This window comes from Oxyura jamaicensis, chromosome 1 (assembly GCF_011077185.1).
Source record: "Oxyura jamaicensis isolate SHBP4307 breed ruddy duck chromosome 1, BPBGC_Ojam_1.0, whole genome shotgun sequence".
In the NCBI taxonomy this organism is placed as follows: Eukaryota; Metazoa; Chordata; class Aves; order Anseriformes; family Anatidae; genus Oxyura; species Oxyura jamaicensis.
Genome location: NC_048893.1, coordinates 22,443,789 through 22,582,629, shown reverse-complemented (window position 1 = coordinate 22,582,629; position 138,841 = coordinate 22,443,789). Strand labels below are relative to the sequence as shown.

General features: G+C 37.1%; 1 protein-coding gene across 1 annotated transcript; it reads right to left on the bottom strand.

The window, feature by feature from the left end:
* Positions 1-30,951: 30,951 nt before the first annotated feature.
* Positions 30,952-105,540, bottom strand: POT1 (protection of telomeres 1). Its single transcript, XM_035338247.1, has 20 exons — positions 105,408-105,540; positions 96,746-96,879; positions 89,737-89,809; positions 88,205-88,290; positions 82,921-83,031; positions 82,081-82,128; positions 80,837-80,951; positions 70,747-70,877; positions 60,152-60,442; positions 56,094-56,249; positions 48,793-48,953; positions 48,006-48,094; positions 46,944-46,982; positions 46,400-46,556; positions 41,998-42,203; positions 39,044-39,179; positions 37,274-37,368; positions 35,627-35,718; positions 32,116-32,221; positions 30,952-31,128 (listed from the first exon to the last, which is right to left on the bottom strand). The coding sequence occupies exons 1-20, from the start codon at positions 105,523-105,525 to the stop codon at positions 31,016-31,018; spliced, it is 2,457 nt and encodes an 818-aa protein (XP_035194138.1). The 5' UTR covers positions 105,526-105,540; the 3' UTR covers positions 30,952-31,015.
* Between the last annotated feature and the right edge of the window lie 33,301 nt (positions 105,541-138,841).

Here is a 138,841-nt window from a genome sequence, read left to right as displayed (position 1 = left end):
TTCAGTTTCAGGCTGATATTTAGGCTGTTTTCTTAGAAAATTTCTAGGTAGAGTAAGTAAACAATCTATTGTTTTGATCATTATGAAGTACTGACACTTGTTTCCTTTGGAAGCTTTCTAGCAGAAGCTTGAAACACATTGAAGAAAGGCAGAGAAGGAGGAAGTCCCTTTCTATTGTTTCCCCAAAATGCTATTCCAGTCAAGCTGTGTTTTATCTCTGTAAGATGCCTGGTGCACATCTTATTTTCACTGAAGATGCTCCAGCACTCTGACCAAGCCATACATGTGCCAGCACCAGTGTTTGTGCATTGAACCTGAGAGAACAGCATCAGAAAAGTTTGGAGTACAGGACTTTTGCAGGAAAAGCACCTACAAGTGGGGGAACTGAGTGGAAGGGGACAGGAGTGAGGATAAGGCTGAGAAAATGACAACTCATAAGTCTGGAGAAGGGGGACATGGGGCGGAAGACTGGGATCTGACAGAGAAAAGAGATGTAGAAAACATGGATGGGATGGAGAAAGACTGGGAAGAGGCTGGGCAGAGGGTCCTAGGATCTGGAGCAGAGATCAGAAATCTTGAATCTCAGTAGCCCTTTGCTGTCCAAAATGTTGCCCTAAACCCCCTTTTAACTGGAAAACATTATGGAGGATAATGGCTTTCTACTACTGCTTCAAAGCCAGAGAACTGTTCCAGGAGCACTATAATCTCCAGTCAAGAGTCTGTCAGGGGAATTCACCCTCCCCACTCTGAGCATTTTAGTCTCAGAAATATTGTGGATAGTATTCAGAGAATGTATATCACATGCTCAGAAAGTATCTGAATGAGGGCTACTTGCTCACTCTTAACCACCTACAGCCTGTGAATTATTGAGCTGTTTAATGTATTTACAGAGCAGGGAGTAAAACTAACCTGGTTTATTTTGCCAGCAGCCTTCTGCATTTCTTAAACACTCAAACTTATAGATTTGAAAAGATTCTTTCCGAATTGGGTCCACACCTAAATGCACACTTCCAAAAATAACTAACTTCCTAAATGATGACTACCCATCCATGGGTTTACCCAGCCATATGTTCCAACAGTCCATTTCTTATGGTATGCCATTTCTGGAAGTCTGAAGAGGAATCCTGACTTTTAGAAAAGAGGTCCCACTTTGGATATCGGGCCAGTTTTTAGCACTCACATAGTATTGCTATTTGTGAAATTTCTGATCAGGAATTGCTGGGATCATAAGTTTTCAGACTTGCTTAAATCAAAACCTGTTCAACCTTTTTTTTCAGCTTTCCAGACTCCCTGTGAGACAGAGCATGCAGAACAGAAGCCCCAAGGGAGCTTGAGAGAGAGTTCTGAGCAGTGTAGGTGACAGGCTTGAACAAAAGCCACCTGTCGCAGTTAACAAGAAAAATCATTACAACATACACAGTATGGTGCAGCTCAAATGCAAAGTGAAATGGAGAGGTGCACACACCTATGCTGGATGGCAATATGTTCAGGACAAAGGTATTGTGGTGTAATTCATCACTTGCCACTCACAGACAAGGAAATCATCAGATGATGGCAAAGAAGTGGGGCCTGGTTGTCACTTCCCAGTCCCCAGCCACATGTTAAAAGGCAGACGGGACACCAGGCAAAATAAAAATAAATAAATAATTAAAAAAAAAAAAAAAAAAAAAAAAAGATCTGCTGCAGGCCTATGCAAAACTTATATGAAGCTACAAGGGACAAAGAGAAGCTCCTAAGCCTTAACCCATCCTTGTACCTATGTGGTGACACTGTATCCTCTTTCTCTAGTCAGCTCTATGAATTACACAAGAAAGGCTCAAGCATTTATGTTAGAAAGTTTCACACAATATATGTGGCATTTAGAAATATTTCAGCCAGAAATATCATTTGCAGCCCTGCACAAATATGGAAGTATTCCAGAAGTGAACGTCCTCTTATTTTTCATTACTTATCATAACATCATTGGACAGTTTAGGTTGGAAGGGACCTTAAAGGGACCTAGTTGCAACCCCCCGAGTTGGAACCGTCAGTGTATCATTGGCAAAAGCCTGGCCCAGGTTCCTACTGCACAGTAGGGATGAGAGGAGCAGGAAGAGCTCTTGCCCTGAGACCTTTTGGGCCACGAACACCTGCTGCAAGCATCAACCCCCTTGGACCCAGGAAGAGCTGTCTCAGAGTACCAGTTAAACCTGAAGGGCTACAGCAGTGCTGAGGGTCCACTGTCATTAGAGCCATATGTGTACGGCAAAGGCAGCCTGGGCTGTTCTCTCTTGCTGGTGTTAGGGCAGGACCGTGAGGCACTGTGGGCTCCTCCTGGCAGGGCTGCATTTGGAGTCCTCCCCTTGTGCACACAGACATGCACCCAGACATAGACACATGCTGTCTTGGGCAACCTCTCCCTGATGTACCCTATCGGGAAATTACACTGTATGTCTCCTGGTAGCAAGAGCAAAAAATATCCATCATCAAATTTAGGGCAGGGCTGTGAAGGCTCAATTAGTGGCTTCCCCCAAAGGACCGGCATCTCTCTGACCCCGTGCCTGCTGAATACAGCAAATACACACCAAAATGGCTTGTGAGCCATTGAAATGTGAGATCTTGCCCCTTCTAAGCAAAATGCCCTTCCATCTTGTCAATATACATTGCTAAAGATCTTTTTCTTCCATCTCTCTGATTGGTATTCACAGGGAGAAAGAGGGGGGAGTGCCAGCACGAAGGAGAATCAGCAGGACCTTGGCAGCAGTGAGAGCTGGTTAAAAATCTGAGTGTTAACATGTCCTGCAGCCCCTCCATGGAGTGATTTGCTGGATAAAACACCAGGGGACCTGCTGTTATTTTAGACAGTAGCCTGTTAAATGAATGACCACCTTATCAATCTAATTCATTATTGTGTCTGAGCACCTCTTTTTGATATATTTCCATCCACATGTTCTAGAACACCTTTTATATCAGACTGACATAGACTAATAGCTTGGTGGATTATCCGAGCAAGCAGACAACAACTGAGAAAATTATTGGTGCCTATTAATGTGAGAATGCTCACTATTATGCTAATTGTATATTCACAAAAGATCCAGGGGACAAATACACTGTACCTTCAGTTCACAAAGGGTTTCAGCTGACGATATTACTGATTAAATTTGAATTCACACTATTCAAAATACTTGTGCTTGACAGCAAATTTCTAAAAATATATTTGGTGATACATATTGGTACCAGCTCTTTGTGGTCTGCAGTAATTTGTTATCCTATAGAGTCATTGTCAAGTTGGATGACCCAGCTCAGTGTGGCAGGACTTTGAGGAATGGTAATGTAATTTCATTAACATGTGCTCTAGTGTTTTATTTTAAAGGACAATGATGACCACACACAAATAGACACACACACACACACAAATATGAATGCTGCATTGCCCCTGTAGAAATATGTCAATCATATTTCTGCAACTGGAACATTTTGTGCCACTCATGGGTGCTGGTACATAGATCTGTATAACTGAGACACCAACTTCCTAGTTTTTCTTGCTGTTTTCCCCTGCTGTATATAATCACAAGAAGTGTAGGAGTGCCCTTTTTTATCCTGTTATTGGAGTATTGCTATTTCTGATATCTTAACATATAGATGATGTAAGGGAAGACAAAGAAGTCTTGTCCTAAGCTGCCATGGTGGGATACCAGTGTATCATCTTCTCTAGAGCAGGGGGCTGGAGAAAGACCTTCAGAACACCTCTAATTCATTCTCCAGAAATGAGATGAGATAAATATTTGTTGTGTCCACTAGACATTTGTGTAGCTCGTTTCTAAAATTCTTCAGCAAAAATTCCCAGCCTGTGTGTGAGCAACCTCAGAAAACACAGGATTTTTGTTTTATATTAATATGTCAAAGGAACCTGTGCTGGATGGTTTGAAGATAAAGACCAAGTAAGGAGAGCAGTCCTGAGGCAAGATAATGTACCAGTAGAAAACTCTTTCCAACTTACATGCCTTTTTTTCTGAGGCTACAATAAGTCAGAAAGAGATGTGATCAGTCTCTTAACAAGCAACCAAGTATGTTCAAAGGCTGTTGGAAGATGCTCCCACTTGCTGATCATTCTGCTAAATTTTCTACCTGATATGGTTAGACATGGCTGAAAAAAATAAGTAAAATAAAAGCCTAATGCAAAATTATTATTAAAATGGGAAAGGGGGGCAACACATTCTTGGGACTGCTGCAATTAATTCACAATGGTTTTATAAATCCCTCAACAGCTGAGTCAGAATAAGAAGGAAAGTTTTTAGCCATTTCTGCTGAGATGTACTTTAAAAAGAGAAATGATGTTTCATGAAATACTTTGGCAGTTCTAAAAAAATATATACTCACCTCATTGTGAGATTGATGAAGTTGGAGTACCATTAGGAATAACCATCTCTGAATATCCTCAAAGGATGTTACTGTTATTACATTGAACACTCAGCAATCCTGCCGTAGCAGCATAAAAATTAAACTGATGAGCTGCAACTTAAGTATTTAACAATAAGATATTTAGTGAACTATTACATATGCTGCAGTTAAGCAATTCACAGCTGTAACTAACAGAGAATGCAACAACAAGTATGAAAGAGATTAGTGAGAAGCATGCAGTGTGAATTAATGCTGGGGAGGGCATAATAGATGGCAGAAGAACTGAAGCAGCAAAGATAGATAATTACTAAAGGGACAAGAGATTGTAGTAGCTCTGAAGCTGAAAGGTAGTAAAGCATTAAATGTCTGATCCAAAACCATTGAACTTGATGATACTGTATCCATAGCAGCCAATTTTCCTGTTATATTCTAACAGCTAAGGTGCTTGCCCAGAAAGATGACTGCCCTCAGCCCAGTGCACCTTTTTTCTTCGTTCTTGTAGTCAGGAATGTAGGAGCTACAGGCACAAAACAAAGGGAGGAAAGAGTAGCTCCAGAACTGAGAGCTTAGATGCTCAGCTGTTCCATAACAGGTTAGGGCCAAGTACCTTCCACCAGGAAATAACAACCCTCATTCTGTTCCCTCCAGAGTCTCTCGGACACCCAGCTCCTACCTATGCCTTATCCTAGGGCAAGGACTCACCTGGGAAGCAAACAGGCACAGACACCTTCTGTGCTCCCCAGGGAATTTTTTCACATTGCATTGCCCAATCACTAAGAAATAATCCTGAGCAGCCTGTGCTGTAGAAGCCTGCTGGGAACCGAGCAGCAGTTGAGCAGCTTGCTGCCATCCATCCTTTAGCAGAATGAAGTGCCTTTTGAGCATAATTTGCAATAGGAATCTTTATGTGGGGGGAAAAGGAAAATTATTTGTGACAGAGCATGTGAGATGCTTTAGAAGCTGCACCCCAGAATGTGGAGCTGCAATTCTGGCTTGAGGGCTCCATTCAAAGATTAAAGTATTTGGTTTTTGCTTGAACTCAGTCCAGTACCTTTTCATTCTAAATGGACTTTTCAAAGAACCAGAAAACAAAACAAAACAAAACAAAACAAAAAACAACAACAACAACAAGACACCAGAAATAAGAAAAGCATCTGACATCTGACTGATCAGACACTTGATCTGACACTTGTTGTTGATACTATTTTTCATTGCCTCCAGGCTATTTTGCCTATTTTCACTCAGGGAAATAACTGTGAGCGAAATCAGAATCAAGCTGTTCAAATTTAGCCAACAGGATGGTTTTTTGCTATCATATTTAATTACTTGTCCATCTTCTGGAACCCCCAGACTGATGTATGCATATGATTATGTATCATATTGCTTTGACTGACATGAGAATAAACAGAACTTCACACCAAGATCAAACAAAAAGGGCCCAGACATATGTATTGGATAGCTTTGAAGTTCCTGAAGCTCCTTTTTTCTCAGTCAGTAAAAATCACAACAAAAAAGTAAAATGCAAAAAAAGTTTGTTATAGTGTATTTGTCATAAAAATGAGTAAATTATTGCAATATCGAAGAAAGCATACTGTGCCAAGAATAGCACACAAATACCACTTTCAAAATGGAAATATTGATAATGAATCTGTTTTATAAGAATATAACACCTTCTTTTTTTTTTTTCTATTTTTTTATTTTTTTTTAACTCAGGAAAGCCCTTAAAATGTAAGGCTATATCAAAAATGTTTGTATTTAAGTAATAAATAGTTTTAGATAGTCAATAACATTAGGTTCCTAGACAAGAGCAAAGGACAGCTATTTTTCTAGCCTGAAGATCCTCTCTGTGTAATAATGAGCACAATTCTCATGTTTTTCTCCAACATCAATGTGTTTGCTATAGACACAAATTGAGTTTTAAAGAGGATTTTGCAGACAATTTATACTGTAGCTGATTTTTGCAGAAGAATTTGAACAGAAATAAAGCCTATTAACATTCATAAGTACAATTGCCCAAGAGAGAAAAAAACATAAAGAAGAGGAAGATGCCATTCAAAATGATGACAATCACTGTAAAAATTGTTCCCTCTTTTTTTTTCTATGACAACCATCAGTTGGTATGAAAGTGAATTTATTCTTCTTTATTACAATTACTTTGATCTATTTTGTGTCCATGTTGGTTTGTTGAGATAAATTGGTGGGCTTCTGGCCCTTATATTTCCCCTTCAGAAAGTAAGGAAAAAAAGAAAAAAAAAAGAGAGAGAGAGAGAGAACAGGGGAAGTTACTTTTCAACCCTGCCAAGTTCAGCAATGTTTTCCTGATTTGAAATTGCAGAGGTTCAATAAACTTCAGTCATGCTTGAGTTTTTGCTTGACCTTTTGTATGAAGAGGCAGGTGAGAAGGAATAATCAGTCCCTATGAAAGTGTTAGACTAATGAACACAATCTTCGGAACGGAAAGCAAGGGTGTGAAGGATGCTCTAAATTTAAGAATTTATTTTTCCATTCCCTTGACTCCCACCCAGAGGGTGTTCAGTGCTTTTTACAATGTTCAACCAACACAATCTATCCTATTGTGGTTTTCAATTTACAGTGTTAATGATTGACTCATGTTGCTAGTTAATGTAGTGAATATGTTTCCACATGTTTCATCTGTGTGATTCAGGCTGCATTGAAATCCCATCAGCTTGCTGTTAAGCAGCATAAATAGAAGCTGCATAGAAATTTGAATTGGAAACTAAATGAAAGGGGGAAGAGATGATTTCAGCTGTCAATATCAATATTTGCATATTTATTTATTTATTTATTTATTTATATGCATACTTCTCACATTTTAAGTGCTAGTTTGGGGCTGTGAGGAAGCCATTTTTTGACTTAGATGTTGCTTCTCTGGGTACAGTACAAGCAGACAGACTGATGGAGACAGTCAGTGCTCAACCAGCATTGCCCACTTTCTGACCTGCACAGAAGGCCTGTGCTGTCTGCCCTGACCAAAGAGTCATGTGCTACTGGTCCTACAGATGAAGACACTACCAATGATACAGACAACTTCTTCACCATTTTGTGACTACAACTCATAGTTTAAGGGTCCCTAGTACAGTCTCCTGTTGGGATTCACACCCTAACAGGACAAAAATCAGGGATGGAACCCTTTTACCAGATGCCAACAAATAGTGACGATTTGGTAGAATTACATTTATTTCATTAATTATATTGCATTTCATTTGTATTGGCCGAAATTTGTGGCACTACCACTATCATATGTATGCAGACAAATTTATGTATAAACAGTCTGGAAGGCTCAGCTAAATACTCCTGTCTCAGTAGATGAAGTAAGGATGTAGAGACAAAGAGTGGTTGAAATATGCTGTTAGGCTGAAAATCTGCAGGAAAGAGCAGTTCTTATAAGCACAGTTCTTATGTTAGGCTGAAAATCTGCAGGAAAGAGCAGTTCTTATAAGCACAGTTCTTATAAGAACAGTTCCTCTGTTCTTATCATCTCTAGTTTTCCATTTTAATCTTGAAGGCAGAAAAAGACACAATATATGTTTCATAAGTATCCTTAGTCTATCCTGCATAGCTGTACTTGCTGTGTGGTTGTCTTTATCACACTAAATGCTTTCACACATCCACATCCTAAAACATGTAGGGAATAGCTCCCTCCCCTGCAAAATAGAAGGCATTACTGCAAGCCAAAGAGAACTAATCTACTACCTATTCCTTAAGTGTTAAATGAAAATAAATAAATAAATAAATAAATCAGGGACCTCTGGACCTCTTTAATTGGTGTACAGCGACAAACTGCACTTGCTAATCCATTTGTACTGTATTTCCTATGTTAATAGCATGTAATTATAGTCAGACATCTAGGTTAAATTAAAATTAATTTAATCTAATTAAATTTAGAAATATAATAAGAGTATTTAAGATGTACAATAAAAAGAGCTCATTAAGGAAATTCTTCTTTAAGAATAAACAAACATTGAGTCTCTTAGACTTCTCTGTTTGGAGGGCTGATATGTTTTTCCAGTAAAAAGGAGACAAAATAAATATCTGTTTCATAGTCAGCATGTAGTGAGAGCAATGGTGTAAGAATACAAAATCTACAAGAACTGCAGATGCTGGATCAGTCCACCTATCACACAATATCTTGTCTCAAAAAATATTTGATGTTCAATGCTTCATAAACAGTATAAGACCAGCATATTGAGAGAGAGATCTTTTCCTAAAAGGCCCACTTCCCTGTAAGATCAGGGATTGATATTTTAGAATTAATTTTGATGAATTCTAACACTTCTTGTGTTTGCAAGAATACATATGAAGTAGTTTAACAGATTATGCACCCTCTGTAAGAGGTATGTCCTATGGTCTTTCCTAAGAAGTAAAATAATTAATTCATTCACCAAAGATGAGAACAGTATTTTAGAGATTAGTTTCCATTTACATTTACTCAACTGATGTTTGGAAATATCCAAAGACATTGAGACCCCTGCAATACAAATAAAAAATATAAAGTGAGCATTGACCAAAGTATCCCTTCCCCCCTAGTGTTAAGATTATAAATATGAAACTATGAGAAACACTGGAATGTATTTCAAATAAAATAATATCTACAATAATAATAAACTCTATCATTATCTGGCAGACTTATACAGGTATTTTAATGTTCAGCTAATGGTGCCAAGGCAGGCTAAGACCAACGGCTGATAGGAGGTACTTATCAAAGTTATGATCTACGGGACCTAGCAGTTTTTTCTTTCTGTCCCATAGGTCACAACATTTTTCAACATCTGTTCTTTTAAGGTGTATCTGATCTTGGACTGCTGCAGATGTTAACAGGCATAGCATTCAGAGCCCATTTCTCCTCCCACAAGTGCTGATTACAGCATAAGTAGTCCACAGCTAAATTCAGGTCCTCAGCATGCTGTCTGGGGGGGGCAAGAACAAGCTTGTGAGGTACTAGATAACCATTTATCTAAAACCATTCTGTTCCAGATGTTTTCTGCATCCAAGCTTAGTCCCTCATATCAGAGAATTTCCCAGAATTAGGAATTAAACCAGAAGTCTGTAACCTTGAGCATACTCCACTGATATCTAGGGACGTTTTGCCATTAACTTCAAATAACACCAGAATTAGATCCCAGACAACCAGAGCTCTGCTGTAAAAGGGCAGGTCCATCTGTGTGGCATGAAAATCTGTTCACCTGAGAATCAAAATGCTTCCCTTCTGCTGCAGGGTGGGTAGAAGGAGTGAGAGACTCCGATTTTAAAACTGAGCAAAAAAGTTTATATGTTAACCTTAGTTAAAATTAATATTATATTATTTTGCCTGATCCTATGCATTTTGCCAGCCCACATTTGTAGAATAGACTGTTAACCTTGTTGTATAGTACCTACTGAAGGGTCCATTATTTTTATTCCCATTATGTTTCTTTTGATATTGACAGTGTGATTGCAAAGGAACATTTTCTTACCCTTAGAAATGTAACATTGGTTCTCAAAACATCCTCCCTGGAGCTACACAAATTGGAATTGAGTCTGCTTTATTGGAAACAGTTAATAAATGCCAATTTCGGACCCTTTTGCTTGATTTTCCAAAGTGAATCCTCATACTGTTTATACACATCATTCTCAACATATGCTTAATATAAATGAGCAATCCACTAGTACCAAAAAAGTAAATCCAGACATATGCTCTTTTAATAAGAAGCTATTAAATCTGTCTGACAAAAGTGAATGTCAATCATTTTCCAGCATCTGATTTGCAAGATACCAAGGTATGTTTATAGAAAAAGCACACTACTAAGCTTCTTGGTTTCAACCATGATTTATGGCCCAAGACTAGTAAATAGGAAATCTTCACTCTTGCAATTAGTAAATCATATGAATTTGTGAAGAAGATGGCAGGAAAAAAATAAATTAAAAAATATTTATATATATAAAAAAAGTTGATGATGAACAGGTTTCATCTCTGTTATCATTTTCCTGAGAACTGGGCACTAGGCAGGGCACAAGATATAAAGCAGTTTAGGTCTCCATCTGTCACTGCTGGTACATAATATTTGCTGATACTTCTCTTTGCTTCCCAAAGCTTCCGAGATGACAAAGATACACCAGAAGTTAAGAACTGGCTATAATCATTACCAAATTGTCACTGCCATAAGAGACGTACCCCTTCCTCTGCCAAATCTAATGGCAGAATTAGTAACATGGAATTGTTGATGCACTTTTATTTCTTCCCTTTTCTGTTTTCATCCAGAAAATATTTTAAAATCCACAATTACTTTTTGGTGTCCTTGTACAACTGGTGGGTTGCACATTGTATCTATGGAATCTAAATTGTCAGCCACAATAAGGGGTGTAACCTTACTGAGACTGATTATACTGTCTCAGTTTCTTACAAATGATGAACTGGCTGAGGACACAATGTATATGTATAGCTTCCAGTGTTGCATATCTGATTTTTCAGATATACCCCTTTTGCAAAAACAAAATAATGAGAATAGTTATTGATACAAGAAACCAAACCCATTTTACAATACAAAGACAGGATTTATTAGGAAGATTGAAAAGATGAATGACCATTTGGGTTATTAATAGTTGAATAAATATACTACAGTCTTGTAAAACAATTAGGCAATAATGTCTCATTAAGAATATTATCTTCTTTTGCATTATAAGACCCCACAGTAAACTATAATTGTATATGCGGAGACATTGTAAGCAAAGTGAGCTAAAAGAATAGTTTGTTCAGTCATCACAAATTTACAAAGGGAATTTTAAACCCTATTTTTTTTAAGTTTTCCTCCAGATATAATTGCTAGAGAATTTCACTTCAATTAACTGTAAAATCTAATAAGATATAGCCTTGTCTCTTCCATCTGATGAAAGTTGAGGAGTGTAAGAAACAGCAGTGATGAAAAATCTCATTTGATGTGCCTTAGTGGTCCTGTACCAGAGAGTTCATATTTACAATTTGTCAAGAATAGCCTGAAAGTAGAAACTGCTAAGCAATTAACTGTGGGCATAAATCCCCCCAGGAGTCAAGCACAGGCAAACTTTTAGTGAAATCCAACACTTCTTGAAATAAATAGGAAAACATACCTCTTGATTTCAGCAGGTCCAGGAATGTGTTGACTGTATCATTCACCGGTTCATCAACCGTTTTTTCCCTGATCTGTTGTTTTTTTTCATCCTGAATATATCCACTATGAAGCCTGCTTCCCATTTCATGCTAGAAAGAGATGTGAAAAGAGGCTGTTTCAATTCAGAAGAGCAAAATGTTAAGAGTTTCATCTGATGGCCTACAACCATGGTTTGATCCATCTAGTGTCTCATGCAGCGAGGTGGAGTGATTGCAGTGGGAAAACACCAGTCTTGGCTGCAAAGCAATCTTCATTCCTTGTGGTCTTTGGAAATAAATAAATAAGTACGTAAGTAAATAAATAAATAAATAAATAAATAAAAAGTCAAAACGAAGAGCAACAGGGTGAACAATACACCTTTGGTGCACTGTTTGATAAATCCTTCTCAGTGACACTGAAAATTGAGGAGTCTGTGCTGGGAATAGAAGGACTGGTGGGTTTGTATCATGACCACATTCAACTACATTCGTATAAAAATACATTCATATTTTAATATATAAATACAACATTTGTATTTTAGTTGTTTTGTTGATGACAACATCCAGAAAATCTCTAAGTGTTTAAAGGGAAATATGTTATATATTTTCAGTCTTTACACTAGAAAGAGTTATGTACAACATTAAATTTAAATTCATTTTTGGTGTTTGAGCACTAGCCTGGATAGTGGGCCTAATTACTATCTGCAGTTACTTAAATAACAGTATTGAATGTTATTCATGGTTTGTAACAGTTCCCATCTTTGTTTAGAATTATGTTTTGTGATGGAAACTCTTCTTGCACTTCTGAGAGATGAAGTCACTGGGGAACTGCAAACATGCAAGAAAATTCCTTTTTGTTGTTTAAGCTGTGGTAGTTTTGCTGGCATACCCAGCTTAGAAACAAGTGAGGAAAACAGAATCTGAGCCATAGAGATACTCGTTGCTGATAAGCACTTCTAATGGGAACCTAAATCCTTGTTCATAAAGAGCTTAAACTTGCCATCATCTTCTGTTAATAAACCTGGTCTTTGTTTGCCTCTTCCGCTAGCTTTGCACAAAACAGCCTGGAAACTGGCCTGAACTGAGGCCCGTCAGGAAATGCAAATCTACTACAGTCTAAATCACAATGTCATTCCTTTGTACAGAAGGTGTTTGGGGACAGAAAATTTGCTCAGATGGAGCCTGGGAGGGCTATGGATCTATGCTTTATGTTCATGCAAGAAAACAGACCCACGTATTAAAGCACTGGTCAAATCAGAGAAGAAAGGTGTCTGTGTCACCCTGTCTAGCACTCCCTTGCTATCCTGAGAGTTGCTTGGCTACTACTTACATTTAGGAAAAAATGTGCTTGGTTATTGTATGTTTACTTCCTTTCATTCAGAGAGGAAAAATAGACATAACTGTGTGGCAGACTTCTCACCTAATCCTTCAGCTTCTGAGTACCTCAAGTTCCCACTGAAGGCACACAAAACAGGAGTAAAATCTCCTCACAAATGCGCCTAAGAAAATATTCAGGAGTTGTGTGTTCAACAGAAGCAGTGACAGAATTTGAGTAAGGGTGCATCACATTTTCCTTACATTGTAGCATTTACTTTCTGAATGAGTCTCATTTAGATTTTTTTTTCTTTCCAAAAAGCATTATGGATTTATAATAGCAGGAAAGGGTATAATTTCAGCCTCTGTGCTCTGAGTGATGTTCCTCTAATTTGCAATCACTTAATTAAGGTCTGACATCGCTCAGCTATTCTTTACACTTACAGTGGTTGGCCATCTGGGCTTCACTAATAAATAAGCACTTTAATGGCTGAACCACTTAATAAACTTTCAGTGAGAGAAGGGGGAAATTAAGTCAATTCTTTCATTATAAAAATATGCTATGCCATCTAATTGTTCAAAAGCAGATGTCACTCATATTCAATTAAGCTGTTTAATGACCTGCATGCTTATTACTAACTTGACTAAAGGTTCGACACAATTAAAGTAAATACAAATGCTTGGTAAGAGTTTAGCTGTTCGTTTTCACTATTTCCCCAAACTATCCACTTCAATCTGTGGGTTTTTACATGACAAATTTGTACTTTCTCACCTGAAATCAGGGTTTTTGAAAATAGTTAGCAAACATTTTTCTTACTTTAACTTCCAAATGTATAGTCTCACAAAGAATGTGTCAAATAACTAAAATGTGAGGCAATCAGCAATGATGTTGGTTAGACAGAGAGAAAAGTTCCCCAGGCAAGATATTTGTTTAGTGATTTAGCTTTTTTCATTAGTGACAGGTTGGAAGAGATATTAAGGCTTTTTTTGTTTGTTTGTTTTGTTTTTGTTTTTGTTTTTTTCTAAACAACTTCTTTTAGCGCTCCAAGTTTTATAACATGTGAATGATATCTACTTATATATATAAATTCCTCTTGATTAATTAAGAAATAAAAAAAAAAAAGAAAGAAAGGGTAGGAAAAAAAAAAAAAAGACATGCAAGGCATGGAATATACACTGATTATTAAAATACTATTAATCACATGATTTTTTTAATAATGTGCTTCCCTCTGTCTTGTTCCCCTCATCCTCCTGACTTCTTTAATTAGCTAATTAGTACTTATTGTTTACACAAAATTCAGCATGGATTATCTCAATTATGAACTTAAATCAGAGTTGCAGATTTCAGGGACATAAATGCATTGTGAAGTGGCTCTCACAGTGTTTCCTGACAGAAATAAAGAAATTGTATTGATTAGCTGTAGGTGATCCTGGCTATGAAGTCACAGAGACTTTATGAATGAAAGAAACATTATGAATGTTGTGCCTCCCACAACGTGTGCATGATAATTACTGCCATTCTGCATAACTTAACCTCACAGTATTCAGTGTCCAAATTCTTTTCTTAACCTTGCCATGGGCACTAAGGTCATTTATAGGCGGTCAAAGCAAACATTTGTAGGAATGGTCTAGACATAGTCTAGGCATGGTCTAGGCTGGTCCTGCCTGGGGTAGGAGAAGGACTAGAAGGTGTTTTAAAATCTGATTTGCCATTGGATTCACAGTAGCCATCTACTTATTACAAGCAAATTGAATTTTTCAAAGGTGATGAAAATTTCAAAATGGTTACTTATAAAACAAACAAACAAAAAACCACATTTAATCACTAATGCAGACGTCATGGGTGGAGGGCTTCTTCATAAGGGGTGGGAAGCCAAGCCCTGAGACATTCATCATCAGTGACCTCTTTATTTCCAGACTCCATGACGGGAAGCAGATAACCTGGGAGCCCTGGAGGCCCAGAGCCACCCACATGTTGATGCAGTCCTAGAGTTTTAAACCCTGAAAGCTCAGGCACTTCAGCATCTGGTACTTCAGCCAGCTGGCAAGCCTCCAGCTGAACACTGCACTCCAGCAGGCAGCCTTCAATTGGATGAGTTTCTGCAAAATATTTGTGTTTGGATGTAATTGGCATTTTCCATTTTACTAAGGAATTTTTAGCCTACTCTTGCCACATCAGAGACCACTTTTGTTCTGGGTCAACAGCCCACAGCAGCGCTTCTTCTGCCCATTTCTCTGTCTCTGTGGTGTGTGGGGCTACCAGTAATGTGGTGCTCTAGCCTCTAATTGTTAGATGTATTTGTGTGTTTCAGAAATAGCCAAAGGTACCCTTTGGGTAAAGGCTTTGCCATATGGGTTTTTGAGGCCATTGCACTTGTTTTTGGAACCATCTGTAAACAGTTTAGACAGGAATTCACCTCACCTGTGCTCTTCCACGTTCAGAAGTCATCCATCTCTCTTAGGAAGTAGGCACATTTATTTTTCTATCCATCAACTAAAAATAAACTTGCAATTGTGAGGACTTAACAGTTCAGACAGAGCTAAAATTTGTGATGTAGAAAACGTTTTAAGTTGCTCTGGAGGAAAATACAGATATATGAATTCAGATACATATGAAAGAACATAGCCAATCTCAACTCACTGACAACTAAACTTCTTTGGAAGCTGAAGCACAAACAAGTTTTATCCACTTGTAATGTTGTTCTCTTTTCTTCCGTCTCCTCTCCTTTCTCTATTGCATACAACTTTCAGTGAGGTTCACTGAGGATTAGTCAATAAAATCCTATTGGATTATTCTAGTGCACTTCTTAATGGTTCTTAAGAAAGTTGTTTTTCTTTCCTCCCTCATCTGGGACTCATCTGGGTGAAATCTCACTCTGCCTTCTTCAGAGTACAGTAAGTACAACAAGGGTTTTTTCACAGGGCAAATGGCTACCCACACCGTTAAAAGGATGAAGCTCTCTGCACTAAGTGCTGCAACTACTCATCAGAGGAATCACTCTTTCACTTGTGTTGTTTCATAGGAACAGGTAAGTTTGTCCTGCTAGCACTTAGTGCTGAACATTCATGTCAGTGTGGTCAGTACAGTTCAGGGCTTGGTATGGTGATTCACTGTGCTAACATAGTCCTGTAGCTTTTGGATCACTCAGAGAATAGGTGGTATATAGCCTGTGAAGCACTGTAAAACACTGTGTTTTTTCAATCTGAAGAGAAGGGCTGATATTATCTAAGAATCTTATTTCTGAAAACCACTCTGAAATTAAAAAAGACAATTTTGAAACTTGAGCAGATCTCCAAACTTCCACTAATACAACAGATCTGAAGAACTAATCACGAGTCGAAACAGAAAGTAAGTACAAATATTTGTGTTACCTTACCTGAGGCTTGCCCTGCCCATTTGGCTTTTCTAGCCATGGCTACCTGTCACCATATGTTCAACAGTGAATCCAGTTTAAGAGGTGACCTCCCCTATGACCTCCACCAGTTATTACTATTACTCATTCTTAGTTCTGGTAAAACAACATTTTGTGTGACTGTTCCCACAGCTGCACTTGTGGGAACATAGACTAAATTGATCACATTTTTTACATTTCTTTTTAAGAAAATTTTGTTTTAAGCCAATCCATTTAAAAATTCTTTGGAGAATGGCCTTGATCAAATCCAGAAGAGAAACTTTTGGAGAGGGAATTGGGGAACACAGCTGGATACAAATGTAAATATGGAAGTGAATTTTCTGCCAAAGAAATATATGTTTGTGTGGAGAGAGGGCTGTTTCCCCCACACACATAACAATCCACTGAAATTTAAAAATTGAAATATTGCAATTAAGCTCTCTTTTTATCAGTTTTTCTTTTAATGGGCAAATTCTAAAAAATTGGAAAGAATTTGCAGAACAGGACAGCAAGGAAGAACTGAAGGCACTTGGCTTCTGGAAGCAAGAAATAATATACAAAGCTTATTTCTGAGCTACATCAGGGAGCTGATCAAACAGATCATGCAACCCTACTGCTACCAACATGACGGAGGACTTGGGAACTTATGACCAGGACTGATTTTGGTGGAAGCATGGACTTCCTTGGGCTTAAATGATTTATGAAATTGCATCTTTAAAAATAATTTTATCTGTGCAAAGCCTAATGCCTAGGCCTTCCAGGGAGAGGTTAGAGTTGTTTTCGTCAGTTGTTTTTAAGGTCCTGTGGTGACAACTTGGGGTATCAGGAGTGATGTGTGACAGCACAGAAGGAAACGGGATTCACAGGACCCTGAGGAAATTTGGAGGAGCTACCATATAACACCAAGCATCAACTAAGCACTGTATGTGTGGAATCCTTGAACCAACTTCCCAGACCACAAAGTCTGCTACATTTCCACAAAATCAGTTCTCAGGGTAGGGCAGCATTTCAGAATGCAGAGAGATAAGCAAGGGCAGCTCCACTGGGTTTTGTATCAAACCAGAGTTGTCAGCTCCTCTTGCATTCAGGTGCACCAATTCCATCTAGGTTCTTTGTTACAGATGAAACAATTTCAGATGAATTTCTGGAGGAGAACCAAACCTATTAAATATATAAACAAAAAAACCTTTTCCCCAGAAAGGTAGAATGTAACAGATAGCTTATTAGCTAAGAGTAAAGTCTGGAAGAGGATTTAGAGGAATTCTTTTCCATGTACCAAATCAATCCACAATAAATTAGAGAGTTTGATATATAATAATTGCTTTTCCATACTGGAAAGGACTGAGCGTTAGCCTCTTGCCAATAAAATAAGTTTGAAAGGTATTTTGTCTGTACTCATATAATATCCTTACTTGCTTTCCCATGATGGTTTTGGTGACAGTGACACTAAAAATATTATCATGGTCATTCAAGTTTTTCTGTGTTCACATTAAATTTTGTTGCTACAGCCAAATGTCTAATCAGCAATCAGCTGGAACATTCTGAAGCCAACACTAAACCTTCACTATTAAGTGCAATGGCTTTAAGTGTTCATTCTATTATCTAGAAAGAGTCATACATGGTGAACTGATTCACGAGTTATCTGACCCATCTGTAGTATAATTGCTTTGTAATCATCATAATTATACAGGGGATGAATAAGGCCCATTGAGTTTTAAGAAGCAACAAGAAGATTGATTTCTGTATTTCCAGAGATAAAATGTTCAAGGCAGTGATCATTCATCAGGATTCAAAGAAGGGCTATGTCAATCTCAACTCAAACGCTATGAGTGCTGGCATAAAAACATCTTTAACTTGCTTGAAAATGAAGAACAGCACTGGAAACCTTGGGCAAACTTCCAAAAATTGATTCCTGCCTGACTTGGATGTACACAAAGCACGATCAAAAAGTTGTAAAAATTCAATTCTTAGTTACTTCTCAGACCCACAGAGCATTATGCACAATATCAAGACTTTGGTATATAACCCCAGAATGTAAGAGCTCAAGGATCACCTTCAACTTCTAAGGGAGTCAGAAGACTTTGCAGGTAGTGAGTTTATGTTACATTTTCTATTAGATAATAGGCTAAGGTCTCAACCTAATGTATTCGTATAATCATGTCAATGTAAAAGGTGATCACAAATAGCAGCTACCACCAATACACTATTCATGACAGTTCGAGTCAGTGTGCTGAAATTGTTGAGCAGTAATCTTTTGCCTGAATTTGAACAAATTCTGAGACTGGCACAATGTATTATATTCAGAAATCTGGATTCTGATCTTTCCTTATAAGCATTAAGTACAAATGTACAGTTAATTAAATCCATGAATTGCAGTAACACTGAAGACTCAAGTACATATTCATACACATTTAAACAAACAAACAAACAGGAAAAAAAAAAAAAAAAAGGCAAGCCAGCAGAAAGACCTGTAGTGATTTATCTTCAGAAGCTGAAATGCTGAGGTTAAACAGATTGTTAACATTCATATACCACCTGCCATCTTAATAGACTTAGGCCATAATAGGATGCAAGACTTAGTATAAATTGCTGTTGTATCTGATCTCATAAAACTCAAATTTGTGTGGCACTTAGACATAAGCAATAAAAGCTTGATTCTTCAAGGAAAGCAAAATCAGGTTGACTCAGAAAAGACAGAATATGCTTAACATCTTTCTTGAACTAGGCCCAGTGTCTGACTGTTAAATCTGAAGGAAACCACCTTTTGATGTACTTATTTATGGAGTTTTAAATCAACACCTCTTTTTTATTATGTATTTTAACAGTGCGTTTTTTACATTGCATTTTTGCATAAGTATTACAGGGTAATTCTCATGCAAAAAGCTACCTACTGGAAACTTAAAGCACTATCTAGTAACTTAACACAATTTGGAAATGTTTTTGAAATTAAAAAGGATGTACATATAGTGTTTTTAAAATGATATTTAACATATGTCATAGCCATGAGTTTTTTCTATTTCTCTCAGAAGTGTTAAGTGATGAACATAAATTAGACTTGATTTTCTCCACACACATAAGCTTTCCTGGTATAGTTTTAACACAAAGGAAAGATCTATTTCATACTGTGTGTATGATGTCCCATTGCTTTGAGCCTGTTTCCTTAGGAAAAGGAATAACTCAGTAATCCTTTGGAGCACTGAATGAAAGCTTCTAACAAATTAATGACACAACACTCTAGCCAGCTTTCCAGAAGACAAGCTGAACAGCTCTCCAAAAAGTGCTTCAAGAATGTAGTTACTTGTGGCAGATGAGCAATATTTGAAATCTTGACTATCTACCTTTAGCAAAACTAAGAACAGAAAACAGATCTCTTGCAGTCAGTGGACTTGAAATGCTGCCCCTTCAGGGAAAACGTGCACAGTGAGCTGACCTGTAGCAATGCAAGTTTGTTAATTATACTGTTACCTTGACATCCTTTCTTTCACATCCCTCCTTTTCATCTGTTTCATTTATGTGTTGCATCTGATCATAAACACGCACAATCTATGAGAAGGATTGTCTCCATATGGCTGTCTGTGAGGGGCATAACACAAAGGATTCACAACTCTGGCTGTGGTCCCTGGCTTGACTGCCTTAAAAAATAATGTGTATTAGATGTTGTCTGTCCACGGAGATATATAATATATAATAGCAAATATTTCAGATGCACTTATAACAAGATAACATGATTGTTTAGGCCAAGGTCTTACTCTTTTAAGTAAATTACAATGAAATATGTACTGATTGTCTAAAGGGGATTTTTATGACTAAGCCTTGTTCCCTTACAGCTCGTTGTGTCAGAATTTACTTTTTCATTCTTATTCTGTGTGTTATCTTCTCAGCTAAGTCTGAAGTATGAACCTAGCAAATTAAAGTGCTCTTCTATCACTGTGATGATGCTAGTAAAAACAAAACAAAACAAAAACAAACAAACAGAGCTGTGAATGTCTATATCAGATATTAGGAATTTCTTCAGATACTGAAAAACAGTATCTGAAACCTGACCACTCATTTCATTCATCTGTTCTAAACAAATATCTGAATTTACTGATATATCTTGAAGCTAAGAAGCTCATTGGTTCACAAAGCTCTATCTCAAGTGGCTGCAAAAGATAATAATTGAATAAAAAGGTCTGGACTGTCCAGATGTTAGACACTACCTCAAGAAATATAGGCTTTGACTTTGGATTTTACCTAGGTGGACAGATGGCTAGCCAAATGAATGAGCCTATGGCAAAACTTAAAATATATGTTGTAATCTTGTTGGATGATTATGCAGAAGAATTCCATGAAGTCTTACTGGGACTGTATCTATGTCTCTTCTTTTCACTTGAACTAATTTTCAGTCATCACCCTTCACTGGTGTATCTATTTTTAAAGTACATTTCCCTTTGAAAACATCTTTATACAACCTGAACAATAAGGGTAAACAAGAAAAGTTTAAATATCCTGCAGATATTTGCCAGAGAGATTCCCACTGCAGAATAAAGGGAAGAGTCAAAGGCTCATGCTAGAGGGTTTGTCATGAAGATCTTACAAAAAAAGCACTTATTACATAATATCTACAAATAATGATAAAATCCAAGTTAAGAGAAAGCTGTGGAGAATTTTCTAATGAATTCTTTAGCACATTTATAAATGAAATACTTTATTTCATTGAGTATGTGTACCTTTGGGGCTGTGAGAGTTTCAGTACCACTACAAGAAGAAATGTGATAATCATTTGCTCAATTATTTGAAGCCCTTTCCTTCCACTAGCACGTTGCCTAATAGTAGATGAGTTAGCAGATAATAGTGCCACTGCGCAAAGTACAGCTGGGTAGAAGTGGCAACAGATTGTCTAATTTCTAAGGGCTTGATTTAGCCTTAAAAATATCACTCTGGTTCTGCACTGTACAAGACAGATGGGTTATTTGCACAATTAGGCCTTAAGTGTTAAGTTCTTCTCTTGATTAAAATGTCCAAGTCATTCACTGCCAACTACAATTTAAGTTGTGTGCATCTATTACAGGGAAGAATAAACTTTTAAATATTTAATGATGTGTTTTTCAGCTGATAAAAAAGAGCAGGGTAGAAAATTTCACATTTCTGTCCCACATTGTATCTGCTCTTAATTTGAGAAATCAAGCCCTTTATGGATCATGACCAAATATATTTCTGTTTACTGAAACCTCACTTCTCGTTAAGAGTCTGGCTCTGCTCCATCAGTGAACAGACTAGAATTTTTGAATTAACAGCTTTCTAACATTATTTATTACACTGTCAATTTTAATGTAGTGCTCTTTAACTAAAATCAGAACATCTGAGCCAGCAATAGCAAGATGTCAGTATCTTATCAGCTTGGGAGCCTGGGCTCTGCCTGTATCAAACCCCTTCTACACTGCCAGAGGGACAGAAGGGAACATATGGATGAAAAAGAAAATTACATCCATCAGCCTTTAATACCCTTGGTCACCTGCATCCCTAAGGATGAGTAAATAGGCTTCACAGACTGCCTGTGAGCTTGCTTGCTCCTACAGTTACAGAGTTTAGACAACATGCTGTGCTGTGTGCGTGTGCCCAGGTGCTGGCAGCAGGGCTGCCAGGCTCCTCGGTGAGGATATACCCCCTCTGCTGCATATACTCTGATCCCCCCACTCTAGTCTGCAATGAAATAAAATGGGATGCTGGGTATGCTTCTTGAAAATAATTCTACTACCTTTGATCCCATCCATTACAGCACCTTGTTCTATACTGTCATCTAAAAAAAAATTAGCTCATCTACACTCAAACAGTGCCAGGTGGCAATTGTTTTCCTTTACTCCCTATGCAAAGATCAGAAATATGATTTTTAAATCAATATATATATATTTGTTTTTATTTAACTCAGAATAAATTTATTTTACAACCAAATAAAAGCTGGAACTAAGCACAAATTGTAAAGGAAGAACTTAAGGGGCTATATTGCCACATTACCACCTGGCATTATGCATATTTGTCAATGCATATTTTGGAACTGTGCAGAGACTGCCATTGTAAACCAAGATTCAATATGCTGCCTTTACATTGAACTTTTCAAGTGCTCTTCATTAGATCATGACCAACAGCTGCATTTTTTTTTAATATTCTACCTTGCTGGATGGATTTAAGGGAAAACAGGGATGTACTGGTATGTTCTAAGTGCAATGGTGTTTTGCACCAAGGAAGTGCCACTTCTTTCAGGATCTCAGCAAGAAAGGCACCAACACTCAAAGCTGGTTATATGGTTTATTGAGATAAGAATGGAAATTACAGAAAAGATTACAGGAATCTGAAGTCCCTCCTGAAACTGGCAAGCCCAGAACTACAGAATCAGACAAGCCACTCCTGGTGTACCATGGCATGCTGCAGAGATCGTGTCCTTCATGAGGTTCATCAACTGTTCTTCAGTTTTGCTCACAAGATGCAGCTTGCTTCTGTTCTTTTCCATAAAGAATAGGATGAAATTACCTAAAAAACAATGTTGAAAATAAAGCCAGGGCACAGGTGCAGGGCAGTCCCTGTGGCTGAGGTGCAGCCTATCTCTCTGGCAAGCCAAATGGCCCACGGGAGCCAGCCCCAGAAAAGGGGCACTCAGCCCCCCCAGTCCTCCTCCTTGTCCATGTGAGGGCATCTTCCAGGCTGCTCCCAACACAGCCGCCTTTGGCCACGCATGGGCCACCCCATCACAGAGGCTTGCTGAGGTCACAGTGGCCACCACTGCCCTGCCTTTGCTGTGGGCCCTATAAAATAGGACCCCTGCAGCTGGCCCACCATTTGCTGAGCATCTAGGCCCCATGACTGCCAGCTTGTGCAGCAGCAACAAGACTAGACACAGCAAGGCAAGCAGCAGGCCACTTGGTGTGCGAGGACAGCAATACAGTCTGGTGAAGCACCAAGAAGGAATGCACTGGACCAGAAGGAGATGTGTCATGGGCAGAGGGATAGCACTGGTGGCACAAGAGACACCAGTGCCCAAAGGACCTCTGGCACCCAGCCCACAGACAGATACAGGTGGTACCATTGGCACCGCAACAATGCGGGGAACAGGCTGGCACCTCAAACACCCAGTGGCAGGGGGCCTGGGCCTTACCATAGGAGCAACGGTGATGTGGGGCAAAGGCAGGAACATCAGGCAGACAGCCGCAGGGAGCAGAGGTGTGCCCATAGTCTGGGACACAGTGCAGGACCCAGTAATGGCCGTAAACCAGACGGCAGCGTCAGACCCATGCATGAAAATCAAGCCGACAGTGTCATGGGACAAAGGTGTGGAACTGGAAGCCCCCCTGATTTGGCACCCTGGCCTGAAAACATTCCATTTGGGCAGTCCTGAGCAAAGACTGGCTTAGCCTTCTGCCCAACACCGTGGAGCCCATGGAGCTGGATCCATCAGATGTGGAGGAACAGATGGAAGTGGATCCACCTTGGCCAGAAGAGAGCTGGGACTACTGTGGCATGTCTTTGTGCTCTGCCATCTGAGAGCACCAACAGCATCGCAGGAGTGCCTGGTGAGCCCCCTACTTGTTGCTCAGGCTCCATCGCAAGCATTAGCTTGGAACCACCAAACACCATGGACATCCTGAAGGCTTGCGGCAAGATGTCCCGCCAATAAACAGCTCTTGCCAGTTCTCAGGGGTTGTGAGTGCTTGTCGCGCGCTCTCCGTCCGCGTTTTTTGGGGGGGGGGGTGGGGGGGAGAGAGGGCAGGGGAGGAATGGGGTAAGATTGTGCCAGGGGAGGTTTAGGTTGGATATTAGGAAAAACATATTTTCCAAAAGGCTTGTTAGGAATGGGCTGCCCAGGGAAGTGGTTGAGTCACCATCCCTGGAGGTCTTGAAAAGACGTTTAGATGTAGAGCTTAGGGATATGGTTTAGTGGAGGACTTGTTAGTGTTAGGTCAGAGGTTGGACTCGGTGATCTTGGAGCTCTCTTCCAGCCTAGGTGATTCTGTGATTCTGTAATACAGATGCAAAAAGCACTAAGTACTGCCACATATGGAATCCAGACCTCATTTTGAAGAGTCCCTTGGACAGTACATTCCAGTGCTCTCACCTCAGTAAAAGTATAGTTCCCAAACAGGTGCATGTAGTATTTGAGGGACACAAGACAATGCACTATACATACATTTATTGAATCCATATTGAATACATGCAACTTGGTTACTTATGCATTGATTAAGCATACCCTGATTAATAATACTGTTGTATAGAGCAAGTTGCATGTCATCCATTGTACAGAGACATACACCAGAGTAATCATGGATTACTCTGCTGCTAAGCACTCACAGGCTACTTGGGGTGCACCTACGTATATGGGAAGGCAGAAAGCATGCATATCATTAACTCATTGTACACGTCTTCCAGCTGCATCATTACAGATAGTAAAAACTGCATGGAGTTGTTAATGAACATTGGTGGCTTTTCTTATCACCTGATGTGGTCAGGATCCCAAAGCGATCACAGTGTCCAGTTCTTTGCTGACACAGATAGCTAGACTTCAGTTCCTATAAAATAGTCAGCTGTCATCCTTGTTGGATAGACTAAGATGGAAAATCCAAAGGTTGGTTGGACTGGATTGGAACCTAAATAAACTGACTGCCAGAAGAAATGCCTAAAGAATGAAACACTTAGGGAAGACAAGTCCATTTTCAATAAGAAAACAGCAATTTCCAGTGCAGTGTCTCTTGTGGGCTCTCTAATCAACGTAGTTTCATTATGCTTTTTGTCATAGTGAATTTTTATTTATTATTTGGTTTAAGTTTCAGACCAGAATTCTCTACTAAAGCCGAATTACCAAAAGCAGAATATATCACTGTCACATTTCCTTCTGCTTTAGTTCTCCTTGTGTCAGTTTCAATTGGAATTGATTTCCAATTCTGATTTGCTCTGCTGTGTTTGCTCTTGACAGGAGTATTTGGTACATCTTATGCTTTCCTGACACATATTAGCCAATGACCTCTATTTAAAATGAGGTTCTGAGTAGTTCTGCTGTAGCCACTAAGAAATGAGTTAAGAATTCCCTGCCCTAGCACATCAGATCAGCTACCTCTTTACCCAGATTGAAAAGTAGGCCAAAGGCATTCCCGTTTTTCCAGGCCTTAAAGAACAGATAAATGACCTTAGAAAACTATTGCTAATTTTTACAATGCTTTGGTAAGCTTGCTGTGACAAGGTACACTTTGTGAGGTAACACTGTGTAATTGCCAGAAAAAATGATCTGATGTGAGCAGGCCCCTGTGCTTGGAGAAGTGCAAGAATGTATGTAGTTAATAAAGGAATGGTATTTTTGCAAGTTTTTTTTTTTTTTTTTTTTTTTAAATCTATTTTTATTTTTTGTTTGTTTGTTTTCCTCCCATTTGGTTTTTAAAAGAAAAACAAATTGATCTCTACCAGGTCAAATAAAAACAATTTCCAGGAACTGAATCCAGAGGAATTAAACTAGTTTGCAAATAACACAGTGAAATAGTAGTCTAGTTAATCACTTGCATACAGATTGGAATTACATTCCAAAAGTTAATTATTACCAAAATCATACAGCTCATGGCAGGCAATGGCTCTGCATCAAGATTTTCAAATTGCAGTATCTGATTATTATTATTATTTTTTTAAGTGCATTGTTAGATAATTAACAGTCACTCCTTGATCTTAACTGTCTTTTAAGGTTTCACACACAACTTCTGACTTTTCCCATGCCTTCAAACAAAACATTTTGAGCTTCCTTTTGAGCTGCTTGTTCCTGCAGGGACCCAATCAGCAGCACATTGCTGATAAATGAATGACCCCATGGGAAAATCATGCTACATCTTACTCCTTTACTTGTGTAACTCTAGTTGCTTTGCTCTCTGTTGCCCACCTTGAGAAAACACAGCACGCAGTGGAAGAGTAATTGAAGCCAAACACCTTACCTTTAAGAGAACTATAGCTTTATGAGCAGCATGACCTAACGCACATCACTACACATATGTGCTAGGGCGCCCGAGCACACCGAGACCACAGGGGGCATGTCAAGATGATCTTTGACATCTCTTTAAGTTGTGTGCTTATGTCAAACTCAATCACTGCAATTCCTCCAACTTTTTATGGGGTTTTGCACCTTTAGCACAGTAAATAGTGATAGAAAATTTCCTTCAAGATGGGGTATCATTAAAGTAGTTATGCCTGGGTAATAGCATTAGATGCTGCTCTCTGGTGCACACCCTTTATCGCTCCCCATTAAAAGCAATAACCCCCCCCCAACTAATACACACCCTGCCTGTGACTAATCATATTTGTCATTTGAAACTTTGATTCAGAGGGGCTCTGAGTTGCTTAAGGGGCCATTTGCAGAGAGAAGGAAGAAATAAAGACTGTACTTCAGTCTGTTTAATCAGCAGATTTTATTGTTCATTTCTGCTGCTCTTCTAGTCACAAAATTCAAGCAACATTTCTAACCTGCCATCATTCAGAGAATTCATTTCAGTGGAGTAACACCATAATTCAGATTCTTAACTCCATAATTCAAGTCTACCTGATAGTCTTTGAGCCAGTCTTCAGAAATATGGACTGCATTGTGAAGATGTGGCTGGCACCTCACAGAACTGTATTTTGGTTAGTGGTAGTTCATGTGCTGTATGCACACAGGAGAAGATATGGAACAAATTTCTGCTCAAAACTTTGCATATCTAATATAATAGTTATGAGATAAAATATTCCTCCCCTCCCTCCCCCCCCAGTGTCTATTTCCATTTCCATATTAACCATATTTTCCCCTAGTTTACTAACAAAAATTCAAATTAAAGAAAATATCTACTAAATGGAGATTTATTCCTAAACTTACACTTTGCTGGGTTAATGCAAATTGCAGAGAGGACAGCAGTGTTATGAAATTACCATATATCAAAGTTTTATCAGAAAAAAAAAAAAACAAAACACTGTCTTTCTGGGGTGCAGGAAGTTCTGTATTCCAATCATGTCTTTGCTGTAGACAGGCTTGTTAATTATAACATAATTCTGCCCTACTTTTATAAAGCACTTAAGACCTGGTAATCCTTCATCAGGTGGATGTTTCCACAAACTGCATTTCTTTCTAGAGATTTCATATGTAAGAAATGATGTGAACAGGGTCTGTAGCAATCGGTCTCATAAAGCCTCCTTACCATCGCTTCTTGCCTTTGCTGCTGTCCTCTGAAACTGTTTCCTGATCTTTGCCATTGCTGCTGAATGTTTCCAATCCTCGTACTTCCAATTCATTGTTCAGTACACTTGCAACAATGCTCACTTAAAGAAAACTTCAAGTAAGCATTAACTTCAATGCTCCCACTCTACCCTGACCTGAACTCAAACGTATCTAATATTTTTTTTTTTTTTTAACTACTCCATGCTCTTTGTTGTAGTGTCCCAGTTTATGCTGGCTTCACATATTTTAACACAAATATATGTACTGTTATGTAAAACACTGTGGTTCACTGAAGAGCTAAGCACTCACCTCTACTAAAACAAACTCTCTTCTGTTGAAAACCTAAGGCTCTTAGATTGGGCTCCACTGCCTTTTTTTTTTTTTTTTTCTTCCATCCCACTTCCTGCTGCTCTGTAGCCAAAGGATTAGCAAGGCATTTCAAAGTCTTGTCTGTGAATCTCTGTATCCCATAACAGCAGAAGCTGACAAGAAAGTTCAATCACCACTGAGCAGCAGGATCACCTACGAGACATGCCTTCTTTCTGCAACCCATGTTATTGTACATTCTGACTTTTTAGTTGGAGTTTCACACTTAACTAAATTAACTTAAGCAAATTGAACTGACTTTGGAAAGACTTTCAACCACTTCCAACCTTAAGTGTTTAAGCCACCTTAAAACAAGGACTTCAGGAGCTAATCATACATCCCTGAAAATACTGTTCCACATTTATGTTTTCTTGCCTTTTTTTCCCCTTGAAGACTGTCCTTAATTCCAATTTTATCATTTCTATGCACTCACCTGTGCAATTGGTGGTGGTGAGGGGTGATGAGTTCACGTGTCTTTAGTGTATTTTTGTATTTTTTTCTTCATACCTTCAAAGACATTCTTTGCCCTTGTCAGTGGTGATGTTGCTATGTGTTATATACTTCACTTTCCATGCATATTTGTCTTTTACTCCACACTTCTAACAAAAAAATGGTGTACCCTGTATGCTGTGATGTATATGGATGGAGGAAGATGATACATGAGGCTCAGGGGTGGCCTTACTGCACTCTACAGGTACCTTAAAGGAGGCTGTAGCGAGGTGGGGGTTGGTCTATTCTCCCACATGCCTGGTGACAGGATGAGGGGGAATGGGCTAAAGTTGCGCCAGGGGAGGTTTAGGTTGGATATTAGGAAGAACTTCTTTACTGAAAGGGTTGTTAGGCATTGGAATAAGCTGCCCAGGGAAGTGGTTGAGTCACCATCCCTGGAGGTCTTGAAAAGACGTTTAGATGTAGAGCTTAGGGATATGGTTTAATGGAGGATTTGTGTTAGGTCAGAGGTTGGACTCTATGATCTTGGAGGTCTCTTCCAACCTAGATGATTCTGTGATTATTTGAAGACATGCCTGGACTTTTTCAGTGGTCCTGAGTGCACAGATGTTAACCTGATCTGTTATTTCAACTCTGCAGTGTTTTTTATCATACAAAATAAAACAACCGAAACAGGTCAGAAACCATTAAAAACAGACATAATACATTTTAGTAATGTTTTAGAAACTTCAATCACATGCATGGTTAAGAAATTGACCATGGAAAATGTGACTTTTACTACTATTCATGGAGGTTGCTAGTAATGGCTAAGGGTAACTGCTGTCTGAAACACCCACCTTCCAGAAACCTACATCTGTTGATGCTCAAAGTCCAGGATACAGCAATCTTAAGATTTTCAACCATCATTCGGCCATCCACAGGTGATGAGAACAAGTAAATCAAAGGTCAGTGTCCCATCTCAATGGCTTTCATTGCTCCATATAAAAGGTACCAATGAAGCAAAATATTTTCAACTCTGTGCACGAAACCTTTTTTCTATACAGCAATCTCTAGTATTGTAAAACCCAGTGTTTCACTACTAATTAAAATTATTTATATGAATTATATTTGGAAAGAGAATTAAATGTGCACGTTTCCATCAACGAACTATACAAGCACTCGACGCATTTTGTTGGAGGAAGGCTATTCATGACTAAGTTTTCACTGTCTTATGAACTAGGAACTAGAATTCAAATACAAAAAACACAGTATTTGGAAAAATCTTTAATAAAACGTTTTAATACAATATTCAACAGCAGAAAAGTGTCAGTTTTCTAACAGGCAACTCAGACACGGGATGTGATGAAAAGACTTATTTACAATAAAATGTACATTATCAGTATCTGTTATCAGTTGTTAACAAAAATCTAAAAAAATCAAAATATCTTCAAAAGTTTTCATGCACTATATACAAGAAAAGTGAAAAAGATTGCCTTCAATTTAAACCCTAACTTCTGAAGTCACTGGGATCCTGCCAGCGTCTAAAGTTTTATAAACTCCTTTACAATTATTTTTTCTTCTTATGTGTCTGTTCACAGACTTGGGCAATGTTTGATTAGTCAGTACTGCTCTTTGGTAAACTGCTAGCCCCATTCCAAAGTTGAGTTTTTCCCTAGCATTTAAAATATGCAATAACCACCCTTTAATATTCATTCTCCCCATACACTGATCAATAAAGAACACATTCTCCAGGTTTATGGCACGTAAACTCACTATAAATTTTTAGAGTATCAAAAAATATGTAGATGAAATTTTAAATTGACTAATTGTATAATCTAGTAAGCATCCCATAAAAATTAAGAAAAAGTGTCACCTGGTATCAGAATAATAATCTACTTAGAAGTATTGCATCTTGCTTCTGAAGTCCCTTAAAAAAACAGCTGTTGTAAATATTAAGTGATTTTTCTGTGATGGGAAACATCTGATTTCTACATTATCACTGGAGAAACGTCCTGAATTTGTCCTATGTACTTCTGAATAAGAAGTAAAACCATCAAGTAATTTTCCTACTCCATCAGTATTTTCAAGCCATGACATCACTATATTAGTTTGGTTTCTCTAAATTTAGTCATACAATCTGATAATGAAAGATAGAAAAGTCGGATACGGGCACTGTAATCTGACAGAAAATCTACCCCGGTACGTGAGAGCCTTTGCAAACACAACCAGGTAAAAAACATGCTAACAACTTTGGTCCCCAATAGGGTCACCTTAAAAAGTCATTACAATCTAGTGAATACCGATATTCAGTTTACAATTTTACTTCAGCTTACTTTCATGACTTGACTTTAACTTTAGTGATAATCATTACATGGTCATATTTGTTATGCCATCAAAACGCTTGCAGAAAATAGTTTTAAAGTTTACTGAACAGCTCCTTTTCCTTATCCCTACTGACAACACTTATTTTAATATAGAAATGAACTAAGCAGCATCATTCTGACTGCATTTTCTAAGTAAAATTCACCAGTTTAAAGTAACCTCATCACTGCCTTTTTGAAAGATAGCAGGATACTAGATTGCTTCCATCAGACACCCAATTGCTTACTACGTCCAACTGCACTCAGATCACAAGGCTGTGTGCCAGGAATGTAGTAAATATATCAAAACACAATTCCCATTCACCTTAACTCAATACAGAAACCAAAACTTAATGCACACAGGCTGAATTCCTAAGAAAGGAACATAGGTTTTATTATAGTCTCCAATCCACCAAAAAAAAAAAAATATCTTACTGAATTATTTTCTACTAGTAACACATTACTATACAACATCTCCAGCAACTGTAGTGTCAAAAATTTGGTAATAAACTTGCTGTTTCTTCCCATCTGTGATGTTATAGGACTTGATGAAGCATTCCAGCCATGGCAAGTCATCTACAAATCAAAAGCAAATTATGATTTAATATTCATTTCTAACTTTTATAGAAGTAGAACTTCAACAGGATCTTAATTAGGATCTAAACATGTAAAATATTAAAAGTGAATAAAAATGAATTACTAATTTGAAATTAAAATTCATAACTTGTATTCCAGTTTGTATGTTAAAATTTACTGCACCATCTGAAATGGTATTCAATGCCAATCAGCTTCCCAGACTACTCCCACCCCCACACCACTTGGTTGTGGTTGTACAACAGTGTAGCATGAAGACCTCCTAGTAATAAAAACTCGTCTCAAGACTAATGAAATTGGTCTCAAAGGGAATCCTTTACACCCTTTACAGTAGGACAGTCTTTTAAAAGTAAAGACTTTGGTATGGTTGTCATCAATATCCATGTACTTTGTGGAGTACACTCCTGAGGTTGGAGCTGTGGCTACCTTGGATGTGTGTGGTTTGGGCATAGATAATTTCTGCCACAGCAGAAATACTGTATGAAAATCTCTTTGACTGAATCTGGGCTGAAGCTTTTTTGCTTAATTTCCATGGATGTTTCCTGTAGCAAGGGATGCTCTAAATCAGTACGTGCATTCAGAAGAAGAATCTTACCCACAGCATGAGCAATACACTCAATTCCCTTTCAGTTTACCCTAATGTGCTGTGACATTCAGTACAGTTCTGGAAAACTTCTGTATGAATACAATCAACATGTTAGTGCCTACCTAAACGTGACTGTATTCACACACCACTGCATGGCACATGAAAATTTACTGAACCATTACGTTTCTTGCTCAAAAGGGTCTTCTACTATTGAAGAAATACATAAAAGCAAATTAACTGGAACTCCCCTTACAGACTCCCTGAATTTCTTGGTTCTGAGTTTTACCCATGCGTAAGTTCAATTCTAAGACTTTGCATATGTAATAGCAGAGAAAAAGACACTTTCCCTTCTCACCCCCCCTTTAAAGTAACGTCAACCTAACCTAATTTTCTTCCTGGAGGGCAAAGCGTATTCATGGTCATCTGCATCTTTTGCTGAAGAAAATTATTACTTAAGATTTCAGAGGCAGGAATTTGGAAGAACTTCTCCTGAAAGAGAACAAAAAGCATAAAGCGTTGGAAGAAGGTAAGAAACCATTAGCCAGAATCCTGACTGCTTATCCTTTTAAAGAACTTAAATTATCCAGAGAGTTAACAGAAGAAAAATATGATTTTTAACAGGAAGACGACAAACTGTCAGAAAAAAAAATAGTAGCCTGTTTTTCAGTATTCCTTAGCATTCAGGGACTAAAGCCACCCAGAAAACACTACATATATATTACTAACATACCTGCATACATGTGTACATGCAATTGGCAAGTATTTCTCATAAATCTCCATTATCAGACAATGTTAAAGCTTGAGAGGACGGTCAGCTCTCCTCAACAGTCCCTCACTCGGAGAACAGAACCCTTTGTTCCCAGAGGAACAAAGTCAGTTGAAAACAAGGGGGCACTGCAATTTGGCTTCATACTTGCACACTTGAAAGGGAGTTCAAGTGAAACTCTCTTTGAGTTCTTTTTGAAAGTTTAAAAACAATGGAGAAGGGCTTATGATGCAGGATGCATTTATGCATGGAAGAATAAAATACGAAAGGAGCAAGGAAATGTTAAATATACCTCTTCATTTATTTTTTTTGTTGTTGTTTGTGGGTTTTTTTGAACTATATACAGCAACATCACTGACAAAGCTCCCATTTATTTTTTCCAAGCTTGTTACCTAATCTTGTATCTCTCAGGGCTATTCACCTTATAGCTTCTGAAGTGAGTTCAAATTTTTGATGGCAATTTCTCCTTTTAAAAATAATATGAACACAATAATCTACCTTTTGTGTAATTTTTGAATAAGACATTTAACAGAAATGATTGGTAGTTAGCAGATAATCCTATAGCAAAACTGACACATATAACTACTTTTTTCTCTCACTCCAAGTTCTTCTGACTATTCACCTTTTCAATGTATTCGATGATTACATAAAGAAGAAAGAAAAGAACTGAGAGCATTCCTGTAAAACTGCAACTGGAAGCTGGTGTTAAGTTTTACTTCAAAGTAGCTCAGTTCCATCTCAGGTGATGCTAAAGGACCAGAGTTCAGGCTTGGAAAGCATTGGTTGCCTTTGAAGTTACCACCAGAAGGAATGGCAACTGGCAATTCAGAAAGAACTGTTTCTTTTTCTTTCAGCCGAGCTGTAGTACTGAGCAATACCTGATAAGAATCCGGACTACTCTGAAGTAAGGATTTCTGGAATTCTGAATCAAGAGATGGTTTAAAACCTTTTTTCCCCACCTCCCTTTTGCAGTTTTGTTTCTCTATATGAAAAGACAATGCACAGTAGAAAGAGGAGATGACTAGTTCAAACAAGGATTACAGTCTTTTATATCCTTTGCTGCTAATACACGGTGGTATTTAAGAAAATACATTTTTTTTCATTATTATTTTTAGAGTCTTAAACAAGGAAAATAATTCTCTTTAAAGTCACATTCAACATTGTTTAGTAAAACAATATATAGTTCAATAGATATTTAAAGCATTTAATAGTACTATGTATTAAACTGCAGTGAAAAAAAAACACTAAATTGTTTCTCTGTCGCATCTTGAAGAAAATTAGAAGCCCCAAGTGCCACTATGCTGACACAATTCTACTTGTGCAGATGTATTACTCCAGTAGTGTATTCTGAGATCCTAATATTCCCAGCTATGAATTACTGGAATAAGAAAAAACACAGATGCACTTATATAAAGACAAAGTTAGAATGTAACACCAAGTTCTTCTCACTTCTTTACCAAATTCTTCTCACTTTTTTGATTGCTTTCCCTTTTCAAAATGGTCAATCTACCATATCAAAATCTGCACCAATCCCTAAAATGTGTGTGCATGTATATGTTTTAAAAAAGTATAGGTTGACATATATTTTTGTTGCACAGAACAATACATTTAGAGGAGCAAACTCACTAAGGCAGATAGCTAGACTAATATCATCTGCCCTAGACTGGAGATGTAAGAAGCAAATACTATCTCTTTTCAGTCAGAAATCCTTCACCTTCAGTACCACAGAAAATTCTTACTCAAACCATCTTTGTGCATCAAAATGGTAATCTAATAATAAAGCTTAAGAATTAGGGTAGAAAGGAGAGCAACAACAAAAAATCCTGAAGAGTAGTTGTGGATTATGTAGTGGACCTAAGTCTGGTACTTTTGAGGACTTTACATGTGACTTGCTTTATAGAATAACAAATATGTCCACTATGTTTACAGGAAAAACAAAGCTGAAGGAACTGCAAATATACAGGAGGGAAGAATATTTTTTTTTTCTTCACAAACTGGAAGGGCATTAAGACAGAAACAAAACAACAACAAAAACACTTTCCACTAGATACTTGTATAAAATACTGGATTTAAGCAAGTCGAACCAACTGCACAAAGAATGCAAAATAATTTCTTAGAGCTGAGGTTCTGCTTGGAAATGTAGGGATTATACCAAGCATGAATCAGGAAGCAAGAAATTCAATGATCACCATTATAGTTACAGACAGAAGCATTATCTGGCAATGACTCATGCTAGGGAGCTGGGTTAGCATGTCAGGGAAAATGTGGGCCAGCTGAAAAGAACCCAGAACAACACTGAGGATGATCAGAGTTTATAAAGAACTCTGATATGGGGGGATGGGTGGGGAACACTCTTATATCTCTTATACGTTTGCATTTATATGTGCATAACACTATTGGTGTGTGCTTTTTTCAGTCTTCGGAAGGAAAACTCATTCAGTGTGTAGTGACAGGAAAAGCATGTGTTCTTCATTGTCTCAGTGGCCTTTAGTTGTTTCAGAGAAGACTGAAAGATTAATTAGGTTAGCAAAGGTTACCTAAGGTTAGCAAAGCAGTGGAATAAACTGCTTCAGGAATCAAAGACTTATCTGTATGGTTATCTGTATGGTTATAGCTACAGCCTAGGATCAGGGGAAGGAAGGCCTCTTCTACTTCATATGGAAAAAAACAACAAACCAGGAATTACTAAATGGATAAGTAATACTACATTCTACTAGGAGTTAAAAAAAAGAAGTCATGAGATTTTGAACTGAGAAGCTACCTGAGTAAATCCTTAAACTCATTCACACAGCATTCAGGCTCCATAATTTACCACTGCTAAAAAAAAGTGAAATTACACCATGTATAAAAGTCTATGGAAAGATAAAATTATCTACTAGCTCCAGCTTTGTCATTATGCTTTGATATTCTATACTTTGATATTTTATTGAAAAACTACTAAAAATCATATTCTGTGCATCTTCATTGATGCACAGTACCGATAACATTACAAGACTTGTAATGGTCACCATAAAACAATGCAAATAACTTAGAACAAATACCTCTATATAAGTATTTGCTATTCTAGTAACAAGTAAACTCTAAATGCACATAATCCTTATAGTCTGTCTTTACCAAGGTTTACTTACGTAATCAAAAAGGTATGCATTTAGTGCTCCTGTTCCATCAACCAGTGTAAACTTCATAATAAAAACATACTGGAGTGGTTCAATACCTAAAACTGAAGAAAAAAATGGCCGTTTTATGTAGTGAATATGCAAGACAAACCTAACAACTGAAACTGACACTATTCCTTCTTTAATGGTAACTTACTTTGAATACTGTAATTAAAAGCAGAAGTCAATAGGCCAAAAAATAAAGTCTCTCTGTTCATACCTTGAGAGCACATTGCAATTTGCTCAGAAACGCTTTAACAAGTGAGGCTCTACAAATACATAGATGTTTTGGAATACTCTTACTCCAGTAAAAGAAAAGATAATATTTGCTTAGATCAGGGATCCTATCTTTCTGTAGGGTCCTCCTACTCTTACTGTCTTATTCAAAGAAGATTAAGAGACTTGCTCTTAATGCAGTGGTAAAACAGTATTTCACCTGAAAACATATCTTCTGAAGAAAATGCTTTTTTTTTTACATTACATAGTAAAAGCTATCAGGTAAACCCTTACTCAGAAGAATTTTACTGGCAGTTCTGAAAATAATGCATTATAAGTAAGTGACTATATTCATTATCTCACTGGTAACAGCAACCATCATCGTGCAAACATCTTAAACTTACAAAGTTACTGCAATTCAGCATCAATCTTTTCTGGGAACATTTACTTAAATTGGCTAGCCATTTTATGTTTTATCTGATATACTTGTTGGTTATCATTTAGTCTGAAAATACAGATGATGAAAGAATAATATACATAAAATAATGTAAATGCTGAAAAGCATTTAATTAACAACACTTTCATTTTGAGGTTTACGTCAGTCATAGCTGCTGCAACACAGTTAGTTAACCATGTATTTACATTTATTTAACGAAATGACAGTTTAAGATAACCACTGTATTGCTTGAATACTTTTTTCTTTTTTCTTTTATGAAGTCTTTATCAAGCTTAGATATTGCTAGACATTCCAACTTATATATAAGAACATGAATTAGTAAGCATGAAAACATGCTTTTATTTTTCCTTAATGTGTTATGAAGTTTTAAGCTCCATTTTCCCTCCAGAATTTTTATGTGTTGACTCTATGAAGTAACAGAGGGAAAACACATAGCAAGAACACACAGATTGTTGTATATTTCCTCTCATCTATTACTTCTTTCAGACTCTACAATATGCTTAGCATGACATGGCTTGCAGATGAAAAGTTTAACTCTATTAATCATTAAATAAGATTTGCTTTAGTCAGGTCACAAAAACTGCATGTTCAAAAGGAAAAGCATTGCTAATTTCTAATACTGCAAGCATATACACAGCTTAAAAATGACATCTGTACCGATGCAACCAAAGATTAATTACATCTGTACTATGACAAGCTTTACTAGTGACATCTATGGTAGAATAAACTATTCCACATATAGGATATTTAATTCATACTAGGAAAAAAAAAAAGTAAATATTTAATTTCAGTTTGTAAAAGGTGAATAAATTTTACAGCTTTTTTACAGTATACTCAAAGGTACACTCCTTCTATACAAACCTGCAACCCGCACACCACGCTATTTTGTATACACACTTAAGAATCAGGACACAAAACACTTTTAGGACAGTATCACATCAGCTGACCTTGTGCTATTTCGGTTGGTTCCCATGATGGTCGTGGTTCTGCTGCCAGGGAACTTAGATTCTTAATAGGCTTTGGAGTTGAACAGTGCTTGCACCTAGCATTTAAAACGAGATGGTAAGACCAACCAAGCACAGAAAGGTTAATACTAGAGGCTTTCTGCACAGAAAATAAATCATTCAAATTTCCTTATTCAATGGGAGCACAAAAGTATTTCTACTGCTGCTTTAAACAACTATTTCACTGGACACGTAGGCTTTAGACTATATCAAAATCCTTAATGCTGCTTTTGAGTCATCCCTGAGAAGAAATATCACCACTCATTTATTCAGCAATATAAACATCTCATTTTGAAATAGCAAGAATTAATCTGAATTTACAGCATCCTCTAAAAACGCTACAGGATTAGAAGAGAAATTTGACTTTACCTATGTTCAAACATTAAGTGAGCTATTAAAGCTATCACTTTCTTTTACTGCTGACATATTTACATATCATTATGAATTTTACACAATGTGGCATCGTAACTGAATGCTGCAAGTGGATGAAAATAATGAAAAATTTCCAAAGTTCTTCTAATTTTCCTCAACAAGCAAAATAACAGAATAGCTATTTTTTCCAAATTAAGCTTCTGTGCGAGCATGTTACAGTTAGACATCAAATTAAACATGTGCTATCTATTTGAGCTACATGTCAAAAGTCAACAGGCCTAATTCCATCCATGGGATATGAAACCAAGCTCAATGAAGTTAATTTTATTTATCTCAAAAAGTTGTGAACAGCCGCATTTGGAAAAGTCAAAACTATAGTAAATGGTATCTGTATTCATTTTATCAGGCCCTTATGGGAGGGCATTAGGGTTCACATAAAATATGCAATATTTCTGCATTGATTTTTTTGTTTATTTTTAGTGCAACACAGAGCTCTGCTTGAAGTTATTAGGACTGCCAAGAAGGAGGACTTCGTAGCTTGCATGAGGTAAACTGGTATTTCTGAGCATTCTGACCTGTATGCTGCTGTGCAGTACTGGGAAAACATACTGCTGCTAGCACTCATTGAACAGGAATAAAGTATTCCAAGTTACAGCACAGTCAGCAGACTTAGATGAGTATACCACATTCCACAGCTCTGGGAACTGTGGAATTCAGACACCTGCTGAAGTTGTTACTACAGCTACTGGCATCCACAAATAGGCAAGGTATTTTGCAGCATTGTGGATCTCAATATACAGCAAAAGGTGAGAAAAGGTCGTCCAAAAATCAAGCTTTCCCAACATTAGGAATTAGAGAGAGAACAAGACTTGGATCGACAGCCTGAATTCGTTTTCTGGGGTCTGTGTTATCTATGTAAAAAAAAAAAAAACTTACAATTTTAAAGCAACATATGTTTTGATCTTAGTCTACTGAGTAAGACCAGAAAATGGTATTTGACTGTCCAGAAAATAGGAGACTTGGACTCATAAGGAATATTTATGCATTCTGCAGCCTGAAGAGGCTCATATGCACATTTCTGTCTATGTAGTTAACGCTGTAAACACAGACCAAAGGCAAGACTGAAGCTGGGTTGCTGTGTAATTAAAGGTGTATGTTTTACACTGCAAGTGAGAGAGATACCCAACTACAGTTCAGTCAAAAGGATGCTTTTATACATCCTTTGTATCAAAGATTCTTTGGACACATTATTCCTTGAGCACTGTTGTTTGAATTACTGAAGGAAATGATCTCCATTTAATACTGTAACTCTTAAAATATTAATAAATATTTTTAACCTACCCATAATATTTTACTTTTCCTTGTAAAAGAAAAGGAGCTGAAAGATCTAATAGTTCAAGATCATTTTTTGTGGATCTCACAGGAATAACACATTTAAATCTTCTCGTAAGCTTCCAGATTTCTTTTGATGTTCCACCTATTAAAAACAGAAAAATGTTTTCTTAAACTGTAATCAAGAATAAATTGAACAAGTTGTGTTTCTTGGCTGATTGGATGTTCATTTCAGGACTTCCACTAAAAACTGAAACCCATTATGGGAAAAAAAAGGAAAAAAGGTCCATTATCTTCTCACTACCTCAACATCAAACTCAAAAAAAAAAAAGAAAAAACAAAGATGGACATTTATTAGAGCAGATGTCTTAATATCTTCCTTAGAGTTATCATGGCCACCATGAAGCTCTATTTAGTTCAAATCACTTCCATATCATTTCTACTATGATTTTACTAGCAATTGTCTTAAAAAGAATGAATAAAGAAACCGTGCAACTTCATCTTAGTAACTGTTTTTCCAGCTTCTAAGTGGCAAAAATCTATTAATTTCCAATTATCAGTTTATGAAAAAGTACCAATTTAAACACATCACATTTGACAGGAGGCTGACCAGCACAGAACAGTGAATAAACCCTTCCCTCAACCAGCTAGCAATGCTGTGCCTCATGCACACCAAGGTACGGTTGGCCCTTTTGGCTGCCAGGGCATGCTGCTAGCTTATATTCAACTTGTTGTCAACCAAAAACCCTAGATCCCTACCTGTGGGATCTAGAAAACGGATCTCTTCAGCCTCTTGTGCCCCAGTCTGAGTGTATACCCAAGACTCCTCCACCCCAGGTGCAGAATCTAACACTCACTCTTTTTAAACTTCACGCGGTTGGTGACTGCCCAGCCCTCTAGTCTGTCAAGATCTCTCTGCAAGGCCTCTCTACACTTGAGGGAGTCAGCAGTTCCTCCCTACTTATTTGGAAATAACAGTTCAATAAAAACATACTATTTAACCAACTACTGAACAACACACAATAAAAAAGTGAGCAAACAAAATAAATATTTTCTACAACTCTTGTTTATCGCTAACTATAAGACCTTTCAAAGATTTTATGTCAAGCAATTATGGCTCTGGGATGTAAAACATTTAATGTATGTATTTGTAACTTGTATTGCAGATCTAACTAGAGAAGAAATCAATACAGGTGCATTATTACTGGTGAAACAAAAACGCACAGTAACATGAAGCATCTTCAATGAACATCTGATAAAAAAAAGTTTAAGGAAAACAGACAGATATATTTGAAATAGCTTCTCCAAAGGTCCTCCAAGTCCAGTGATGTGGTTAAAGCCTCTCACATGCAGGTAAATCTCATCAAAGTAATAAATATACTGAATTCAGGGTAGTTTTAACTATTGCATTGCTAAAAGGCCTCCAGACTTCCAACTTTGCTCTAATATGAAGTTGCATCAAGTGAATATTTTCTGGCTCCTAAGAGACTAGCATAAAACATACAGAATTACCAGGGGTTATGTGAAATCACTGTGATTCATATCATTAGAAATAATGAGAATATGCAAGGATCAATAATCTACGTGTTACCTAACATTTCACTGGTCAGTTCAACTGATTTGCAGCAATGGTTATAGATTTTCCTCACTCCTTATGAAGGCTCACCTAAAAGTTCTGTCCATATCCAACTATTTCCTCAATTCCAGTGCAATAGGTACCAAACACAAGACAGGAAGTTCTTGCTTCAGTATAATGATCATAGGGAAGAATAGAGTCTCATGTTAGACAAGAGAAATTTGCTTGTGTTTAACAAACAAACAACCTTGACCATGGCTGTCTATTAGCTGTCATAATGCATTTGGCCTTGGAGTTTGGTCTATATCTGGAAAAGTATTAGGAAGATTTCTAGGGAGACTTCAAAATCTTAACTTCCAAAAACTTGTAAGATGAAAGTGAAAGTAGCATATGGCTTGGAACGGGTTCATGATCAACGTCCTGGGAAAAAAAGAAAAAGGAGCTAAAACACTGACTATGCTCCAACATGAAGCACTTATTTCCACATGCACAGATACTGAGTTGCTGGCATTTTAATATCTGAAAAAGAACAAGTTTTGTTTTAGTTATTTTAAAAGAACACAGTAGAAATATTTTTTCTTTTTTTCCCCGCAAAGATACGGTTGGATTACACAAACACATACACACAAATCCAGTTTGGAACATGTCAGAGGCATAAGCCTGCTATCAGAACTAGTAAAACATAAAACCTAGCAGGAAACAGAAATGGTTTGCTATTGACCCTGATGCAAAGGACCACCTGACTCACATTTACTTATTCACACCAATACTTCGGCACTTTAAGGACTTTGTTTTGTACTGAGAATTTATTATTCTTATTCTATCAAAAATATTCCTTATTTGGATTCTTGCTAAATTGCTTTATTTAAACTTTAGTGGATATTTCTCTTCCCTGAAGCAAATCTGATTTTAAAAAAATAGGCTGCAAGAAGCTCTATTTATCTGAAACAACACTGACATCCAGAGGCTGACAAAATTAAATGTAAGCTTGTATCATATGACTTCCACACCTTTACAATATCAAGACTAAAAATTATTTTTAGAAGACTCAACCAGACTTCAAATGTGAACCAAAAATCAGTAAGCACAGCTGGAAAACAACATAGTCACATATTAATTTCAGGAGAACCACCAATAAACTTACTACTATAGCTTAGAATAGGTAGAAGAAGCACCTGACCAATCTTACGAGTCTTCAAAGACGACTTTTTCATCTGTGTCTACAACATTAACAAAGTTCCAGCTGAGTTTTCCTTTTTTAAGAAAATGCCTTTATGTTTATTACTACTTACAGTGAATGTAAATTGAACATATCTTAACTTTAATTATATGTACACCCAGAGTGGACACTGTGCCATAAGTGATATTTGTATTTTATTTATCTTACCTTCTATCATAAGCAAGGTATCTTCAGGATATAGAAGCATCTCATCGTGCTTTACAAAATGAATAGTTATTTTCCTTTGTTTCTGGCCTTGCGTAGTCCACATTACAGATTCGTACCAGGACGTACTGTGTAATTCTGGGTTTGGGGGAGTAACTGCACAGCCTTGCAAAATTAAGTCAAAGGCATCTCCATCTGGAACTTCTTGCCTAAAACCATTTTCAAAATTAATATGTTATACTAACAGCAATCTAGTAACAAGGAAGACCGAACTCTGAATAAATACTAAAAGTCATGAGACAAAGTCTATACAGGAAAAAAAATACATACATTTTTACATCAATTTAGGCATTAAGAGCTATATAGCAAGTTATATTAAGAAAATTCAATTCCATTTTAACAAATACATGGAGTAATGTAAGCTTACCTATGAGCAAAGGCAGCCTAGTGGCTTTGTTCACACATGTAAATCCATGGAAAAACAAGTAAGATTTAAGGGATTTCAGTTCGGCCTTAAAAAAGCCACACAATTGCATACCCTTTAGAGGAACTAAAAGACCTTACAAGCTCATACAAATTCCAGTTTTATGTTCCAGCCTATTTTACTTTGTGTATTTTGGAGAAAGAAAAAAAAAGTGCAGAAGTAGAATTGCTTCACATATGCATTGTAAAAGGAAAATCTGCAACTCTGCGTCACAGAGTTTTTTGTTTTTCCCTGTTGTATTAGAGAGCACCATTTCCAGTTGTCACCCACAAGGAAATAATAAAGGAAATAATAATGTGAGGAATTCAAATTTTAACAGCATTGCCAACAGGAAGAGAGCCAACAGGTGGTACAGAAAGAAAAAAAAAACACATTGGGATGTTTTCTCCTAAGCAAGGCAGACCTGCCTGGGCAGGGCTTGGGCTATTTCATAAAATACTGGAGAAAGTAGATAGCAACCTTCAGAGTGAAGTTAAAGAGAAAATACCAACAACTCCTGCAGCTTACTTCAATGATTTATCTTGCAAACCCAAGAGCAGCTTGCTCTAGTCAATAGAACAACTCCTGCATATAAAGCCCAAACTTTGATATTCTTCTGCTATAACTGTAAAATTGATACACAAAAGTCTTGTTGAACCTGAACTTTCATTTCATGAGCACACTGCTGCTGTTCGTGTGAACTCTTTCCACTTGTGTTCCTGGATAACTATTTTAAATGGAAAAGTTAAACTTCTGGCCTCTACAGCCTGTAGATTTCCCACACAGGCAGGAATAGAACAAATTGGTTTTCAGCAAAATGAAACCCGAGGGTTGTAATCTCTTTAATGTGAATATACAAATAAAACTATTTCCATTTATATCAATAACAGAAAAGCAAACATCACTCCCATGTACAAAAAAGGGCAAGGAGGACAAGGGGAACTAAAGGCTGGACAGCTTTGTCTCTATCCCTGGGAAGAAGATGGAGCAGATAATCCTGGAAACCATTTCCAGGTACATGAAGGGCAAGAAAATCATCAGTGGTAGTCAGCAGGGATTAACCAACGGGAATCCATGCTTGACCAACTTTATAAGTTTCTATGATGAAATGACCAGTCTGGTAATGAGGGAAGAGCCACAGATGTTGTCCACCTGAACTTTAGTAAGGCTTTTGACAGTAAGTCCCATAATATATTCATAGATGAACAAGCTGTTGGTGACTAGGCTGAATGGACAGACAGTGAGGTGATTTGGAAATACGTGAGCCTAGAGGATGGTAATCAGTGGTGTGAAGAGTGCCAAGTCTAATTGGAGGCCAGTAACTAGCCGAGTACTCCAGGTGTCAATATGGGATCCAGTCCTGTTTAACACCTTCATTAATTATCTGAACATTAATTATCTGAACCCCCAACAAGTTTGCTGACAACTGGAGGGGATGGCAGATACACCAGAGGGTCATGCTTCCATCCAAGACAATCTCAACAGGCTGAAGAAATGATCTGGCAGGGAAGTTCACAGGGACCTTGGGGAAGCACAAAGTTTTGCACAGGGGGAGGAACAAGCCCATGTGAACAGGGGGAGGAACAAGCCCATGTGAACAGGGGGAGGAACAAGCCCATGTGAACAGGGGGAGGAACAAGCCCATGCACCAGTACATGATGGAGGCTACCCAGCTTAAAAGCAGCTCTGTACAAAAGGATCTGGGGGTCCCAGTGGTCACTAGGCTGAAAATGAGTCAGTAGCATACCCTCACCACAAAGAGGGCTAATAGCAGCCTGGGCTGCATTAGGCAAAGTATTGCCAGCAGGTTGAGAGAAGTGATCCTTACTTTCTACTCTGCAGTGGTGAGACCACAGCTGGAGTAATGTGTCCAGTTCTGGGCTTCCCAGTACGAGAGAGACTTGGACATAACATAGTCCAACGGACCACAAAAATGATTGGGGGGGGGGGGGGGGGGTATCTCATCAATTCATATAAATACCTGAGGGGCAGAGAGGACAAAGCCAGACACTTTTCAGTGGTGTCCTGCAACAGGACAAGAGGTAAAGGGCACAAACTGAAACGCAATAGGTTCTGTCTGAACATCAGGAAACTCTACTGTGCAGGTGGCTAAGCAATGGAACAGGTTGCCTAGAAAGGTTGCGGAGTCTCCCTCCTTGGTAATATTCACAAACCACATAGACATAGTCCAGGTGGTCATGCTTGAGCAGGGAGGTTGGACAAGATGACCTCCAGAAGATCTGTCCAATCTCAGTCATTCTGAGAATATTTTGCTATTTACAGGGAATCTTTCAAAGTCTGAAAAAAAAAAAATACACCTCTCACTAGGGTTTTATGTATGAAGAATTATAAGCATCTTACTGCAGAAGGTTAAAAGTTCAAACTCACATTGAACTTTCCTCAGTCAAGCTCTTCGGTATATGCTAAAACAGGAAACAACTTATTTGCCACAGCAGAATATGTAAGAATTACATTTCCTTCTCTGGCCTTTTAATTCACTCAACTCAAGCTACAGTATTGTATTTCACTGATTCCTTTCACCTGACACACGATGTTGAGAACAGAGAAGTTAAATTTTTGGAAAATCACTGCAAGTAGTCCCATCACTGCTGCAGGATGGTAGCAGTAGTAGTAGTAAGAAATACTCTGAAGGCTTGCAAATCTTTCTGGTTGAAAGTCTGTCCTAATTATGAGGCAAAAAGATGGCAGCACTTTGTGAAACAGCAGGAGACAAACAGGAATGGAGAATCTAACAAGTCAAGAATACATAAAAAGTCAAGTAAAATTGTGGGATAAGGATAAAGCTCAAAAGGAACAAAAAATCCTACCAATTCTACAGGCTTATATAGAGTTGGTAATTATGTCTAAAAAGTGGCAGAGACACTTGGTAATTATTTCCTTTTTATACTTGGCAATAAAGATCAAGTACGTCTATGTTTTGAAGATGATGAAGCACTACTTACATCAGCAACCAAGATAATATTATAACAACATCTGATGGGAAATACTGTTAAAGGAGCAAGCATATTACTTTGCACCCAAAAGTACCAGGAAAAGCTAGTATGGGCATTTTCTTGTCTCAGTGACTTTCATTTCTAATAAATTTTTATTACACAAAAAAATCCAAAAGGATATGAGAATGCTAACATGCCATCACTTAAAGAAGGAAATATTTTACACCAGTTTAACATAAAGCTGTTTGCTCAGGACTGATGTGAGGCTAACCCACACACTCAAAAAAAAGGTGATACAGGATTCAGATGATCATGAATAGCACTAAAATGCATGTCACTTTATATTTTAGTTGAAAATAGACTATGTCAAGCAAACTTTCCCTCATTTTAGAGAGATTACAGTAGAAATGGCTGTTTTGAGGTGAGATTATTTAACCAAACAACATTTGATACAATGAGAAACCACATTACAGGGGAAATAACAATCATAAAATTGGTGAGTGAACTAACTCGAGTCAGAAAAAAAAAAAAGACAAAAATAGTGAGATGAATGTTATTTCCCTGGTATTTTTGGATCAAGAAAAGAGGCCTCCTCTGGAAGATTCTTTTTATCCAAAGACATAATAATGCTGACCATAACTTAGAGACTATGGTTCTATGACTATCACACCCTTTTGCACATCCTATTTTAAATCTGAAAGACAGAACCAAGTATTTAAATACAATGTCAGCATAAGAAATGCTCACTGTCAAATTTGAAAATAAAGAAAAATTGTTTTGAAAGTGCAAAGAGGATTCTGTAACTGCAACCCATCTGATGATTTCAAATTTTCTTATTACCAGTGAGCTTCAAATCTTTGCTCAAAATGAAATAAATTTAAATTCAGCTCATTTTACACAAAAAGAAGATAAAAATACACTGAAAATCTAGACATCCTAAAACACATAGAACAATTTCTAAATTAATTTTACTGTGTAAATCACTTACAAAGAATTGCATTTGGAACAATGAAGTTTAATAGATTGATAGAGCTTCTGGGGTTTAAAAGTTCTCAGCTTTGCTCTAATGCGATATTGTTGAGGAGCTCTGCTGTTCCGAATAGTTTTCAGTACTGTGTTACTCAACTCCTGATGATCTGTCAATACTGCAAAACAACAACAACAAAAAGCCACACATACCTATTAAACAACATATTTGGAATATGCAGAACAGTCACTGCAGGTATGCATTTTCTCTTAATTCTCTCCTTCTCTTTGCCCTCGAAGTTGCAGCTTCAGTTTTATTAATACAGCGTGCTACTGCAACCTTTAAGATAAGGCTGTGGGATCATGATGTAGAAACTCAACATATGGAAATAAGATACCTACATGTTTTTTTCCTTCATAAAAACAATTCATAAACTTAGAATCTTATAATAGTTCTTACTGTAATAAGTAATGGATATTCAACATTTGAGCTGATGTCTCAAAAACAGTTTTTTTTTTTTCTTTAGTAGAAATAAACTTCATTTTGTCCTCAAAATGTTCCTTACCTGTAACAGATAATTGCTGACATCTCTGTGATTCAAGATCTGAAATCAAGAAAAATTTCCTAATTATTTTCCTTTTCTTCTTTACCATGTGGACATACAAAACCAGATAGACAGACAAATACACAACAAAAAGTCGAACACAAAATGGAAATCCTAATAACCTATGAAAACAATATAACAAAAAAAGAAGAAAAGCAAACAGGAGACAAATATTAGATGTCAAAACCTAGTATACTTGAGCAGAAATTCGTGTATATATTAAATAGCAATGCTCATTAAAATGAACTCTTTCTGATTTTTCATAGTGTATACAATGAATGATAACTGCTGATATAAACTGTATTTATCCCTCTGCAATCTTTCTGGACAAGAATCCAGACATTCTAACACAAATATGGACTGCCTGGTCCCTCCTCTGAACAGCTGCTACTACACATACACAGTGCAGTAAATGTGTTCAAAATTCTTTCTAAGTATTCTACTGTAGGATTTTAAAAGCCAGAAGCAAGGATGCAGACTGTGTGCAACCAGCTTTAGAGTTTAACTAACTTTTAATTACTTTTATTCTAAGATAAAAATACCATTAAAATTATTAATATAGGATCTGGAGAACTGTCCATAAGCTACTGTTTTTCCATGGCACCATACTTTGCCACTCTCCCACTAACACAACTTTTCCACACGATGGATTTGGAAATTCTCCTCAGCAAGCAGCTGTGCAGTGGCATTTCCAGTGTCTGTCTTTAACAAACCTTCTGTTAGAGAGAGCGATTTGTTATGACACTCAACTTTATGACCTAATATAGTACGATTAAGAACCCAGCCGTTGTTTAATAATTTATTCACTACCTTCTATGAAAATATTTTTCAATGTATGTGAAAGGCTTCTGTGAGATAGGACAATGTAAGGTCAATTTCCAGTCTAATAAATCAAAAGAATTCTCTAACACTTTGTATGTGAAAGTAATATCACACATTTAGAGAAGCAATAACTGTAACCTTATCTTGATCATATATATATATATAAGAAGGAAGAGGAAATCAGTTTTCAATTATTCTTACCTGCAATATTGCTAGAAGTGCTATCTAATTCCAGCGAAGACATGCTATCCATATTCTGACTGTCTGCCAGTTCCACAGATTCTAAGAATCTAAAAATAAATGGCTACATATATTATAATCTAATAGTCTCTCATGTGTATATATAGATATATGAATGAGAGACTATGTATATGAAACTTACTGTTTATCAATACACAGGTATAATGTTCAGACAAATTCTCGAGCATAGATATAAAACTCAACTGAATCATAAGTTGCAGGACTGCATATTAATGAATGTAGGTGACATTCCTTCCCAAAGCACTTCTGGAACTTTAAACACAACATAGTGCCAAAAGAAATTCTATATTCTCGATAAAGGAACAGGGACTTTGGTTGTTTAGCTTTTCCTTGTGTATAAACTTGGTTCAGAAAAGTTTTATATTACATGCTTCATTTTAAACATCTTTTAAGACTATTTGTAACTAACATATATGCATATGCTTAAAGTGCCCTAAAGCTTAACCATGGCTTTTCTCTCTAAAAAATGTCACTATAGAACATAGTAAGTACGTTAGAGTTGGAGATTCATTACAGCACTATAAAATAGAAATCTTAATTTCCCAATTAAAAAAAATTACCTTTCATTTACTTATCCTCCCAGATACCAATTGTTCACATTAGCAGTGCTAAAGGCATATTCTGTTCCAGAGTTTCTGGTTCTTACATCCATTTACAACTCTAAATTGGTACAGTTGTAATGCTGTTTTCCAGAATCATCTAGGAAAAAAAAAAACATAGAACTTACGTTTTTAGTTCTTTAATATCTGGGTGACTTTCTGGTAACACTCCTATTCCTCGACCGTAACAGGTGCCACCATGAAGATGGAATTCTACATGTGAAACATCTTCATTTTCAGCACTTGCTTGTTTTGTATGAATACTGTAAATTCTCAGAAAACTTCCAATCTTAAAAAAATAAAAAGAAAATATTTGGTAACACAAAGTTAGCTGTTTACTTGGAAAAATGTAGGCCTCATAAAGCTCTCTCCCTGTTTTTACAGAATCACAGAATAGCTAAGCTTGGCAGGGACCTCTGGACATCGTCTCACCAACCACCCTGCTCAGAGCAGATTTCTCAGGGCCTTGTCCAGCTGGGTTTTGAATATTTTCAAAGATGGATACTCCAAAACCTCTTGGGTTGACCTGTGCATTTTGCTTTATAAGACATTACTGGCAGCAAAGGCTGCTTTCAGAACCAGCATGTCTTCTTACAAAATCTGATTCTCAAGCAGTCTTAGGCATACAGATTAAGGGAGCCAATGTATTATTTTCCCGAGGGCAGTTTGTCTTCTATATTCTCAATGCAACCCTCAAGAGACCAACGTGCTGCAACTTTGCCATGTATGATTATCCTCAGCAATTCACACCGTGTCCATCAGCATGTTATCTCTTTATGTATACATCTGCTTACACAGGTTTCTCTACTGTATCTCACTTTTACATTACAGGTAATATTTTTTTTTATGCCAGAACAAAAGGAAATGTATTAGAAATTCAAAGATTTTGAGACATGGATTCCAAAGTCTCCCAGATTTCCAGGGAGTACATAGAGTGTGTACTTCATGTTTCGCTTATTTTGTGTTCTCTAAAAGTTTGGTTCAGTTACACAAATGGACTTACACAAGTCCCTATTCAGAAAGAAGTTACAGAGTGGTGACCGCTAAACATATCTTTACAACCTTGTTTTTATTTCAGAATTTCACTCCTTTTATCCCTCTCTATCACCAACTCCATCCAAAAAAAACCAAACCAATGTTCTAGAGGTAGATAATCTGGAGACTTCATTATATTGTTAACTTTCCTATGATGTGACTTAAAGGCCTTTGAATCAAATTTACTAGCACCTAAATAATTTTCTTAAAGTCTAACCTAAGATTCAGTTGATAGATGGTAAGCTACATATATTAAATAACCTGGATTTATATTCACCCTAAGTATCTTTTAAATAGCACTATATAAATGATAAATTATTTTAAATGGAATTCCATTAACATTAATATTACAGCAGCCAGTCTGTTAAGCCTTATTTCAGCTTTAGCTCTAATTTTAGATACACCAATAGCCAGTGACAGAGTAACTTTGAACTGTAGAAACCCCCCAAAAATCACAGAATGGCTTCTGTTGGAAGGGACCTTAGACCATCTAGTTCCAATCTCCCTGCCATAAGCAGGGACACCTCCCACTGTACCAGGTTGCTCAGAGCATCATCCACCCTGGCCTTGAACGTTTCCAGGGATGGGGCATCCACAGCTTCTCCAGGCAACTTGTGCCAGTGCCTCACCACCCTCTGAGTGAAGAATTTCCTCCTAATATCTGATCTACATCTCCCCTCTTTGAGTTTAAAACCTCTCCATATAATATTATTTCCATATAATGTCCTATCACTATCTGCCTGTGTAAAGAAAGTATACCTATTAGACTGGTTTGGCCAGGTCTTAAGATTACATGTAGATAAACATCTGGATGCACAAAAGGACGTAGAGCAGCACAGAATCCTTCTGGAATCTGTATCAAGGAACAGCCTACAACTATATAATACTGGTATCAAACTGCTTCTTTAAACAATAAAGAAAAAGGCAGCAGATATTTAAATTCAGGCACTTGGGACATAAAGTTGCACTTCAGCCAGCACCTACTTTGCTTCTGCCATAGAGCTCCTACCAGAGTTTTAATTATCTATATATTAGGGGCTGCTCATTTTGTCCATTGAAAGCATCTCACTCGTTTTACACAACTTACCATATGTGGTTATGGGCAATAACTAGTATCATCACTCTTATATTTGCATAACCTGAAATTACTGGTGATGGACTGTTAGATGCTAGCAGGCTAGAAATGAGGTGCTTCTGAAGGTTTCATGTTATCTCCTACTCGACAGACAAAACCAGATAACATTCAGATTATAAAGCACACAGCGTAACATCAGTTTACTGCCCTTTTTTCATATGTTTCCTCTAAATAAATGCTTCAAAAACATTGCACCTAGGTTATGTCGGTCTTCCCATCTTTACCTTCTATAAGAGCTAAGTCACTTTTTAGATCTGGAAGGATCTAAAGGAGGATCCTTCCTAAAGGAGGATCTCCCTTAAGGAGATCCATCCATCTGCTCTAAATCCAGTTAAGAACCTTAAGTCCATAAGCATTCTGGAAGAAAGAAAGTACCGGACATAACATATATATGATACTGGATAATTTATTTTTCATAGTATCACCACTTGCATTAACTGAATCCATATCTAACCATAAATTCATAGTAACAAAATGTTTTCTGGAATATGACTCAGTTACGGTAACAAACATCCTTTGCAACTCTTTTTTCCCCACCCCCAGAAGAGGAGCATCTCATACATCTGTATCAATACAGTAACGTACAGCATCTCCGTCCATATGCCAAAATGGAACTTTAGGAAAAATTCCCTGATTTTCTGGGGTCCTCTTTTCCTTTCTATTGCCCATCTGCAACAGAAGCATGCAAGAAGGCTCACTGATATCAACAGGACAACTTGCACATTTAGATGGTGGTTAAGAGGCTTATCTGGAGCATTTTTATTTATGTATTTATTTATTCTCTTTTCAGATGCTCAATTTCATTTAACTACGTTGAATAAAACAAAATGCAAGGGACAGACATTATAAAACTAAACAGATAACTATGACAAATGTTTTTGGATAAACAGCCTTTTAGGTTCTTATCTATGTTCTGCCTATCAAATAACCTTATATCAATACATTATTGTCAATCTACTTTTTTTTTTCCAAGAGCAATTTGTATATGAGCAGAAATAAGGTTTTTTTTCTTTCAAAAACACTGTACGAAAAAAGTAAGTATTTAATGTTACTAACATGTGGTAGAGGAGAGCCAAGAAGGCAAGAATGTAAAATGTTGACTTTGCCTTCTAAAATTGTGTGCTGAAATTCATGCAAAAAGTCCAATGAATTACATGTTTTAGTGCAACACTCAACTTCCCCAAATTTATGATCACTACAAAAACATTGCTTTCTCCATATGCGTTTTATTAGATCACTTCTGAAAACGTTATTATTTTTATATATTTTAATATCACTCGTAACTGTACTTCAGAGATGCATTACAATCACCATTGCCAAATACTGAAATCATCAGGAAGGTATAAATGTCAACATAAAGCAACAGATCCGACTGTGCAAGACAGACTTGCAATTTCCATGAATTCCTTTGGGAGGCAGCATTGCTTACTCTTTACAGCGGTGAACAACTGCGCTGGGTGTTAAGGCTAAGTATGTTCCCGTGTTTCTGCTGTTTACTGAATGCCTGTAGATCAAGTATACATTATATACTTGACTGAGACAAAATTATAATCTACATTAAAGCAAAAAAAACAACAACATGATTTAGAGAGCCATTATTCAAATTTAGTACAAAAGCAACTCTTTAGTTGATAGAATTTTATTTATGAAGTACCTACCTACCTTATTGAAAGCAAATTGATTTAAAATTAAATTAAAACAATAACAACGCATTTCTGGCAGCACTCTAAAATACACTAACATCCTAATTGCAGTACAATTCAAATATGCCTATTTTAAACAGATAACAAAGCCAAAGAAAATTTTAAGACGTCACAGTTCCCTGTAATTAGACAACTTCAAAATAAAACACTTTTTAGCATAGCAAATTCTTATAATTCCTTCAAAACATAAAGGGTTGCATTCATATTTAATACACTGATTAATTCTAAAAGGTCTTTTCTCAAGGTAGTTAAATATTTACGTTTGGACACAAAAACACTTGTGACAAGAGTTTATCTACAGAAATCACTTAACCAAATCAATCTATGCTGACTTTTATGCCTATTTTATGGCTGATAATATTCAAAGTGATTTCTTTGTGATCATTTTCATATCAGCACTCAAATTTTACTAAGTAAATTATACACAACTTTTTGCAAATGACAAGAAGCACTTCCACAGTTTTTAGGTGTGGTCCCAAGGACCTCAGGTTGCACCAAGGAATTAAAAAAAGGCAACTTAAATCCAATAAATGGGTTGGGGGATTTTTGGAGGGTTTGTTTTTTGTTCTTTTTAATTAATACAAGTAAAGAAAATATACACAGGTCTAAGGAATCCTGCACCTCAGCCTGAAAAATATGAAACTAGATATTATAGCCAAGCAACTCGAAGTTACAGGTTAGAAGTGTGACTCAGACAATAATACCATCAAAAAAGACTTCAGATTGTGTACAGCTGGAAGAACAACAGAAAATATTCAAATTTTGCACCTGAAGACATAACAATACGAAACGTTAAGACACTAAAGACTAGGACCTTGGGCATGCTCAGGGTTAACTATTTTGATTATACTAACTAGAAAATACACAGTAAAAAAAAGATTATATTAACCCATGAGGGGAATGCACGGTACCACATATCCACTGAATAACTGTACATGAAGGAAATCTCTAACCAGATGCGGACAGCTGGACTCCTACAGTGCACTGATGGACCTCTGATGCTTATCGTGGCATTCAGTATCTACCAGAATACCCCAGATGGAGAAATCCATGTCACAGACTTTTTTTTTTTTTTTTTTTGAATCGTATCTTAAGGACTCCTGGGAAATCTGGAAGAAAATCTGAACAACAACAAACTGCAACCTACAGGGAGCAACTGTACTCTGGAGAGCTGGCTGCAGGCTGGGATTCCTACAAAAACGGGAAAACCTCACGTACCAAGGGTAGTCACAGGAAGAGGACAATTCTGGAAAAATGAAGTGAACACTATTCCCTCTGCTTAGCTGTAGTTCTGTTAATGCTTTTATGTCCCAGGAAACAATCTATTTCAGAGATGAGATTTCTGAAAATTCTGTGTTCTGCTAAGGCAACAAATGCTGAAAAGCCACAATTTTTACCAGGGGAAGAAGGCCAGCAAATATAGGTTGCAAAAAGTCTACTTGCAGTATCAGCTGCAGCATACCTTTGAAATTACTAGGTTCTCTTCATAGAGATTTGTAAATATTATTTGACTGGTGAAAAGGGATAAAATGCTCAAATCTTCAACGTTCTCTGGACAGACAACACAAAGAAGGAGCTTTTAACAAATGCCTGCAGCACAGGCTAGGATTTGCTATCAATTGACTGTAATAAGTCACACAGCTTCTCTAGACTGTGTAGTGGTTACTCAGAGCTTCCCTGTGTGAGCATTTACCTACAGATACAATTATAAGATATTTTTTTTTTAGTTGGCCCTTCTTGGCTGCATAAAGCAGATTGTTCCTACATAAAACATCTCATTTCAGAGCTGCAACTATCACTGCAAATAATACATGACAACACGGGCGTGTAACCTAACAGCTCCTCAACAATTTACAATAAAAAGGCCATTCCAACCTCCTTTCAAATGCAGGAGAGATGGCTCAAAAACAGTGTGCTTTTACTGTTTCTGAAACCATAAACTGGCAGATCATTTAGTACACAGTTTCTGGCCACACTGTTCTTGTGTTTACACTCAGGAAGGCGCACATGCATACACACTCAATTCCCTCCAGTTTAATACTTCCACATAAATGATTTTTTTAATATTTGCATAACAAGACCCTGTATGAAGTAATAAAAATATGCAGATTAATAAGCAGTATTTTAATTAATTTTCTTAGTGTGTCATGATCTCCACTAGTATTTAAAAATAAACCTTTTATTAAAGCTTCAATTTTATAAGGAGTCCCAAAAATCTCATTATCTTTAGATTTTTCTGTGAAATGAAATTAATTGCACAAATTGCAATGTAAACTCAATAAATCTTTCTGAAGTCTAACTGGTAGGGTATCAGCATCTTTTTTTCAATAACTCTACTAAGACAATTCACTAAAAATGAGGGGAAAAAAAATAAAACTTCTGCAGTTTTCATTACTGAAAACTCCGTGACATTGGACGTAGCCAGAAGGAGAAAAACAATGCCTGTGCTGCTCAGTAGGTCAAGACAGGTTTCTAAACAGTTTATTTTGACATTAGAACCTCTGCTACACAATGCAATATCCAACAAAAGCACAGATGCTTTACAGGTAAGTAAGAAAGGGCATACAGGAAGCAAAGAAATGGAAAGAACTGATGAAGACATGTAGCACTTATTCAATAGGAATTCCTGAATATAGATGGGATTAATTCTTGTTTAATTAATTTTATCAATTTTAATTAATATTCATCATTCCCCCCCTTAATTTTCAAAACATAATGCTTCATTGGAACATCAGCATTTATGAGTGTTGATAGATGAGAACAGTAAGCAAAAGAAAAATTCTGGAAGATAACCCGTAAGCAATGAAATAATTCCATAAGTTTTGTTATGAATTCTTACTTGAAGGAAAGTTACTTTGCTTTCTGTCATTTACTTATGACTGGGCACTATGCATTAAAATCGATGTCATATCTGCTGATAGCTTGAGACAACAATTGTTTACAATTTGCATTTATTTTCTGGTAAGCACTATCTTAAAAACAATGCTTGGATACAGAAGTAAAGACAAAATGAAAGATGTAATTTTTGCTAATTTACTGTATTTAGAAGCAAGATGGCAGTATTGCTGAAGATCAAATGTTTAATTATGTTGTTTTCTCTACGCATAATCAACATTACTGACCCACTAAATGAAGATAGCATTGCAAATTGCAGAAGTTTATAGAACAGATAAAATCCTTTATTGACTTCAGAATTACAGGCCTTTAATGGGACTACACGTTTAACCCCACTTTATATCATTTTAAAAAAATACTTCTGAAGCACAGAATACATTTTCTGAATGCATTATGTCCACAGGATTAAATACGATACTACAATGACTGTAAAGAACTGCTTAATTGGAAGATTTTTTTTCATGGAAATTCTAGGGTAATGAGGCTATTTTACACACGAAGGAATTTTGCATTCAAATCAAAGGTATGGGGAATACACTGAAAGATAAAAAATAATATTTGAAACTAATTTAGAACAGAACTGAATTGATACATTCTCTGAAGTGAGTTTAAGCAGAAAATAGGCCACAAAATGACAGCTAGAAACACCGAACTACATTACCTTGAGTGATTTTGCCAGTGGTACGTGGTTGTCATAAACTAGAATATCCGCTGTTAGATTTCGCAGCCGATGAAGAAGAACTTTTTCTCCTTCCAGGTCTCTCGTTTCTATAGGTACCCTCCATGTTGGGTAGGGACATTTTGTGCCATCCCATACCTGCAATGAAAGTCAACCATTTCAATATGCTCTAAAGACTTTAGATTGAACATTTTAAATAATGTTTTGCGTTTCTTTAATCTGTTGTTTGAATAAAAAGAGTCTAACAATAAGAAATTTTAACTCGAGTATATGTTCTAAAGTTCTTAAATGACTGCAATTAAATTTTACGGGACTTTTTTCCTTCTTTACAGAGTATAAAATAACCTCCACACAGAACATAATTAAATGTTAAAAACCTGGTTTTCTTAAAATTAAAAAAAAAAAAAAAGTGCTAGCAAAACCTCAACTGTTTATCCAGCAGATACATCCGTTAGAATTTACTGCATGCATAACTGCCTATATTTAACATTTTAATTATCGCTGGTTTTTTTTTGAACATTCCAGCTCCAGAATGTGAAACCTCAGTACGCAACACATGCTCCATTAATTACTAATGATTTCCTACATCAGTCTACACTGCTAGTTATGCAGAACAGATCAGAAAAGCATCAGTATTTAACATATACTTAATAATTAGGATTCTAAAAATTGGTTCCCTAAAGCTAAGTTCATGACATACACTTAAGTAGCGAAATTTCAATAGAATTATGTTTGAGCTACCAAAATTATGAAAAAGAAAAAAAGAAAAACAGGTAATAACAGACTTAGCACTTCGCAACCATAACCTTTCTACTTAACGTTAAACTTTCAGTGCTGGCCCCTTACAATATATTCTTTAAGCTATAGTTTCTTTCCCAAGCTGGAAATTCCTAAAGATACACTCTTCTCAAAGGCAACAACAGAAATAATGCTCTTAAGTATTAGTACAGAAAAATAAATCTAGAAGCATTTGAGGTTGTGAGACCAAAATGCATTTCATAGGAACTCATGCATATTGGTCCAACAGAAGCTAATTTTGAGATAGTTCCTATCATCTTTGGTATCATGAAAACAGCACTGTGGGTGAGAAGGGGAGAAGGAGGGGTAAGATGAAGACTCTGAAGGTTAATTTTTAAAGGGTTTCTACCCCTTTCTGAATGCTTAACTACTGTGGATCAAAGGACCCACAGGAAAAGATCTAAGCAGCAGCAAAGCCATGTGTAAACGCACCGAGAATAACTCATGGCTGAAAAACTCATCCCAAATCAAAAGATAAAAGGGAAAACTGTTTACAGCGAAAATGACCCATAACACCCATAACATCAAATTAACATTCTTTAAATAAGAGTGTATTCTGAAGGACCCTGATAATGAGGTGGTACATGCTGCCAGAGATTTAAAAGGGGAAAAAAAAGCCTATTATTTTCTGATCCTTTACCATGAAATATTTAAAACCAGCTTTGAATGAGATGCTACCCATTGCTTGAATTAGCCAAGCTTTCCTGAAGCTGAACTAGAGAACTACAGATTTAGTGTTTATGAAATTTAGTATTTATATTTTGTATTTATGAAAATAGTCGCTTTGACAGAGTGAAGAACTTCAGGTTTGTCAAGTTTCTTATTATTTTTCAACTGGCTTTATTTGACATAATTGTAGTTCTACACTTAACAGATGGGATCTTACAAAATGATTGAATTAACTTCAATGCGCCTTGTCAGGTCCAAGGTCGACTTATTCAGCTTTAGTCCTTTGCAAGAGGAACTAATGTGTCTGGTGTCAGGGCATTTTTGGAAGAATTTCTAAGCCTGTAGACTCTCTGGACAAAAAATAAAAATAACAAAAAAAATTAAAAAAATCCTTAGAGAGGTATGTTGTTTTGTCTTTTTAATTACACAAATAAGAGCACAGATACATCAGGAACTTACCAGCTTCACTCAAATTGTGGATGAAAATACAGTAGCTATGACTTTCTATTAATCTCTCTGTAACTGCTAATGCCACAGTTATGAACAGCTATCCCTGTGCCTTCACATTTTCCAACAATAATCAAATGTACTCTGGATAAGAAACAGCAAATGGTTCCATTACTAGCCATTAACAGACTGGTATTGCAGAATAGTTAGTGATGGCCTCTGATCACCATGCAAGATGCTGAAATCAGAGAGACATGATGAAGCCTGCTGTCCTGACTCATTACGTCTCTTAGGCAGAATATGCTAATTGTGTGACTTAGACTTAGCTTAACACGGACAACTGATAGACAGAAGAAAATAATAATAGTAAAACTCTTATGAAAGGTATAAGTAACAGCAGCATTTCCAGCATGAGGTCTCCATTGGTTTGAAAACAAAATTCTCAGAAAGAAGTAAGCACCTCCTTCCTACCTTTGTAAGATAAGTTATTCAGTCTTCATGCCACGTCAGACTGAGGAGACCAAGTCATTTACCAAGTCGAATATTAAAGGTTATGCTATGGGTGATGCACAAAATCCCTGGAAGTCATTTCAGTTACATTTGAATCAATACCACACTACTTATTTGAGTTCAATGATTTAAATCCTCATTACATTTTGCTGTATTACTAACCACTAAAACAAGCAATATACTTGGAGTGACATTGCAAATTTAAATCAGTTATAAAAACTAAGAACAGAAATTTAATAATATATAATATTTAATGATCAATCCACTTGAGCCGGTGGTGTTTTGTTTCTTTGTTTAGTGAATCAACAAAATAACCAGACTTCTGTCTACAAGTTTTATAAAAGGCTTCTCTTACAGCATGACCAACATTTGATATATAAGGAAAGGACTCTGGCCTGTTTGAAGGGAGCAATAGCATATCGATGTTAATCTACCATAGTTTTTGTGATGCATTTTAATGCAGATTTAAGTATTTAACATTTTCATATGCTAAAAAAAGGACACTGACAAGGAATCAGTATCAGAGAAACTGAAGTAGTGCTACTGTATTTCATTAATTTACTGTCGTGTCTAGACAATCCCCAGCCCTCAAGTTATTCTCATCACTATACAAAATTGACAAAATAGACTTTAGAGCTTACAACACACAAAAGAGGGTAAATAAATATTAATAACTTAAGAAAGCACTTGGCTCTGTCCTTGCAAAGGGTCCTTCAGTGCTGAATATATACTTAGTAATGAACGACAATTAGTCCACAGAGTTCCGAAATTTTACTGAGTGTCATGACAACCATTTCACAAGAGACAGTTAAATGGAAATACTTTTAACAGCTGCAAAACATGTTATAGGATGACACAAGGTTTCTTTCTGTGTAGTGCATTCATTGCTCTGCATGAAAAAAAAACTTTGCTGCTTCAGTAAAGGAAAAATACAATGTGCTGTTTCTAAAAATATTGTAGCAACATTTAATGCAGCAGTACCAAGGAATAATGTTATTTTCCATTTTATGACTATATAACAGGCTGTTCACCACTCACATTTTAACAATCAACTTAAAATACTGAGAAGAAATACAGAGGTGTTTCAGAATAACATCAGGCGGATCCATAGGGAGATAAAACAGGAAAGATATGGAGATCTAGTTTATATTTATTTAGCTGATGTTAAGGATCACTCCATGGAAGGTACTTTCCAGTTGTGTGGCATTTCAACATTTTGTACTTTCATTAGGCACTGATCCCCAAAGTGTTTATACATAACTAAAAGAAGTTACCTAGAGCTCAAGAGAATGCTACATACCGCATTAATTATATCCTGTAGATCTAGAAAAACGAGTAATAATTGCTACTGACTAAAAAACAAGGTTCAATTTCAAAACTAACAGTATTATTCAAGAAATCCTACACTATTTACTTACATGTTTGTGGAAACTACCATACATATCAATGCATCTTAAAACACTCTCTAAAGAAATAAATTATATGAGCAACTTTAAAAAGAACTGAGATTTCTGCTTTGTTTTCATAGAAATAGAAGAGTAAAGGATCATACATTTACTTAGCCTCTACATATTTATCCACATAACATTATAACAAATTCAAGAAAATAAATCTACCTTTAGAAGAAAAGAAGATCCATCCACTTTTGCCTTCCCCACCAGCTGGCAAGTGAGATCAAAGAACAGCATTGGTCGAACACCAGACAGTTTTGCTGCTGGTTCAGAGATGGAAAGATTACTGGCTGCCCAAATACGTAATTCTTCTACTGTTTTTTGTTCTTCATCCACAAAAGTGTACGCTTTACTAGAGGTTCGAGGAACTACTGGTGCTCCTACAGTTCCATCAAATGTCAAGGATGCAAATCCTGCACTGGTAATTCCCTGCATCTGTCCATTGTATTCTCTGATCTAGAACAAAACATAAAGAAAAAAAAATGGTCATAATTCACTGTTTCTATTTTATCATGTGTATAAAGATCATTGATCATTTTTGTTCCTGGTGTCAGTAGGAAAAAGGAGTCAAAATAAAAACAAAAAAGCAAATAAACACTAACAAGAAAGCAGTGTATAAGCCAAAAATAAAATCTAACACTAACAGTTTAAGAGATAGACTAATACCTCTACCTGTAAATATAAAGTATCAGTGCAAAGTGTTTTGTTCATAAATCTCAAAGTCTTTGTAAGGAACACATTAGTATTGCTTTTACAGGCAGGGGAACTGAGGCATGAGAAAAAATATTTTTTAAAGAGCAATGGCAGAGCAAAGGTATTACTGATTCTTGTTTTCTGCCTCTCACAATAGATCCTGTTTCCTGATACTAAAAAAATAGGTATTTTCTTTCCCAGTTCCAGAAGGTTGTTTTTGTTTGTTTGTTTACGAAGTAAGCAGAGACCAGTTTTCATCCTTTTAATTATGGGTATAGCTTTCACAATTACTCTGATGTCTACTGCTTTGCACTTGTATCCTGCTTATTTAGCTGTGTGTCTGCTGTGATATAAAACACAGCATTCGAAGTCTGAAGCATTTCTGGATCTAGTCCAGTATTATTGTTCCCTGCACTTAAAAAAATAAAAATATATACTTACAAAATCTATGTATCACAGCACTGCATGATTTAGTATTGAGAAATCTCAAAACTTGATTTTCAACCTGCTGTTTTGAACCACTAATTAAAATTAGCTGACAAAAAAAAGAACAACAAAAAACAGAAAGGCTTTTTTTTTTTTTTAATGTAGCATTTGAGACAAACTATTTTGTCTCTACCACTCAATTTTCAAATGTCTGAAAATCCTACTGATTTAAAAACGCAGAATGTGAAAGGTAACAGAAGTTCTAAACACTGCCAATGCTTAGGCCTAGATTTTGTAACACACTGAGATATAAAAGGATGCAAATAAAACAAACATTGCGAATCCATAAGGAAAGAAGTTCAAGCTTGGTAACAGGAACTCTGATCTCTGCCGCTTTGACCTCAACTCTGTCTAGAGGCATAAATGCGTTAAGAATCTCAGGCCTGACCAATGGAGCACATCAATTCATACCTTCTCCTTAACTGTAACTTTGTGAAGATTAGGCTTTTAACCTTTAGGTTTAAATACTGAAAGTACAAGAAAGATTGGAATTAGGACAGAAGTCAGGACAAATTAGGAAAGCACACAGTTTCATAACCAGTTCCTTCCAAGGATGAATTACCCAAGATCTGGAAAAAAAAAAGTTCCACTATAACACAAAGACATTATCTGAGACAAATTCATAGATCTATTTTAGTTGCAGCCACTGTTAATGTTAAGGAAGTTATAAAACAAGAAAGGAAATAAAATATTTAAGAAGGCAAACGTGAAGTGCCACGATGAGAAAATTACCAATGATTTAAAGCAAAACCAAATGTACTTAGGTATGTGTACATGGAGAAGCCACTGAGTGGCCTCAAAGATAGAGCATTCAACAACCTTACTTAGTGAACAATAGAAGAAACTAAAAAGTAAAAGTCAAATGTGTTAGGAAGCACTTCTTCAAAGCTAGCAAGTTGTCAGACCCATAGAACAGCTGATTGTCAACAGAAATTCTCTGAACTTGTCCTTTAAAAATTAATCATTGTGAAAGCGTTGAGAAATCACTGGAGTGTAGATGAACAAAATTCATAGACAAGTATTGATTCTTTATGGCACTCCAAATAAGTTTCAGATCAAGTTAAGTACCGATACTGTTAATGAGTTGTATTTTCCACACACAATTTTCAAATGAATTTAACTTTGGGAACAGAAATAATCTGAGACTTTTGTATAAAACAACAATTCTCCCCCCCCCCCCCCCCATGTGGTACTGTGTAATTTCTAGAGGCCTTTAGGATTTATTTTATGATTTCAAAGATGGCATTGGGCAGAAAGATATCATTTAAAAAATTCCATGAGATTGATGGCAGCAATAAAGTTTGCTAAACAAAAGTGTCTTTTGAGACAGTAACACTGCTGATAGGATGTATTTGACAGGAATGTTTATAACCTGTCTCCTCTCAACTGTACAATCAGTTTATGTGAGATACTAGCGAAAGTGAGCAAGATCATCTATGCACAATATACCTGCAAGAATTACAGTTGCTGTGGTGAACAACTTAGTTAAACGCATGTATAGCCCTCAGTTAAACAGATGTATATATGCACATGCCATTGTGCGATGAAAACAGGAGTCTCCTGACATACAAGGAAGGTAACTTACAGAAATAAGCACTAACAAAAGAAAACATGACACCTTCTCAGAGTCAAATCACAGACCTTCAGCAGCAAAAGCTTTATGAAAGTCTAGACAGGACTACAGATGGCTGTACCAAAAAGACCATGGACACTGTCCAAGTACACTCCAGTCACAGAAACAGCAATTTTGGTTAGAAAGGACCTCAGGGAACAACAAGTTCCATCTTTTTCCCAGGTCAGAGCCATTGTCAGCACTGTGTTGAGTCAGGCTTTGGCTAGTTAAGCCTTGAAAAACTTCAGGCATGGAGATTCCACAGCCTCCCTTGGACACCTGTCCTCCCTAGCCTCCCTAGATCACTCTTAGTCAGCAATCATCCTTCAAAACACTCCCTTTGCCATCCTAGGTCTTGACAACTCAAGATCTGTAGTTTTCCAGCATGGATTATGATATATTTTGACTGTATTGAATGTTTAAAAAGATCTGTAGGAATTTAGGAAAAACACCTGCTCGTGGATTACATTTCAAGTGGAACTCCAAGCAACAAAAAAAGATACAGCACCTTGGGGTATGTGCACAAAGAGAACCACAAAATCCCGATTTGTTCTTAATAAACTCGAAAAATGGTTTAGAACAGCTGGAGCAGAGACCTGATGGAAAAGCAAAGTCACAACAAAAAAGTTTGTTCGCTTATTTATGTAGCCTATTTATAGAATTATAGAATAACTCAGGTTGGAAAAGACCTCTAAGATAATCTAATGCAACCTTTAACCTAGTGCTGAAGTCCACCACTAAACCATGCTACTAAGTTTTAAATTTACATGTTTCTTCAAGATCGCCAGGGATGGTGACTCAACCACTTCCCTGGGCAGCCTACTCCAACACTGCATAACTGCATAAGCCTTTCAGTAAAAAAGCTTCTTCAAATTCCCAACCTAAATCTCCTGACACAACTTGATGCCATTTCCTCTCATCTTACCACTTGGTGCTTGGGAGAAAAGCCCAATACCCACCTTGCTACAGCCTCCTTTAAGGCAATTGTAGAGTGTAATAAAGTTTCCCTTGAGCATCCTTTTCTCTAGTCTAACCAACCCCAGCTACTCATAAAACTAGTTCTCTAGACCCTTTACCAGCTTCATTGCCCTTCTCTGGGCATTTCCCTCCACGTTAATAAAGGATGGAGATTCTCTTTAGGGCTCCTTTTCTTGTTTATTTATTTATAAAAAAAATCTATTTTTAGCTGCACAGGTAGCCAACACAGAATGGAATGGCATCTTAAGAGCCATTGACCCAAGACTAACACAGGTTCCAGACCTGTTTGAATTAAACTACAGAGTTCACCCAATGAGTACTGCTTCCCAGGTGACCAGTGATGGGTTATAAACAAAGGTTGCTTTCTCCTGTTAAATGTTATTATCTTATCTGTCGTTCTAAATCCCAAAAGAATTTTGGTGAAGTCTTTTAGGGTTTGAATAGCCTCAACAATTTAATTCCGAAATTGGCTTTCTATTAAATGGGAGTTACTCCCTTGTACTAAGGGCTTCTTAGACAAAAACCAAAGTCTTGGATCTATGATGATCTGTCAGTCTCAGAGACTGTAACCACAGAGTACAAGACATAAGTAAGTCCAGCATCACCTACAAGGATATTGATAACTAATCCCATCAATTTGTTCCTGTTCTAAAACTGTTGAAATTCTTGAGCTTTATTAGGAATTGCAAAGGGCAAGAAGAGTCTAAAAATTTAGCATATGACTTTTAGACATGTTTCTCACTAGCCCTCTTCTGGCTTGGGAACATCAGAATGACTTCAGTCCTACAGTTTTTAAAACTAATCTGTAAATTTAAGCTTGAAACTAACCTGGAAGCATGAAATATTTGCTTTCCATTCTGAGACTCATGCAGTGCATAACAATGGGAGGGGATGGAGTAGGAAAAACATGAGCACACCCATGGAATACATACTTCCGAGCTCCAACAAAGTTGCAGATCGAGCATTTGAATGATATAAATCCCACACTGGAACATGCAAATGGACATGTACTATAAAACCAAAAAAAATTCCTTAAAATTGTTACTAATTTAATAACTTATTACTCAACAATATACTAGACAACTGAACCTGCATCTTAACATCAAATCAGATCCAGAGATTAATTTCTTCATAAAAATTTTCAAGTTGTCACTGATTCCGTTTATATAAAAAACGTGCCCTGTCAGACAGGCACCCAAATGAATTTTGAGTATTTCCTTGTATTTTTTAGTGGTTTTCTCACATTAAGTGTAGTCATCACAGTGTAATAAACAAGTTCGGATAATATGGTGTCTTGATTACATTTTCTCAAATTTTAATAACGTAATTCTAGTACACATGTACCTCCAGTTGTATTGAGAGAGAGGTAGCAACAGAACAGAATCAATTTGAAGTAACTCAATAAATAACCTGTATGTTCATTTAAATTAAACCAACTTGACCATGTTTAAATGTCATAACAAGAAAATGAGTTACAAAAACTGAAGGCACCATCTGATGAGAAGTAAGGAAAGTCATATGGAAACAAAATAAATTTTAATGAATATCTGAAAAATACAGATATTTGGATCATAGAATTATAATCCTAATATCCTAGTTATATAATTATCCTCTACTACTCCTGAGAGCTGATGTGCTCAAAATATGATTAACAGAAATTTCTGCAGTAATTAAACACAAATTAAACAATTAACAATAATTTGTGTTTCATTTACCAGTTCACATGTACACGTTATAATAATTTTTGTGAACAAAAAATGTATATACAAAGAATATATATTTAAACTAGCTGAAATATTTTGTTTTGATAATTTAAAAAAAAAACAGCGGGCATTGTGATACTGCTTCAAAAATACTCCTCAGAGAAAGTGGCACAGCATATTTGAGAAAACTCTGGTAAAGTAATAAATTAACGTATTTTGGGAAATTTCCTACGTACTTAAGATAAGATTAGGTAACTTGAAAACAATTTAGAAAACATGCAAAATTCTAAGACATCTAATTGTTGAAGAACTCTAGCACCGTCTACAGTCAATACTTCTTGATGTTATTTACTACAGGACAAATACTTGGTTTTTAATTTAACCTTCAACAAAACTTCAAAGTGAATTGAATGCTTTACATAATTTTTAAAGGAAGCCAAAAGCAAGAATAATACCAGTATTTCCAAAAAGATGTTCATTTTCCAGTGTTAAAAAGAAATTCACAATCGCTTACTAAAAATGTAAATTATTGCCACTCTTCAGAGCCAGAATTTGATAACTGGATTTCACTGTCTCAAGCAATATGTTCTTTAACACATACTTTTTAGCAGAAAGTCTCATAACTAACTGTGTCGAAATTTCTGTATTTGAACAGTATTTCCTCAGAAGGCATTAAGAATTTGGCAGCAAAATTCTCCCTAAGTTTAACATTCACTATGTTCTACACCTAAGCTTCAGATTTTCCCTCTGTCATTACACTTATCAATCTGGCAGCTATGGCCAGAGCCATCGAGGAACAAGGAGTGAACATGTATCTGTGCCCCTCTGTCAGTGCTTTCCATATTGTACCAGATAGCAAGAGATAGCAGATAACTAACTTTAAATGGGGCAAACTGAATTAAACTAAAGGAAGGAATGCTTTGAGACATGGAAACCTCTAGCTACGCACAGAGGTGAGACTGCTCCTGGAAATAATGGCAGACTGGTTTAAAAATCAGGGCAAGTAACCTAATGGAGAAAGTACTATGATAAGTATGACTGGGTCTAAGAGAGTGAGGCTCAAGAACGGAGACAGGACAGAACCAGTAGGGATAATAATAATATATATATATATATATATATATATATATATATATATATATTAAAAAAAAAAGGTGTGATCGATCCTTCTGTATTTATAAAGCCAAACCTTGTATGCTTGATATTCAGATTCCCAAGTATAACTCTACTGCCAACACAGAGGGAATAAACACCTATAGATGATGGCTATAAAGTACTCTTTCTCAAAGGAGCAATATGTTTATATTGTAAATCTAAATAGTCTAAAACAGCTGAATATGCATTTGATCACAAGGATTTTTCTTGCAGTTTTTCTTCATCTAACTGCAAAGTTAGACCATTAAAATTATAAACCATAAGCATTTCAAAGTCCTGGAATGACACAGTAACCATTGTCTGTGCAAACACAATTCAGCTCATGGTGCACTTATTATGATACCACATTCAATTACCCTATTTTTCTACAGGACATTTTCCTACTCAGTGCATGACTTGATAAGTGCAGTGGTGATGAATTAGTGCTGTGTAATGAAGAAGCTGCCATCCTTAAGATTCCTGCTTCATTTGTTGCAGCAACTGGAGCCTAGGTACAAAACAAGCCAAGGAATTAAAGTAAAGGAAGGTAATAGTAGCAATACTATGACAAAACGTAAAGACTTGGATCCTTGTAATTGCATTGTTATAGTGATTGCATTATGCTAAGGAAGTCACATAAGCAAAGTTTATAATGAAAGGTCACTTGTTTGGTGTTCATATTCCAAGCATTCAACTTGAATCACACAGGCTCTGAGTAGTAGAAGCACTGTGCACCGATTGCCAAATTAGATGTTAATGAATATGGTGTTTTGAAAACATGAAGTGCTCAACAATGGTCTGTATTCTGAAAACAGAGTCAGCAGAACACATCCCAGACAGCAACTCCGTGGTACAACTGAAGCAGAGTAAACCAAACAAGATGAACACCTAACCTAAAAAAGAATGTTCTTCATTTCAATCTCACTTTTGTCCAATCCACAAACATTAAATCAGAAGTAAAGTATTAATTCACTTCACTAGGAGTGTGGAAATAAATTCTTATTTGAGAATCACTCAGAGGTAATAAGCAATACTAGAGAAAAGTCAAAGAGGAAATGAACAATTCTATCATCATGGCAGGGTTTGTCTAATACAGAGAAGGCAGAACACAAGCCAAAACTCCAAGTCAAGTGAGGATAAATAAAATATTGCAGATTTAGTCAGTTAACAGCTTAACAACTTCCTCTTCCCTCTAACAACTTAAGTATTAGGCATTAAGTGTAAGATATTATAAGCATCTAAGATATTATAACCAAAAAAAAAAAAAGAAAAGAAATCCACTTTAGATAATTCCTTCCTTGCCAAAAGATAAAGAGGAACTAGAGGATTAGTTCACAGGCCACAGTTTTATGGCAGAGGGCAAAACAAATCCCCAGACTGTCATCTCTGCAGAGCATTGACTGTGGTTGAGGGCCCAAATACAGTACTGTAATGCAGTAAGTATTACAATTCATGAGACATCGTAAGAGGTCATGAAAATGCATTTCAAGAAATATTAACAGAAATGTAATTAAAAGTGGAAAATCAATCCTGTTACCAAGACACTTTAAAATTTTCATTGTATGGAACAAATACTGAGCAAATAAAATGAGTCTCTACCCACAGTAACCACAACAGAATATTCTCCTTTAAGTTATTATTAGCTCTCAACCATACGACCTTGCCAACACCTGTGTTACTATGAACAGAAGTTATTCATTAGCAGCTGAGAGTGTAGCAGGGAGCAGTCATTTTTAAAATGTGTTTGCTATCCATGTCAACTGCTTGGGAGTCTCTCAAAGCATATCTGGGACACAGAAATGTGAATACACACTGTAAGGTCTATATATATATTTAGTCCTTATATGTATATATCTATCTGTCCTCACTGGCAAGCACAGCTCTGACAGACTATGGCCTCTGGTACCTTCAATTGCTTCTCATTCAGCAAACTAAGAGAGGGTGATAAGGCTTGGAGACAAATGGAGAAGAGAGTGAATGAGGAATTGCAGACATTGTATTTAGAGCTCTAATTAGAGTTATTTTTTTAACTGAAAACTGTGTTAACACAGCAATCACACATCCAGTTACATTAACCCCTTCCACTTCACTCCCAACACCAAGCACCAAGCTTCTGCACCAGCTTTTTACCTGCTCAGATCTGGTAACAGAACTTGCAAAGTAACTGTTAGGCTGGTGTAGTCAACCCCGTCCAGAAAAAGACACTGATTTAAATTAAATGAGTGTTGATTAAGATCATTTTAAGTTAGAAAGTAGTCAGACAATCTGTCTTTCAGCTTATGAGTGGATATGGATTGTAGGCAGCTGGAAGTGTTAGGGTTAGAAATCACTTAAACATCTCAGCTACAATGGAAAAGAAATGTGACATTAACTGACCTTGGAACATACCTTTAAATATTAAAACAGTCTTGAAGAATGATGAAGTACAAGTTGAGAAGCATTTTAGAATGATCCTCAAAAATTTGTTCCTAAATCAGGTAAACAGCGAGGCTCTCTCTTACATCTGCTTTATCAATAGCTTGTATTAGGAAGTGAAAGATAAATAGTGGAGCTGAGACACTATTAGCCTTCCATAACAGAGATGCATTCACAACTTCCCTGAAGATGGAAGTTTTTAACCTGTAGTCCCCACATCTCAAAAATAATCCATTATTAACCTACCACACATGTGCGACTCTTTTCAATTCTTTTAAGCATCCTCCTGTCTACTTTCTCCTCTTTTCCATATATATTTTTTTTTAAAACAAGTCTTGACTTCAGAAGCAAGAAACACATTTCTACCTCCACTGAGTTTCAGAAACCAGTACATCTTTGTAATGCTTATCCTGTGGGATTCAGAAGAATGTGAAATTAACTACGCTTTTCTGTCCAAAGTCAAATCAATGAACTTCCAAGACTGGCAGCACACCTCAAGTACTGGATAAGCAACACAAGGTTCAAAATCTAAATATAGCTTAATTCCACTCTAATCATACACAAACATGACTTTAAGGAAGATTAATACTAACCCAGAAGGGGTTATCTAGTTTCTCTCTCATTTTTAAGTATTTATTATATACATTAATTATGAAGTCTCAAAATTGAAGACTGTTTCTGAAACTTAGCAAGCTCTTTCTAATAATCTCAGTTGCACTAATCTCCATCACTGGATAAACCTTGCCACTTTTTAAGTTTATTGCTATGTTTTTTTTTTTCCTTTTGTCTGCTACAGCGCATCAAAACTCACATACAGGTACTATTGATCTTTATCCCTTTCATTGTTATTTTGTACAGTCCTAAATTGCCTCTAGAGTGTTTGAATATGTTTTGTTTGTTTTTAAAACAGATTTTTTTCAGGACATTTCCTCCTTTCTGATAGATTTATTTTAAGTACAACAAAAAAGATAATTAATTATGTATGGTTATCTTGCACTTCAGTATGTAATATGATAAAATAATTTCTTTGTTATTACTCATCACCTTTTTACTAAGTATGGTCCAGCATTACAAGACTAGCAATCAGTGTCTCTGTACTGCAGTTCCTCTTTATAGAGATAAGAAAAACATCCATCAGAAGCAGTATCAGGGCTATTGACACAGTTTTCTCAGGGACATTGATGCACATTAATACTAGGTAAAGCACATAAAGAAGCAGCTGGAACTGGGACACTACATCCCACTTACTTATATTACACTTAACTTCCACAGCTGGTCTAAAAACTGTTCCATTAGAGAAGCTCTGAAGTAATCTCTCAAGTAACTCCATAATTTGAAGAGAAATGAATTGTACATGTTTATGTCAGTTAAATTCTATTCATCTCCAAGCATTGTCACTTATTTTTTGCCAACTAGCTAAGCTAAACAAAAATTCAAACAAAAAGAGTATTATTTTGGAGTTGACATAACCACCTCTAGCACTTTTTTTTTTTTTTTCTTTTAAAGAGGGATACCAGATTAGTGCTTCTTTGTCATTGCTGTTGTTCTAAAATTTGACAGTGGATTTCCAGTTTTGGTCCCTACCAGAACCACAGCTCAGTTTTTACCATTTGATTATTTCATTCAGTATCTCCATATGTGAAGTTCAGAATATGAAAAGCTAAAATATCCCTGGAACCCCGCAATTGAAAAAAAAAAAAAAAGCACATTAGAAATAAAGCAAAAAACCTAGTACCTACCTTTATTCTATGAAATCGAACAATATCTCCGATTTTGTAAATTTTTGGTAGAGAATCCAGATTTCCATTAAAAAGAGTGCACGTTAACTTCACATTTGATTGGTCCACAAGCGTTACAACTGAACAATAATCTGTAAAATATAAAAGTGTTTGAATGAGTAACAGACATGATGGAAGTTATTGGTACACTGGTGTAAAGTTGGGATGAGCAACTGTATGGTCAATTTTTTTTCTGCTATGATCTGTATAACTCTTCCAAAGTCAATATAGTTAAAGCAGTGTAACAACTGAAGTTTGGCCCATCTTGCAAATAATTAGCCCAAATATCTGAAAATGAAACGGGTGATTAAGGACATGTTTTTGAGCCAAGAAAACACAAAACTTTTTCTGTCTTCAAAAAACATGCTATTTTTTCAGATTTCAATTACTTTATAAAAAGGGGAAGATGTGTTATGCCTACTTGTCCAATCCTTTCCAAAAATACATGTCTTCTGAAGAGTTCTACAAGTTCTAAGAGCAAACTAAAGCATAAGTTACTCATTTTTAACTTCACCCAAAATACACAAGCAAGATATATTCTGCAAGGATACAGTCACACAGTGATTGTTAGAAAGTATAGTAAAAAACTAAAATGTGTCCTTTTAAATGTAAACTTTTGTAACAGAACTTTTATTAATGATCTAGAAAATCAAATTCAAAACAAGGTATGACAAAATATGTCAGAGCAAAACTGCCCAGAATAGATCAGAATTTGCAGGTGACATAAAACAAAACTCCATTTCAGGTTACAGAAGCATGTGTGTTTCGATATTTCATAAATGTAAAATGAAGTGAGAGTGCAATTTATTTTTCATGGTACAGTGGCTGGTTAATCTTCCTGAGAACTTTTCGAACAACCAATATCAACTCAGTTGTATGTTCAGAACCCCAAACATCTATAAATCTGGTCATAGGTAATCAAGGTGACAAAGTGTTTTTCTTTTGGATACTTATTATACTAGCATTTACTGAAACTTAACAGTTCAGGGCTAAAACACAACTTTTTCAGCAGATAAATAGAGCAACGACATCACAACCTATTATTTTTAACTTGATATCAACTATTAAGTATACATTTAGGTACACACAATTTTGGCTTGAAGAAAGCACAGATACTCAAGTAAAAATCAAAATTTTCAGGCATTAAATTAACACTACTCAATCATTTACAAAAACTTATACAATTTGAATTCTAAATTTTGAAATGAAAGGGGAGTGAAGACAAGGAAGGGAAAAGGAGATGTGTCTGGAGTGAAATTAAGCCTAGGAAAGGTGAAGGAAAGATGACTTCCATAAATGTTTAAATGCTTGTCTTCTTTCTTCTTCAAAACTGAATTGGTAATTAAATGTTTATGTTAATTGCTAATGAATTAAATTCCCCAAGTGAAGTTTGTTTTGCCTACAACTCTAGAACAGGGAAAAAAAGGCAAACAACTCCCCTTAGCTATAATTCTACAAGATAGCAATTATGATTATTATGACATCATTATGACACCAGAGTTTGCTCATTCAGGAACTGAACAAAGATGTTGTAACACTAAGAGGAAGTTGAGAAAATCTCCATTTTTCATTTTGTACAAGCACAGAAACATAAATAATTGTTACTAGACAGCTTTGAGAAAGAGAATACTATCAGTCTACTAAAACTGACAGATTTGTATTATCTAAAACGTATAGCAAGGCACAACTGTCATACATAAACTCACTGGGAAAGATTCCCCAAACCTGAAGATGATGGATGTGTTAGACTATATTAGAATACATGCTTGTATGTACACTGACTATGCCATCAAAAGAAATATACTGCTGTTTCCAGCAGATATATCGTTAAATCTTACCACCATTTAAAATTAAAAGCTTAAATACTCTAATGATTTGAATGGCAGAAGTGTAAAAAAAAAAAAATACAATGAAGAAGAAACCAAGAAGAAACCATACAATGAAGAAGTTACCAAGAAAATACAAAATTTTCCTACAGAAATAAAAACTGTAGTATTTCCAAAAAATTGATGTTTCTTCCTCTGAAATATTTTTACACACTTGATAAATTCTAATCTGTTGCACTTCAAAGATGCTAAGCATCATTCTTTTTCACACTACCACAGAAGACACAAGGTCAGTTTCACGTATCACCTAATCTGACATGCTGTGCTAGGGTAAGCAGATGTGAATAAAGCATAGTCAACAGCTGCATGAAACTGCAAACATATACTACTACAATCCAAAGAGGGATTGTTTTATTTCTCTGGGTAATAACTGTTCAGATGCACAGTGATAGGGGCAAAATAAAGAAGAAAAATGTATCATTCACAGATTTAGAACTCCGCGAAGACACAGGACAACACACTATGGTGCATTGATATAATTCAACACAGAAATTTGAAGTAACCTAAAACCGCATTAAAATTGTTGTTGCTCTTTGCTGCTGTGATTATATAACCTAGTCATCTTCATACATGTACAGCAGCCAATTTAAGGGGGAAAAAGTCAACACACTTGTACTTTCTGTGGATTACCATACTCAAAAGACCAATATTCTTCCTATCCAAAGAATTATAAAATATTATACTTTACACCTTCTACATAATACAGGTTCTCTACTTCTGTGATTACAGAATTCCATTCTTCACTATGACCTCAAAACATCACTTCTATTGTTAAAATAAAGGTCTTCAAAAACAAAGCATAAAACGGATTTTCTTTTAAGGAAATCCTCATCCAGCAAGTCCTTTCTGAAGGTGAAAAAAAGTCATCTGTCTTTCCTTTTCTAGCAGGAAGGTGAAAATTACTTTCTGCTTTCCAAAGCAGAATTATAGTTCAGTGATTGAATTCACTTTTCTGCACAAATTGTAAGTCAAATTCGAAACAGAACTGCTGAATTTAAATCACATCCCAGTGTCAGAGGAAACAATGTAAGAAATGTCATTCTTTAAACTCCTTTTTCCTACAATATACCTTCTAACGAAGAAAAATCCCTCAGTTATCAAACTACAAAAAAACCTTAATGGAAGTTTATATACTGGGGACAATTTTATTTTATTAGACAAATGTACTCCACTGATAAATTCTCTTAAGAGGGAAATTATCCATCAGTACTTTTTATTTATAATAATTTGGTTTAAAAACATGACACTCAAGGCAGGTGAAAAGCAAAGCGCATGGCGACCTCCTCCAGCCGCTCAGGCCCAGGACCATCCCATCTGACTGCTGGGGCCCAGCCCGGTGCCCGGGGACCTGGGGTCCCTGCTCAGGCTGGGGGACTCAACAACCTCTTTCCCCTGAGGGTCTGACCTGTAGCAAAGCTCGGCACCTATCCCTGAGAAACACAGACACAGGACACCAACACAACCATCCACACTTCAACACCACCTCCAAACAGGACTCACGTAAAACAGTCAAAGACAGCAGAGATCCCTTCCTCTTCTCTAGCTGGTAAAGACAGAAGTTCACTAGTGAAGGTTCACACACAGCACTCCCCTGGTTAACAACCACACACGCATTTGTGGATCTCTGAGTACTGGCACAGACCCTTTTATACAGGCCTTTTTCTACCTACTCTCCTCACCTCGTTATTCCTCCTGCCCCCCTTTTCCCCAGTACCCCCCATGACTTTGCAGAGTTGTGCAGTTTCTGCACCCTCCTAGTCCAGGGCTCCTTGGTTCACAATCTTACCAGCTGCAAGGTTCATCCTTCCTGGAAGTGGCACCTGTAGCTTATTAGCCTGCCAATTAGTGTGACTGGGAGGAGGTTTTGTTTCCTGTGATTTTGTCCCAGCTTAGAAATGCTCAATCAGAATATAGTATAAATATAAATAAATATTCCTGTATTCTCACATGCATTCATAAATTAATGTGACTGACCAGACTTCACTGCCTCCTTTCCTTATTATCCCTTGTTGCTTTGCAAAAAGGCCCTAGACAAGATATGCATAAAGAAGCAAACACTCTCCTTCTACATACCCTTACAAACACAATAGATGTGAAGTTCAGCACATTTATCAGATAGATGTGAAGTTCAGCACATTTATAAAGGAAAGCTTTTACACTTTAAAATACTTTATCTTGCTTGATAAACACCTCCCTATTTGGAGATATTTAAGAACCATCTGGAGATGGTCCTGGGCAAGCAGATTCAGGTGGTCCTGCTTGAGCAGAAGTGTTGGACAAGATGAACTCCAGAGGTCCGTTTCCACCACTGCTGTTCTGGGATTCTTGGATAACTCTCGTAAGCATTGAAGGGAATATTGAACAATTCAGTTAATTTCTTCAGGATGATTAAGTGATAACTGGCTTGGAGTTTCATGATAAAAACAAAAAATTCTGGTACTTCTAACTAAAGTCCTTAATGAAAAAAAGCCACAGATACATGAGATCAGATACACTGACTTTATATAGGTTTATATATATGAATATATTATATATGAATGCTTTGTCTCTGTAACTATAAGAATCATTGAAGAGCCAAAATCTCCTTAACTATTATGACAACTCAGGGTCGCTCTTCAGATTCTAGTTTTCTTTTTATAAAATGCCTTAGCATTTGCACTCTTCTTTGAACTGCTACATTAGTCATGAGAATGCTCAGAAAGTCAGCACCCCTGGACAGAGTATACATATCAGAAAAAAAATGAAGCTTCACTTACAGTTTTTTCAGTCATCATAAGAAAATCAGAATTGCTGCAAAAGCTTTGCAGATTAATAGCTACTTACATGATAGGAAAGCATTCGGTACTTATTGATTAAATACTCTAATTTTATTTAGGACTTCAACAGTTCACAACAAATATGCTTGTAGAAACAATTTTTAACATAGAAAGCACTGACTGAATTACAAATCCCATCTTGGGCAATTTCATATGCATTCACTATCTTTTAAGTTAAAAAAAAAAAAAAGCCACTATCCTGGATCAATAACTTCCTCCCACAAAGAGATTAAAAAAAAAGTTGTTGGCAAGGAAGGGCTTCAGAGATTGCATTCTGCTTCTTACACTGCAATACTTAAAGATTTTAGTAGCAAACTACTCTCTTCAAAACTACACCAATCATTAATACTGTTTTCAAGTATTACTGAGGCCAATCAATACAGAAAAGTCTTTTTACTAAAACTAAGTAGATGAACCACCTAATTTAACAAGTATGTTGAACAAAACACTAGGAGGAAAATAACACATTCAAATGTACACACACACCTGGATTCCTGTAGGTACATATGCATGTATAATGTATACATACACACAGATATTACAAAAGTCCAAATAAACTCTAAATAATCAAACTGAAGATGTTTTAATGCAGCTTGTTATTTCTTAACATGGCAACGCACTTAAGAGTTACTCACAAACATTTAGCAACTATGAGATGCATCTGGCTAAGCAGATGCTTTAAAGACAGCAATGACTATTTTTTCAATTGTTTAGTCCTTCATTACATTTTTAACACTTTATTTTTTTAACTTTCAATTTTAGATGATAAGAAATAGTGATTATTAAAAAAGAAATTATTACAAAACAATGTGAACAGAAAGGAAAAGGCTATTACTCTCAATTTGGACTCCAGAAGTGAAATTAATATATCTTTACAACAGTTTTCATTCTGTTCTGAAAAAAAAATTATATCCATTATATCCATCCTGAAAATATTGATTTGGAAAAAAAACACCACAATGCTTTAAATAACAAAATTATTGCAGATTTAACTCAATCTCCTTCCCCACAAATTGACCATCAGATACCACAACAATCTCTGAATCATTGGCAATAACGGCAATCAATACGACAAACATTTAATTACAGTCATATAAAATGACAAGACTGAACTGGCTACCACTTGCTTTCTGTAGGAACAAAAGGCAAAGCTTCAGCCTTAGGCTTTAATACATGTACGAAGAAATACCTCATATCTAGAGGAATATCTATGTAGCGAATAAAGATCCATATGAATAAACCAGAGTGGCTCCACTACCCATACTTCCAGCCAGGACCAGCCTGAAGCTATATAGTTCCATTAGCACCATGTCAGAAATAGAAGGTATTAGTGCAGGACTGTGCCAGATCTAATGCAATTAGAGAATTTTCTGACAAGAGCCATTCCATGCCCTGGCAATTCACAATTAATCATCAAGCATTCTGCACCCTCTCAAGTAGGCACAACCCTAGACTGTGTAAAAAAAGAAAAAAAAACACCTCAAATGAACCTGAAAAAGAGAAGTTCATTAAAAACTTGCATTGATGAATGAAAAAATCCACCAGCACTCTAAGCTACCTGGCAATGCATGTAAAATATCAGCTATTACAACCCACTGAGAACCAAAGTCAAAGCTAAGCAGAAGCCCTGAGCTGTTCCTCCTGTTCAAGGCACACTGGTAGCTACTATTAGACCTACTCCACTCAGTGGTAGTTATGACTATTGGTGAGACTTGTGTGCAGTGCCATTCCCCTCTCCTCCTGGGTTTTACTGCCCAGTAGCATCCATTCCCAGATAACTTCCCATACAAGTTAAATTTCTACACTTTATAAGGATGTGAAAGTATTCCAGAAAGATTATGAAAAATTCATAATTTTATATAGCAGCCTCTCTCTATATAAGCTTTTTTTTCTCATGGTAGTTCTCTATCTTGGTTTTTGGAAGTTTAGCAACAGCAAAGTATGTTTTATCCCTTGAATCTGACTTATCACTAAATCATAGTAAAAACCCCTGTATCAGCACTTTAAAAACACCCACACCTTCCAGGTGGTCTGATGGAACAATTCCTCAGAGGAATCTTACAATCGTCAAAAAAAATCACTAAGCATAGTTAAAGGTTCACTGGAAAAAAACAGTCATGTACTTTCCAGTGATAACTGAACTAAGTTTTCTTCTTGACAGAACAGGCAAGGTAATTGCTCTCTGTTCCATAAAGGAAGACTGATGGTCTTGTTTTAATTCTCCCAACTGCCAGTAGCTGATGGGATATCTGTGATAGCATGGTGGACCGCTTCAACTGCTTTTTGCCTTGAACATGGAGTTCATTCTTAAAAGGTAAACATAAACTCCACAGATCTCTTTGATGTGAAGATTTCTCATGGACTACGATAGGATCCAGCACCTCACAGGTAAGCTGGAACGCTGCTCCTAGTCAAAGGACTTCCCCCAGCAGCACACACGCTCTTCCTCTTTTGGTTCACATATACTTGGAAAATCTGTTTGTGTTTTAATGCTAGAAGTGTGTTCCCCCTACCCCAATAATTTGTCTCAAACTGAAGTACAAGTATACACATAAAACAAATTCAGTAATATGAGATCCTTTGTGTGGGAAGATAGCAGCCTGAATTTATTATTTGAAGTTATTTTATTTCATTTGCCTTCGAGAGCTATGCTTTCAAAGAACAGCATAATGCCTTACAAAGTCCCTTTAAAAAAATCTTTCAGCTCTGTTTTTAAGTAAATCTACTGTGCTCATTTTACAGAGGCACTGCTTTACAATAATTTTGTCCAGCAACCACTAAGAAAGAGATACTACAAAAAAGAAAAAAGCTGGCCTTTCAGTTGGTTTGCTGAGCTGAACAATTACTTTGAAGTAGATATTAGAAAAGTTAGAAGGCTTAAGAGAAGAGGGGAGGGAACCTGCCACAGATGCTACTGTAACTAAAACATAATTATGAAAAAATCCAAGATGTACATAATACTGTTTCTCAAACAGCGCAAGCACATAGCTCACAGCTCAAACAGTTGAATTTAATCAGACTGGGGGACAAGGAAGGAAGTCTATTTTGCAAGGTTAGGCTGCACCCATCTACCACTCAGCAAATGAGAACTACCTACATACAGGTTAAAAATCTGAAAAAGTAACCATTGAATTAAAATGAACATTAAGATATTTAAACGTAGTTGAGATTGAACAGAGATTCCTGTTTTATAGATATATAATATAAAAAAATATACAGAACTGCATTAATACTTCTTAATGTTGTACAACCCACAATTGAGAGATCAGTCTCCAAATGCTTCCTTCCCTGCTACATGCCCTCCCTCCACCCCCAACAGGTTGAAATAGAGTCATCAGAAGACAACATGGTAGAATATTTTTTCTCATAGGCACTACAAGGGATGATTTTAAAAGCGTTAAAATAGCAAAACACAAAAACATTTCCTTCTTGCTATACAAATCAAAACTCAACTTTCATCTGAAAGATTTGCAATGCATTGCTTAGTATAACTTTAGTGTATCAATGACTATGCATAATATGATAACCTTCATTTTTATTCAGTCTCAAGAGGATAAAAATACATGCAGTATATTTGCTATAAAACAGATGGACCATTACTTGTTCAGTTCCCAACTTAATGACTACATCTATTTTTAAATGTTAATGTTTAAATTAGATTGTCCTATGTTCTTTGGATTTGTTTTTTTTGTTTATTTCACAGTTATTTTGGGAATTACTAGTACCTTCTTAACATTTAGTAAGAATGCCGAGCAGCGCTGTTTTCTAGGAGCCAGTCTTGTCATCTACTATAACAAGCAATGAGAATACATTTCAAAAGATAAATGTATCCGAAGCAAAGCATTGCTCCTCTGCAGACACCAAAGCATTGAGACAAATGCTACAAATGTTATTGCTTCTCCTGACATGGTCAATGGAATGTAAAAATGCAGCTCCATTCCCAAATGCTATTCATTAGCTTGTAGACCCTGACAATCCAGCATATTCTTGAAAAACAAACAAACAAACAAAAAAAACTTGTGTTACTCTGCATAACTTAATTATGACTGCTGACTGGTTCAGTTACTGCCTTTAATACAGTGGACACTTTGTGTAAGATAGCCCAAAGAGCAGCACAAACATCTCCTATCCATTCTACGGGCAAGCATTAGGCCACACTTAGCTACAAGAACACTGAGTGTGCAAATTTCCTGTCAATAGGGTCATTCATACCAGTATATGTTTACTTAGAAGAATACTACATGCACCAAATGGAAATAGTTAAGGAAGTCCACAATACAGACGACTATCAGTGTAGATAAGTTGAACATACTGAAACCAGCACAGATACATTGACACAGATCTCCCAGTTATTACTCCCATTGATACACTGAAAAACAAACCAAACAAAGGCTGCAAATTATTTAGCTTTCAGAAAGTGTGGCCATTAGCTGAACCTCAGCTGGACTTGGACCTGACTTTTTAGGTGTCTGACGATGCTTGCATAGCCTTCAGTAATTCCCCTCACATTTCAAGCAACCTTACTGTAAGCAAACCTCATTCTGGAAGCCATGGTACTGCTGGTATAGCATTGTACTCCCAAAAAGAGATTTAGTGCCTTAGCTTGAGTACTGTTGACAGTTTTTGAGCAAGGAAGATCACACAGATCTCTTTGTAGAAGGTTTTGCAGACAAGCCATCAACTCTTGTTTCTGATTTTATGCTTACTTCTTAAATTTCTGTATTTAGGAGCCAAATTCAAGGCTATTGACCTAATTCAAGAAATTATTGTATGCAGAATTAAGACAATGAAAATCAACAGTCATGATCATAAACAGGTCTTTTTTGTTCACTTAGAAATATTTAGAAGAAAAAGAATCTTTAAAGTGCACAGTAAAATTATAATCAGCAGAAAATACTTAGATCAATTCTAAATCAATTAACAAATTATATTGCTTAATCATATTCAACAAGAATATCACCTAGCTTTGTATTTATCTAGCAAAATGGTACAATCTTCTAGCACAACTAGCACAATCAGTTAATGTACAGTTACACAACAATCATTTGGCACAAAGACAGGTGCCAAGTTTTTGTATTTTCAGGTCTTTTTCACTGTTTTATACTGTTACAAATGAGCTTGATAAGTATTTTCTTCATTTGCTACCCGCACCAGTCTGCCTAAACTGACTCAGATATCCCTTACCTATTTCTTGGAATGACACCATTTCCTTGATGTCAGCTGAGAACCCTGTTCAAAGGATCACCAGAATTTGTTGTTCCAGTTCAATTTTAACAGAAATAACTATTTTATGAGAAAACAGTTCTGTTTGAGGGAAGAGATTTTACATCTTTTGAATGTAGTACATACCTGTTCCTTTGCTTACATATGGAGGCTTGAAGAACTTCACAATACCATACAAATTCACTATAGTTCCATCTTTAAGACAATTCAGAGGAGTATACACGTATTTTGGTACAACAGACTAGAATGGCATGATAAAATTAAGGGACAGAAGAAAAAACGTTATTCAAACATTCACCCAGAATTCTGTCTTCTAACACCATCCAGCCTTAAATATGTTTTTAACTTGTCTTAATAAAGTTTTTTTCTACCTTACTTACTTTAGACCATCTAAATGTTATTCATTCATTCACAGGCAATGAAGCACACAAGGTCTATATTTCCATTTCTTTTGTGACAATAAACTAGCCAGTCATACAGTTCAAGTAAGTTCCAACATATGAAATAGGTGAATAGGTAAATGAAAGTCATTACAATAAAGAACTCTAGAAAGCAATTTTTATTGATTGATCTAAACACATCCATCCAAAGGACATTTTCAAGCATGCACATAAATCCCTTTTTAATTTTTATTAGCAGTGTCTCTGCACAGAATCACTGATTTGGGGATCTCACCTCTCATAGCAACTGCATAAGTTTCTATTGTAACAGCCCATTTCTTGGAGAATTAAATAAATTAAGGACTACTTTTTACTATTTAACTATCCTCTCATTTTAAGATTACAGAATACGATGATTAGCCTCATTTAAAAATCATAAGTTCTCCCAAACTGGCTGAAAACTGTGTTTTTCATTCACTGTATTGTGGAAAAAAAAAAAATCTCAGACAATTAAGACAAAGCCAAGCTGTGTTATCTTCAGCACTAAAACTATAACCTTATAATAAAGGACAATTAAATTTCATATACCCAAATTTTTGCCTTACTTCATGAAGAATTTTAATTTAGAAAATTTACAAAGACTTGTTCTGAATAGTAATCAAAATAAATGTTGAAAACACAAAGTCTGGTTTTAAAGCAAAGGAAGATATACTTTATATAAAAAAAAAAAAAGCATACAAACTGCAAGGTTGCTTTCTAACTTTTATTTCCTAAACCAACATGCAGCCTATTTCTAGATTGAGATGGAAACTATACCACAGAAGTACTATTTTTTCATACTTGATGTCTTTTTCCAGGCATAATATTTGCAAAATTAAAAGCTAAACAAATGACTGCTGGGACAGAAGGAAAGAAAAAGAATTCTACACATTCTTATCTACATGCAGTTTGTCTTATGTGAGTTAAAAAAAATCCACAATATAAACTCACCACAGATGCAGTTTCTGAAGCAGTAGTTGTGCTTGGCTGAGCATAAATCTGAGGAGAAAAAACAGCAAACTCGCTGATTACAGAAGTGAAGAGAGCACAAACATCGTAACAAGATTTGATATTGCTATAGCAAAGACTTAGAGAACAATACTACAACCACTTCTCCTATTGGAATCACCTCTGACACTAGCAAAATCTGATCCTACAAAAAAATCTGTTCTGATTACACTTAGACAACACCTACTTTAAATAATACACATGATTACTCAAGTAGAAACCATTCTTGCATCCTTTACCTTGTGTGCATCATTGCACTGTATTATGGGCAAGAATGGTTTAAACAGCTCTAAGGCCAAATTTCTGCACTCAGAAACTAGAATTTTACTTCAGAGGCCAGAGGTAATTTGGGTCTGGCACCACACTAGATCACTTCAGCATTATATTTTGACACAGCGCACTTCTCAGACATACTCTGTAATCTCAGTGTTATCTACTGAGAAACATACTTCTCTACTGCAGGCTATTCTGCAGAGTACTATCAGGAGGGACACAACTCCCATCCAGGCCTTTCAGAATCTTGGGCAGAAAGGAGAATACTCATCCCCACACATCAGCAAGATAAATACTGATATTTTTTTCCAGCTACACCACTTCCACAAAATAGACGGAGTCAGGTATTATAAAATTGTGTACACATGAATGCGTCCTGACTGATTCCTGATTGACATGCTACAATAATCTGCAGTACTTCAAATTCTAACAAATATTTTCTCTATTGTAAAGCAAAATTCTAACGAAGGTGTTTATTAAAAAATAAAAAAAAAATTGGCACCCACATACATAAATGACTGATCCAGCTTCTTCTGACACCTCCAGGTGGCAACCATGCCTACCATCTTCTCTTGCTGTAGGTGATTTTGCCAACTTAAATCCAGCAATTACACAGGTGTCCTATGGAGACAGGGTGATTAACAGATTTTAAGTGCTGTACATCCTCTCTTAAAAGAGGATGTGATGTCTAATTTCACTCTAAAGTCTCAAGACTTACAATAACAAAGATTTAAACATATTCCAAACACTGCCTTTAAGTTTCTCTGTTAAGTTCCTCTACCCATGAGATTCGTATTTCTAACCAACCTCAGAGAGTTGTTTTATTTATTTGTTTTATTTTTTTATTTTTTTTTTAATTCTGGTAAAATATTTAAATTGTTCATGCTATTATTACTGGCAAAAGTTAGAGAGGAAGAGTAACATTGAGTAAAGCAAGAAAATTGCTACCTTTTAAATATACTGAAGTTTGACTCCTTCTTACATAAAATTCACTAACCTAAAAAAGCGGTCACATTTCTAATACTGGTAAGGCATTCCTTTCTTGGTTGTTGTTACTGCATTACAGCTACACGTTGAAGAGATTCTCCTTAAAAATATTTTCAATTTGGTTGAACTGACATCTTCCAATTTACTCCTTAAGGGTCAACTAAGTAAATCGCTGGATTTCTGGTAGGAAAAGAGAGACAAACTGCTCTGGTGTCATTCTTGAGCTTCTAGCAACAGGAAGCAGTCTCATTTGTTGCTGCTTTAGTATAAAATATCTTAGACACCACTAAGTGAAGAAGAACAGAGAGGATTTAAGCACCTGTAGCAGATCACCTTTAGTAGTAACTTCACCCCAAAAATAAAAGGGAGAAGAAGGATGATGGAAGACACATTTAGGAAGTAGACATGCTAAGAAAGGTATTTGAGCAAGCAAAAATACAATGCTGGAAACTCTTACATAATGTAAAGCTCTTCTAAAGTCAGCTGTGTTTGTACCAAAAGAGGATGAAAGGGTTGTTCGTATGTGATCCATTCCCATAAACCCTTCCATGCACATGCAAACACACCTGAGAACAATCATATTAGACCTGAAGCCCTTTTCCTATCTGACCTTCTACCAAAAGCACTTTCAGCAGTTTTTAATGAATGACTTTTGTTTGTGTGTTTATTTGATTATAACAAATAAAAGAGTTTTCTGATTAAAGCTGACAGTTTTTGCCAAATATTGCACTACGTCTCTTTCTGCTATTTCAGCAATCTGAAAATGCTACTCTGAATGATTTAAGATCCAAAGCATTGATATTTTGTGCAAGAAAAAGAAGGGCTGCTGGTTTAAGTGATACTAATATGTTTAATTATTAAAGGATTTGGAAAAAAAAAAAATCAAGAAAAATAAGCTTGAACAGAACATTTATAGCAAAACTACATAGGGCATGGTGATTTTCTGGTAGCGCCACAAATGGGAACTGAATATATTTTTTTGACTAGAAGTTAACATACAAGTCACCTAACTGTAAGGTGTAAGCTTAGAATCACAGAATCATTAAGGTTGGAAGAGACCTCTAAAATCATCTGATTCAACCATCACCCTACTACCAATGTCACCCACTAAACCATGTCCTGAAGTGCCAGGTCCAACTCAATGGGTCAAAACAATGAGATGACTTAATATTCCCTGCACCTAAAACATACCACCCTGCAAACATACATTAAAATTGCTTCATTTTCTTTTCAGATACGGAAAAAAAATGTAGAAACACAACCTTCAACTCAGCTACTTTGCAGAAAACAGGTGCAATACATGTCTTTCCCCTCTCTACTGCTGATGCTATTCATGGTGTTACTTCAACACTGGAATCAACCTTCAAATAAAAAGCTATCCATTATTCCTGCTTCAGCATTTTATTAGATTACAGGCTGCATCAGATTTGGGAACTTAGCTGCTGAGTCAGGACTGGAGAGATGACTTTACTTGTCTTGTACTTCTTTCTCAGAAGGAACTTTAGAATTACACAGACTCAAGTGTTTACACAGTTTGGTAATAGAAACTTTTTTTGTGAATAACAAAGATTACTGGTGATGGCAACTCTTATATAACATGCAATGCAAAACATGACATTCGACAAATACCTATGAAAGGTCTGTAATTTCAAAGAAGTGGTAAAACAGCACTATCCTCAAAATCTAGCCTTAAGGATAAAAGGAACAGACGTATTTTCAGATTTGTCATTAATTCCTGGTCAACTTTGACAGGTTGTGAATTGCAGTTTCTAAACATGAACAAAAATTACATAAGCCTTGCACACTGTTTTGAAATTTAGGACTGCATACAGTGTTAAGGCTCAGGTTATTGGAGAAGAGCACTGATTTTAGTGCTGGCTTTCTACGGGTTGCTGCCTGTGGGTTGTGGTTTCCTATTTAGCTCTCTGGGACTGATCTAATTGTTACTCAAGGTTTTGCTCATGATTTGTATTTTAATTGGGACAATAAAAATCATTAGTTTGTTATATTTAAAATCATTCTGCAGACTGTATATTTAGCAAATTAATTCAAGAACTTCCCATCCTGGAATCACAGCCAAAATTCTGTGGAATCCAGAAACTGGTATAGACTGACACTTCTTACTTCATACATATCTGAGGTTTGTAAAAGAAGGACTTTCTATCTCAAACCAACTGAACTGATTTTGCTGATATTCAAGGCACATTTCTCTCTTCTGCATGGCATATGACAAAACAGTAAAACAAGGCTTTGATTCACAGCAGAATCTGATTTAGAATTGAACGCTCTCTGACCTGCACACATTACCCAAGCCCCTCAGTATCGTTTCCCCCAACTCACACAAGTCTGAAATTGGCCATGAATCAATTTCAAGGTCAAATTAATAGCACAATACCTGTACAGGTTCCACTAAAAGAATCTATGCAATTTTTATTCCTTATTGTTGAAATCATTTGAAAGAATTCTATTTGTAAAATCTCTCATTCATGACCACCGTGTTCCTGCCTTTTCCTTCATATAACCTATTCTGAGTGGAAAGATGCTAGCTGCAAACAAAGGAAGATGTCCTGCAGAGGTATTTAGTTTTTGCCTTTCCCCAGGCTTTCTATTTAATAGATTACACAGTACAGATAGAACATGTACTTCCCAAGACCTACCGCCATGCTATCTGTCAGAACAAGCACCTTTTGCTGGAAAATATTTCTTAGACTCAGCAATTTTTTAAAAATAAAGCTTTATCTCATTCAGTTCATGACAAGATCCATTATCTTCTGATGAAAACCACATGGTAAATTATGTCAGAAAAAATCCTTGAAGTGCAAGGAACTGCATTGTTGATTAAAACGTCTGAAGAATTTTATAGATTCATTAAAAATACAGTAAGCATTTTTGAATATTTTAGCTCACACATTAAGTGACTGAAAACCAGACAGGGTCAGAATGACAGAAAAAGTAGGATCAACAAATACATATGCCAGCATCATTCGTTTCCAATTGAAAATTTCACCCATATTTCAGAAACTACTTACTAAACATTCATAATACTGGTATCTTTTTGGGCCATCCTTTTCATAGACTATGTCAGTCTCTCTTAAAAATTCTGTAACTTTCAAACCTTCTTAGTGACTTCAGCTCATTTATCAAAAGTTTAAAAAAATCTCAAAAAGACTCTTTTGAAAAAATGAGCAATACTAAACTTTTTCTTGGGTAAGGTACTTTTTTTTTAAAAAAAAAACATTTGAAAAAGTAGTCAATGTATAACATCGCTTACATTTGAGGCTGAAGGCTTAGTTCCTTCTCACTGACTATATGTATTTACAGGAAAACAACAACAACAAAAATTTAAGCTATGTTAATTTAGTAAGATTAACACAGTTGAAAAAACAAGGATTCTGAAGTTTTTACTGTCTGAAAATATATAAGCATCTAATTATAGAAAAACATACTAGAGATCACTACACAGTATATGAACACATCAGCTCTAATTATAGGTGTAGTTCTTGAAATTTGCGGCATCAGTCCCATGTGTCTCCAAGAGCTGACACATGCATCTTTGAAGCCGATACAATTCAGGGTGTAAGCTACTACCCAGAAACAGCAAGATCACTCCCAAGGAATACAAATCGATCTTTCCTGCTCAAAAAATGAAAGAAAAGAAGAAGAAAAGAAGAGCTGAGAATCGAGCAAAAATCATTATTTATCCTTAGGTAGAATTACATGAAAAGAGCAGGCTTTTCTCTGAACTGAAATTAAAATATCCCATAAATTCAAGGCAATTTGGACTTTCAATGATATTTTGATGTATGGTCCTAACATCTGAATGTTTTATCTTTCAGCATATAGCTCAACGGAGCTCAAGTGTACTAGACTTGATATTAGGAAAAAAGCTCTTCACTGAGAGGCTGGCCAGGCACTGGAACAGGCTCCCCAGGGAAATGGTCTTGACACTAGGTATGCCATTCAAGAAGCATCTGGAGGACAATGCTCTCAGACATACAGTCTGATTTTTGAGGGATACCTTCCAACTCAGGATATTACCATTCTATGATCTGAACTGAAAAGCCTAGACAGAATTTTAACTAAGCCATTTCTATTTCCATGCTTGAGAAGGCCTTTAAATTTTGCTCACTAAAAAAAATTTCTGAAAACCTCAAAACAAAGCTCAATTTCCTTCACTAAATAATTATCCCTTTTCAGTGTGAATTTGTATCACAAACAATAAAGCACTAACATGAGTTTATAATGTACTGTATACTTTAAGTCGGTATCTGGCTAATGTTGAAATGTCAGCAAACTGACAGGCAATCTAATCAAAATTATTAACTTGAGGTAATTGTTTTCAGCTTGTGTTCCATCTTTAGTTGCAGCACTCTCACTGAAACTCATAGGCTGACTTGCCAATGTGCTTTACCCTGAAGCTATCAAACCATGATGCATCTCTAACAAAGTAAGATGCCAGCACAATAAAGAAAACTATGCAGTTTTGAGTTATTAAAAAAAAGCTTTTAGTGTAATTATCTTAAATCAATTTGCAATAGACTTTTAACTTATGAACATCCAACATTCGTGATACTTTACTTGTTAAGTAAAGGAAACTGCACTGAAAAATAAAGAGAACTGTTTTATTTCAATGTTATTGTCCAAATGAATTTATACAAGCAAATACTTTTTTATAGTTTGTATTTATAGATTTGAACTGACTAAACAGACTATTTCTAATTTTGGTGATAGCTATACAAAGAGAAAATAAGAAAGCAACATAGATCTGTGGAAAACAACCCCTAAAATAAGAAAAAAAATATTTTACCCCATTACGTATAACTTGTGCACAATCATCTGCCATTTTTCCATATATTAAAATATTGATACTGTCGATCCTTGCACACGAGTTATCTAGAGGAAAAAGAAAAGAAAAAATCCAATTACCATAAATTCTTCAAAGCAAAACTGTAACAGGAAGACGTTTCCAAAATAAATTCATCTTCAGAGCTTAACACTTCATTTCAATTTATTTACAAGCAGAAAATCATTTAAAATAGCTGTTAAACTGTTTGTGTGTGCTAACTGTAAGTAAATCAGTAAAATATTCTTTATTAGATGGCCATTTTATATGGGTATATATTCTGCATCAGTGTACATTAACCAGAAATGACACAGATTTCCACTTGAACAATTCAGTGCATAATATTAGAAAGGAAATATTAACTAGTCACATTTGATTTTCTTTGCATTAACACAAAACTACAGAACTAGATTAAATAGAGATGATCCTGCAGGACATATGCATATCAAGTAAGTAATCTGCCAAGAGGACCAAAGCAGAAATCCAGTTGTTATTTTAGAAGATTTTCCTAGCTGTTATTGTTACAGAAACAACACTAATGATTTAGATGTGCAAGTTTATTTTTTGATGTCCTGGAGAACATGCCTTCTTGAGCAGTCATTTGAAATTAACAAGACTCGTGAAGTTTTGCTTCTATCCTTGGAAACTCTGAAGCCAGCAGGGGAAATGCCTCCAGTCCCATCAACGTCATTCACCTCTGGTAACACTAATCACAAGCAGCACCACCAGGTAGGATCTGCACCCCCCTAGCCTGCACTTTGGTCATAGTCACAGAATTTGTAGAATCAAGAAGGTTCAACAGGAACAAGTGGTAATTCCCTAACAAATGCAAGGAAGGAGGTGAGAAGGAAGTTGAAAGAAATGGGAAGTCCAACATTACTTTGGACTCCTGACTAACGACATCCTTCTACTTCCTGATAGGAAGGAAAGATAAGCTTTGGACTTAAGAAGGAGAGATTTTTTTTAAGCTACCATTTATTACATGATGAATAACTTAAGTCTTCCAACACAGCAATGTACCTACTGATATTTGAATACCTGAGTAATGAGCTGAAAATCTTTCTTTGAACCGCTTAGTTTAAAACAATACAATACATATATCTTCTGCTAGCCAACATACCGAGCTATATTAAACATGCACTGACATAGTATATACTGGACAATTAAGTGTATATATTTCTTAGTCCTTCTTTATGATAAGAAGCTTAAAAATACTCTATTAAAACTGTACCCATGGCTAATGAATTTCCAGAACAGTATTTTAAAAGATTCTGCAACAAAAAGTCTACTGAAAAATACAGAGACCATATCGCTCACAGGTAACTTACATGCTATAAGTTTAAAATAATCCACTTGTGGGGGGAATTAACATTTCTTGACATTATTTCAAGTCTAACATTATCTGGACACAAAGCAGGTACTAGCGGTGTAATAGCATGATGTCAAAAAAAAAAGCGTTGAGAAGTTCAGGGAAAAAAAAAAAGCAAATGGAGTACCTTGAAGAACAATCTTGAAAAAGTCTGTCCCATCTCCGAGTTTTGTTAGTGGGTAGGAAAGAATAACAACTCCCTAAAAAATAAAAAATAAATATATATACACACACACACATATATATAAACTAGAACTATATACCTGTATGTTACTGAAACACTGAAATCTGAAATTTTACAGCTAAAATCTCTATGAGGTAAAAGAAGAAAAGGTAGAAATAAAAATAAGAGCAAAATACCATCTAAATTTTAAAAAAAAAAAAAAAAAAAAAAACCTTGTTCAATAAGAGCAATATTCTTGGGATATAATGGAAATTCCATGCATGAAATAGTATAGGTCAAAACTACTTGGATGCTATAGACTAGGTGGTGGTAAGCTTAGACTGCACAATGGAATAATAGATATGGAAGTAAACTTTTACTATTACTTACACTAACATCACAAAGGCTAAAATGTAGCTAAAATGGGTAGGGCAATCAAAATGTTAAAAGATAAAGCAATTCCTCAAAAATTACTGGACAAAGGTTACAACAGAAATATAAAAACACAAACATAGTTGAGAAGATAAATTATCTGTGGAAATAAAAAAATGTATAGCTGGGATTACAAAACACCATCACAAAGCCTGGAAACTGCAGCAATATAAAAAAATCATCAATAGTATGCTCTAAAAGATTCAAAGTGTTTCTATTAGATACGAAATATTTTATTGTATGTATGATACATATTAATGTATTATTATAATAAACCTCCAAGTTACACTGAAGCAAAAAAACTGCTATTTTATGTAGGTTAACATCTTGGAACAATTTCTGTTTATTTTTTTGTTTCAGAAACATGGCAACTCATCAGTAATGCTTCTTCTTCAACATTAACGAAAATGTTAATCAAATGTATTCCTACACATTAAGGTAGGTAAAATACTGTCCTTTTCAGGGATAAAAGCATAGAAAGTGGTTCAGGAATTTGAAAACCGAGTCTATGAAGCATTTAAGAGAACAATAAAACAGCACAGTAAAAAATAAATAAATAAAAGGGTTGTTGTAAAGACGAAGCAGAGGCAATCATCTATAAATACACAAAAGCAACATTAAGGACAGTCAGGTTAAATCTCTGATGTTATAACACACACGTTCTTTAGGAAACTTGATTTAAATGTTAGTAAACACCTCGCAAACCAAATTAGAATAAAATATACAGCACTGAATTGTTATTATAGATGCTTTTCAGAGCAAAATTAGTCCTACAACAACACATTAATGGAGGAGTCCAAATACAAGTGAACTTTTTACTGCTTTATAAAGAACTATTTAACATCCATAAATCCTCCTTTTCCAACCTGATGCAGAGTTTATTACACTAAAAAAGCTATATTGAATTGTACTTAAATATTTACCATATTTTTATTACTTCGAAGACAACAGTAATACTTCATTTAGACCAAAACTGAAACACAGGAATAGGAAAAAGGGAGATAATGAGTGATTAATCAATCACGTGATATTTACTGCTGAGCTCGCAATATATTATTTACTGCCCCTGAGAGGAAAGGAACTGGGGAGGAAAGGAACTGATAAGAAGGACTGTTTAAGCTAAGGATGCCATATGTGCTGGATCTCAGACAAGGAAGAGAAGACCTTGGAAGATCAGAAAGAGTGTCATACCTCAGATAAGGAAGAGTCTTTAGGCCTTGGAGAACCGGATCGAGCTAGCTTTGGGATTTGGACCGTGACCAAGACCGCAGAGAGCGTGCGCAAGAAGATGGGGTGAAAAGTATACTATGAGGAAGACATACGGCCTTCCTCCCAAGGACCACTGCCCATGTCCATGAGACCCCTGCCCACAATTCTTGGAAGAATCTGTGCAAGTGCAAAGGACTGATAAGCTAATTAGCATAAGAAGCGTGAGTAGGCAGGTTTAGGTAATGAATATGTATAGGCGTTAATTGAATATTCGTAGTTTTGCTGCATAAATAGGGGATAGTTTGTCACTTCGGGTATGCATGTTAGGTGGAAGGATCCCCCGTGCATCCAGCGCTGTCAATAAAGAATATTTCGTCACTTAGAAGAAATTTTGACTTCATTCTTTAAATCAAAACAAAGGTCAAAAATCTATGTTTTTAGCAGTTAAACTCCTATTTGGGACTGAAGTATCAATACATATTTTAACAATCAACATCTGTAGAATGTTTTAACATCTGTCAGTGAATACTTATTCCAATCATTTACAAGAATCACAACTTTGTTTAAAATTGCAAGTAGTATATATATTTTTTCCTCGACTGTTTATCTTGAACTGTATTAATGAGTAAAACAAATTATATAGATATGTTCTTATAATGAATTATTTTTAATAAAGCAGTCACCTCTAGAACATTATATTCACCTGTATTGTTTCTTATTAAATAAATTTCAATCCACACAAATACTATTTGAAGAACACACTACATTTATGAGATAGGGACTCTGATTTCTGACTATTTTTACTTTCCCTGTTTCCTTCTACAACCCACTACCTTCAAATGGTTTCTCAGATTTTGGGACCCCAATCTTCACTAGAATAACATGCCCCCACTACTTTCCTTGGTATCCCAAACACCTACTCTCTAATCCTCTTTCTCATCAGAAATACTACTCACTGTTTCTCAATGTACCTAAAACTCTTGGGCTCCAAATTTTCACAAAACCTGCTCCAAGTCACTCTTTCCCCACAAATCCTACACTGCACACCAAGACCATAGATAAACTTCCAAGAGCCTCCCCATTTCATCTACTACTTGACTCACCCTCAGACTGTCTTTGTGCAATTCATCTTGTGAATCTGACTCCCTCCTTGCCAGTCTAGATCCTCAGAGTCTGATCCCAGAGCTGAGTTGGCAGTAGCAACAGTGCTTTGGGACATCACAGCACATTTTTCAGGTTTGGTTCAGCTGACAAAGTCCAAGGCATCAGGTTCAGTCAGGGCACAGCCTGACTGAGGATGTATGGACTTTCGTTGTGCTGTGTTCCCACATTTAATGGGGAACATAAATTTAAATTAAACTTTATATTCTTCAGAGGGATGCTAGAAACAAAAGTTTCAGAAGAACGAAAGGAAAACACTTCATAAAATCCTCCCCTGCCCTTCTTTCTCAAAGCATGACCTGACTTTTGGCAGCCACCACTATGATAACCTAACATCAGTGCAGTCTAACATTTCCTTCAAGTTCAGTCTGTGGAACTGGATTCTCCAACATTTTTAATGCTGCATTAGCACAAGCTTTATCAGTTCTCCAGTTGTACTGGTTTTATGCCAAGCTGTTTTAGTCACCTACTAATCCATGTTGGCAGCAGCATGCAGTTTTCTTAATATAAGGCAAAATTCTGAGAAAGATTCTGTACGCTTTCAGCAATTAGCTATAAAACTACATGTATGCTTTAAATCATAGTATGTTAATAATCATCTTGCTTTCCTACTGGAAACATTTGCTTTGGCAGAAACCTTTTCTAATTCAGAATCTGCTTCCGTCTGCTTCAGCATTTCCTTTGTGAACGAACAAGAATACCTGTTCTTCAGTGTCAGAGGGTGCTTGCAGAAATAGCTCTTTAAAAGCAGAAAAGCCTATATGCCCTGCAGGTGCATGGGGAGAGAAAGCTACACCCTGAGGAATAAAGACCCTGCTTAGAAGCAGCACTGGATATTGATAATTCCATTTGTTCATTTACAAGACCTAAGGGGTCATTCTCCCTCATTTATGTCATCAAATCACCTCCTATGACTCTAGTAGTCTACTTCCAAAAAGGGCAGATTTGGTCCATTCTGCTTTACTTCTGGCATCTCCTTGACACCAGAATGAACCAGTCCAGGGAAGAAGAGCAGCTGAAAACTACCCTGGTAATACGGATAGTTTCCTGCCATTTTATTTCTCTCAACTGAGTCATCACAGAGTCAGATGAGCACTAACGCTGGAACTGGGAATATACAGGTGGGGAAGCAAAACGTTTGGATGCAGAAAATCATTATATCACTTCCGTTCATACTTTTAAAACATTTGCATCAATTAAGGATGCAAGCCACCTAAGGTTTTCTCCATAATTTGCTTTTATTTTTAACAGTCAGAAAGCAAGCCTGGGATGATGCTGATTTCTAGCCTCTTAAATGCCAGGGATAGTAAACAGGATTTTCAGCACCATGCACACACACACAAAAAATAAACAGGTTAAAAAAAAAAGAAAACCCTCAAGAATTGGCACTGCATTTTACAGAGTATACGTGGTTTAGGAATGAAAAAATGTATTGCTGAATTACACTAGTACACTAGGACTGTACTTCAAATATATACCGGAATATATTTGGGAGTCCTGGAGAATATATAACACACAGTTGATAATGTGATATATGGAGTAATAATTCGTGTCAAGAAGATGGTTGATATTAATAAAGAAGGGGAAGATGTGGGAGTGTGGCCATGGGGGTCGACAAGCCCCATGGTTGGTGATAACATCAGACTCTTAACGATGAGGCCATCAGGAATGTGAAGAGTTTGGAGGGAACAAAGAGGGGTGATTAAGGAGACACCTCGCAGTCTCGGGTTGCTTGTTCTCCAGCCGCTAAGGCATGGAAGTTGCTGGGGGTTTGCTGGTTGCCAGACAAAGTTTTTGACCAATGAACAGTTGGTGGAAAATAACTGCTGTGGGGCAAAGGGTATAAGAAGGAAGCCTGTCCTCAAGATGGCAATGCAACACGTTATAATTATGTTATCAATAAAGAAGTAGAAAAAAAGGAATGTATAAGGACAGGCTAGCAGAACAGGGACCAGGACAGGCACAGGGACATTGATCGCCTCATGAAGGAAGATAGGTTCGGCCAAACACAGCAAACCGCTCAAAGAAGCTCGTATAAAAAGTTGATGGAAACAGGCACACCGGAGCTGGAAAGAAGCTCAAGCTGAGAGAAGTGGACCCACACACACAACTGCCCCTCGCTGGCCAAAGGTGAGCAGTTGCGCATTATGGGGAATCGTATGTACTTATAAACAACAACTGTCCTGGTAACCTTACAGCTTATTCCCTTTATTAACAATCAGAAAGTTTATGATCCTGAAACGTGGGACCAAACTGAGGTCAAGGTGTGGGACTCTGCTACTAAAAACGACAAGGTTGCGGTGGGATTGCTTGGCACCTGGCAAGCAGTCTCTGAGGCCTTAAAGAGCCATGTGGGACCACAATCAAAAACGTGTGGTTTGCCAGACAATGAGGGAGCTGCAGGCTCATCCACACATCTTTTTTCTACCCACCGCCCCCCCCCCCCCCCCCCCCGTCGCCGCCGCTATTGCCATTGCAGGCCTCTGCTGTTAAGCCCCCTGGTGACCTGGACGTTCCTGTTGGTCAAGGCCCTATAGGCCCTGAACAGGAGCCGGATCTGTTTCCCTTCGATCCGGGAGGAATCGGATACATAAGGCCCGAAGGCCAAGTTGCTTAACAAGTTAAAGCGAGACAGTGTTCCGACAACTATCCCTGGAATTCTCCAGTGTTTGTAATCAAGAAAAGGAATGGAAAATGGAGACTGTTACATGGTCTGAGAAAAATTAGTGAAGTCATGGAAGATATGGGAGCACTTCAACCAGGATTACCATCTCCAACTATGCTCCCCCAGCCATGGACATTAATAGACTTAAAGGACTGTTTGTTAAACACTTGCCAGAATTCGGGAAAATTATGCCATGTTTATGTTTCAACTGATACCTTTTCTGATTGTACATATGTATAGGTGTACGCAGGTTTCTTATGAATTTGTAAAAGCAATGTTCTGTATAAAGTTCAATAGTTGTGTGTGCGTGTTGGTAGAGCGTAGACTCCCCATGCACTCAGTGCTGTTTACTTGCCTTTTAGAAATATTACTAAATTCAGACTGAGTCGTATCCTCATTTATAACAATAATGATTAAAAAAAATAATCACATCTTGATGCATATAGTTGCCAGAGATCTCTTTTCATAAAACTGGCTACTGAACTGCTTCATACAAGAAAGAAAAACTGTTTCAAAATGCATCACTGAGAAATCTGATCTTTAGCAGGACGGTGCTGCTCATTACTATTTAAAAAATATACAACCTCCGTCAAACCTTTAATTTTCAGCACAGTCTTCTGCATACTGAAGCATTTTTATAAGGGTACATAAAGAAAAATATATTAAAGAAATATATATATAAATACACATTTAAATATGTAAGAAAACCTCTTACAAAATTTAAACCTGCCTATGCAAGAGGAAGGGGCAGAACTGCAGACCAATGGAATCAATAACAACAATGCAGCTAAATTCAGCAGCAGCATAATTCTGCATTAACTTGAAGCTATGCAACATATGTACATAAACATATAGCATCAGTAAGTCACAAACTGAAATCAAAACATGTAGACCCCTTGAAACATGGGATTAGAGATTAGAGAATGACTGATTAAGAATAAATATATAGACAACACTCATTGCTTAATATGTGCTGCATTTGCAATGTACTGGGCCTGTGCTGCGCTTAGGCCTCCAGATGAGCCCCTGGAGCCCCAAGAACCAGATCAAACCAACCTTATGGTTCGGACTGTGACCAAGGGCTCAGAGATAAGGAGGATTGTTTTTAAAAGGACAAGATAAAGAATATCAAACATGCAAGGCCTCGAGATAACAGGACCCTCAGTGCCCACCACCAGAAGGCACTGCGCAAGCACAGATGGTAGGATTTTATGGAAATGACTTCATGGAGCTAATCTTAATACTAAGCAGGAACAGGTTATGCATATGTTTAGATGTTCTGGGAAACTTCATGCATAGGTAACTTTTTACTGTATATAAGCAAAGCAAGTTGCCGCATTAGGGGCGCATGACTTTGGTGGGACTACCCCCCCCCCGTGCTGCCCAGCGCTGAACAAACATACCTACTTTGCAATCTTAATGATTGTGGAGTCAGTTTTCTGCGAGTCACCCTTATAAATAAAGCAGGGACTATTTCAAAGCAAAACTTGTTTGTCAGTAAGTTACCTGGAAGTATTTGTTGGTATGATCTAAGCCTGCGTGCAAATGTTTTAAATCCTCCCTCTGCAAGTGGCTTGGTAGTGGAGGCTCAGATTTTCCTTTAATGATCTTCAGCAGTTGAACAGGCATAGTTGCTTTATCTAAACAAAAATGAGAAACAGACTCCTGAAGTTACTCTGTTTATTCAAACTAAAAGATGCTAGAAGATACAATTTATTCAGAAGGGGAAAATCTATTTCATAACATGATTGTTTTATTATGTAAGACTAAAAATCTTCAGAGTGATTGGCTTCATCTCTCAGTACCATGAACATTAGGAAGACTGAACATAACATTTACTTGGTGATAGACCTCCATTATAACTTTTTTTATTTGGAAAACATTTCCTTGTGCTGGAAATGGCAACAAAATACTGCTTTATACATGATTAAAAACAACTGGTGAATGTAAAAGATAAACAGTACGAACACTTTATGTATAGAAATACACACTAGAAAACAAAGATGGTCTTTGAATGGCAAAGCCAAACCAGAATCTTGTTGCCAAGTGAAAAGCAAAAGTGCAACTACAGCTGGATCAGTAACAGTACATCAGCAATATAGAGAAGAAGATGCACAGGAGACGCATTATGTTTGCATGACTGATTTTCAAAGCAGTTTGTGCAACTGGCAAGAGTTCCTTCTCCCTCGATCCTCTCCCAAAATTAAAACAAACAAACAACCTGCAAGATTTAGGATCTGAAAATAGCTAAGCCATCACATGTTAACTGACTATGCTTACCAAGCTCTTCATAGCAAGCACAGAAGTCCACCAGAAGAAATAAAAGGTCCTTATAATAATGGAGAGCTGTTAATGACAGCCACACACACAGCAGATCCCTGAGCTGACCAATCCTATCTATGTGGCTGCCCAAATCAGGGCAGCTGATTGGGCTGCCCCAACAACTATTACCTACACTGACTCCAATGTGTGAAGCCATGATCAGTGGCATTAATTGTACCAGCCTCCTCAGGTCTCCAGAACCATGCCTGGTGCTCTTGGAAGGCACCACCAACACGTGGGATAACACTTCCTAAGGGAAGAATATAGTCAAAGCAGTCATGTAAGCCAATCTCCACACCTTCTGAAATAAGACTCATCTTACATTAAAAACTTCTACCTTGTATGTGGCTTATCATATGGGCCACATACACATATTGAATTTCATAATGAAGAGACCCCTTCCTCAGCATAGGTTGTAAGTAAACAGTCACTACATTCAGTATAATACACTTTGACTACTTCAAAATAAAGTATCTGCCGCTTCAACCTAAGGTAAACATAATATGCTTGTATATATTATATATATTATATTAAACATATATATGCTTATATATATATGCTTTATATATTGAGACTTTACTCGATACATTGAACATTTTTTAAAGAAAAAAATAGTAAGATGTTAAGATAGGCCTCTACAAATGCTAAACACTGCACTGTGTTGGAGTAGTAATTGTGTGTATGGAGTAGTAATTCGTGTCAAGATGGTTGATATTAATAAAAAAGGGGGAGATGTGGGAGTGTGGCCATGAGGGTCGACAAGCCCCATGGTTGGTGATAACATCAGACTTTTAACGATGAGGCCATCAGGAATGTGAAGAGTTTAGAGGGAACAAAGAAGAATGATTAAGGAGACACCTTGCCGTCTCGGGTTGCTTCCATGCGTTAAGGCATGGAAGTTGCTGGGGGTTTGCTGACTGAAACTGTTAAAATTTGTTGTTTAATGTTATATAACAAACGTATTATTAGTGTAGTTTCAGGGGTTAACGAAACGCGGTAAAAGACGGCCTCGCAGGGCTTGGTGTCGATCACCGTTTGTTGCTTTCGGGAACCTTGTGGAGGGCAGAGCATGGGCCGAAGAGGGAGCCGCTCGGGGCCGCCCCTGCAACCTGGACGAGACCCGGGAACCCGCGGGGGCTGCGCAGGAACAAAAGGTTGCTGGCGGTGAGGGGGAACCGTGAGCCTTCATCCCCACGACCCCCAACGCCACCGCCAAGAGACACTAAGCAGGCGCCAAAATGAGAGTTTGTGAAAATACTAATTATAATACAAAGCTGGATAGGTCATACGTATGTATAGGCATACTTGGGATTGTCATGAATATGTAAAAGTAACGTTCTATGTGTTTAGAAAATTCGACGGCTATGTGCGCATGTTGATAGAGCGTAGACTCTGCGCACCCAGCGCTGTTTACTTGCCTTTTAGAAATATTACAAAATTCAGATTGAGTTGTATCTTCATTTATAAGAACTGCAAGAAAAAAAGCTAGGAAATGTATGACTTCGGCTTCTATTGTTTGTTCTCACTGTGCTTGAAGTCGATTAAACAAATTCTTGGTGACGTTATAATAATAAGAATGGGAGAGAGGGAGAAGAGTCTATTGTAGCAAAGTTGCACATTTCCTGAGGGGAAAGACCAGTAGATGGTAAATTGTAAACATAAGCCAATGAATACAGGAGCAAACACTCAGAGACATTATAGATATTCTTTAAAATAAAGAAAAAAACAGGTTCTTCACCTTACTGTCATGCCATTACCCAAAGCTATCTGATTCCACTTACTATCTCTGTAGTACTGAGTGGCTCCGTTCTTTCTCCTTCCTGAGGAAACTCTCGAGCAGCTTATTCTTGTCTAACAGACAATTTGTAAAACAGTAGTTAACTCTTCACTAGCAACATCAGCTTTTTTTCCCTATCATTTAAGAATGCAATAATAACAAAACAGCCTCCGCATTCTTCTAGTTTCCTATTGCATCTAAGAAATGAAGCATGCATTTAAAAGCAAAATACATCATAGAGTCTGATAACTATGGTATCTCGCGGGAAAAAAACTACTGCCTGATTTGAGTGTCTAATTTAAATCTGTAGCTTAGACTTTGAAAATCAGTCCCACATCTACTTCAGACAGCTAAGCATCCACTTGAGCTCAGAAGACTCAGTAACATTAGAGTGACAAGGCCACAGCACCATGCCTCTCACTCACTCACAAAATACATTCCCCTACTTTGCAACAAATGCCAGCCAGCAACTTCTTCCTCTGTAACTTCCTCCCCAGTGCCCATGAAACAAGGGGGCTTTGTATCATTCAGAAGATGACAAAAGAGGCTCATTACAAGGCTGCCAGGTACAGCACCAAATTCAGGTTTCAGTTCCCACTTGAGCTAAAGGAGGGGCAAAACCCAGGTGCAAAGAGGAACACGCTTTGCCCTCTGTAGACCGCCTTAGCTACAGAGCTACGAGGGTTTACAAGTCCTGTGCAATACCAGTGATGCCTTTATCTGTAAGTTTTCAAACACAAACCAAGACAACGTCATCATTACCTGACTAGGATTTGAAGCCTCTAGTGAAAACGGCAACTAAAACGCTTAAAAAGCTTTTCAGTCAAAAGTATCTACTTTACACTACATTCTAGCAGCCTGAGAGGCCTATATTTCTTCTAGGAACAGTCATCTTCAAAGTTAATCAGCAATGTTGCTCTTCATCAGGCAACATCAGAATGAGCTAGGGAGACATACAACATAATGAATTAACACTTCTTAAATTTCTCTTTGTTACGGTACTTGAGCAATTACATAGATGTTTCCATGTTGATGATGCTGTTTTTTCCCAGAGACACATAAAAGCAAGTTACAATTCAAAGACCACATATCAAAATAAAGAAAGGTATTCACGTATAAAAACTCAGCTCTCTCTGAAGGCTACCCTCAAATTCTACGATCCCCTTGCTTTAATTTATAAAAAAGCCTTCACCATTTATTTCAATGGGATGAATATTCTGCATGTGTTCAGTATTACAAAGGAAAGTTTCTGAAAAAGAGACATATACAAGTTGATACAGTAGGATATGTCCTATTTTCTTAACATACACTCCCACAATTAGGTAATTCATGTAAATAACATACAAATAGAAAACAAGCTGTTTTTTTTTTCAGACCTTAAGTCTATACATACAAAAATAAGGTCATGTATTTTGTCTGCTAAACACTGAAGTTCCCAGATTTTTGTTCTCTGCAATTAAAACACAAAGACATGGGTGTAGGTGTATATGTACACACACGATGCAGCTCCAAGAGCTTCATAAGCAAGTTTTCAAAACAGAAGTAACGCAAACCTTGGCTTCCCAAATCTGGGTGTGAATATCTTTAGTGCTGTCTTCAGAGCAGTTAAGTGAAAGTAAGTCTGTCGAGTATCTATTGCTCTCAAAAGGCTGTCTGCATAACACTGACAAGAATCACTCCAACGTGAATCTGCTGCTCAATAATTCTGTAAGTGGCATAAACAGAGCTACTCACAAGGAAGGGGGCTAGGAGGATGTAAGACAGCATCACGGGACACTCTTTGAACAGCTGAAAAACGGTATGGCTGCAAAGCACACACACAGAAGTAGGCAGTGAACTAAAAACACATACTGCCTTCCAACAGCTAAAAGTGACAAAAATACAGAGATAGAGCAATCAAACAGCTTAATAATTTTAATCAAAGAACTATACAAAAGGTTACACCTTGTAAGCAAACCTAGAAAAAGTGATATCTATCATTTTTTTAAGCAAGTGAAAAGTAACTGCAGACAGCTATGGGATCAACATGCTTGTGCTGCTCTACCCTATAACTGATTTTCTACCTACTCCTTTTTTAGACTGTATATTTCTGACGGGAGCAGTCTACTCTGCCATTACAACCCACTAGTTCCATCTTAATCATCTAGGGAATATTAACATGTATTCCAAAAGTATAAAAAAAACACACCTTATAACACAGTACACCAGAAAACAATTGCCTAGTAGAAGCAGCTCTGATCAAAGGTTATCCCTTGAACAAAAATAAACAGTTATTCTAGAAGTTAGTTCTTCTGGAATTAGGACATGTTCCACCAATATACTGCAATCACAGCATGCCTCTATCTCGAGGTCCAGAAAGAAGGGAAAGAAATTCCTATATTTTAATACTATTAATAAGAATATAAAGGACTTTAATTCTTCTCACTTGCAACCTAAGACAGTAAAGATCTCAAAACGAAATTAGGGAGCTAAGAAATTGTCTGGTGTACAACAAAAGCTGTCAGGTTCCGTCTTTTCATTGGTTTAGACAGAAATCAAAATAATCAGCTTTTCCTTTTAGTTGCAGGACACCCCAGAAACAAGCTTAAAATTAAAAATGAAAAAAAAAAAAGTCTTAAATTTGTGTTTGGAAAAATCATACCAGGACTGAAACTCTCAGATTAGCTGTATCATCCCTTAATGCACATTGAAAATCATTAAAACACCACGAGCTGCAGCTGCAATTGTAGTCAACAGCATAAAGCCACAAACAATACAAAACTGCTGACCTGAACACCAGCACAACTGGAGTGAGACACAGGAAACACTAAAATAAATGTTTTTCCTAAGAAAGGCACATATGAACAGCAAATTTGTTCTTACAATCAAGATAATTCAATGCTGTTTTCCCTTCTTCCACACCTCTTTAAGCAACATGAAATAGCAAGTTTTAGACTGTAATTAGCATAATAAAGGGGTAGAAAGTTTCTACAAATTTTCAGCACAAAAAGCTGTAGGTCACAAGCTTAGTACACAAAAATGTTCTCATACACTGTCAATGTTAAATTAAAGGTACCAACATGCCTTGATAGTCAAAAGCCCCAGGGAACATTCTACCACTGCAAAACATCTTATTAGCAGTGACAGACAGGTCAAGTCAACCTCTTGTTGCAAGCAGGAATCACTCCACGTACATTCTGGATATACAAGTTGCTGAATTCTTTTGTACAATTCTTTTTGAGCAAGGAGAATTCCTAAGATTCAATGAAGATCAACTGAATTTTCAGATGATAGCAAGTCAGAAATAATACAGTTCACTAGTAATGGAATGATGACCCATCGACCTCATATCTCTAAGTAAATACGAGGAACAAGTAATGTAAAAGGAACAGAGTAAAAGACAATCACAGTTAATGTCCTGTTTTCTTCACCCCAGATCAAGAGAAACAAGCATTTCCAGCAAGAGAAGATGAAGAGACCACAAAGCAAGACTTTTCCCCATTGCATTTATTTGCTGAATGGGTCCAACGTATTTGTCTTTCATGTCTAGTTCTCTGAAAAATCACAATTCTGTTCTTCCCTTCAAAGGGGATTCAAAACACATACTTAATCAGAAAAACTAAGCCTCTAATAGAATCCTAAATTATAAATAATAAGATGTAAGACAAACATAATCACTTTTTATTCATATTGACAAGTCATAAACCATAGAATATTCTGAGCTGGAAGGGACTCACAAGAATCAAGTCTAACTAACTCCTGGCTTCAGACAGGACCATCCAAAAATCAGACCCTGTGTCTGAACGCACTGTCCAAGTGCTCCTTAAGCTCTGGCAGGCTCACTGCTGTGACCACTGCCCTGGGGAGCCTGTCCCAGTGCCCGACCACCCTCTGGGTGCAGAACCTTTCCCTAACCCCCAGCCTGACCCTCCCCTGTCCCAGCTCCATGCCGTTCCCTCGGGTCCTGTCGCTGTCCCCAGAGAGCAGAGCTCAGCGCCTGCCCCTCCGCTCCCCTCGTGAGGGAGCTGCAGGCCGCCATGAGGCCTCCCCTCAGCCTGCTCTGGGCTGAATAAACCCTGGGACCTCTGCCATTCCTCACACGCCTTCCCCTCTAGGCCCCCTTCACCACCTTCGTAGCCCTCCTTTGGACACTAATAGTTTCATGTCCTTCGCATACTGTGGCACCCAAACCTGCACACAGTACTCGAGGTGAGGCCGCACAGCGCAGAGCAGAGCAGGACAATCCCTTCCCTCGCCCAGCAGAGCTGGGCCTGATGCACCCCAGGGTATGGCTGGCCCTCCTGGCTGCCAGGGCACACTGCTGGCTCAGCTGCAACCTTGGAGTCAACAGCTCCTAGCAATTTAGTGTCACCTGCAACCTTACTTAGCATACTTTCAAGGACCTCCAGTACAACATTCAGAATATAAATGACATACTAGAGACAATACAACTACACTCTGAACACTGCAACTCTGAAGAATTCAATTGCCATTAGTCCTGAAAAGAACAAGACTGAAAACTAAATACATTGATATTCTCCATCTTGACTCCAGAATTAACTTCCTGAGGGGGGAATTTGAAGCTGGATCTGTTTTACCACACATAATAGTACATCAATCCAGTGTACCGGATAGAACAATTACTTTTTTTCCTGGATTACACAGAGGCACCCAATATTTAACCTTTGTTCAAGCCAAACATATGCACTACTGGCTCCTAACTTCGCTATCGCTAGAACTTAAGGATTGTTCCTACGTATCCTCATCAAGTACACAACTTTTCTTCCATAACTAGTAAGAGATTAGCAGCTCAGGAGCAGGAAAAAAAAAAATCCCAGGAAGCAAGAGGTAACTTAGATTATTTCTTTCTCTATAACCAAGATATATCTCATACATATAAAAATGCAATAAAGAGCATTAATGTTGCTTTGGGGTAAGGAAGCTGCAGCAGGCAAAGGCATGAGGAGATCTGTTATTTATTAAAGCAGATGCTCCTTGCAGCGAGGTACTGAAAGTCATTCCCCAGATCAGAGAATAAACACATGGTTGCGCAGATCTGGTGAAGAAACCTCACCAAGATGTCATAAAGAATGAAGGAATAACCACGAACATCAGGATCTAATAGATGTGATCAGTTAAAATGGCTCTATAAACACTCAGGAAGATAAAAATATGTAGCTTGGACATTTTTTAACACAGTCTAATAACTTGTGATGTCACTCTGAGTTCCTTGAGGGAAAAAAAACACACCAGCTAACTAAAACAAAAGGAAAAAGCAAGTCAGAAGTGTGACACATTTTAGCTCCTTGGCCGTCTGACTTCAGCTTAATGCTGGTACAGGTTCTCGGGTACAAGTCTCTGGCAATAAGTCCTAGGCCATTTTCACTGTAACAGAGCTGGCTTTTACCACCACTAGTATACAACTAGAGTTCTTAAAAATAAATAAATACTAACTTCTCTACTTCATTCAGTTCAGATTATAACCTACCCATAAGATTGCCTAAATGCAGCAACAAACAAACGTGACCTAAGGAAAATGGATTCTTATGCTGCCATGTACCTAACCAACACTCCAGCTCTAGAAAGCAGCCACTCGCTGCAATATGAACAGAGCTCAGGAAAACAAGGCAGCAGGTCTGCTCCCGATGTGGCCCGTCATTATTTCAGAGGCGATCCAGCAAGCACAAGAAGCCGAGATGTTTAAAAGCAAGAGCTTAGTATTGGCTTCGAAGTGTTAGGACCTGAAACTTCGTCTTCTGTGTACTCAGTGCATAAGAAGTTTAAGTAGTACTAGGAGAAGATAAAACAGAATATGTTCATTATATATAGGGCATATATATATACACACACACTACATATATATATATGTGTATATATATACACACAGTGTTAAACCCTAAAGCACGGGGTTTGCCAAAGCGGGGGCTGAATTTCCGCAGCAGAGACGGGGAGCGGGTACGTAGGGAGGGAAGCTGCCCGCGGTGACGGCCGGTGCCGCACCGAGCAGCAGAGCCCCCCAAGTTCCCTCCTGGCGCCGCCCGCCGCCCTCCCCCTGCTCCCTCGGAGCCCCGCTCCGCGCCCCGCCGGTACCTGCACGCCGACGCGGCACCGTCAGCAGCGAGCAACTCTTCCGCCCGGCCAGCCGCAAACACTTCCGCCCGGCTTTCTCGCTTGCACGCACTGGGCGCATGCGTAGAGTGCCGCGCATGCGCACTGGTAGCGCGGAGCGGGGGTGCGAGCATGCGCTATGTGGAGGGGTGAAGGCGTTGCCCTCAGCTGGTGCCCGCGAGGGGGCGGGCGGGCGGGGCGGGAAGGGTGGCGGGGGGATTTGAGTTTTCTCCATGGCGAGGGAGCCGTGCCTTGGCTCCCTTCCCTCGGCTTCCTCACTGCGGAGGGCAGTGCTGCGTGCCTCCGCTGCTGTCCCTCGGTTGTTTCTTCTCATATAGTGACTCACGAAGCCCCGCAATAAACCATTTTATCCTTTCCCTACATTTGAATCTTTTCCTCAGAACATCCTCACCCTTTCCCTTTTGGATCCGTTTTTCATCAAGCCACCTGAAGTATTACAGTTACACTTTAAAAGATGTTTCAAAAATTGGAACTTAAATCCATCCATGTTCAAGAATTCCTGCAGGGGGATTCACTAATGTTTATGTTTTATCACAGAATCACAGAATAGTCTAGGTTGGAAGAGACCTCCAAGATCACTGAGTCCAACCTCCAACCTAACGCTAACAAATCTTCCAGTAAACCATATCCCTAAGCTCTACATCTAAACGTCTTTTCAAGACCTCCAGGGATGGTGACTTACCACTTCCCTGGGCAGCCTATTCCAGGGACTAACAACCCGTTCAGTAAAGAAGTTCTTCCTTCTTGGCTGCCTGAGCACACTGCTGGCTCATATTCAGCCGACTGTCAACCACTACTCCCAGGTCCTTCTCTGCCAGGCAGCTTTCTAACCACACATCTCCCAGCCTGTAGCTCTGCTTGGGTTGTTGTGCCCCAGCTGCAGGACCCGGCACTTGGCCTTGTTGAACTTCATGCCGTTGGCCTCGGCCCATTGGTCCAGCCTATCCAGATCCTCCTGCAGAGCCTTCCTACCCTCGAGCAGATCGACACACGCACCTAACTTGGTGTCATCTGCAAACTTGCTGAGGGTGCACTCAATGCCCTCATCCAGATCATCGATGAAGATGTTAAAGAGGACTGGCCCCAGTACCGAGCCCTGGGGGACTCCACTAGTGACCGGCCTCCAACTGGATTTGACTCCATTCACCACAACTCTCTGGGCCCGGCCATCCAGCCAGCTCTTAACCCAATGAAGTGTACGCCAGTCCAAGCCATGAGCAGCCAGTTTCCTGAGGAGAATGCTGTGGGGAACGGTGTCAAATGCCTTACTGAAGTCAAGGTAGACCACGTCCACAGCCTTTCCCTCATCCACTAAGCGTGTCACCTTGTCATAGAAGGAGATCAGGTTCGTCAAGCAGGACCTGCCCTTCATAAACCCATGCTGACTGGGCCTGATCGCCTGCTTGCCCTGCAACTGCCGCATGATGACACCCAAGATAATCTGCTCCGTGAGCTTCCCTGGCACTGATGTTAAACTAACAGGCCTATAGTTCCCTGGGTCTACCCTCCGGCCCTTCTTGTAGATGGGCATCATGTTTGCTAGCCGCCAGTCAAGTGGGACCTCTCCCGATAGCCAGGACTGCCGATAAATGATGGAAAGCGGCTTGGCCAGCTCCTCCACCAGTTCTCTCAGTAAAAGAGCAATTTAAATACTCGTTTAAATTGCCGACAACCTGTTCTGAAACTTTTTTTTTTCCCCTGTGGTTATCACTGCTCTCAATAAATGTTAATCCTATACCTTCCACTGGACGTTAATGTAACATGCTTGGTTATAAGCAAAAATACTATTTGAACCTTGCCATTACAGGATTTATTATTTTCATTGGTTATTTTTGCTATGTGGAAAAAATAGTAAATATAGTGGTGCTAAGTCTTTCCTGGCTACTTATAGTCCTCCTCTGATTTTATCCGGTTACTTCTAAAATGAAAACACTTTCTGCTGACTATGTATGGCAAATTGGAGCTGACTGGATGAAGAATTCCCATAATAACTTTTTATGTCCCAGTTCTCTTATGGACAGCCAAAAACTCCAACTTTTTTATATGCATTTTGGTGCAAAACAAACAAAATAGGTTTTCCGTCTCTTTGTCTGGTGAGCCAAACTGTTCTCTTCCAAACAGTGGGGAAAGCAGTCAGAGCTAAGGTGGAGACAGGAATTTAAGTATGACTGATTGCCTATAGGACAAATGATCTGGCCATCTGAAAAGTGAGTCACAGCAGAGTTGATAGGCTGAGATCAGCGTCACTTGCTCAAGTCTCTTGTTTATATCAAAAGTTTTGGAGAAATCAACTCTGTTCTTTAGACTATTAAGTTCTATCAAGCAAGCATTTCTGGTGGAATACCTTATGTTTTCTCTTATGACCTCTATTTTGAAATCTACGTATACAACACTTTTGATCATAATTAAAAATGCATTAACAAAAAAACTTGCTAAAGCACTGAAGGATACAATCAAGAATAGATAATTTTTAAAGCTCCTTATTGGTGAGTCAAAAAACATCTGGAAACTGAAAATGCAAAGTGAGGGAGTTCTGTTTTAACCTGCAGTTATGCTTCTCTTTGCTGTTGTATTTCTCTTTTCATGTCTGTAAAAGATCTGCCTAGCAATTAGAATAATTGTAAAGTGAAAGAGTGGAAAGCATATATATTATAGATAAACTAAAATCATTTGAAAGCATCGAGTTGCATTCCTGAGTAATTTAAATCGTTATTTGATCTTCTCATTTTAATTCTTTTGTCTTTTTCTGCTTCTGTTCCTAGCTACCTTTTCTACATTGTTTTTTTTGTTTGTTTGTTTTGTTTTGTTTTGTTTTTAATAAAGTCATCTTAAACCTGAGGAATCTGAGTTTTGTGTGTGCTGTCCTGCACACAATCAAAGGAGAAAAATGAAGGAGAAGCTGTACATAACCAGAATTTTGATGAAACAAGTTAGATCCTGACAGTATTTGTCAACAAAATAGATTCTGGGTCTGTCATAGGTTTAGCCTGAAATATATAATACTGCTTTATCACTGATGAGCATCTTCCTCTTCAGTTATTCATTTGTCTTCAAGAAATTATCCAATTTCTGCAGTAGAATATTACAGTCAATATAAGAAGGTAGATGAACAATATACTTAATTACATTAAATCAGAATGTGATTTTTAATGTCCTAGTAAGTATGCACAGTTTGTTTTCATGTTACCTGAAGTAATCTTGAAATGTGCTGCAATTTATATGTATCAAAGTAGCAAATAATACCTCTGCAGTGGAAAAAGGAAAGGAAGAATTCTGTTCATGGTGTGACTTTCAGTAAATCATGTTCAAAGCTTTCACTCCTAAATGAAAATTCATAAATAACAGCATGGCAGCCTTAGCATTCTTGATCTTGTGCATTGAAAGGTGGGGTTGCTAAGAGTCTACAGGTAACTGGTGCCCATGCTCATAACAAGTTCAGGAATTCTTGAAAGCCCCCAAAACAACTGAAATGCTAATGCAACGAAAATAATGAAAACTTTCCATTCAATTAAGCAAGATCAAAACTTCACCCAGTGCATCCAAAATAGATGTAGCACAAGACATTGAATCAAACATTTCAGAAGTAGAAGCCTTAAATTCATACCTAGTCTCAGACGATCCTGAAGCCTGTTCCCTTAACAAGATGGAAAACTAAATATGGATTTTGGAAACTGGCCTCAAGTTTGTATTTTTTCAAATGTTTGGAGGCAGTTGAAAATGCTGGGCAAAGTTTTCAAACGTGTTTTTAAACACATGTTGCACTGACAGTCAAGTCCGTAAGCAATACTGAAAATGCTACCTGTCCAACTTTACTTTGTTCCAATGTCTTGTAATAGAATAGCAGGAGAATTGTACTATAGGAATACAGGCTCTCTCCATTATAGCAACGGTCTCTGTATGTTTTTGAAGTTGAGCATGAGACATTTCACAGGCTGCTGATACGATGTTAAATGTGAAGTATATACTCAAATTATAAATAATGCAGCTCTCAAAAAGGGTCAGCTTTCATTTCGTTTGAGAGCTACTGTAAAAGAGCAGAATAATCAAAACTGTTTCCATATGCTTCCATAGCTAAATGGAGCCCATTTCTACTCCTTTAACTATTGCTTTTGACGGCAGCACTTGATTTTGCCGTAGATTTTTATGGACGTAAGCCAAATTCTGATAGTTATGGGCCAGAGATCATTTGTATTACATCTGAAATTTTATGTTAAAAGTTAGAGTTGATAGGCTAATAGAGGTTAAAAATTCAGATTTATTAAAATGATTAAGCTGATGACTCTATAAGTATTTAATAATTTCTAGTGATTTCCAAGAAAGCATTTTCACTAATCGCATCTTTATAAACATTGTTCATGTGCAATGAATCAATAAGGAATCATGATTCTCATTACAAAGTGCTGTGTTTTAATGACTTTTCTTGTCTAAAGGCCAGTCAGATCCATGAGTTTTTATTATCACTGCTGGCAAGCCTGAAATGCAAAGGCCAGAATTAGAGAGTGTTTTGAAATAAGTATATGAGAAGTATTAAAATAAGTAATTCTTCATTATTTGAATTATATTACTGTTCTGTATAATTTAAGCTCACTTATATTGTAGTTTATGTGGAAATAATAATAATAATAAACATATTTAATGGGTATTTAATGGTTACGTTATGGTAATTTAAGAAATAAGATTTGCAGAGAAAAGATGATAATTGCTTTTATTAAACCAAATGCTGTAGGGTAGGGATTGATATGTAATTAGATAGCAATGAAACACTTTCAGAGATTATTGCTGGCATTTCAGCAGCTGTCTCACAGTGCAGAATCATGACTGGCTCTCTGGACAGAAACAGAGAGCTTCAAATATCTCATTGATGAAGTAGTGGGTGAAGAAACTCATTCTGGGCAGGATATAGTTTTCTCCTACATTGACAGGGTAGGAGAAAGAAATGGGAGATGATCCAGGAAGCAGCAAGAGACCGGATGTGAGCAGGGGTGTGAGGAAGGCCTCTGTTACTGTGATTCTGGAGACATCTCTTCTTGTGGCAATTCCATGGTTCAGCAACTCTAAAAAAGTCTGAAAATTTCCAAGTTTTCCTGTAAAGAAGGTGGTGATATGATATATGGTATATGGAGTCTCTCAGAAAGGAATGGTTTTTGTGCCTCCTGGCTACTTCAAAATTTAAGGAGGTTTTGAGCATTAAGAAGACAGATGGTAATAGCATATGAAGAGTTATTGTAGTTGGTGTAAATTTTGGAACCTGACCCAAAGCTGTTTGAAGTTAATGTTAGTTTTTCTGTTGATTTCAAAGTTTTTCTATCCATTGAATCAGTAGAGATACTGCAAATTAGACTTTTGTTTGCCAGTATTAAATCTGCTTCTTCATTTGAAATTAAGCATTTTTCTTTTCTAAATTTAATAGACTCATTAAGTATGTTTGCACTGTGGCTGTATTCTTAGGATTTTATTCCTATATCAATATCAATCCTATATCAATAGGATTTTATTTTCTAATGAGGCAGCTTTCTGTAGAAATGAACAATAATGTATATTTGTTATCTCTTTGCATAGTAGCTGTTCTATATTTTAAATTAAATGTCTCCAGCTCAAAGAATGTTGGAATATTGTTCTTTATTTTAACATCTCACCTGTCTGACTATCTATAGAGGTTTGTGCATTCTTCACTGATGCTTAAAGGTTTATGCTAACTAAGAATGCTACTACAAAAGTAATTTAATTTATATATTTTCCTACTGAGTTGATGTGTTAGTATAACACATATGCGTGGACTGAGATAATGAAAGGAAACCCCAACATTTTAGAAACAGAATTTTTTTTATTGCAAATGCAGGGATAAAGATAGGAATATCTGTATAACAGAATAAAACAGAAAAAAGCATTGTTCATACATACATGAAAATGAAGATGGTATCACTGAAGTGTTAAAAAAAACTTAAGTGCTTGTTCTTAATATCACAGCATTTTTTCTATGTACATTTATTGTGTGTGAATTTTGTTAAGTGTGCTTCAGTTGTAGACAACAGCAGATGGGAACCTAGGCATATATTTTCAAGAAAGTCATTAAAAGAGCTTATTAAAGGGTGCAGTTTTGTGAGCATAGGTAAATAGAATTATTTCTACAAGAGCTATTTAAGTATTGCCTGTATAATATAAAGTGTTTCTTGCTCTGTTATTTTCATTAACTGATGCGATTGCTTTCCTATGGTATACACTAAACCCTGAGAATTATTATTTTTTTGAAGTAGAATTCTTTATGAAGGTTTTTTTTTTTTTTTTTTTTTTTTTTTTTCAAATCCAAGTTCTTCAGTTTCAGGAACGAGTGTCTAACTATGGTTATTATTGCAGGCATCATTGTCTTCACTGTGAAAATCTATGAAGTAGAATATTTTCATGTTTAGCAATGCAACAGAGAACAAAAGAGCCCGTCTCCATCCCAACAGGTTTGCAGTCAAAATAAAATGAGACTATTAGAACTTGAGTTAATTTATAATGTGTTGAGGTACTTACTTTAAAATGAAATTATACATCAAGAAGGAAGAGTAGATGGCAAGAGATGTTTCTGGGAAGCCTATTAAGTAAATTACTTAGCTTTCATGGGTGTGGTGGTGGTGCTGATTTTCTAGACATTACTGCATTCTCCAGTCTAGAAAAAAAACTTGAATATAAAAGAATTGTGATTTAAGAAAACCCATATACATCAAATAACCCAAAAGTCCAAAAAGACATTCGTTCCTTTTCTTCAAAAATCTTTAGCTCTGGGGGCTCAATTCTGATTCTTCTAACTTCATGGATTATACTGGGATTATTCAAAATATATATCCTTTTTTTTTTTTTTTTTTTTTTTTTTTTTTCCCTACTTTTTCATGTTTAATTCTTACTTGGCATTTGCATACATGTTTTTTTTAAATGTGAGTTTCTTGGCTTTAAGTAAGAAAAATAGTAAAAGGAAAAGTAAAATCATTATTAAGTAAATAAAGGAGAAAAAAGATCTGTAGTTTAAACAGAATGACTTTATCACTTGTCATGTTTACCTCTTTTGCTGAGGTATCCTGAATACTTTCTAAGATATCCTTAATTCAGTGTTTATCTCAAACAGCCTTAAGTGGTTATGGATAGCCTGAAACTAGAGCATCTAGCATCCAGTGTTGTTAACCTTTTTAGTTTCAGTATTCTGTGGAAAACTGAACAGAAGTTGTTCTATGATGAATGACTGACCTTATTATTTTTTTTTTTTTTTTGTAACTTTAAAGATATTTGTCTTATTTTTCAAATTATTTTCATCTATTTATTTTCTTAGGCTAATTTTTGAAGTTTCTGTATTACTGAAAAACAGAAACAGTATTTTCCAAAACATGGTAAACACAAACTTTTTTTTTTTTTTTTTTTTTTTTTTTTCCTTTTTAATACATTTGGAAATAGCCAAAGTATTCAAACTGAGGCCTTTTGGTTTTTGACTCTCATTGAAATGAAAAAAATGCTCCTCCACAAAGAAGTACAGGAAGGACTTCTAAAGTCTATGATAACATATGATATAGCAATTTAGGGATGATCTTGCACTCATCTGTACTTCTAGAGTTTGCTTAATTTAGGAGTGTTTGTGATTTCATCCATTACTGGCCACATTTTTTTTTTAAGTAGGCCTGTGTGGTCTTCAGTGTTTACTATGCGCTTAGCAAGATATAAATCTACCTGGAATTTGGTGGAAATAAGGATTCTTCAGCTGTGTTAAGATCTTATTTACCAGACTACTGAAGGTTGAGAGGTACTGCAACTCAATTTCCATAACAATGTCAGACAGATGTTCAGGGCATCTAGAATTATGAGAATGCACTGGTATGTTCTGACAGCCTTGGCCAAAATACAACACACCTGAGAAACATGGCAAGCGGAAGAAGGACTCTCAAGTAATACCATATCTTGAGGGTGTTGATTCCTTGTTGTAGTACAAAAGCATTTTGTCGAATTGAAGAAAATGATTTGAAAAAATAAGATGCAGTCAACAGAGACAAGTAAAAGATAGTGCGCTTAAGCAAAAATAGTCAACTGCATAAATACATGTGGGTAAACAGCCAGCCAAGTGGCAGCTCTTTAGAGAAAAAAAAGAGTGAATCACAAGCTGAGAGTGAGTCAGTCATGTCATTCTGTTCCAAAAAATAACAAATGACATAAACAACCTGTAAGAGACATAGAGTAACCTTTCTGTTCCAGACCTCTGATAAGCTGAAGAAATGTGTTCAACTTCTGTCATAAAACTTCAAGAAAAACATAGGTCAGTTGGAGAAAGTTTAGAGGACCCCAGCAAGAATGATGAAAGGCTTAGAAAACATGACCTCCAAAGATGGATGGAAAAACCTGGGGTTACTTAGCTTAAAGTCAAGGGAACGTTTTGTTCTCATGTGGAGTTATGTGGTATACAAAACACAGAAACAGAAGAAATAATTGTTTCTGTGTGTCCATGGTACACAGGAGAGGAAGTAATAAGCTTAAATTCCAAAATGAATGATTCATATTAAATAGTCAGGTAGACGTTCTGACCAAAAAAAAAAAAAAAAAAAAAAAGTGTTGAGGCATGGAATAATTTTCCCAAAATCTGCATTTAATGATGGATTTTTTTGGAACAGGTTAATAAAATATTTAGTTTAAATAGCTGATCTGTCTCAGAGTAGATGTGTGGATAAGATATTTTTATAAGGTCATTGCAACTCTACTTTTTTATGGTTCTCTAAGATGTGATATGAAACTTTTCAAGTTTATTCACTTTTTAAATCTGTATTTTTCTCAGATAGCTTTATTCTAAGCTGTTTGCCTGAAACCAAAGAAACAAAGGTCAGCAGTCTTTTCCTATGCAGACTGTGAAATAAATATTGAGAATTAGTTGCTTTTTGAGGCTTATTATGTGTTCATTGCATTTGTTTGGATGTGATTAATACATGCTTAAAAGCTGTCATTTAGCTTTATTTTACACAGTCTTGCATGATTGTTCATTGCCACATTTTCATGCCACATTGGTTCTTTGTTCTTTTTTATATATTGACAGTGTCATTCAGTTTCACGGCTTGTGTGTTTTAATGTTACTGGTTTAATTGTTGTCTTTTTGTATCCCATAAAAATCAAGGAAGGAATGCTAAGTAGTTTCAAAAATAAATTTTCAAATATATTTGATAAGTGAATTTGTAGCAAAAAGAAATAACTATTGTAAACAGTGTTTTCTGATATATCATAATTACACCTCTGTTCATCTGAATTGACTAAAACTAGGTGCTCAACCAAGCATCTAATTATTTAGAAAAATTACAGTTGGATGCTGCATTTGCACTGTATATGGACAAGTGTTCGCGATACTGATTTCTACATCTTTAAGGTAGCAGTCAAGCCTGAAGGAGCATAATACAACACTAAATTTGGGGCTTGCAACCCTTGCCAACACAAATAGTCTGTTCTTAGAGGAAAAGGTTGATTTATTTGCATATAATTATTAATGTTGATATAATTTATAGCTCTAGAGATTATGTTCAGGGTGATCTAGACATATTTTAAGAGACATTTCTTCAGGAACACCCATAAGGAAGAGTCATGTAGGTCACTTTTGTCTCAACCTTGGTGAATATGAGGTTTTACTTGCTTTTTTCATGTGAATATTTTCTGTGATTCTGTTCACAGGATAACATTATAGTTGATCAAACACTACATGTCTAAATATGTCTTATCAAATGCCAAGCTATTTCTAAATGCCTAGAACAGTGAGTATTGTGGGAGTTTTGGCTACTCTGATGTCAGAAAGGGAGACGGTCCCAGAGTAACAATGCAACCTCGATGCGAGTATAATTGTCCCCCTTTATTGTATGTTCTAACAGAGTATATATAGGCAACTAACTACAGCACGCACCGACAACAACTTATCATTGGTCTAGCTTCTCCATGCACTCGTCTCTAGCTTGTTTCCTCATTATCTCTAATTCAGGGACATGGGAAACAGCGCAAAGCCACCTGCGAATTCCTTTCCCACACTCTGAGACTTTGGTGGAGTCTTCAAAACAAAGTTAATTTCTTCTTAAGAGCAGGTACTGCTGAAGACGTAAGCAATGTCTTCAAAAAAGATAACTACCAAAAAAGCCAAGCACCCACCCAGCTGCTCACTCACTCTCCCCCCCCTCAACCTGAAAGGGGGAGAAAATGGAAAGAACAGGAGCAAGACAGCTTGTGGGTCATGATAAAGACAGGGAGATAGATCATGTACCGATTACTGTGCTGGGCAACACAGATTTGACTTGCAGAAATTAATTTATTGCCAGTTAATATAAATATTTAATTGCTGTTTTGGGTATTGTGAAATTGCATTTAAACACTTAGGGAGAACACACCCTTCCTTTTCTTAGGGGTTTGACTTCACAGCGGAGACTTCTCCTTCCCCCTGGTTGTTGCTGCAGGTTATGCTCAATATATCCACTGAGGCAATGAAGGGTACAGGAAGGGTTGCAGTCAATGTACAGCAATTTGTGTCACTCCTTCCTTCTTGCTCTTCACCTGTGCTCTAGTGCGGGTCTCCATTCCTTCAGAAATATATTTTCTCTAGGGAACCTGCTTTGGCAGGACACTGATGATCTCTCAAGGTCCCTTCCAACCCTTACAATTCTGTTTCTAATATCTGCACCCCCAGGAAGTACTTCCTGCCCCTCTGACCTTGGTGTTCTCATCCTGCTCCCTTTGATTCCCTCCTCCTCTCTTCCCTAATTCTCTCCTCATCTCTCTGGGATGTTCTGCACTTTCTTAAATATGTTTTCACAGAGGCACCACCAACTTAACTGATGGGCTCAGATTTGGCCTCTGTGGCTTTTAATTTAAATAAATAATACATTAAATGTTTATTATATTAGTCTGATTCACCTGATATTCAACAGAGCTTGCTATGCATTCACAAAGATAATTTATCATTTGTATTGACAACCAGCTCTAAATCTCTCTCTGTGTGGGCAAATTTTATTATTATTTATTGTGTTTATTACTGTAGCAAATAAGAACTAAACCCACATTGTGCTGTAGAGAACAACAGCTGCTGACAGTGAGTGCTTTCAACCGGTAGAAGACAAGAGAAGAATGTGGGCAGAATAAGAAAGGCAGTGATGTAAAATGATAAGCCTGATGAGATGTAATTTTAAAACAACAGCAAATAAAGCATTGCCAAGGTTGCTGGTCCAATTTCTTAGTGAGTTATCTGTCTATTTTCCTGTTGGTCTGGCAGAAGCCAGTCTCCACATATGAGAAAAAGTCAGGAGGGAAAAAAAAGAAGCCAGAAGCATGAACCATGGTAGACAAGATTGAAGAAAAAAAAAAAAAAAAAAAAAAGGGAGTGTAGGTGGTCATTGGAGAAATATCCAGTAACCATTCCAGAGGATTCAAATTCCCTGCAGACAGTGTATTTGGCTAAATGATATCGGAAATCACAAAATGAGATTGTTTCAGGGAAAAAAAAAAAAAAAAAAAAGTGCAGTAGTGATTAAAGATAATTACTCTGTAAATGTCTTCAGGCTCCGAAAATGCCAACCCTGCCTATGAACTCTGCCTTTTAAATCACAATCTCTTTGTAGTAGTTTCAAGAAACTCTTGGGATCAGAAGAAAAAAAAAAAAAAAAACACTGAGACAACATATTCTGTATTCTGTGGGTAAGTGCCATGGCCTCAATGGAGAGGGCTTTCTGCATTTTGGCACATCTCATGGGAGGAAGATGTAGAAATGAGAATCATGAAGATCATACGCAAAATGATAGTAAGACATTGATGAATTGGTAGTCTTTTCTACCACAATTTTACTCTAAACATAATAATCACTGGAATATAGAGTGATTTTCCGCATGATGTGCTTGCAAAACAAAGTATCACTCACTGTTCAGAATATTAAAAATCTTCCTTTCGTACAGTTGTCAGAAATCAGATTGTTTTGGAAATGTTTATTTTATCAGTACCACCGAAGATGATGACCTATGGCGGAGCACAGCTTCCACTGATGCAGCAGTGTTGAGCACAAGCATCTGAGAACAGATTTAGGCCCTCTATATAAAGTGACATTTCAGAAATTAATGGATATTTATGGAAAGTCATGAACAATCCTTATATGAATTACTTAACCATCATGCAAGTCTACATAGAAATCCAGGCAAAGGTAATATGAAGAAAATAAATGGAAAATGATATGGACAATGAATGGGAGGGGGGGCGGGGGGGTGAAGGCTATGAAAAACAATAAAAGAGACATTTAACATTTTACTTTCCCTAAGGATGTAAACTAAGATGATTAAGAACATGAAGAAAGGGGAGACTAACAATTAGGTCTTAGGTTTATTGATTACTTAAGCAGAACTGTCCCCCAGTAGATGTTAATATTTTATAAGGCTCACATAAAAGCCAAAGGATGTCACCTATTGGTGGGTCTTGTGAGACATCAGAGTTCATATAGTGAGGCTATGAATCTAACATAATGCTTTTCCTTTAAATCAATGGAAAAATAATGATATTCTTTTTAATACTGCTGAAAATTGTTCATGATTTTCCTTCAGGATTATAAAATGCATAGATGTAACATGCGTGGTAAAGCTTACCAAGTCTGCATATGCTGGTCTGAGTCCTAACTTTTTTTTTTTTTTTTTTTTTTTTTTCAAGCAGATATGTAAAGTAAAGAAAGGTGAAATTTGTCTCTGCGGTTTTAAATTGTGTGTGCTTAAGGAGATTTATAATTATGCTGAGCAATACTTAACTGTTCTTATTTGTTTCCAGGAAGACTTAGAGGCTGTAATTACTTTTAAGTTTGAACTTGAATTATATAGTCTTGAATTACGAATTTAGATGTTGACCTCAGTTATTTCACTCCTGCCATGCTGAAATATCAGCTGAGTTGGCTTATTGGCTGAGCCAGTAAGTTGGCCGAAATATTTCCTGGGAAATTTCCTGGAAAAGGAAAGCCTGGTGACATACAGCTGGTATAGATAGCTTGATGTTTCTCTTTGAATGATCAATCCCTCTGAATAAAAATGGCCACTGAAAGAGAGGCCCTACTGGGAAAACTAAAGCCCACTTGGAGGTGAACCTGGCAAGAGACATGAGGGGCAACAAGAAAGACTTCTATGGATATGTCAGCATATCCATAGAGTAAGGAAAGGAAGACTAAGGAAAGGAAGACTAAGGAAAATGAAGGCCTGTTGCTGAATGGGACAGGAGAAACAAAAGACACAGAAATCGCTTAGGTACTCAATGCCTCCTTTATTGGTCTTTATTGGTGAGAACTACTTTTAGGAATTCCAGGTCCTGAGACAAGTGAGACCAGAAAGCCTGGAGCAAGGAAGACCTGCCCTTAGTGGAAGAGGACTGCTGGCCATGTGATCCATGGGATCTGGTGGGATGCACCTATGAGTGCTGAGGTAGGATGGAGATGGAGCAAATCCTGCTGGAAAACATTTCCAAACATGTAAAGGACAAAAGGGTCATTCAGAATAATCAGCATGGATTTTTGAAGGGGAAAATTGTACTTAACCAGCCTGATAACCTTCTATGATGGATGATTTGCTTGCTTGCTGAATGAGTGCAGAGAAGTTTATCTTAACTTTAGTAGGTCTACCACCTCTATTTCTCATAACATTTTCAGAGACAATAGATTAAGTACAGGCTAGATAAGTGGACTAAAGTACAGCTGAGTACCTGAGTACAAGAAAAGGATTGTTATCATCAAGAAAAGTCCTGGTGGTGGACCATTGTTAGCGGTGTACCCCAGCAATTGATAGTGGGTTCAGTGCAGTGTAACACCTTCATTAATGGCCTGGACAACAACATAGAGTGCACCCTCAGTAAGTTTGAATATACTAGGAAAACTGGGAGGGGTGGCTGTGTGTTGTCTGTCCTTCAGAGAGACCTTGACAGAATAGAGAAATGGGCCAGCAAGAACCCAAGCGACAAGCAAGTAAATTCACGAAAGGAGCTTCACCTGTGATCTCTGAATTAGTCCACAAGAGAGCCTGTCCTTTACCACTGTATGTGAAAGAAGCCTTCATAGTTCAGGCTCTTATGCCTGAAGTTGCACTTTGCAAATGTGCATCTTTTAAGTGGTCAGCTTGTAGAGTCCTAGCACATAAAATCAATTTGACAGGACGGATGATTTCTTGAGTTGATCCTTTGACAACTGGTTCTCAAGAAATGGAAAACAGCTGAAATGACATGTTTCCTCACCATTGTCGCTGTTCTCTTCTGTGTAGAACTACCCAGTGCTTGTCCAACCAATGTCCTGACAGCTTGTCAAATATCTCCTTGGAAATAGCTTTCACACGATTTACTTCATCAAACAATCTGTCTTTATGTTCCAGTTCAAGCTTGACATATTTGTCAGTTTCTCCCATCTTTTCACAGTTCATAAAGTCAACATTTCTCTGAAGCAACCAATTCTGAGAGACCTTCAAGGAAACCCCTGGTGATTGCTTCAAGTATGACTAATTTAGAAATAGTGCAAGTTATTTTTAAACCTTAAGAAAGGAGCTTGGAAGGTAGCAGGAGGGCTTCATTAATAATTATCTAACAACAGTTGCCATGCAGCAAAGATTTATTTCAGAAAATCTCACTGGTCTAGGAAAAGTGATTCAGGAAGCTTCCCTTGAGGACATGTTTGGTCCATGTTTGTAAACTCTTAGAGTGTGTGTTAGAAAAATTAAGATAATACAATCTTTAACTTTAAGCACTTGGACAGGCAAGAACAAAACAAAACAACAAACAAACACCAACACTTGTTTTGCTGACTGGGTAAACAAATTGAGTCCTGCATTACTCAAGTATTGTTATCCTTTTGAAGATGTGTGGGCAAAGAAGTTTTCAACTTATTAGCTTTCATTATATTTTTTTCCCTACAGCAGTGAACAGGGTATTAAACTGTTGCAATACATACAGCAGTGAGACAAGAAAAGACAGGTTAGATCTTATAAGTTCTCTCTCCTGCTTTATATTCATATGTGTTTATGTTATTTTAATCAAATTGATTTTTGCGATGTTTTAACTGTTGCCAAGTTATAAGAAGCAAAACTATCTATATTAGTAGGCAAAAAGAAGAGGAAGAATGAAAATGCAAACACATAAAACAATTCTGATTGTATTTTGGAGTTCCAAAGTAGAATTAAGTTTCCTTAACATCATCAATCTTTATGAAATGATATAGCATATTATATAGCATATTAACAGTAGCACTGCATCATGTCATGCAATGTAGAAATTTAGAGGGATTCCTTATTTTTTTTATTTTTTTTATTTTTTTTTTTCTGTTTTCTGTATGGATTTAATCTCTTTCATGAAGTGGAGAGATTAGTTCAGCTTTTTGAAAACTGCTTTGGCTTTTTTTGTTTTGTTTTGTTTTGAATAACAATAACAGACTGAACAAAGACAAAGCAGATTTGTTGCTTAGCAGAGCAACATATATGGTGTCCCTTCAGAGAACAAGAAGTGGTCTTTCAGTGCTGGCCAAAGCAGCAGGACTCTTTCAGCTGTTGGCAGAAGTATGAGCTTTAGATTACTTGGGCATGTGGGCAGGAATGTGTAATTGATATTCACAAAATCACAAAAGTCCTTGAAGGATTTATGGAACAAACAGGACTAGAAATGTGACTTTCAATCTTTTATAGAATTGCTTCTGCATCACAGCCTAGGCACTAACCAGCATGCTTGGCTCTGCTGTGGCAGTTATATGTCAGAGAGCCCAGGGTAATAACAAAATCCTTTTGTTCTTGCTACATGCATGCAAACATTACTGGAGGTAGTTTGATTTGTGCTACCACACCTGACATTTTCTCTGTCAGCAGAGAGAGCTACCAAATTTGACAAATCGAACCACTCTTGATCAAAACACTTTTCTGGAAATCATTTTGACTGTTTCACCTGGCAGGCTTGTAAATTCCCAGAGCCTGATGTTCTTTGAGATGAAAAATGCTGCAAAATATGAGGATGATTTTTGACTTTCTTTGGGTCCTAGATACTTGTTCCAGCCTGCAATTTGTGAAACAGTTTGTTCACAAAGCCTTCAATGATTTCTTGTACTTTGAGACAAAGTTCACTCTGTTAATCACCTGAAAAATGCTATGGGAAATGATCATTGCCAGTTTTAGCCAACAAGAGCCATGCCATTCTCCTTCTCTATTTTCTGTTACCAAGAAAGAGTAGTATGAAAGATCCAATTTACTTTTTCTGAATGCTGTCTTAGTAACACTGGGTTGTAAGAGATCAGAGGGAGTTTTACTGAGATCAAGTAAAAACTAAGGGAAAAGGAAGATGAGACACCTGACACTTATGCTAGTAAATTACATTTGCTGAGAATATTCCTGGTTCCTAAGTCCAGCTGGCACAGAAAAGCCTGCTCCTAACCAGTGTTATCCTGGGAAAAAGGCTAGCTGCATGAAAACTACCTATTGGTAGCCCTTACTGGAACTTCCTAATTCCAGAAACATACCCAGAAAGTCTTCAGTGAGTTACAGATGGCACATGACAAAATCATGTGAAAAACACCCTAAAAGCTTGCTAGCATAGGCAGTTGTGTTCCACCATGGAGAAAAAGCACGACATATTGCATGAAGAGCTAGCAGTGTGTCTCTAATATCAGGACTGCATGAAATATGCATATTTAAATATATTAATATATTTTAAAATGTATATAATACTATACATAAATAAAATGCATAAAATAAATAAACATATGAAAAAGAAATACTATAATGGCCATATAAGGTGGCAACAGCTCTTGTGGCTTCCTGTGTACATTACAGTCTCAAACTCTATTTGTTCTAGAGAGGGGTTCATCTTAATTCTATTTTACAACATGTCATTACAATGAATTAATCATGACCACAAAATAAAAATTGAAGGGTCAACTCTCTTAAAAGAAAGTTGTGAGTTGGGCTCCTATGTTCCAGTGGAAGTTAATCTAAGAAAGAACTACACACACCCTCCACCCCCTCCAAAAAAAACTCAGGTTTAAAAAATGTAATTTATTGACTTCCATCCTGTAAAATTGTCATTTTCCTCGAGGAAAAACATCACAATTTTATTAAGGAGTTGCAGTAAATTATTACAAGCCCTTCTGGCTAGCCTACTTTTTTGTTTGTTTGTTTTCTTTTGTTTTCTTTTTTCCTAAACCAGATTTTGTGCCCCAAAAATAATTGGCAGCTGTTCATCATAAAGATGGATTCAGCTCAAAACATCCAGAGCGACAACTAGCTATCAAAATGGAAGAACCTATTCCTTTTTCTTGTGATTTTACTGTTTTTAAAAAAACTTCATATAGCCATATTAAAAAATAGTCAGACACTACACTAAGATCAATGAGTAGCTATATGAACCCAAACAGCTTCCCTTTAGTTCTGGTGAATGATGCTCAAAGGCAAATTTATGTTTCTATGACCCTCGAAAGCCAGGAGCCAGTTCAGCTTCTCTTATGAGAAAGAGTAGCTTGAGGTTATCCAAATTTACACAGCAAATACACTACTCCAGCACTCAACCTGTTTTTCCAATACTATGATTGCTCTTGGGACCTTGTTTCACTGTTGGTGGTACCATTGTAGCCATGGTATTATAAAGGTAAATGACATATGATACAAATTCAGAGTAGCAATAGTTGTATAATTTAAATAACTGGTAGAGTTGGAGGAAAGAGGATTCTTTTTAATGTTAATCTGTTGTTGGGCAGCTATTAGCATATTTCTGCCACAGACTGGAGAAAAGCTGGGGGAGGGCAGAGAGAAGGAAGCAGAACAGATAAACAGAAAAATCTCACTACGTAGCTTGCAGTGTCATGAATTTTTGTCAGCTGAAGCTCTACCACAGCTATTTGCAACACTTCAGTGCTATATGGATATCAAGTGAAGCTGTTAATCCTGATCAGGCCATTTATTTAACTTGTTTAACACCATTCAAAGTAGCTCAATGATGTTTCTGAGAACATTGCAATGATCCATCTCAACCCTATGGGATGTGACACTGTTTACTTATCAGTTGTGTAATGTTCTTCCATTCTCCATTCATGGATTCAGTGAAGAATAAGTATCTATCATTTATTTATTTATTTATATTGCATAACTTGTTACTGCCAGTAATAAAAATTATCATTTTCTTTTAAAATCCAGTAGGTACATTTGATTCTAATAAAAAACATGATAATTGCACATCTCAAATGCAGGGTATGCAAAAAAAATAGTCTGGAGTTGTCTTCAAAACAAAGAAACATACAGACAAAAAACCACGGTGATAGCAAAAACATCAATTATTTCAAATGCCAAGCATCATCATTTACGAATTGGATTATAGAACAGAAAGCAAGAGGCTAGAATCACTAAGCAAAAAGATCTCTTTTAGCTACACTTCCATGTTTTTATGCCTTCTAAATTTAACTAACACTAATCATGGGTGAAACAGGCAGGCTGGGCAGTGGTGGTGTATCAGGAGGGAAATGCAAAATGTATGGTTTGTGTACTTTATACCTTCCAGGAACTGGTTGGCATTGTAATCCAAGTACTATTTTTTTTTACAATACCAGGATCAATACTGAAAATGGGAGAAGTAATAAGCAGTTTCCCATAAAGTCAGGACACCATCTACCAAATAATAAATAGGCTCAGCCAGTGCTGTGTTTTCTGGAATGCTACTAATCCACTAGGACCTATTTAATTATTTCTTTGGTTTTATGGGTCTATCTACAGTCATTTACTTTTCCTTCACAGTCAGTTACCCAAGGTAATTCTAACTCTAATGAGAATGAGATGTTTTGCTAAAGAAGTAGAAGGACAATTTAGAGGCCCTGCTGAGAGTGTTTTCCTCTTGCTAGCAGTGAAAATCTTTTCTGCTGAGGCTCCTGAACTCCTTTGTGAAATGGCAGTCAGGATCCAGAGGGCACTTTTTAGGCCTTAGTGCCCTGACAGTCCTCACCTGCATGTCACACCCACCCATCCTGTCCATGGCCCCATTTCACCTCAGGCCTGGGCCCTAGTCCTCACCCCTGCTGTGATTCATCTACCTCTCTCTACTCCTGTTCACTGCTGTTCCCCAGCTGTTGATTAGATTTCCTGGACTGATGTTATACCTTTGTCTGGTCCATTGGACTGTGGGTAGGACTTCTTTCAATGTGCCTCTCTGCTCTGCTCACCCTCCTCAGATGCTGTGGGTCTGTGCCTTGATGGGGAGGACACTGTGATGCCTCACTGTGGTTAACCTCACCTGTGGTTTGCCTTCCCCATGGAGCAGCCTGCCACTTGCTGCTCCCTGGCAGCAGTTTGGCAAGGAATGAGGCTTAGTTCTGGGGACCTTTGACAATCCAGTGGCTGTTTCATATAAATCTAAATTCAATAGGTTGTGTGGCCTGGAAGCATCCTGGGAGGTCTGCTTATATCCCCAGAGCACCCGGGCTCCCAGTGCACAGTTCAGCCACGTCATCAGGGCTTAGGGATCTGGACTGGAACAATTCTCAAATCCCACTTCTGTCACTTCATTTTAAGATGAAAACCCTGCTGAATTCTAAGATGAAAACCCTGGTGAATTATATTCCAATGGCCTATTAATCCTGTGATTTACCATTCCAAAATGATTTATCCTAATTATCAAATGCCTCAAAAAAGGCATCTATAGGAAGTTAGCACCCACTAATACCAGTGACAAATCCCTGTGGATTCAACAGGAACATAGGCTGATTTTTTTTATGCTTTTGGAGACTTCATCTGTGCTAGCAGTCATGTAATCTGTTAGTTTAAATGATCGACCAGATGGCAGTGGAAGCAGAGAGTTTTCTGAATAATCTGCCCTGGATCTGCAGGAGAACCTTAATTTGGTTGGAATTAGTGTGAGGGTGAATGTGCACATGTATTCTTTAACCAAACTCTCTATGTGCAACAATATATGTGGAATGAGGAAAAAAAAAAAAAAAAAAGAAGGACAAAAAGGACAAAAAGGGCTTCAGCATGAAAGCTAAGCAAGCTAACATGGACTCATCCTTCACCAGAACTATTTTTAGAAGATGAAATCAAACAGGCAAAGCTAATGAAAGGAGAAAACAAACTTTAAGACAGGTATTTTATTGCATTTCTTTGTTGAAAGGCAAGAACAAATATGTAAATTTTGCACGTTGTCTTTTTGCTTTGATTCTATTTCTGTATTTTTGCCCTTTCTGTTTAAATACTTCCCTCACAGCATCAGTCTCATTTGCTATTAGCTTAAATATCCTCCTTTGAGACAATCAGCTGAAAAGTTCTATAGAAAACCAGTGATCCTAGCCATATTGTATAGGATGATGATTAATCATAAATAATAATTAAATTTTGAGAGAAGTAGTTCTCCTCAGACTAGGGGCTGGAAATGTTACTTGATGCTAATGTTCTTCAATTGTTGTTTTGTTTCTTAATTACCTCTGAAAAAATAGGCAAATCTTTCTTTCTGTCAGGAAACTCTCTCATCGTAAGTATATTGCACATAGGGGCCCACTTCACACAAAGTATGAGAATGCAAAATTAGCATTTTAAAATCCCTGCTTTAACCTTTTTATCATAGACTCTGACTATTATACCTTAAAATATTGCAGCTTCTCTTTGGAAATATAGCACATAGAAAGAAAATATGTTAAAGCTTCCATCATCTGGCTTAGGGCTAGCTAAAGTTTTAAATGTTATTTATAGATTTAAATGTTATTATAGATTTTTATTACTTCATTTGATTTTTATTGTCATATTTTAGAACATTACCAACAATGACATCTTTCATTTGTATAGAATTAAATGCCATAGGTCTTTTTCTTTTTCTTTCTTTGTTTTTGCTTTTGGCTTTATTGTGCTTTATTTTGTTCCTTATTCATTTCTATTAGTTTCAGCAATCAGCCTAAAATTTTCGGTCCAATTTTTCATGTGGATCATATTAGAAGAAGGTTGTGTTAGATTTTTTTTTTTTGATTTTTTTTTTTTTTTTTAAGCAATAAAAGCTCTGACTCAGAACCTTATAGCATTGACTGAAAGCATCCTGAAAAATCAAATCACTGAAGTCCATTTCTTTATTTTTGGCTGTTGCAAACAAAAGAATAAACAAAACAGATGCACAAGAATTTCACAGTCTGAGGAAACAAAACAAGTATTTGAACAAGGAGAGCAGAGGGAACATCTCAGCCTTGCCTTAACCCTATTAACGAGTTTCAGATTCCTTGTTTCTGTTGTTCTTTAAATGTACTTCCCATTCCACCCCATCCTGGCCCTATAGAATTGAGGAAAGCCAACTAGAAGGAATAAATTATTTAAATTCTTACTGTCGTATGTCAGCATAGGCTTTATTTTATTCCCCACCCCTTAGCCTCCTCCCACAGTCCAGTGATCACCAGAGAACTCTATAGTTACAAGGCATGCTTGAGGCCAAGACAGAAACTCAGGTCAACAAGGCCAGGATCAACAAGGTACAAGGCCATCCAGAGCATACCTGTGTCAAGGGTGAAAAGCAATGGCCTGCGGGTAAATGTAGCTTGTGAGCCAATGTGCATAGGGTGCATGGTTAGAAAAGCCAGGTGAAGCTTCTTACTGCTCTTTCTCACAACTTAGTTGTCTTCACAGAAGTCTGAAGCAGGGTCTCAAAGCTATGCCATATGCCAACTTTGACAAAGGCAGCAGATCCTTGGCAAAGAAGTTACAGAGAATGACAGAGTGGTCAGGGAAATTAAAGCCTACTAAAGCCTACACTTAATTATCTCTTGGAGGAGGTGGTTGGGCTCGAAGACTTCCAAAGATCCTTTCAAACATGAGTTATGATTCCATGATTTGTGAGTCAAGTCATCTTTCTTCAAATAGATTTAATGTTTGTTAGAGTAAGTACATTCACAGCCTGTCTTTGTTGAAGACAGTTTAATTGCTGGGAGATTAGAAGATGTTGTGGTTTAACCTGCCAGGCAGCTAAGCACCACGCAGCCATTCACTCACCCCACCTACACCCAGTAAGATGGGGGAGAGAATTGGGTAAAAAAAAAAGTGAAACCTCATGGGTTGAGATAGAAACAGTTTAATAGGACAGAAAAGGAGGGGAAATGATGATGATGATGATGATAGAATGTACAAAGCAAGTGATGCACAATGCAATTGCTCACCACCCACAGAACAATATCCTATTTGTCCTTGAACATCAGTCCCCCCCACCCAATATTAATTGTTGAGCATGACACTTTCTGATATGGAATGTCTCTGGCAGGTCTGGGTCAGCTGTCCTGGCTGTGTCCCCTCCCAGCTCTTTGTGCACCCCAGCCTACTTGCTGGAAGGGCAGCATGAGAAGCTTGGTTCTGTGTAAGCACTGCTCTGCAAGAACTGAAACATCAGTGAGTCATCAGTATTATTCTCATCCCAAATCCAAAACACAGCACCATACCAGCTTCTAGGAAGAAAATTAATTCTATTCCAACCAAAACCTGCACACACTTTATATTCTTCATATATCCAAAAAGACACGGGTCAAATTTTCTTTACATCCATATATTTCACACCATTATTCAGTCCTAATACTTCTCCATAGAAAGTAAATAAGCAGTCCTAGGAAGATGAAACAGCATTCTGCTTTAAATCCCTCTCCCCTGCTGTTAGAAACATCTAGATAATTAGTGAAACCTGTCTCTTTATTGGACAAAGAGGCATGTTTTGAAATGATAGACAGCTTTTCTGTTAACACTTCTACCACCGTCACTGCAGTTCCAAAATGAAGTGGTTTTTAATCAATAGCTTGCAGAATAGTTGCTGGTGGTTTGCCAGCTTGCTGCCCTTCTCACTGCTTTTGTCAATACCTTTCCTACCAGGTCTGTTAACAACCAACGGTCTCTAAACAGCACAAAGTCAGAGGGGTTAATGTTCTCTCTTGCATTCAGTACCAACATGCACCTTATCATCTAGTACAACGGAAAGGCATACAAACCTAACACATGGGCTGTCAATAAAATACTGTCATCTTATACTAGCTACATTTGGTAAGATCCCAAGTTCCTGAAAACTCACTCTGCATGGAGATCTTTTTTTTTTTTTTTTTTTTTTTTTTTTTTTTTTTTTCCAAATATAATATCATTTCTATCTTTTTAATTTAGTCCTCTTCAGTAACTACTGTATTTCATCACTTAACTCAGAAATTGGATGCCTTAGGGCTTGACTTTATCATGCACTAATAAAATGAAAAGAAACAGACCTTTAAAAATAATTGCCAAAATAGAGTCTGTCAGCAAGCATTAGATTCAGCTGTGGCACTGGCTTGAAAAGGTTATTTTGCTTTAGAATACATTAAGCATTTATTAGATTCACCTCAGGTAAACATTCAGTTGTTTACATATCTGCAAATTTGTATAGACACACTTGTAAATGAATTTAGAAATGAATATCACATTCAAAAATGCATACCTTCCTTATCTCTGGTTTGGAAAATAAATAATCAAAGAGTTGCATTAGCAATTGGCCAGGGGTAAAAAGCTAAGGTATTTCGAGAACACGATCCATTTTCTTAATCTGTCTTTGACTTTTATAATAAAATGTGCTACTACTCATTTGATTTTTTTGTCTTCCTTCTGCCTGAAACATTTCTCCTCCACAAGCAGTGCAGATTGGCTTAGGGGAACGTTTTATGAAAGTAAAATACTTTCTTCATACTTACCAGTAAGAGTAGATGACCTAACCCCATAAGAAATGTTGGTGCTATCATCAAAAGAGATTCGTGAAAGTGAAGGTCTCAAAAAATTGTTTTTTTAAAATCTTGCTGAGACTGGGTAAGATTCAGATTATTTTCTTTGGCAATCAAAAACCTTGTTTTCTGATGGAATGTAGACATGTTGCTAGAATATGCAACATAAAACTTATCCCCTAGGACTAGTCACTTAATTTGGTGTCATTGTTTTGAACTCAGTCTCCCGTTTATGCATAGAAGCACTCCAGCATGGGAAAAAAAAAGTGCCTAGCTCATAGCTGGAGCCCCTGGATTAACCAGTGAATGGATAGGGTCAGAGCACAGCAAATCCACAGAAAATGTGGATTCCAGCCTGAGTTCTCAGGACTATTTCAATCTTCTGCATAATGAAAATGAATAAATAGTCATAGGATTTGAGACAGTCTCCATATTTAAAGCAGATTCTAGACCTTAATACAAATGCCTCAATGCTATTTTCCAGTGCTTGACTCAGATAGTTTTATCTGCTCTATCACTTCTCCCTGTAGCATTATTTACTTAGTGTTTCCTCAACACTTTTATTTCTAGCTATATTTAATATTAGATATCTTTCAGAAACTGTTTTATTATTCTTTTCTGTCCACCACATATAAAATATATGTCTTTTATGTCCTATGGCAGTAATTCAGATTCTCCTGTTTTGTTCCTTGGAACAGTGCACAAGCTTTCTGAGCTTTTTACTGCCCACACCAAATTTTCCGAATAGATTAGGTTTCCTTCTATCAGTGATTGTGTTCCTACATAGTGCCTTTTTTCCTATAAATCTTACAATTTTCCTCCTCTAGTGGTCTTTCTCTTCACCATGTCTTTGATTGCCTGTTTTCCTTTTCCTTTGTACTGAATTGAGGAAGGGACACTACATGATTTTTTACTAATTTCTTCAGTAATTCAGTAATTGAAAGCTTGCCTTATCCAAGTATTTTCCCAGCTACTTGAATGGAATTCATCAGCTGAGAGGATTACTCTTTAAAAAAAAAAAAAAAAAATCCCAATGCTAATCCATCCCCAGCTTTTCACATGTTTGAACCATCTTTTCATTTGTGTTACCCTGTCCTTACTTCACTAGTAAAAAACCTCCTTGGCCTCCACATCCAGAACCATCTTCTGCAGATTTCTGTAATGCTCGATGCACTCTTCCAGTGGGATACTAGCAATCATTCACTGTAGTGTAAAGGGAAGTCAGGACAGCTGCTGTGGTTACCTTCCCAACCTGTCATCTACATCTCATGTCCTCAGTCATAGCAGGCAAGAAACAATTTTAGAAACATTGCAATGACAAGCTGATCAGTTATTTCTGAGTATGAAATTTCACTCACAGAGATATGCTTCTGCGATGTGTCAGTGTTCCTCCTGATCTCCTGTTCAGATTTCTTTCTGGATCACCCAGCACTAAATACTTTTGGTCTGTGTATCTTATTGAGTGATTTCTTTTAACCTGTGTTTTTATTTTACCTTTTCCATAGATTACTAACGCTATCATTTAGGATTGTGCTCATGGAAATTTCTTGAAACAAAATAAAAATAATAATAAAAAAAAGATTTTTAATATATATTTTAAACTTTAACAGTTTTAACATTAAAGCACAGAATGAAAATGTCTCAGTGTTCCCCAGAGGCAATAGCTTTATGCTTTGTCTAGGTTCCATTATAATGATTAGCTTCATTTTTAGGTACAGAAGACTGGAGTGTACATCACATTATAAATATATGTGATCTAATACAGTGATAAAAATCTTTTATATTCAGATGCTCACGTCTAGAAGACTAAAGCTTATTCAGCATGTAAACACTGTGAAAAAGTAAGCTTCTGTCCTTTAAATTATAATCTGTATGGTATGAAACTCCCTGGTGCCTGCATCATATTGTTGCAAATAAACAATGCAATACTGTAAAAAATAGTAGTGCCAGAACATTTTAATAAATAGAGTCTCCTCTGCTAAAGCAGTTAGAAATGGTATCTTTCTTCTAATCAGAAGACCTTTTTAGCCATTACAAAAAATTATTAACTCTGTTCAGCCTCTTCTGACAGGACTGCCATTGGGGTGTCTTTCTATTTATATTTGTTTATAGATGGGTATGTGGTATCAGTAGGAACAATATTAAGACCTCTCATTCCTCAGTAGGTGTAACCTGAAGTTGTCATCTCTTTGCTTGTGGCAATTGTATCCCTTTTAAAACTGTCATAAATCTGACCTATGATCAGATTTTAAGTCAAACTCTGTGGGATTTCAGTTTGTTAAAATGATTTACTCTTTGCACAGATAATTTTGGTAAATTAATAATTTTGGATATATGTTTAGAACAAAATATATTAATATAAACATTTGCACTGCATTCTTTGTTGTGGTATGTTTGCTCCTTGCATAGAGAGCAGGAAATAAAAGGAAAAGGAAATGACTGATCAAAGAAGCTGCTTTCAGCTTAGTGTGTAGGCTGTTTGTCTTTAAACTGTCTAGTTTGCACACACTATCCCAAGTCAACACAGAAACATTTACTGCATTTACTGTTTCTTTCTTTTTTTTTTTTTTTTTTTTTTTTTTCCCATGAAATGGAAGAATAAATGAAAAATGGTACATGCCAGTTTCACTGTATATAGTATTATACTGCTTTGACTCACCTCAGATGAACTAAACGGAAATTGCACTACTGTAGCTTAGGGCAGATTTCAGAAGATAGAAAGCACCTCTTGAGAGCACTGGGCTTGAAATATGCATGACCACCCTTTTGAGAGTCTTCAGGCTTCTCAAATGAACATCATGAGTATTTTAGCAGGTACATCAGGTTAAAAGAGTAAGAAAAGGTTTTCAGCATTTGTTGTAGTCTCTTAGAGTAGCAGGTCTTTTACATGTAGTGTGCATGTAGGCACATAAGGGGCAATAACACTAACCAGTGCTTTTTGAAGTTTCAAAACTTTTCCTTTTAAAAACAAAACAAAACTAAAACAAACAAACAAACAAAACCCACCACCCCCTCTTTGTAAAATATAATCCCAGGCTTTTCAAAGCCCCAGTTGTTGGTCTTCTCCCTCTGTGTTGTCAGAGCCAGGACCATGTGATGCAGTAAAAGCTAAACTGGATTTTCAGACTCATGATCATGAATCATTACAATTTCATCCTAACTTCTGCTGTAACAAGTCTAAATACTACGTAGATCAGGCACAGAAAGCAGTATCCAGCATATATTGCCCATGGGGTAACAAGAAAACATAACAGAAAAAGAAATTATTCATAGCCCATGTCATCTTCATTGCTGAGTTGTGTTGACTGGTGCATTCATGTCAATAACATAACAAGTATTTCACATTTCATAGGTAAAGGGGTAGGTTTGTGATGTAGTTGTCACATACAAAAAATAAAAAAATAAAATAATAAAAAAAAAGTACTGTATTCTGCTGCCTTCCCTTTTGGCAGCAAATCTTAGTGACAACGAAAATGATTTGACAGAGGGACTGGCATAAAAATAGCATCATGATATCTCTGGGATGGTTTTGGAAAACACTGTCTAAGATAATTTCAAAAAATCTTTTGGCTTATAAATTCCATCTTTAAGCTCACAGAATAAATGTAGTTAGTCCCATTTAAGAGGATATTCTGTATAAAACCAGGTTAGAGAAAATGTAAGAACCTTGTTCTGTGTTTGGCAATGAGAACAAAGTACCTTTAACTACCGCTCCACACTGCTTGTGTACCGAAATGCGTGACACTTGAAAAAGATGTCTCTCAATTTTCTTACCAGCTAGAAATTACTGCATGTTACTTTGAGGATTTAGTGACAGAATAAATTAGATTAATGTACAGCCAACATATTTGTGTTCCACTTTGAACTTCTGCAAATATTAAGGTGAACCAAAGGCAGAATTAAAAGTTTAATTTACCTGGCTTACATTTCTGAAAGCAAGTATTTTAGTCTTTGATGATAATACTTGCACAAAAGGACATACAATAAGGTAATTAAGGTCTACTTTTAACAACAAAATATGTCACCTACAAGGTGACACCTTCAAGGATCCAGATGTTGATCAGTAGCATTCCTTATTTCATGTTACATTTTAAGCATTCAGAACAGTATTTTTTTATAAATTTGATATAACCACAAAACAATGGCTAGTGTTCATGGAGGGCCCTGCAATTTCAAAAATGGATGCTTGCCTGAAAGTAGATGGCTTGATATTTCCTTGACAAGTATTGAAAAAATAAATTGAAAACATGTTATTTTTTCTAACAGATATTTGTGCATGTGAATTTTGTGGATAACTATTTGCTATTAGAATGGAAAATGGCATGAAGCAAACTTCATTGATGCTTTAAGAGGATATGTCTCATCTATCTTTACTTATCTGAAAATTACACGTCTAGCCTAAGGTGTTTGTCTAGATGGCTCTCCAGTCAGTGGACATATTTTCAGAGTGTGGGACACTGTAGCCAGAAATAGACTTCTAATACACAATGAGATTAATTTCTCTCTAGCTGTGCTCATTTGTCTCGACAGGTTAGAGAACAATGACAAGCCCAGTCTAGGCACATAGTTAAGTGAAATAAATCCTGCTGTTAAATGAATGAAACTCAGATTTGGTCAAACTAAAGGTAAAGATGAAATTTTAGCTTAATTAACTGACCTTCCAAAATGACTTTGAATATATATATATATTGTCCTGAGATATTTGTTCACCACAACCACTTTTCAAAATTATTTCATGAATATGTGTTTAATGACCACTGAAAATGAAATTCAGTTTTTCTGTCAAATAGAAAGTAGGATCCATAAGTCCAGTGAGCTGAAAATGCTTAACAATTAAGGGCTGCAAAACTTCTTCACTAGCACATGTTGGGTAGTATGCTTCCACTTACTACAATCACGTGATGAGATCCAGTCCCATTAACTTCAAAGCAGATAACACTTTAGCCATGGAGACCATGCCATTATCCCCACTTTCTACCACAGAAGGAAAAAGCCTGTCAAAATGTACCTAAATTATGTCAAATTATACTCGGTCCTTTCTCAGTGAGAAGCAACAGCTGAAAGAGCATCAGTGCTTTGAAATAGGTGGGAACTGAGAAGACATCCTGAATCCTTGTTTTCAGGTCTCTTGATCCTTTTATCCAGAAGGAGATAAAGATGGAAGACTGGAGGATCTGTTTTCCTCTTTTCTAAACAGCATTGTTTAATCATGAGCCTGAAATAACCTGTTCTAGTTGGCAATAGACAGTTAACTAGACAGGAATTGTGTTATCATTGTAACTTTCCAATAACTTTATACATAAAGCAGGTAGCCTTCAGAATAAGTAGGAGATGGCTTTATAGTTGTATGATACTGAGAAAACAGAGTGAAGAATATGGCCTTTGATATCCACATTTTTTAGATCTTCCTATAAACTGAAATACTTTAAATGTATTTATAATACACATTTGCTCTGTAAGTTTTTTTATTTTTTTCTTTCTTTTTTTCCTTTTTCAAAATAACAACATGGAGTAGGATTGGCTAATCCCACTTGATGTACCATAGAATGTTAAGAGTTGCTGAGATAGTAAGAGATGGTCTTTTTTAGTCTTTTTATCCTGTTACAAACGTTTTTTTCCTATTACAAATGTCATATTCAGTCGGGCAGTTTCCTTTTCCTGTAACTAAAAACAGATAAACCTCAGCAGGTGGAGGAAAGGATAAAACAAAAGGGGCTGCAATAAGTTGTTTAACCACTATTAGCACCTCAAATCCAAAGGAAGAGCGCTCCGTGGCTGTGCCCTTGGCTGCTTGCTTTAGTTCTTGTTCTCCCAAAAAGAAATGGTGCAGATAATTTTTCTGTTGTACTCTAAATCTTTGTTTTAGCTTTATGTCAAAAATTCTATTTGTTTTTTGTTTTGTTTTGTTTTACTTGCTTATTTGTTTGTTTTCTCTCACTGGACCAATATTTTACAGCCTCCTCTGCCTCCGCCTGATGTGTCAAAATGCAGACACTATGTACTAATTGCTCTGATTATGACATTAAAAATCAAACTGCTGACTCCTCAGCTGCAGAGGGGTCAACTCAGCAATCTCTAGTGGGTGAAGGATACATAAAAGGGATGAATATGGTGTCATATTTATTCCATAAGTGTCACAGTCTTTCCTCATAATTAAATCCATTGGGCATTCCTTTGTAAAAAAATTACAGTTAATTTTTATTACACAGTTTTGGAACAAAAAGCAACATCGGTTGATTTCCTTTGAGTGACAGAGGAGGAACTTTAAAAATAAAATGTGGTGTTAATGCCTCTCCTTCCCTTCCTTCCTGATCTTTTAAATATAATAGCTTGATCCTTGTTACAACACTGTCCCACAGAGATGTTGCTGTTTGCACATAATAACGAGTTGCAAGTTATCTGTTTATTGTAGATAAATGTCAGAATGGAAAGAAAATGGGACATAAATGTAAAAAAGTAAACACTACAAGAAATGCAAGATAACATATCAGGCTGTTTTTGCTGCTGTTTTAAAACAATGCATTTAAACAGTCTTAGGCTGAATAAGCAAAAATTGTAGGAGAGAAAATATAGGGACAAAAGCATATGTATAGATACCCTATAAATGAGATTCATACTGAAGACAGAACTTTCAAATTTGTTTCAAATGACATCAAAATGTATGCCAGAGGAATGAACTTTAAGAAAGATCAGAGCTAAGAGCAGCGTTGATGAAACTGATCTGAACCCTGGCCTGTGGCTTTCTTTGCCTGACCCACCTTCTTTTATTTGTAACATAACAGAGGAAGGTCCCAGGCTGGCTTCTAGTAGGACTGTTATCATGGACTTCAGTAGGCACTGGAGATAGTGTAATGGGATGGAAAATGAGAGTGTTTTCTCAAACATTTCCAGAGAAGCATTAAGCATGTATCTACCAGAGATGGTTTCATTTTGTCCTTCAGTATGCCGGAATTTTGTGGCAATACCTTTACTTTTTGATGTCAAAGTCAGTGGAGTTATCATGAGGTAGCAGATCTTTTGGGTAGCAGAGCAGCATTTGACTCCTTACACTGATGCCTCTGTCTTATCAGTTCTAGAGTCTGGCTAATAACTGTCCTAGCAAAGTAATCTGTGGATGGAAGTGTGGAAATCTGTTCTCCTCAATATTCCAGTGCGGGGTGGGAGGGTGGGGAGGAAGGCATGTCACAGAATCACAGAATCACAGAATTTCTAGGTTGGAAGAGACCTCAAGATCATCGAGTCCAACCTCTAACCTAACACTAACAGTCCCCACTAAACCATATCCCTAAGCTCTACATCTACACGTCTTTTGAAGACTTCCAGGGATGGTGACTCCACCACCTCCCTGGGCAGCCTGTTCCAATGCCTCACAACCCTTTCAGTAAAGAAGCTCTTCCTAACATCTAACCTAAAACTCCCCTGGCGCAACTTTAGCCCATTCCCCCTCGTCCTGTCACCAGGCACGTGGGAGAACAGGCCAACCCCCACCTCTCTACAGCCTCCTTTAAGGTATCTGTAGAGAGCGATAAGGTCGCCCCTGAGCCTCCTCTTCTCCAGGCTGAATAAGCCCAGCTCCTTCAGCCGCTCCTCGTAGGACTTGTTCTCCAGGCCCCTCACCAGCTTCGTCGCCCTTCTTTGGACCCGCTCAAGCACCTCGATGTCCTTCTTGTAGCGAGGGGCCCAAAACTGAACACAGTACTCAAGGTGCGGCCTCACCAGAGCCGAGTACAGGGGGACAATCACCTCCCTAGCCCTGCTGGTCACACTATTTCTGATACAAGCCAGGATGCCGTTGGCCTTCTTGGCCACCTGAGCACACTGCTGGCTCATATTCAGCCGACTGTCCACTATCACTCCCAGGTCCTTCTCTGCCTGGCAGCTCTCCAACCACTCATCTCCCAGCCTGTAGCTCTGCTTGGGGTTATTACGCCCCAGCTGCAGGACCCGGCACTTGGCCTTGTTAAACTTCATGCAGTTGACCTCAGCCCATTGGTGCAGCCTATCCAGATCCTCCTGCAGAGCCTTCCTACCCTCGAGCAGATCGACACACGCACCTAACTTGGTGTCATCTGCAAACTTACTGAGGGTGCACTCAATGCCCTCGTCCAGATCATTGATGAAGATGTTAAAGAGGACCGGCCCCAGCACCGAGCCCTGGGGGACGCCACTAGTGACTGGCCTCCAACTGGACTTGACTCCATTTACCACAACTCTTTGGGCCCAGCTATCCAGCCAGTTTCTAACCCAACGAAGCGTGCGCCAGTCCAAGCCAAGAGCAGCCAGTTTCTTGAGGAGAATGCTGTGGGAGACGGTGTCAAAAGCCTTGCTGAAGTCAAGGTAGACCGCATCCACAGCCTTTCCCTCGTCCACCCAGCACGACACTTTGTCATAGAAGGAGATCAGGTTTGTCAAGCAGGACCTGCCTTCCATAAACCCATGCTGACTGGGCCTGATCGCCTGCTTGCCCTTCAAGTGCCACATGATGACTCCCAAGAGGATCTGCTCCATGAGCTTCCCTGGTACTGAGGTCAAACTGACAGGCCTGTAGTTCCCCGGGTCAGCCCTCCGGCCCTTCTTGTAGATGGGCGTCACATTTGCTAGCCACCATTCAGCTGGGACCTCCCCCGATAGCCAGGACTGCTGATAAATGATGGATAGTGGCTTGGCCAGCTCCTCTGCCCGTTCTCTCAGTACCCTTGGGTGGATCCCATCCGGCCCCATCGACTTGTGCACATCCAAGTGCCGTAGCAGGTCACCAACCAGTTCTTCGTGGATGGTGAGGGCCACATCCTGCTCCCCATCCCCTTCCACCAGCTCAGGGTACTGCGAATCCAGAGAACAACCGGTATTGCCGCTAAAGACTGAGGCAAAGAAGGCATTGAGCACCTCCGCCTTTTCCTCATCTCTTGTAACTAAGTTTCCCCCTGCATCCAGTAAAGGATGGAGATTCTCCTTTGTCCTCCTTTTTGTGTTGATGTATTTATAAAAGCGTTTTTTGTTATCTTTAACGGCAGTAGCTAGATTGAGCTCCAGATGAGCTTTGGCCTTCCTAATTTTGTCCCTGCACAGCCTCGCTACATCCTTATAGTCCTCCCTAGTGGCCTGCCCACTTTTCCAAAGATTATAAACCCTCTTTTTTCTCCTAAGCTCAAGCCACAGTTCTCTGTTCAGCCAGGCTGGTCTTCTTCCCCGCTGGCTCATCTTTGGGCACATGGGAACAGACCGCTCCTGCGCCATTAGGATTTGCCTCTTGAAGAGCGCCCAGCCTTCCTGGACCCCTCTGCCCTTCAGAACCACCTCCCAAGGGACTCTACCAACCAGTGTCCTGAGCAGCCCAAAGTCAGCTCTCCGAAAGTCCAGTACAGTGGTTTTACTGGTTTTACTGGTTCCCTTCCTGGCCTCGCCAAGAATAGTGAACTCCACCATTTCGTGGTCACTCTGCCCAAGACAGCTCCCGACAATCACATCCTCCACCAGTCCTTCTCTGTTTGTGAAGAGAAGGTCTAGCGGGGCACCACCCCTGGTAGGCTCACTAATCAGCTGCGTCAGGAAGCTATCTTCCACTTTCTCCAGAAACCTCCTAGACTGCTTTCTCTGGGCTGTGTTGTGCTTCCAATGAACTCTTTGTATTACTTAAATGATAGGCATGGAATGGAATTGTTTAAGTAGCCATTATGTCGTTGTTTTCCTCTAGTTATCTTACTATAATTGA

What these genes read in the sequence shown, in the direction of transcription:
- POT1 (XM_035338247.1), bottom strand. Translation starts at nt 105,525, where the DNA reads ATGCGCGGCACTCTACGCATGCGCCCAGTGCGTGCAAGCGAGAAAGCC. An exon ending in GGAAAAGTAAAATATTATGG is followed by an intron (nt 37,369 to 39,043) that starts GTAGGTTAAAAA and finishes TTTAAATGCTAG; the next exon opens with GTGCAAGCACTGTTCAACTC. An exon ending in ATGCATACCTTTTTGATTAC is followed by an intron (nt 32,222 to 35,626) that starts GTAAGTAAACCT and finishes GTTCTCTTTCAG; the next exon opens with GAGAAGTTCTTCCAAATTCC.